We start from the raw sequence: 138,902 nt of genomic DNA on the forward strand, positions 1-138,902 counted from the left end.
CCGTCTCACCTGAGCCTCCCAGAGGGCTCTGACCGGCCCAGCACCGTGCAGTGTTGACAGTGGGCACTCTTGGGCAGCCTTTGGCGCCACCTACCTCCTTGGCTATTTGCCTTCAGATCAGTCTGTCCCTTTCAGCCTGGTAATAGGCCAGGGGTGTCCAGACCTGGGCACACTCCTGTCTTGGCCCAGCACCCTCAGCCTGGCACGCAGAGCTGCTCAGGGGCCAGCAGATGGCCTCACACCCAGGGGAAGGGCAGCCAAAGCAAATCCAGGATGCCCAGTCACACTGGGATTTCAGATGATGAATAAATAGCATACTTTCTGGGGACATGTTTGTACCAAGAGGTTGCTCCTCAGTTACAAAGCTAGGGTGATCCTAGGCTGGGGGCTGGCCAGCCCTGCACTGGGCCTGTTTGGGGGGCCCAGCCGCCTAAAACTTATCATCCACCATGTTACACATCCCCACAGACTTGTGAGGTGGATACTTCCAAGGAAGAGGCTGAAGCCTGGAAATAGGCAAAGCTGCCCCAAGACCCCAGCTGCTGGGGGCAGGAACACAGGAGGGCACTGGGGTTGTCTCTGCTCCCACCATGGTGGGAACCACAGCAGATGTGAAGGGGGACAGTGAGTGTGGGAAGCAGGTGACCCTCAACTCTGTCACGCCACCTGGCAGGGCACATCCCCTCTCTAGGGCAGTTTCTCCAGTGGAAAAGGACATGTCCTACTCATATTTTGGGAGTTGAAATTCCAGATGGACTCACTGGAAAGAACACATCTTGCTTAGATAATAATAAATGAGTGGGTGCACATATGAGTGTGATAAAACCCAGCATGCCGACTGGATGTGGAGTTCGCTGCCAGCACAAGTGTGGGTGGGGACCGGGGTGGTGGTCCTCCCAAAGAGGATGGATCAGAGTTACAGGGGGTCCAAGACTGGATAGAGTCAGGCTATCAGAGCTGAAGGGAATTGAGTCACCATGGGCGGGATGTGAAGGTACCCTCCTCAGACCAGGACCCTGACACGGGTGGGAATCTGCTCCCTGGGGCGCTGCTGAGCCCAGGTGCAATGGGGACATGGGTGTGTGTGCATCTGTGCGTTTCCCTGTCTCCTTCTCCAAGGGCCTTTGGAGGAGGGCTGTATTCTCCTCTAGCAGGAGCCGTTTATGAGGCAGCTTAGTGTCTCCCCGAGATTCCCACACTTTCCAGCATGTTTACAAGGGCCGCTCCTGAACATCCCCCCAACTGTCCCCCACCTCCCTCATTCTTACCCTTGGGAGCACTGGGGAGTAAGAATTTGTCGGCTACCTTGTCATCCTGTTTATTTTCTTGCTGTGCCTCACGTCTCTTACTGATGTGCACCTTTGTTTACTGTCTGGCTCCTTGCATTCTGGGGCTGCGCCAGCCTTCTCCCTGCTGAGTCAGAGTCGGCCTGGGCCCCTGTTGGTGGAGCAGGGGCACAAGTGAAATGAGGCCAGCTCTTCCTTAGTCCCTGAAACTAAGCACCTAGGAACTGTTCTAGGCCCCAAAGCAGTGAAGAAAACGAACAAAACCCTTGCCTGCAGCCTTTAGTTTCTGGTGCCAGGTGGAGGTTGGGGGTGCCTGTGGAGAAAGACAAAAATAAAGCGAAAAAGTACAAGATGTAGGACATTGGGCAGTGACAATAAGTATGGAGAGAACCATAGCAGGGGCCTCTGGAGAGCAGTAGGCTTCTCCAACACCTCTCCCATCTGCACTGAACAGCCTCTTGTCTCACGGTGGCTCAGTTTCCTCCTCTGTGAAATGGGTAGCATTGCAGTAACCTCTCCCCAACCAGTGATGAACATGGTGGAGGCAAGCACAGCTGCTGCTTCGGCTCAGCGATCACCTATTCCATTTTCCCCACAATTGCTAGGGTTTAAAAGAAAATCAAACACCATTTTTTTCTTATACACACACACACACACACACACACATTTAAAATTTGGCTGCACTGAACCTTAGTTATGATGTGTAAACCCTTACTTGCAGCATGTGGGATCCAGTTCCCTAACCGAAGATCAAACCTGGTCCCTCTGCATTGAGAGTGTGGAGTCAACCAGTGGACCACCAGGGAGGTCCCACCAATTTTAAAAAGAGTGTTTGGTTTTTATTTAAATCAAAACTTTTGTGATTATGGAAAATCTAGTCAGTGCTGTCTCACTCCCACCCCCACCCCAACCTACCATTGTGGGCAAAAAATCAATCAGGTGATCTAAGAAATAAATGGAAATTTTTATTCAATCCAAATTTGAGGATTATAAGCCAAGAACAGCATCTCAGAAAGCTCCAAGGACTGTTTTGCCATTAGAAGTCACAGTTATACAAGTTTCTTGAGACAGAGCACAGGAGTGTAATCCACAGTTTACATAATTCAAATCTAAGCTCATCATGGCCCCTCACAAGATCAAGAAGCTGTTCAGTTGCTAAATTGTGTCCAACTCTTTGTGACCCCGTGGACTGCAGCATTTCAGGTTTACCTGTCCTTCACCATCTTCCAGAGTTTGCTCAAACTCATGTCCATCGAGTTGGAGATGTCATCCAACTATCTTGTTCTCTCTTGTCCCCTTCTCCTCCTGCCCTCAGTCTTTCCCAGCATCAAGGTCTTTTCTGATGAGTCAGCTCTTTCCATCAGGTGGCCAAAGTTTTTGGAGCTTCAGCTTCCAAGGAGCAATAGCTCTTCCATTGAATATTCAGGGTTGATTTCCTTTAGGATCGACTGGTTTGATCTCCTTGCAGTTCAAGGGAGTCTCAAGACTCTTCTCCAGCACCACAATTTGGAAGTATCAATTCTTTGGTGCTCATCTTTCATTATGGTCCAACCCTCACATCTGTACATGACTACTGGAAAAACCACAGCTTTGACTATAGGGACCTTTGTTGGCAAAGAAGTTCAGGAAGTGACCTTATCTTTTAAGCAGCTGTGCTGAATTCCAGGAGGCGTTTCTGCCGATGGGGGTGGTTTGGCAGATGCATAAATGCAGATAAGGTGCACAGAGAGGAGAGAGGCACGTAAAGGGCAGAGAAATTTTTCGTGTTTAAGTTTCCTTGTCTTCCATGAAGCGTGAATTTTATTTCACACCATCTTCAACAATTGGCATGAAGGGTCACCCATTTCTTCAATTGGGAGGTGAAGGCCTGAGTCCGGGAGTGGGACGCGCAAACTCCGCTGTGTCGTGAGCCTCCCGACCGCAGGAGGCAGCAGCGAGCGAGGCGGATACAGTGTATCCAGGGCGGCGATGGATACGCTATAACGAGCCCGGCGGGGCGGCTACAATGTAACCGGGGCGGCGGTGGTCAGGTGAGCGGCGGGAGGGGCGCGGGCGGGGTTCTGGGTGGCGGGGACTCGGACGCTCGGGCCACCGCGCCCCGGAGCCCGGGGAGCCTCTCTCCCGAAACGGACACCGGTGCGTAGGGGGCGAGGAACCTGGCCGAGGCCCAGGCCCGGGCGCAAAGTAGGATTCAGACTCCCGGACGATCACCTGGGGGCAGAGGGGCTTGGGGACCTCAGCTGCCCCGATCCCGCTCTGTCAGGGTCTAGCTGGGAAGGCCGTCCCCGGGCACACTGTCACCCCTTCCAGCTGTCACCGCGCGCGTCTGTGGGATGCAAGAGGCCGGAAGGGACCCCACGGCTGTGCCACCGTGCTCTGGGGCTGGACCACTCTGAGCCTGTTTCCTCATCTCTGAAACTGACGAGGTGTGGTGGAAGACACCTGTCCCTGTGCGGAGCCACTTAGCGAGGGTCCCCAGAGTGTACGTTGCTGCTGTTGTTGTGGGTGAAGGTGGGGGAGGCCCTTTTGGGGTGGCGTCACCCAGAGGCAGGGGTGGCGCTGCCAAGCTTCAGTGGCAAGCAATCCTTAAAGGGACAGTAACGGCCCTGCTCCCGGTGGGGTCCTGGAGGCCTCCTGATGGCTGTGAGCAGCTAGGGTGCACCTTCGCCTTGTGCCCTCTGGGGCGAAGTTTAGGGACCTCTGGTGGCAGCTGGGTGATGACAGGACCTCTGGTGGCTGTGTCACAAGCAGAACAGGCAAGGCTGGTTCAGGCACCTCTGAGCTTCAGCCCTGTGTTCCTCAGGGCCTGAGAGATGCTGGGCTTTGTTCTCAGGGTCCTCTAAGTGCAAAGTCGTGGGCACCTCACCCCGACCCCCGTGAGAGGAGGTCTCTGGAGAAGGGGAGACAGTGGACTAGTGGGTTTTCTGCATGCTGCTTGCTCAGTGTCCACCTTCCGGCCTGCACCTGCGAGGTCAGGCCTGAATTTGGGGTGCAGAGCTCTCTGTTGGCGGAGAAGGCAATGGCACCCCACTCCAGTACTCTTGCCTGGAAAATCCCATGGACAGAGGAGCCTGGAAGGCTGCAGTCCATGGGGTTGCTGAGGGTCGGACACGACTGAGAGACTTCACTTTCACTTTTCACTTTCATGCATTGGAGAAGGAAATGGCAACCCAGTCCAGTGTTCTTGTCTGGAGAATCCCAGGGACGAGGGAGCCTGGTGGGTTGCCATCTATGGGGTCGCACAGAGTCGGACACGACTGAAGTGACTTAGCAGCAGCAGCAGCAGCTCTCTGTTGGTGAACCTGGTCGGGTGGTTAGGGTTGCTATTGCTCTCCTCTAAGCCGTTGCTGCGTACTTTGTCAGCTGGGCCCCTGCATTAGGGCCCCTTCTGGCTGCTCCTGGTACCCTCTTCTCCTTGGAAAATGCAATTCTCTTAACTTTGGCAGGAGAGGAACTGAGGCTGAGAGAGGTCAGGTTACCCCAGTCACTCACTCATCCATGGCCTCTCTGCCTGGCCTACCCATCAGGAGCTTAATGAGAAATGTGATTTCCAGGAGGGCTTGTATCCCAGAGAAGGGCAGCTGAGCAGTGTTACTGCCTTTGAGCTCCTCAGGCCATATTTTATTTTCTTTCTGACTAAGGCCTAAGAACCTGTGCATTTTGAGTATTTTTAAAAATTTAAATGTAATTGATTTACAATGTTGTGTTAGCTTCCGGTGCACAACAAAGTGCTTCTGTCACAGATACAGTTATCTTGTTCACGTTCTTGTCCATTATGGTTTATTACAAGATGTGGGCTATATTTCCCTGTGCTATACAGAAGGATCTTCTTGTTTATACATCCTTTATATAATGGTTTGCATCTGTTGACCCCATAACCCCAATCCAACCCCCACCCTCAACCACTTGGCAAACACAAGTCTGTTTTCTACATTCGTGTGTCTGTTTCTCGTTTGCAGATAAGTTCATTTGTGTCATATTTTAGATTCCACATTTAAGGGATATCACATAGTATCTGTCTTTTGGACTTAGTGTGGTAATCTCTAGTTGCATCCATGTTGCTGCAAATGGCGTTATTTCATTCTTTTTTTATGGCTAATATTCCATTGTGTATATTTGTACCACACCTTTATCCACTCATGTGTTGATGGACATTTAAGTTCTTTCCACGTGTTGGCTATTGTGAATAGTGCTGTGATGGATGCTGGGTGCGTGTATCTTTTTGAATTACAGTTTTCTCCAGATGTATGCCCAGGAGTGGCATTGCACGATCATATTGCAAGTCTATTTCTAGTTTTTTCAGGAATGTCATCCTGTTCTCTATAATGCCTCTGGCTGTATTGTAAAACCCTGAGAGGTTTCTGAGGAGAGACCCATGGGGGTGGCTCCTGACCCTCCAGTCTTTGGGGGCTGGACTGACTGGCATGTGGTGTCACTGCCATGCACCTATGCTTAGTCTCCAGTTTGTAGTCTCCTTTAGACTGTATCTCTTTACAGCGGATACTCTTATTATCCCCGCTTGAAACATGCCAGCTCAAAGCACAGAAAGGTTTAGGCATTTGCCCCAGGTCACATAGCTAGAGCTGATAGAGTGTGGATTTGAGTAGGGCCAATTTGCCTGCTGATCACAGTCTGTTGGGGGTGATTAGTATGGATCTGTTTTGGCTGCAAGAGACAGAAATCCTCATCCCGATAACAGTAGTTTAAGCAGAAGTTTATTTGTGTCTCAGTTGAATGAAGCCTGGGGGTGAGCAGCCCAGGGATTCTTCGCCACTTGGGAAGAAGGGTTTGGTGAGTATGGGGACAGCTGGGTCTCCCCTGCATTCTGGAGGCTTCCCTGGGCCCTGTGGTTCCTGTCATCTGGGGAGGTGCTGGGCATCAGAGCTGAACAGTTTGTGAGCTTCCCAGAGACCTCAGGTTATAAGGGAGATAGGGGTTTGGGCTCATGGCACCATGTCCTGCCCTGCTGTGACCAGTAGGTAGCTGGTCTGCCGGTGCCAGTTTTACCGGTCCAGAACCTTCAACCCACATCCCTCCAGAGGCAGACAGGTCCCGCAGAGGTGTGGGGGTCCCCACCCAGGTGCAGGGCAACACCAGGGGTGAAGGGTGGCTTTGGGCCATTGCTGCTGGCTCAGTTTTCCTTTCAGTGTGTGTGTGGGCACACAGGAGTCATAGGATTGCCTTTTATAGTTACAGGTTATTTCAGACTGCAACCCAGGTGTCAGTAGAGCATAGCCAACATCCATGTCCTTCCTACAAAGTTTTGAAAACATCTTTCAACCTCCTGTGAACTCATTTTGTCTTTGGAGCAGAGAGAAGCTAAGGAATGTAGGTCAGCTAGTTAAGTGTGGGCCTCTGTCTCAGGAGCCACCAGCCCTGTGTGTCTGGTTTGCTGATCTCCCAGCTGTGAGCTCAGCACTTGTTGCCTGTGCCCTTGGGTTCCGGGGTGTGGGGCCAGCCATGGGCTCAGGCCGCATGGTGGTTATAGAGCATTCAGGAGGCCTCTCCACAGGGCAGTGTTAAGGTTGGTCCTGCCCTGGGCCACATTGCAGGTGGCAGGGAAGGCCTGAGCCCTGGCATCAGCACTGAGCCTTCTGTTGGCTGGGCTTTCTGGGTGCTCTGACAGGGAAGGAGCACCCTGGGTCCTGGGCGAGAGGGAGGCACTGAGTGTTGGCTGTCCAGGCAATTTGTGCAGGACCAAAGGGGCTCCGTGCCGGAGGTCTGGCTGGGCACCCCCAGCCCTGCCTGCCCCATGGGTGACTTGGGCATCACTACTCTCACTGAGGGGCCAGCCGTGGGGGCTGAGCTGGCTTGGGGAGGGGCTGCAGGGGGGAGGCCATCGTGTGGGGATATTTGGCCTGGACCCGCCAGGGGAAGTGAGAGGGGCCAGGTCTCCACTCTGATATCTCAGGCACTTGAAAAGGGAAGGAGACCCCAGTGAACCTGGGTTCTGGACACCCACCTCTGCTCTGCTCTGCTGTCTGCAGGTAGGGTGCTATGGAATATGACGAGAAGCTCGCCCGGTTCCGGCAGGTCCATCTCAACCCCTTCAACAAGCAGCAGCATGAGCAGGGGGCTGGCGAGGAGGCCCTGGACATTACTTCTCAAGGTGGATGCGGGGGGCTGGGGTTGTGTAGGTGGTCTGCCCTGCTCACGCCAGCCCTCATCCTCTTAGGTGGTTCCCCCTGGGCGCATGCAGGTGGCTTCTTCACAGATCAGACTGCTTCCCCGTCGGTCCTCAGGAGAATGAACACGCCCCTGGGCGGGGATGTCTCACTGTCTTGCCTGCCTTGTCCCAGGGGCCGCACACAGCAGGCACTTCCTCAGGGAACACTCGGGGCGTGAACTCAGAGCCGAGCCCTGCAGGGTGAGAGGTCAGCAGGATGTGAGCCCTGAGATTGCAGACTGAGCGCACAGGGTGCCAGAGTCCACCCAGGGGCTCCCATGTCCTGGTATGTAGCCCTTCAGAGGTCCTCCTCCAGGCCACAGATGCACGCACAAGCTGTGAGCCTTAGAAACTGGCGTGCTTCTGTAACCCTGGTTTTGCACGGCTCTGTCCTGTGGCCACAAGGACACAGGGTCCTCTGCTGGTGGACACGGAGCTCACCCCAGAGTAGAGCCCTGCTTCCCTGGGCACTTCTGTGGGCTCCCTGCTCCCTGAGGGCCCCGCAGTGCGCTCCTGGGGTGGCAGGCTGACTCGTCTCTCTGCCGCCCTCCCCACCTGCCCTGCTGCAGCACGCCTGCCTGAGCTGCCTCCTGGGGAGCCAGAGTCCCGCTGCCCAGAGCGTGTAATGGATCTTGGCCTGTCTGAGGACCACTTCGCTCGCCCCGTGGTAAGGTTCAGGGTCTGTGGGTGGACAAGGTGACCCCCCCCCCCACCAGAGTTTGAGGGGTTGGCCATGTCCATCTCAGCTGGGTCTCCTAGGTGTGGAGTCTGAGGCCTGTGTGACACCTGGCTCCCACCTTATACCTGTGTGCCGGCCTGCAGAAATGGGTTGGATGCGGTGTTTGGAAGCCTGGGCTCTGTTGTCCTGGGCAGCCATTCTCTCCCCTCCATGCAGGATACTACAAAGCAAATATGGGGGTTGATTCCATCTGGGGTTCTGGGGAATCCTGTGGTCCACTGCAGGGTAAAGGCGAGGGCAGCCGCTGCCCACCACCACCTGCTCAGCTAGGCAGGGCCACTCCTGTCTGAGCTAGGTTTTGTTCCATGAAAACCTTGTGGGGTGTTTTTTTTTTTTTTTTAATTAAAGAGCTCTAATAATTCCTTTAAAGTTTCAAAATCTTTGCAAACTATCTCCAACTGTTGATTGAGAGAGATGCTATGGTAACATTAACATAGGACTTTAAGATTCACCTGAGCCCCCGTTTCTCGTTTGCTGCTCATTTTGCTGGTCATGTGGCCTTTAACTTTACATTCTGCAGGTACATACACTCCTCTTAGTTATGTGTTTGAACCCTTATTTTGCACTCCTGTGGGCAGTGACACCCCTTTCTTGGGGCCTCAGCCTCTAACTCTGAGACCTAGCCTGTTTCGTTGCCCAAGTTTAGGGCTTTGTTGGACCCGAGCTCGGGTCAGCCTGTTAGGTGCTTAGCCCAAGGGCAGGTGGCAGCCAGGGGTGTCTCTGAGCTTGGCAATTGAACCAGAGGCCACTTCCTCTCCTTCTTGACAGACAAGTGTCATTTCCCCTGCTTTCATCCAAGAGGAAGTTCTGTAGAAGCAAGCGAGATAGCACAGCCAGAAAAGCAATTGGATTTCTAAAAGAGGGAAGTTGTGTTTTGAAGAACACTGTGAGTTAGGTCTCCAGAGGCCCATGGGTGGAAATGTCCAGAGAGCAGGCAGGTGGTGTGGGCTGGGGCCGGCCTCTGCTGCTGATGGTCCTGGGCCTTGAGCAAGTCTTTGGGCCATCGGGGCTCGAGATGGGTGGGGAGATCTGTTCTGGGCCCAACGACACACAATCTGACTATCATCATCCCCAAACTGCCCTCCCCCATGTGAGCAGGGCCTGTTCCTGGCCTCTGATGTCCAGCAGCTGCGGCAGGCCATCCAGGAGTGCAAGCAAGTCATCCTGGACCTGCCAGAGCACTCGGAGAAGCAGAAGGACGCCGTGGTGAGACTCATCCATCTCCGGCTGAAGCTGCAGGAGCTGAAGGTGGGTGCCGGCCCACCCCCACCAGCAGCCAGAGCTGAAGTGGGGGCTGGGGGAGTGATGGGCCCTCAGCCCAGCTCTGATCCTGCCTGTAGTCCTGGGTCATGTGTCCACCCACTGAAGCAGGTGGGTGAGTTAGTCCCACCTTGAACCACATGACCCAGAGCGTGGCCTGGTTCCCTGGAGATGACAACAGAAGGGGTCATGGATCCTGGACGCCAATAACCACTGGGGTCCATCATGTAGTCCTTGAGTCTGGTTCATGAGTCCATGGGATTTGGACAGTGGTAGGTTCATTAGAATATAGGTAAGGCAATAGTATGGGCTCAGACACCCCGAAAGACAGTGGCTTAAAGGATTGGTTGTGTAGATTTACTCACATGGAAGTGTTGCGGGTTCCCTGGGCCCATCTGGCAGCTACTGGCATTGGAGACTGCAGGTCCCCCTCTAATGTTGCTCTGCTCGTCCCTGGCAAGTCCAGGACAGCTTCCACCAATCTGGGTCTGCTCTCAGCCAGCCGAAACAAAGCAGGGAGGGCAGCGAGTGCCCCTCAGTACTGCTTACATGCCCTTGGCCCTAATGTGGCCCTGGCGCAGCACCTAGGTACAGAGGTGGTCTGTAATCTCAGTGGACCAGGCCTGACCGGGCACCCTGTTCTATTGTAAAGGGAGGGGTCTGTGGTAACCTTTGCTGTATGTGGTGCCTGGAAGATGCAGTTGAGGGACTCATGTGCCCAGAAGGAGCTGTGACCCCTCCCTGGTCTCCTCCCTAGGACCCCAATGAGGATGAGCCCAACATTCGAGTCCTTCTTGAGCACCGCTTCTACAAGGAGAAGAGCAAGAGTGTGAAGCAGACATGTGACAAGTGTAACACAGTCATCTGGGGCCTCATTCAGACCTGGTACACCTGCACAGGTGGGCGGAGACCAGACTGCCCTTCTGGGCTGGCAGTCTAGGTCTCCAGGGAGAGGGGTTCTCTATCGTGTCCTCAGTATTTGCAGAACCCTGCAGTGTGTGGTGGGTGTAGCAAGAGGTGTCTGCCTTCACTGGGCTTAAGTCCACTAGCCACATGTGACGTTTCAAATTTAAATTATTGAACATAGATAAGTAGCTCCTCAGTTGTACTGTGCATGTTCCAAGTATACCGTAGCCATGCAAGGTTGGTGGCCACCCCGCTGGACATTGTAGAAACACATCACTGTATTGGAGGTGCTGCTCTGGATGAGAAATCAAATGAGTCAGCGATGTGGTATGTTAGAAATAGTGAAGAAGGCTAGGGGAGGCACAAGCATGTCAGGGGGTGGGGTGCTGCTATTTTAGGGTGAAATGAAAAGGCTTCATGTGACATTTAATAAAAAAGCTTGGAGGTTAGGGGCAAACCAGGAGCATATCTGGGAAGGAACATTTCTGCAGGGGAGCTGTCTGTGCAAAGGCCTGTGGTCAGTGTGTGTCCAGGGTATTTGAGGAGGAGCAGAGAGCAGCGTGGCATAGAGGTGCTTCAGAGGTGGCAGGGGGCTTTTCTCTAAGTGCACTGGGGCCATGTGGGTGGATATACTTAGGTTTTAACTCCACCTGCTGATCTGAGTGTGGCATGGGGGAGGGAAAATGATGGGCTTCTGACCAGGGTGAGACTCTGACATTTAGATGAGAAGGGCCAAGTGCAACTGTGGCTAAAGGACTGGACATGGGTGTAAGAGAGGAGTCGGGATGACTTCCCAGTTTGTAGTCTCAGGAGGTTGAAAGACAGAGTCCCTGAAACCTGAGATGGGAAGCTGGGGTGGATTTGGGTAGGAAGAACCAGGTTTTACTTAGATGGCTTGGCCTTGATCCCTTGGGTATCCCAGTGGGCATGGCTGGTAGGCCCCTGGACTTCTGAGTCTGAAATTGGGGGAAAGGTGTGCACGTACCTTCAGGGCAAGGCTTGGGGTGGGGACATTTGGGGACCTGCAGTGGCACCTGGAGAGGCTCTTGGGTTGGTCTGGGAAGCCGAGTGGAGCCCCCTGGGGGTCCCAGAAGCTGAAGGTCATCCTGGGCTGCAGAGTGGTGCTCTTCCTAAGAGGCCTGCTGTTGGGCCCCCATCCCAGGGTGTTATTACCGCTGTCACAGCAAGTGTTTGAACCTCATCTCCAAGCCCTGTGTGCGGTCCAAAGTCAGCCACCAGGCCGAGTATGAGCTGAACATCTGCCCCGAGGCAGGCCTGGACAGCCAGGATTACCGCTGTGCTGAATGCCGAGCACCCATCTCTCTGCGTGAGTGCCCCCGAGGTGGGGGGCGGGAGTTGGGCAGGGCGCAGGGCTGAGGGGAGCTGTTCTGGGCAGGGTGCCCTGCTATCAGCGGAGTGAGTAAGTGGGAGGAATGCGCAGTTGAGCTCCTCTCCTTGGGAAGCCAGAAAGGACTGCTTTTGGCACCTTTTCACTCCCGCCCAAACTGACCAAGGTTCCCCTAGGAGTCCCTGCAGGGCTGGGCTACAGTTTCCCTCCTGTGACTGCATCATCACAGAAAACCCACCCCATGGGAAGACCACACTACACTCACACCCTGTGTGTCAGGCCTTCCTAGAAACACACTGACATTGACTCAAGGGATTCCCTATCTACTGTCCCATTTTACTGATGGGAAACGGGAAGCGGGGCGACTTAGAAGAGGACGAGTCAGGGGCGGGGCCGGGCGGGGCGGGGGGCGGTGGGGAACCCTTGGTGCAGCTGGGGGAGAGGACCTCTCCGGTCTCCCTGACTTTGGGACGTCTCCTCCACAGGGGGTGTGCCCAGCGAGGCCCGGCAGTGCGACTACACTGGCCAGTACTACTGCAGCCACTGCCACTGGAACGATCTGGCTGTCATCCCAGCGCGTGTGGTGCACAACTGGGACTTCGAGCCGCGCAAGGTGCGGGGGGGGGGGGGGGGGGGGGTAGAGAGAGCGGGGAGCGAGGGCTGCCGCCTGGGGATTGGGTCGGGGCGTGGTGTGGCCGGGGGCGTGGCGGAGCGCTGGGGGGTGGGACGTGGCTGCGGGGGCGGGTCAGGACACAGACTGGGGCGGGGCCTCGGGGTGGGGCAGAGTGGGGCGGGGCCCGAGCCAGGGCGGTGCTGCGGGGGCGGGGCGGAGTGCAGAGGTGGCACCTTTCCGTCCCTCTGGCCCAGGTGTCCCGTGGCAGCATGCGCTACCTGGCGCTGATGATGTCGAGGCCAGTGCTCCGGCTCCGGGAGATCAATCCTCTGCTGTTCAACTATGTGGAGGAGCTGGTAGAGATCCGGGTAAGACAGGGGAGGGCCGGGCGTGGGGCAACCCTGCTCTCCCTTCGCAGCTGTGTGAGGAGATGCCACCTGTGTCGCTGGGCACCCCCCTCCCCTACTGTCCTTCAAGTTAAAGTCGCTAGAGCAACTGTCCAGTCACAATACGAAAGAGGACGCGAGGCTCAGAGGCAGTTTGAAATTTTCTAGCAACCACAGTAGAAAAATGAAGTTCATCTCAGTGACGTCTTTTAGTTCGTGCACATTATTGAGATACATCGTGTGGCGTGTCTGTATTGTGTTAGTCTGCATCCCAGTGTGTATTGTCAAGAGCAGCCTCACATTGGCCCAGCCATGTCTGGTTGGTGTTCTGAGGAGCTGTGTGTTACTGAGGGTCCTCTCTTTGGCACTCAGCAGGAGGGCAGGGTGGGGTGTGCCTCAAGCAGGTGCGGAGAGGAATGGGACTTGTTGGAGAGGAGCTGAGGCACAGGGCCACTGAGCTGAGGAGGGAATCTGGGTTCAACTGGGCCGTCTGATGCAAGCTCAGGTGCTCCCAAGGGGTGTGTTCACGTGTGGAGCCGGGTGGGGAGCAACTGTGCACGAAGGAAGTTTAGGGTCCTGCCTGGTGGGGAAGCTGTGGCTTGACCTTGAGCTCGGCTGGAGGGCTCAAAGCTGGGACTGTCGTGGGGGGACGGGAATGCACTTACAGTCCTCTACTGACCCAGAGTGTAAAGTGACAAAGCTTCCCACAAAGCCAGCCCCGCCCCACCCGCACTGACCATGAAGACATGCCTGGCACAGCCCCTGCTCTGGCCAGAAATGCCCACCTGCCCCTCTTGTCCACAGAAGCTGCGCCAGGATATCTTGCTCATGAAGCCATATTTTATCACCTGCAGGGAGGCCATGGCAGCGCGCCTGCTCCTGCAGGTCAGTCCACCCGTCCCCCGGGGTAGGGGAGGGGTGGGTGGGGAAGGGGTCCTCCAGGAGGGCAGGAAACAGACCAGGATTGTGAGGGGAAGGCTTGACACTGAGCGTGTGCTGTGCCGTCAGCAGAGGGTCTCCGCACTGTTCCAGGGAACACCAGGTCTACCCACAAAAGCCTTCTACCCGCAGAAGTGGTTTCTGCTTCTGTCAGCACGAGAAGCACTGAGAGAGTGGGTGTCGCCCTGCAGCCTTCACGGGAGCCTCCACAGAGTGGACCCAGGGAGGGCCAACCACAGAACACTTCGCGGCTCACCCACTTACTTGTTTGCAAGCGCTCACTGGGTGCCTGCTGCGGCCGACGGTGTTCTGGGTCCTGGGGAGCAGCGAGCAGAGCGGGCGGCACCTGGCCCTCACCTAGGGGTGCACTCTCCAGATTGGGCTGACAGGAAGAGTAGGAAGCAGCGCTTGGGGTGGTGAGATGTGTGGACAAGATAAAGCTGGGAAGAGGGCTCCGGGCAGGCAAGGGCCCCGGTCTGGTGGCCCCGGGGTCACATGGCTGCGCCTGCAGCTCCAGGACCGGCAGCACTTTGTGGAGAACGATGAGATGTACTCGGTGCAGGACCTGCTAGACACGCACACGGGCCGGCTGGGCTGCTCTCTGGCTGAGACCCACACGCTGTTTGCCAAGCACATCAAACTGGACTGTGAGGTGGGCCCCCACAAGCCAGGTGGGGAGGTGGGAGGGCGGCTCGGGAGGATGTATCCCCCCACCTGGGAGTGGGCACTGACCTCCCCGCCTCGCCTGCAGCGGTGCCAGGCCAAGGGCTTTGTGTGCGAGCTCTGCCGGGAGGGAGATGTGCTGTTCCCCTTCGACAGCCACACGTCCGTGTGCGCCGACTGCTCTGCCGTCTTCCACAGGTCTGTGTGAGCGTCTGCCTCCATAGACTGTAGACAGGTGTGGGAGAGACAGGTGCTGGGAATGTTGGGTGGGGAGAGGCTGGGGCTTGACCTTTGCCACCTGGTTTCAAATGGGACTTAAGTTTACTGAGGCTGGAGCTTCCTAAGCTCTCTAGTTTTTGTGATTTTCTTTTTTCAAACATCCCTAGGCCACAAGAAATACCCAGCAGTTTTATTTATTAAGTACTTAGGTTCAACAATGGAAGCATTTATGTCCTAAAGACTTGTGGATGTTTGGAAGAATGACACACAGAAGTGGGAAGAAGATATTTGAACTCTTTAAGTACACTTAACAGTAGGCGTGTGCCTGTGGGGCCCACACGGCTTGTCACACTGGGCTCAGATGGGACCCCACCACCCTGTTTCTGTCCACACTGGACTTTCCTGGCCCTTGTTGTTTCTCAGAGTGACCCGCAGCCTCACAGATCAGCAGAGCTGGACTGCAGTCTCAGTAAGGACTGTAGCAGAAAGTGTTGAAACTCTGAGCTCCCTTGAGCTGGCAGTTTGTGTGGTGTCCTATCAAATGTTGCTGTGTCCCCTTCAAAAATTAAGCTGCCATGGGAACTGTGTGCACCTCCACAGAGCCCTGGGCGGGGGACGCTTTACACAGTAGTGGAAACAGGTCAGGGAGGGGAGTCACTGAGAGGGTCAGAGGGTACCAGGTGATAGGTGTGGCCCCTTGGGATGTCTGTGCAGAGGTATGTATGGGATACAGGCCTGGCCGGCACACCTGGGTGAGACTGCTGCAGGCTCCCGTCTGTTAAAGGAGTGTTGTGAAGACTCAGGGTTACAATTCCACTTGTGGAGCCCCCTCTTCATGGCCATTCCTGTCTCCCCCAGGGACTGCTACTACGACAATTCCACCACGTGCCCTAGGTGTGCGCGCCTCACTCTGCGGAAGCAGTCGCTCTTCCAGGAGCCTGGTCCAGACCTGGACGCCTGAGCAATGGAAGCCCTTCTAGGCCTGTCTGTCCTGCTGGCCGTTGCCACAGTCAACATGTTTCCTGTACTGTGGAGACCTAGGGTCTGGCCCCTGGACCCCGCCACTGCTGAGCCAGCACCACCAGGACCACCGTCCCCCGGCTCGTGTTGGGGCTTGAAGTGTCTGTTTTTTGGGTTGGCTGCTGTGAGGGCCAGGATGTGCACCCTTCCTCCACTGCAGAGCTTTGAGGGTCAGGTGGGGGGAGCATCCCTCACCTCCCCTTTGGTCAAGAGCCCCCCACCCTACCCTGCCCACCTTGGGAGCAAGGCTGCTGGGCCCTGGCTATCCTGGAAATCCTGGAAGTCTTCCGGGAGTGCCAACAAGACTGAGGATGCAGCCTTAGCCTGACTTTTGCCTGTGGTGGATGGTGTGGGTTCTACTTGGAGGCCCCTCCCCCAGCCCCTGGCCTCTTTGAGGTCCCCTGGTTGTCCCTGGCTGGGGCTGTGTTCATCACTATCTCCTAAGGGCCCTGCCCCTGCCCCCGGGTTCTCTCTCTGGGGTCTTCGCCAGTAGGACCATTCCAGGGGCTGCTGGCTGCCGTGGAGATCTCACCTCCTAACCACCCCTGCCTTGGCCCAGCCCAGCTCACTCTGGTGCTTCATGCTGGGTGGCTGAGGGGGTCCCACCCAGTGAGGAAGTATGCTTCCAGGTATTGGGCAAGACCGTGCCCCTGGCAGGTCAAGGTTAGGTGAGAGGGCTAGGGGACAGTAGACCTGGACCGAGTGTGCCTATGGAGGACTCCGGATTACTCAGAGACCCCCCAACCGGGGCCTTCTGTTTGGGGAACTGAGATCAGGCACTGGAAATACTTGCTCAGGGGAGCACCAGGCAGGACTCATGAGGTGTGGGAGGTCCTGCCACCAGCGGGCAGAGGGAGCTGGGCATGGAGGACTGACCCAGTGGGGAAGATGCATTTGTGGGGACCATCCAGGGGAAGGCTGCCCTGGCCTTGCTGGCCTTCTTCTTGCCCTGGATTGTGCTTGGCTGTTGACACCTGGGGCTGACACACACATGTGGTGGCTGGTGGGCAGGAGGCTGTCACCTGGACATCCATCACCTTTGACTGGGAAGCGCAAGGAGAGGCTTGGCCAACAGGGAGGCCAGCTGAGCCAATGTGGGGGGTGGGTAAGGACAGTGCCAACCCCTCCGTGCCCCTTTGCACCCCAGGGAAGCCCTGCCCAGGGACTTTAGGCCACCCTCTGACTGTGCTGGGCTGTTCAGAATGTCAGTGTGGAGGGCTGGTCCAGATGGGGCCACCCTGCTTCCCATTCTTGGGTCTAGGGGGTTAAAGGCTAAGCACCCTCTTCCTACACCTCAGATCTGTACGTCTCACTGTGGCATCACATTTCTGTCCCAGGGATCCTGGCTTCTCCCAAATGGACTCTGTAATCAGCATCGTGTTATTCCGGTTACAGTCACTGTGTCCGTAAGAAATGTCAGTAGCCATTTGTTGAGCAAGGTTGACTCTTTTTTTTAAACTTCCTCCCACATCACGTCTTCTCCTCCCCCTTCTGGGTGACAGATTCTTTAAACGGAATCATGTGTAGGTCTTTCTGAGACCACATCACAGAACCCAGAGGAACCAGTTAGTATGGGCAGGCCTCCCAGGAGAGCTGTGTGGGCTGGGTGCTGCGGACACAGCAGGGTTTGCTGCAGGGTTAGTCAGAGCCCACAGGCCCCTCCCACAGGGTCAGGTGTAAATGGGGCACCTGACCTTGGCCTCAGTGTGCTGACACCTCTGTAGGCTGCACTAAAGCACACCCTCTGGGGTTGTTTGGGTTCCAGGAAGTGCTGAGCCCAGTCTGACTCTGTAACAGAACCTATGTCTTCTCTCCTGAGTCCTCCCAGAGGGAGGACTGTCATGTTAACTCAGTGTAAGCAGTGCCAGCCCAGGTCTAGCTCCCAGAAGCACCTCTGGTCTTCAAGTTTGACTCACTGAAAGGGCCCTTGGAGCTCAGGAGAACCCGAGACCCCCTCCCAAATGACATTCAAACCTCTGTGTATGTACATTTCTCTCTGGAGATACGACCTCTGGTTTTGAGGATGATCTCAAAGAAACATCAGCAGTGTGTGACACAAGGGGTGGGGGAAGGGTGTGTGTGGGCTGTCTGTGGGCCCACGCTGGTGCCTCCACGTCAAACAACTAAAGCCACACTTTGGTATCAGAGGGAGCATGCAGTCTCCACCCATCCACTTCAGGTATGAGGATGAGTTTTTGTTAAACTTTTAACTTTAACAGCTGTAGGTTTACAGAAGTGCTGCAAACACATTCCCAGGTACCCATCTCCTGGATTCCGTGAATGTTAACATTTTCCCCATTTTGCCTTACTCTTTCTCCACACACTTTCTTTTGAACCATCTGGTGGAAGTTGCAGATGGTGCCCCTTTGCCTCTAAGTGCTCCTGTGTCACCCCAGCAAGGACATGCCTCCCACAGCTACGGCGTAGTCATGACATCAGGATGCTCACGTGGATGCCGACCATAAAGCCTACAGCAAGTGTGTTCAGATTGAGCCACTTGGTTGCCATGTCATTTTAGTCTTTAATCTGGAAGGGTTCAGGACTCTGACACAGAAAATCACAGATAAATTATTCTGAAGACTTTCCTTCAGTGTGGGTTTTTTTTGACTGGACTCAGGCTTTGCACTTTTGGTGGGATTTTCCACCCACCAAAGTGGTGGATGGGTCCAATTTGTCATCTGTCCTACTCAAAACGCTCTGGTCCACTTGGTCCAGCTGACTGACATCTTCCTGGCACTCTTTAGGCACTTTCTTACTTCTAGCACAGGAAAGTGTTTCAGGCTTAGTTAGTAATTGCCCCAGTCCCAGCCCTGACACCAGTCATTTCTCTGAGGAGCCTTGGGATCTTCTGGTGGAGGATGAATGTGATAGTTGGGTGTGCTCACTTTTGGGCTGATCACTGCCCATAGGTCCTTTCAGTAGTGTGGAAATAGTACTCCTTATCTATTTCTTTTCTGGTCTATAAACATTAAAAACCATGAGTTCACAGTGAAACTTCCAACTTCAAAACAACACAAGTCATTCTTTCCCTTTTTTATGTTTATTATTTCCTTGCTCGACAGTGAGAAAGCTGGCTCCCTTATCCAGAGTACCCTTATTTGCTCAGTCCAACAGTACACAGAAAGCACCTTTGGGACTGGTCACTTACGCTGGTGAGAAATAAGGCTACTCATGAGCCTTTAATATTTGTCTATAGCCCAAGGGCATACAGTCAAAAAGTACTTGCTTTTGCTTCTTCATTGTGGGTGTGCGGTTCCTGTGAAATACGGTTCCATTCAGGTAGTCTACTGATTTATTTCCCCATCCTTGTTTACTTTTGTTTGTGCAGTACATTAACATGGTCCCCAAAGTCAGAACTTCATAAAAGGTAAAAAAGTTATATCTCCTCCCACCTCTGGAACCAATCTCTTTAGTCTGATTTCTCCCACCTTTGTTTCTTATTGTACAAATGAGTATGATGTATGTGTATTTTCTTACTTCCCTGTCTTTCTTCCACAAAAGGTAGCATACTCTACTCCTGATGTTGCTTTTCTTCTATTAATAATATATCCTGGAAACCACTCCACATCAGTTAAGTTCGTCCTTGTTCTATTATTGTAGTTATCATCACAACTGTCTAACTCGCCCTTGTGTACAAGCACCATTTCATATTTGACTTTTTACATGAGACTCTTCAGGCTATTTCCTAGGTTTTGAAGTTACAAACAAGGCTGCAACAAAATCCATGCATCTGTATTTTCTTTTGTTGGAAGTGTATCCTCCTAAAAGTGGGATTGTTAAATCAAAATAAATATATTTTGTATTAGTGCTTGATACTCCTCTGTAAGGGACGTACCAGTTTGTGTTCCCACCAGCAGTGAGGGTGCCTGTGACCCCACAGCCTAACCAGTGGAGTGTGTAGCCATACTTTTGATTATTGCTGATCTGAATAATGAGAAATGGTATGAGTGTTGTTTCATCTGCACTTATGTTTGAAGAGCTAATTTACTTACTTATGAATTATATCTTTTGTCTACTTTTCTATGGGGTTTTTGGTATTTTCTTCTCAATCTTTAAGAGTTCTTCACATATCAGAGATATTAACTCATTATCTGTGAGAAATTTTCTTCCAGTGTGTCGTTTGCCTTTGACTCTGTTTGTCCTCTTTTATTCTCATGGAAAAATTTTATTACATTTTCATATCATCAAACTGATTAATCTTAAATTTCACCTGGACTTTGAGTTACAGAAGATCTTCCTGATCACCCCTGGGGAAGAGGCATATATCCATGGGTTGTGTAGCATTTGTATTGTTTCAGCTTTTACAGTTAGATCCCTCATCTGTTTGTTTATTCCTGTGTATGCTGTGAGGTGTGAACTGACTAGCTTTTGCCAAATTTTAACTAGCTGTCCTGCACTATTAAAAAAAACCTATCTGTATCTACTTCTAGACTTTCTATTGTATTCTACACATTTGAGTACCTCCTTGATTCAATCAGAGGTTTTATAGTGTGTTTCAATGTCTAGCAGGGCTGGTCTCATTGTGTGTTTTAAATAACTTTTCCTGGATTTTTCTTTCAATCTTCTTAAAGCGCATATTTAAGCACAATTTCAGTAACAAGATGTGATGCTCTTTAGTGTCAAAATGAATGTACCAGAAGCAGGGTTTCCAAGGATGTTAAACATCTAGAAGCCAAGACTTGGCCAGGTGTCACCTAGGAGGTTGCCCTGTCATGTCTGGTCTTCCTGCCGCGGAGTGTGTTGTGCACTGAGGTCACCTAGGAGAGCTGTTTGGAGCACCGCTCCTTCTCACTGTACAGCTCCCTGTAGCAGCTTATTGCATCATTGATTGCTCTTGAAACTTGACGTTTCCACATGGCATCAGGGCTGTTACTGGTAAGGACCTGCAAGCCGGCCTCAAAATGTGAGAAGGCTGCTGACAGCTCCCGTGTGGTTAGTTGGCGCAGGGCAGGGGCAGCCTCTTCACCCTCCTCCTCCTCTCCTGCGGGCTCCTGCTCCAGCTGCATCAGCTCCTCATTCGAGAGACCCTCCTCGTGGGACTGCAGCAGCTGGTCCACATCAGCTTCTCCCACCTCTCCAACAGCCACACTCTTGGCAAGGATCACAATATTTTGTTGAAGCTGTGCAATGCCATCTGTTTGGGAAGCACTCTGGAAATGAACACACTCAGGCCAAATCTTCTTCCACACACTGTTCATTGTTGCTGGTCTGAGCTCTCCCCAGGCTACTGCAATGTTGTCCACAGCGTCCATGATGCTGTAGTTTCTCCAGAACTCCCTGATCTCTGCTGTATCCTCTCCATCTGTTGCTTCTAGGATGTGCTCAAAAGTCCTTCTCAGGTAATGAGCTCTGAAGGCAGAGGCTACACCTTGACCCATGGGCTGGATCGAGTCAGCTGTGCTGTCATGAAGATACTCCACTCTTACATTATCAGACAGATCGCTCAGATTGACTGGGTGGCATGGTGCCTTGTCTAAGATGAGCAGGGCTTTGTTGGTCAGGTTATTTTGGGCACAGTATTTCTCAATGGCAGGGCAAAAAAAATATGTGAACCATTCATGAAAGATGCTCCTGGTTGCCCAAGCCTTTCTGCTTGAGCGCCAAATCACGGGCAGATTGGGCTTGGAGTACCCCTTCAGAGCCTTGGGGTTTTCTGAGTGGTACACCAATAGGGGTTTCAACTTGAAGTCCCCAGCTGCGTTGCCACCAAGAAGCAGCATCAAGCGATCTTTGGATGATTTAAATCCTGGCTGAGCTCTCTCTTCTACTGAAAGAAACGTTCTTTCAGGCAGTCTTTTCCAATAAAGACCTGTCTCATCCACATTAAAAACTTGCTGGGGGGTGTACTCACCTTCCTGAATGATGCTCTTCAGTATTTCTGGATATTCATCCTCCTTGGCAGGAGCTGCAATGTTCATCTTGAAGTGGGGCAAACAGTGGCGTTCCTTGAATCTCACAAACCACCCTTTACTTGCAGTAAACTTTTCTGTTTGAGAGCTTTCACCTTGCTCACGCTGTAAGTCATCAAACAAACTCTTGGCCTTCTTCTGAATAACGGTGACACTCAGGGGCACGTTTCGCTGGCTCTGGTCTTCAAGCCACAAGCGCAACAACCGCTCCATGGTCTCCATGACTGCACTTCGGTGGCGAGTCAACCGGGAGGCTCTCAAAGGAGTGGCTATTTGTGAACTCGCTTTGATTTTGTCTTTATTATCTCTGATGGTCGCCACTGTAGAGGTAGCAAGGCCTAAGGCCTTTGCGATCTGGCTGAGCTTCTCACCCACTTCAAACCGTCTTAACACTTCTAACTTCACGTCGAGGGTGATTGCTTTCCTTTCCCTTTTGGCACTCCGGATGACTGCGGCGTTTAGGGGCCTTTTCCCAGGCATCTTTGCCGCCGGTATGTACTAACCACAGCAGTCTCAGGGGCAAGAAAGCCTGTGGTTGCTCCACGCCCCTTCGCAGAATTTGGGGAAGAGAAAGTGGGGCTTCCCGGAGGCGCAGGATGACGACACCGGGGACGTGACCGGGTCAGCACAGGCCGGCCCACGACACAGCCCAGGACAGGGCCGGTTCCTTCTGGGTTCCAGGGAGTCGATCAGAGCGGCCAAATCCCTGGACAGCAGGACTGGGTTTCCCTGATGCAGAAAACAAAACTCCGTGAGGGGCGGTAATACCGCACAGCCCACGCCGCCCGGGGTCTTCGGTTCCTGGGGAACCGGTTCCCAGCGCTGTACCTGGACCACAAGGAGCCGGCGGGCAGGGGGGCTGGTGTACGCCGCTTCCCAAGGAGGACTCCAGATTTAAAGTAAGTCTAAAGGGTGTCTCCTCAGCACCTAGCCCGCGTCTGCCACCGTAGTGTAGGTGGCGCAAACGTTCAGATCCGAGTCAGGCCGGACAGTAGACACCTGAGGCAAGGTCCCTACCTAGGCGCCTTGGCCTCACCGCGCATGCGCTAGACGCCGCGGTCCGCTGGAGGTGTGGTGCCCTATGACCTACTCGCCGCCGCACTGGGCGTGCGCGCGCCGGGCGGCGCGAGGTCTGAGGGGGAATGTCGCAGCGGCTGGTGGCGGCGGCCGGCAGCAGGGCTGTGGCGGGGCCGCTCGCCGTGCTGTGGCGGTGCGGCCTTGGCCCACGAGGGGGCAGGACGTTCGGGGCAGGCGTGAGGGCGCTCGGAACCGCTCAGCAGGTGAGCGGAGAGGCGCAGCCCGCCAGTTCCGGGCGGTGGGGGCGGTGGTCGCTCTCGACTCCGCGGTGACGCCATCCACGTGCGACGCCGGCTCGGGGAACGGGTGAGGGAACCAGATGCGCGAACCCGAGCCCCAGAAGCTGAGGCGCGTCGGCGGCGGCCACAGCTCTGGCCGGCTGGCTGGCCCCGGGGCTCCAGCCCTTCCCAGCGGCTGAGGCGGCTGCCGCTGGCCGGAACAGGTCTCCGTGTGCTTTCCTTCCTGTGGCCTCTTAACTCCCTTTTCTTTGAGAGTTCCCTGAGCCTCAGTGCCCTGCCCACTGCCCCTGCATACTTGTTCCCCGCTCCCAAGAGCCGCGTTGAGCGAATTGCGTTCAAGCCTTGTTCCGCTGTGAGCCTACCTTGTCTTCTCGGACTCTCGCTCCGACTGCGAGGTGGTTTCCTCCTGGGCTCAGCGGTGATACCACTTCTGCTCAGTGTCACAGGGTTGTTCTCCGTCATGATACAATTTTGTAAAGTGTTATGTATTTTTTATTCGGACAGCATTCGTCGAGCCCAGTTCTACACTGTAATCATAGCTAACGTTGTGTGAGGGGTTTCATCCTGAGGGCTTTACAGGGACTGTCTCATTTAAGTCTTATACCCGTGCGGCAGGTAGGCGCTGCACTAAACCCTGTTTTATAGGAGAGGAGACGCTAGAGCATAGCTAGTCAGTATCTCCCCTTTTAGATACTTTTGTATCGTATGCCTTCCTCTGGGTTAGATTCTCTAAAGTAGACCATACTTTAAGGTTTATTTTTGTATTGAGCATCCCAGGGGGACAGTGATCACGTTGATTTCTTTCGTGGCGTGATGTGGAGCCTCTGGATTCTGGTCAGAGAAAGCTGTCTTGATTTCAGACAGTATTAAAAGAGGAAGAAGGGGGCCCATGCGTTTGTTTTCTGTCCTGTTTCCAGGAGTCAACTTTTCCTTCTTACCTCTTCATTTTGGGCACCGTGCACTGTCAGTTTGATTGTTTTTGGCAATATCAGTGAAAGGAGAGCCTTTCATCTGTGGCCACGGGCCAACTCAGCATTACAGGGGACTGTTCAAGTTGTTAGCTGGATGGAATGCAGTGATTGAGGGGTGCAACACAGTTGTGTTATGAGGCACTGAATTCCATGGAGCTCAGTGGTTTTAGTTAGGGAGGGAGGAAGTTGAATGATCTTTGAGTTCCTTCCCAGACAAAGCTGTTCCTCTGTGGAGTCTATTAGCCACGGCATCTCATCTGGAACAGATGTGAGCTCTCTTTTGAGGGACTTGAAGGCTTAGACCTGGTGTGGGAAGGCTGGAAATGAAGTCGCAGTTTGCCTTCTGGTTAAAAGAAGTGTGGGAGCAGTCAGTACTCCTCAAAGGGAAGCTTATGTTTTGGATGCTTCTTGCGGTTACGTTTTCATTGACTGAGCTTCCTACATTGTCCATTCCACTCCAGAAGGAGAACCAGACAACAACATGTAGGTAGTGTATTAGGAGATATGAAGGAGAAGGAAACAGAACAGAGGGAGTAGACAGTGAAGAGAAGGGTGGCGGAGGATGAGTGCCACGCTATGAGAGGTGGGGTGATCGACTCCTGAAGGATGTGAGGCTTGAGCAGGAACTGTCAGCAGATTTGCAAGCGCCTGCTGGGGCTGCACCTGTATGCATCTGAGACACAGGCCGGAGTCACCTGATTCGTGACCTGACAAAGAAAGGACAGTGGCACTTTGCCTGTTACGGGAAGACTGCTGTGCACAGCTTCACATGCTGGCTTTGCATATCCAGACACCAATAATGGGTGGTAGATCCCTGTCTTTGCAAGCTGTATCTGACCTACTGTGGTCCCCTAAGCAAATCAAAACACTAAGTCGTGAAATAAAGGAGTGGAATGTTTCTCAAGTTTTGAAGGCCTGAAGATCATACTTTGTCTTTCTAGGGCTGGAGACCTCCTAACACCTCTAGGAGCCCCAGCTCCTTCTCTGGGGAGCTGCTGGGGAAACCCTGGGGGCTGGGCGCTAGAGCACTCATCACATACTACTGGCTCCCAGTCACCTTACCTCAGGCCCTCACCTCCCTCTCCTCACTTCTGTGTTTTCCACCTGGCACGGGAGGGCCTTGAGGAGCAGAGGGGCCCAGGACCATCTTCTTCTGTGAGCCTTTGTCTAGGCCTCCCCTTACGGTGACAACCTTTGTGACATTACGTTCTGGTCCCCTTGCGCGTGGTGACTTGCTGTATGGGGGGAGGGGACACTCATGGAGCAAAGGCTCCAGGAGCCTCATCACCATTTCTGCTGTGTCTCCTTCCTGAGCCCCTTGTTTATGGTTTTCCCAGATTTCAATATTCTCATGGCTTATCTGACTTTTTAGTGCTCTGTGGCCTCTGATAAGGATGTGTGAATGATTGGGCTTATCAGCAAATTAATAATTACTAGGAGATGGAGTTTGCACTGGGGAATAGCTTGCCACCTTGACAGACGACACGGCTGAAATAACACAAGAGTCGTAGTGTATGGATCCAGTTTAATTTTAATAAAATATTGGGAACAATCCAAATCTTTGGTTGGGGTGTTTTTTTTTTTTTTTAAACCATTTATGGACCTTTTTAAAAAAGAATTTTGTTTTTAATTGGAGGATAATTGCTTTATAATAATGTGTTGGTTTCTGCCCTGCATCAACATTTAAAAGAGTTTTTTCTTTAAGTATTTATTTGTATTGGCTTTACTGGGTCTTCGTGGCTGTGCGGGGGGGCTACTCTCTAGTTGTGGTGCAAGGGCATCTCATTGCAGTGGCTTCTCTTGTTTCAGAGCATGGGCTCTAGAGCAGGGTCTCAGTAGTTGTCCACAGGCTTATTTGCCCTTTGGCATGTGGAATCTTTCTGGACCAGGGATCAAACCTGTGTCCCCTGCATTGGCAGGTGGACTCTTACCCAGGGGACCACCAGGCAAGTCCTGGTTGAGGTATTTTGGCTGCAGTTAATACTAAGTGACTGTGCTTAGAACTGGTTTTTTACTGTGGTGGCTTCTGTTGTACTCGTTTTTCCTGTGATGGCTTTTGACCTATGATAGTGAGAAACCAAAATTGTCTTTTATCCTGTCTTTAACTGATGTTAAGTATTGTTAGTAGCTTATGGTAATAAAAACTGTCATTTTCCTTTTTGAGAACTCAAGAAAATACAGGGTTTCTCAGGTGGTGCTCCCTGCCAGTACAGGAGACATAAGAGATGTAGGTTCAATCTCTGGGTCAGGAAGATCCCTTAGAGAAGGGAACAGCAACCCACTCCAGTATTCTTGCTTGGAGAATCCCATGGACAGAGGAGCTTGGTGGGCTACAGTTCATAGGGTCATAAAGAATCAGACACAACTGGAGCAGGTTAGCAGGCAGAAAATGTTTGCTTTCCTGACAAAACCACTAACCTGTGGCTGATCAAAGATAAATCGTAATACCCTTTGGTTTTTAAATTTCACATGATTTTACTGTTTGTTTTTAAGAGTTATTAATGTTTGTTTTAATAGCTTCAGTGACAAAAATTGCCTCAGGTAGGAAGTGATTACTTAGCAGTTTTTTTGATAGCTGTAGCTATAAAAGTTCTTCATGTATTTCTGCACTGAATGTAGTTTCTGTTTCTCCTACTTGAATCATATTTGTTTTTAAAGATTTTTTTTGATGTGGACTGTTTTTAAAGTCTTTTTTGAATTTGTTACAATATTGCTTCTATAGTTTATATTTTGTGTTTTTTGGCCACAAATCTTAGCTCCCCAACCAGGGATTGAATTCTCACTGCCTGTATTGGAAGGCAAAGTCTGAATACCTGGACCATCAGGGAAGTCACATTGAATCATATTTTTAATGAGATAAAGCAGGTAAAGTCCTCAGGTTTATGTCTCCGCTCGAATCCTGGTCCTTTCCAACCTGGAACTGCCATTGTGAGAAGATGCTGCATCAGAATTTGTGGAAGCTAATTCTGTCTCCCGTTTCAGCGTCTCCAGGGAATCCGCTTTCAGCAGTCGGCTCTGCAGATAAGACTGGCGTCAGTTTCCCAGTGGCTGTGTTCAAAACCACCCAAAGGTACGTGTCTTTCTTCTGCCGTCATTAGCAGCATGAGGTCACAGGACGTGAGTGTGGCTTCCTTGGTTCCCTGTGTTGTGGGGAGCAGGGACAGGGTGCATGACGGTCCAGGAGACCCAGGCCGCCCCTCTTCTAGCTTCTGTATGTATTGAGTCACACCTAGCTCCTCTCCCGTTTCTGGGTCACCTGCCCCATGTCTTTGCAGTGTTAATATATCAGTGAAGGTGGCAAAAGAGAGAAGGTGTTCCAGAAGGAAGTGCTGGGTGAATCTTTGGGGATGCCTGGGAGCAAGCCTTTGTTTATGCACATCTGAGGGTTAAGCTGAGTCTCATGTTTGGAAAGCAGGACAGGGACCTCATGTCTATTGCAGTTAGTTTGGAGCACGTGTGCCCCTTGAGCGCAGGCTGTGGGCTGTGCAGTGGGTCTCTGAGACCCTGTGTGAGGAGGCTTGCAGAGTTCGGACTTGGAGCTGCGTGTCTATTGCACCAGGCTAAAGCCAGGAAGAAAACTGGCTTCTCCCTTACTCCTTTCCTGTTGGACAGTCTGGCTGCTTATGTGAGTGTGGTGCGTGCTTTTAAAGTGCCAGAATCTCATCGTTTTCCCTATGGGTTTGAGAAATTCTTTAAGAGGAGGAGAAGAAACACAGAAATGCAACAGCTCATAAAACAGCTCATAAAAGGAACAATTTGACCAATCAGACTATCAGAGTTTTACATTTGAGAATTTTTAATTTTTTTTAACTTTATTTTTGGTCATGCCACATAGCATATGAAGTCTGGGTTCCCCAACCAGGGATGGAACCTGGGCTTCCTGATGTGGAAGTACAAGATCCTAGCCACTGGACCACCAGGGCAGTCCCACATTTGAGAATTGTTGAAGCATTCATTAATTCTGGGTTAATCGTGGGAGGTGGTGAGCAGGTGGGCCCGTGTGCAGGTGGTCTCAGCACTTCCTTCCCTTCACTGGTTTGTGGACATGGCCTCACTACCTTCCTTTGTCTTCGGGCCTCTGCACCTGCGTAGCTTGTGTGGATCCGAAGCCTCGGCAAACCCATCTTTGAAGTCGTAAGTTTGGTGATGTGGGGGATGTGCAGTGGTGTCTTCCTGCTTGGAGAGCCTGGAGCATCGTGAGAGAAGAGGTGCGCAGAGCTCACTGGGGGATGATTCACTGTGACTGTAGGACTTCGTGTTTTGTCCTTCACGTTTATGCAGATCTTCGCTCTACCCTGTCCTGAGTTTGGTCTTTTCCTGGGGTCTTCTGGCCTTCCGGCCTTTGAGTTTGGTTGTTGCTGTGGTGCCTGTACATCAGGGGCTGCTCTGGCCCCGTTTCTCTGGGAACTCATGTGAGTGTCGTGCTCAGGCCCTGTGTCTGCTGCTGTTGACTGACACAGAAGTGATTTTTGTCTCACGCCTCTGTCTTTCCACCTTTTCTTTTCTCAGGGGAATGATTTTTTTTCTGTTTTGGATTATTTTCCTAAGTTCTTATGGGAAAACATATTCCTTTGTGTTCTCCACTCTCAACTCTTTCCTTCTGGTTTTGCACCAGAGTAACAATCTTGTGTTATTTCCTCTTGTCATTCTGTGTATGCTGAAATGCCTTCTGGATGTTTTAATGGGAGGAATAGTTGATTTAGTTGCCTATGCCCAGCTTTGCAGGATGGTTCAGGCCACCTGACCCTTAGCTTGTACTTGGAGGTAGTGGGAGCTTTAGACCACAGATGGGTGTGTCCCGAGTGAGACCCATCCCCACAGTACATTCTTGGCACCTGATAGAAGGGTGCGGGGGCTCCAGAAGTGTTTCTGGGGGTGCCCTGGTGTGGTTCGAGCTGTTACTACCTTACATACACATGTTAAGAAAGAGGCTTGGGGACTGGGTTCAGTCATCTAGTCTGTGCGTCTCAAATGTTCTGAGGGGTGGTGATGTGAGTGCCAGCCTAAGGAGTTCTCTGGCTGTCCCGAGGCTAGGACTTCATGCTTTCAGTGCCAAGGGACCAGGTTCGGAGAGCTAAGATCCTGAAAGCCATGAGGCTCAGCCCGAAAAAAGCAAACCAAAATGTAATGCCTCCTAGATCTCACCTGGCACACACAGTCACTCTGATTTCAGAAAACGTAAGAAACTGTTGTCAATTTCCCTTCTTGTCTGGAACTGTCTGGGATTGGTGTAGGCTTGCAGTCTCCACTACCCTGGCCCCTGCCCTGATCCCAGGAGGGCACTGCAGGTTTTCCTCTCACCTTGAGAAGCTCTGCCCCTTGCCACATGCAGCGCTTCCTTTACGCTCCCCGTTTATCTCCATAAGGCAGCGGTGTTGGAGAAGTTGTGTTTTGGAAGCGTTCTTCTCTTCTCTGAATCATCTTTCTCTGGGCAGTTTGGTGTGACCATTCCCTGAGGTCAGAGTTTGTTTTCCCTTAGGAACTAGTGAACCAAAGGATGCTGGTCCTGGAGCGGACGGAGGGAAGAGAGGAGGAAAGCGGGATGACTTTGCCTGGTGGAAACGAATGCAGAAGGTTCGTGCGTGTCCATAAGGGCCAATTCCAGACGGCCTGTCACTTTTTTGAGGAAGTAATCACTGAGGGCTTGGGCTTTGTACAAACTAATTCAAAGATTCTAAGCAGTGGATTTAATTTCTAAAACTAAGATCTCCATCAGAGTTTTTAAAGACCCAGAGAAGCGATGGTCTCAGGAAGGCCAGCTGCTTTCCCTGAGTGGCCTGGGAGCTGCCGTGGCCTTATACGCCGGCAGATGCTGCGCCCATGGAGGCCAGTGGCAGGGAGGGTTCAGGTGGAGGGCTTGGCGACTTCTCCCTTGTCTGTGAAAGGACATTTTTGTGAGAGAGCCTCTCTCAGTGTAACCTATGTTGTGTTCTCCTCCTGCAGGGGAAGGTGCCCTGGGACGACAAGGATCTCCGCAGTCTGGCCGTGCTGGGGGCAGGTGTCGCTGCAGGATTTCTCTACTTCTATTTCCGAGATTCTGGGAAGGAAATCACTTGGAAGCACTTCGTGCAGTATTATCTGGCGAGAGGTCTGGTGAGGGGATTTGCATGCTGCCGGCCTTGGAAGGAGATGGCCTGTCGGCCTTGGGGTGCAGACGTGACTACCCTGCTGCACCCCCACACCTGCCCGCTCCCTGAAACGCTCACTCATTGTGTGTTAGCTCTGGCTTCTCATTTCACTTGGTTCTGTTTGTGAATCTTGACACTGCAGTTGTGACTGTGACTCAGAGCCTTTCTCCTTGAGGGCACCCCTGGCCCACTGCTAGGCCCTGGGACAGTAGGGGCCAGCACTGGGCTCTGAGTCACACCAGTGGAGTCCTCCATCCTCCTCACACTCAGGCTTGAGCGTACACCTTCACAAGCACAGTGGCCTTGCTCCCCGTTGCATGAACAGCGCACTGTTAAGACTTCCTGCTGTGTGGTGACATCCGCAGGGAGTTCTCCTTTGCCCTGGGGTCTGTCTACATTCTGTCCTCAGGGAGGCCCACGGTGATGGTCTCTACGCGGTGGGGGAAGGGCTGCTACAGCTCCCTCTGCTGGGGACCTGCCCCCAGCAGATGTGGCCTGAGGGGCGGGGGGAGACAGGTGTCCTGTGCTTGTGGTCTGGACTGGTTCCAGAGGTTCCTCGAGGTCTTACGTGGCTGACAATGACATGCTTGTTCTGGAGCACAGCACGGCCCGGAGCACAGAAGTGTAACATGTCCATCCCCCGACTCAAGCCCACCTAATGCAGCCCTGGCCAAATCTGTGGTGCCCGATTGGAAGCTGACGCTCGCCTGGCCTAGCTAGACAAGGACCAGATCCCCTCACATAAGGGGACTTCCACATCAGCTGGGAGAGTCTAGCACCTGAACCTGAGGGCTGCAGCTTGTTCCAGCCCCTCTGAGCTGTCCGAAGAGGTCCCCTGATAAAATCTCAGGATGTCACGGAAATAAGTAATCTTATCTGCAGAGGTCCCTGGCCTGGACTGGTTGTTCTTTTGTGAAAGGCTTGTTTAGGAACAAAAAACTGTAACAAAACCTCAGTAGTGGTCTTCATTTTATTCAGTTCTTTACTTATTGGCTGCCTGGTGGGGCATGCTGGATCCAGTTCCCCACCCAGGGATGGAATCTGCTCTCCTGCGCTAGAGGCTCTCAATCTTAACCACCGCACCGCTAGGGAAGTCCCTGCAGTCTTTGTTTCAAGCAGCATTGTTTTTCCTGCTCACAAATGTTACATGAAATAAAAGTATAAAGCAGGAAGTCACCGTCTGTGCCCACCCAGGGGCCTTTTTCTGTGACCCTGTTGGCCACAGTCTGAAGGCGAGGCTGCTCACCCTTCTGTGCCCTCTGTCCCGTTGCACACTGGCAGTGAGCATTGCGGTGGGGAGGCATGAGGAGTCAGCTGGCAGGAGTCTCGCAGGGCCAGGAGGACATGCCGCACCCTTGTCTCATGAATGGGCCTGGCTGGCTGGGACTCTTCATGTTGGCGGAAGAGAAACCAAGGGGCAGTCTCCCGGAGTCCTGTCTGCCGTGGTTTCTGGAGTCGTGTTGGGTGGCGGTGAAGTTCCACACTCAGGATCGTGTCCTCACTGTGCAGTCCTGAGTGTTGCTGTGTTTTCCAGAAGGAGCTTAGTCGTGGTTAATGAGGTGGTGACAGCAGGCCATGTCTGAAGCTCCCCAGAGGGTGTGTGGCTTCCAGGCGGTGGGCTGTAACTGGATGGACTGAGTGTTACGTACGAGTGTCAGTACAAGATTTTCATTTGTGTTCCTTTTGGATTTTTTTTGTTTTGGGAGTTTTTTGTTTTGTTTTTTTGGCCATGCTGCACATTTTGTGGGGGCTCAGCTTCCCAACCCAACCAGGGATTGAACTGGAGCCTAAAACTTATTTTAGGATCCTAACCAGCAGGGAACTCCCCTCCTTTTGGAGTTTTAAGCCAGTTTGAAGGCTTAGTGCTCAGATGTGCCACATTTTAATTCCTCTTCTTGAATCGGTTCCTGTTTATTGCCATAATCTCAGGCTAGAATTGTCCATGTTGGTAGGAAGACAGAGCCGAAACTGTCCTGCAGAGTGTGAGCTGCGCTGGGACAGGTGCCACCCGTGCGTGTGGAGCTTGACTGAGACCGAGGCCCAGGGTACTGTTCTGGTCCTGACTGGCTGTCTGTCTTCTAGGTGGATCGGCTGGAAGTGGTGAATAAGCAGTTCGTGCGTGTTATTCCTGCCCCTGGGACATCACTTGAGGTGAGGGCTGGGGTCAAGGCCAATGTTCCACGTGTAGGTTTCAGTGTCAGCGTAAGGTGTAGTTTTCTGGGATTTCCCTGGTGGTCAAGTGGTTAGTACCAGATGCCCTCACGGCCGCAGCTTGTGGAACTAAGATCCCACAAGCTGTGTGACCTGAAAAAGAATCCGCGATAGTTTTCTGTTTTATTGGAGAAGTGCCTCTCCTGGCTTCCTTTTCCAGTACCCACCTGTGCCCATGTACCTGTAGAGAATAGTCTTCCACGTAGCATAGGACTCTCATGAAGCTGTAACCACGCTTCAGTTTTGCCCAGTACCATGGACAGTCACCAGCTGAGATCTGAGAGGAGAGACTAAAATGACAGATAGGGGACAGAGGCAGACTCAGCCATTGATAGATACTTATACTTTGACCTCAAACCCAAGCCTGTGGTTTGGGGCCAGGACAGGAGGCCCATCAGAGCCGCTCAGGGCTTTGCTGTGAGAGAAGCTGGGGAGCGGGTGGTGGCCATGGGGGGCAGACCCCTACATTGCTTGGCACCTTGGTTTCTGCAGAAGTATGCGTGGTTCAGCATTGGCAGTGTGGACACCTTCGAGCGCAACCTGGAGACCGCCCAATGGGAGCTAGGCATCGAGCCCCCCAACCAGACAGCAGTGGTCTACACCACCGAGAGTGATGGGTGAGCGGGTGTGGTCGGGCCTGGTGCTGGACACACAGCGCTTCCTGCTGAACTTGTTCAGGCATGTTGTAGGTGTCTTCTGGTAGTCAGTGTCTGTGGTAAAGACAAGTTTGTTAGCTGTGTTTTTACTGGGGAAAGAATTGGTGGGGAAATGTTTAGCTTGGTAGCCTGAGGGCTGTGGTGTGGCAGCAGGGCAGAACTAGCTGGGAGGAGGCCATGCTGGGTCAGGGGGTTTCTGAAGACGGGCCACAGCTACCCTGCCCTGCCCACAGGGGAAATCAGGCAGACAGATGCTCGTGGACAGGACCCTTTACAGTGGGTGAGGCCGTGTGTCCATACGGACAGTGCTCGCTTTTGTGTAGCAGAGCCAGGTCTTCTGTTCACAGCCTGTCTCTCAAGGGAATGTGACAGATGGTTTTCTTGGCCTTTCTAGGACTTTCTTGCGAAGCCTGGTGCCCACCCTTCTCCTGATTGGCATCTTCCTCTATGCCATGAGGAGGGGTCCGATGGGGGCTGGGCGTGGTGGGCGAGGAGGGGGCCTCTTCGGCATTGGTGAGACAATAGCCAAGATCATCAAGGATGACATCGGTGTGCGGTTTGCAGACGTGGCTGGTTGCGAAGAAGCCAAGCTGGAGATCATGGAGTTTGTGAATTTCCTGAAGAACCCCAAACAGTACCAGGACCTTGGGGCCAAAATTCCAAAGGTACTGACTTGAGAGAGCACACGGTGGTACCTGAGCCAGAACCAAGCAGCTTCTGGTAATGATTCTGTGTTTTATTAATCGTATCGGAAAGTGGAAATAGCATTTGCAGAGTCAAAAAAAGAATCCTCTTATCTGATAACAGCTGTAAACAGTGCACACCCACCTGTGTTTATTTCACCTGCAAGCACAAATGCCCGTGCTTTGTTTAGAAAACAGGCCTTCCTTTGAGTATGACACCAGCAATTAGATTCTCTGTTCAGTATCCTGCACAAAGCACTATAGTTGTTTGTTTTTTTTTTTTAGTGGAAAGTTTGCATTTTTTTGTTTAAATTTATTTTAGGGTTTACTGGGTCTTCATTGCTGTGTGCAGGCTTTCTCTAGTTGCAGAGAGTGGGGGCCGCTGTCTAGTTCTGGTGAAAGGGCTTCTCACTGTGGTGGCTTCTTTTGTGCTCTAGGGTGCACGAGCTTCAGTAGTTGTGGCACACGGGCTTACTTGCTCCTTGGCTGTGGGATCTTCCCTGACCAGGGATTGAACCTTTGTTGCCTGCTTTGGCAGGCAGATGCTTTACCACTGTGCCACCAGGAAAGCCTTTGTCTGTAGTTTTGTTTCTCTAAGTTGAACTGAGAACTTCAAAGCAGTTCTAAGCACAGAATCATGTATTCTTATCACATTTTCTTACTATTTCAGTTTTTTGTCTGTTCAGTTTGACAGCATCTTTTTCTTTAATAATTTTCCTTGATTGATTTATTATGTAACAGTTTCAGCTTCGTTTTTGATGAAACGACTTTCTATTCTATTATTTATTGTTAAAGTATATAATTAAAGCAAGTGCAGGGAATTCCCTGATCCAGAGGTTAGGACACCACACTTTCACGGCCGGGGCCCAGATACAGTTCCTGGTTGGGGAACTGAGATCCTACAAGCTGTTTGGTGTAGCCAGAAAACCCAAGAAAACAAAGAACCAAGTACAAACTGCCGTGAACGGGTCTGGGATCAGCTGCCTGTCAGATAACCCACGACCCAGCAGTGGGACAGGTGTGCAGTGTGGACGTGGGTCGAGGTTCTGCACACAGGAAGTGACACTGTGGAGATTGTGGCCACTGGCTTTCCCTGCAGGTGCCTCTGGGTGTCATGGATGTTCAGGGGCCCTAGCAGTAGCTGAACCCCTTCCCAGAAAGGTCTGCATCTCACGTGGAAGAGGCTCACAGACCACGCCCTCCCCCGCCCACCCCCACCCAAGGCATCTCTGGGCTCTAGATCAGGCCACAAGGTCTCTAGGGTGGAGACTCAGTGCACTGACTTTCCTGATAACCCTGTGTGCTTCCATGAGACTGTTCTGAACAGCAGAGAACGTGACTGACCTCTGGAGATTAGGGAGCAGGAGGCCTGTGCTTCTCTTTGACCACCTGGTAAGGTTGGCTGGAAAACCGGGGTGTGGTGGGCCCAGGGGTCCCCTGGTCCCGTGGCCCGCTGCCTTGTGGAGGCCCTTTGTGAGTCCATGGTTATGGGGCCCTGGGGCCCTGGCGCCTTGTGAGTTTTGAGGCTCCTTCATCCTCCCTGCCTTGATATGTTTTGTTTTTATTTTTACAGACTTAGAAAAAAAAAACTTTTTTGTTTCTTTTGAAATAAGTAGATGTTAACCCATACTGTCAACTAGAAATGAAGTAGTGTGGCCCCCCCTTTAAGTCCCTCCTCACTAAAGGAATACCTAGGTGTGTTACTGGGTGTGAATTTCAGCCTTGAGTCAGCCTAGAGCAAGGCAGGTTGCAGACAGTACCGCACACAGGTGCCACTGTCAGACCTGCTGGACAGAATCATAGGAGCGAGTATGGGGAGGGCCTCTTGCTCATCCTGGTGCGAGTTGGCCTGTTTCATAGAGCAATTTGGCAGTAACTGTTAAAGTAAACATTGGATCGCGAGATCCATTGAGTCCTGCCCTGGGAGCGTCACTTGAAGAAGTAACCTGCTTGGTTGGGCTGGGGCTTTGGGGGGTTTCCTCTACCTGCAGCATTTGAGCTTTTCATGGTGAATGTGCATTCGTTTTACAAGCAGGAAGTTTCAAACGGAAGGCACACCTCGGCTGAAAGCGTGGAGTAGGCCGAGGAGTCAGTGGAACGAGATCTCCTCGGCCCGTCTCTCCCCTTTCAGAACCAGGTGTCGCCTTTCTGTTTCAGGGAGCCCTGCTCACAGGTCCTCCCGGTACCGGCAAGACGCTTCTTGCCAAGGCAACCGCGGGGGAGGCTGGTGTTCCCTTCATCACCGTGAATGGGTCTGAGTTCCTGGAGATGTTTGTTGGTGTTGGCCCAGCTCGGGTAGGTAGAGGCACCCTTGTCCTTGCCCTGGCCTTCGGGTGGGACCCTGGGGATGGGCGCAGGGCACAGCATAGATGTAAAGACGACCTTGCAGGCAGACAGCAGCCGAGATGGGAGTCAAGCCCCAGAGGTGGGGCCTCAGCCCAGGGAACTTAGTCCTGTCCTGGCTCCAGTGATGGAGCACAACTGTGTGTGGACCCCTGTTTCAGGTTCGTGACATGTTCGCAATGGCCCGGAAAAACGCTCCCTGTATCTTGTTTGTGGACGAGATTGATGCAATTGGCCGGAAGCGTGGCCGCGGGCAGTTCGGAGCCCAGAGTGAGCAGGAGAACACCCTGAACCAGCTGCTTGTGGAGATGGACGGTGAGCGGGCTTGCTCTCTGGGCAGAACTCTCTGGGCGAGACCCCCGCTCACTCAGTCTGAGGAAGGGTATCCTCAGGCCCCACGGTGCGGGGAGCTCCCTCTGAGCTCAGCGGCTAGATGAGGGCTGATGCCCGGGCTGCGTCCTTGCTGCCTCTGTCCTGCTGCCTCCTGCTCCAGAACCCTCTCTCCACCTCGGGACTCCTGTTCAGGCAGGGTCTGGTCCAGGTGACAGCTGTGGGCCTGCTACTGCCTCTTGGGGAAGGTCCGGTCTGGGGTGATAGCCATGGGCCTGCTGTAGCCTCTTGGGGAGGGTCTGGGTGTTTGTGCCAGGTTCGAAGTTGGAGAAGCTTTGACTGAACCTTTGGCAGGTCCTGTGCTCACTTAGCTTTGTAGCAGAGTCAGGGTACCCAACGTGACCCTGGGTTGATCACTTGCTGGGAGGAATCCATGGGTCCTTGGATTCATAATCATAGTTGCCTGCCAGGCCAGGACATGGGAGAATCATGGGAAGTAGGTGCCTGGGCCGGGAAGGCGGCCACAGCCTCCAGAGCTCTCTGCCCACTGAGTCTGGGTCGCAGCTTCTTCCTGGCAGCCAGTTGGGTGACACTCAGGAGTGTTGTCGACCAGGACAGGGTTTCCCCTGCGGCTGGTCACATGTCAGTCTTTAACCAGCATGGGTCACAACCCCAGCCTCCCAGGAGGAAATATCATCTACTCAGATGACTGAGGCACGCAGGGCCCCTCCCTGAATCCCAGGTCCTGGGGTGGCCGAGGGCCCCAGCAGACCTTTCTGAGGACGAGTGCTGGTGAGTCAGGCCCTCACTCTGCTGGGTACCACCATCCTCTCCCCACTGCATCTCCCCTGCTCTCACCCAGCCTGGCTCCCTGGGCCCAGCAAGCTGTCCAGGACCTGGGTGGAGGGGTCCACGTGGCTCCTGCAGCTCGCTGTGTGGTGTGAGAGGTTGGCAGGGATCCATACCAAATTAAGATAGGAGTGTACACCCTGAGACTGGGCCATGGGGCTCCCAGTTGGCTGAGGAAGGTCGGGTTACAGCCAGAGCCATCGTTCCCTGCCTGTGACAGCTCCCTGGGTGGGCAGTGGTCCCGGAAAGTGGGGGCCAGGCGTGCAGGGGAGAGGAGACAGCTGCTGGCCAGGTCCTGCTTGGGCTCACCTGCTTCTCTCATGTCCAGGATTCAACTCTACCACGAATGTCGTTGTGCTGGCCGGCACCAACCGCCCTGACGTCCTTGACCCAGCCCTGATGCGGCCGGGCCGCCTCGACCGTCAGATTTACATTGGTGAGCTGAGGGCTGAAAGTTTGGTTTGATCATTCGTTATGTATGTGGAGGAGGTTTTGAGGTGCCCTAAAGCAGCTAACCCCACTTGTGAAACAGTGGAGGTGTGGGACTGGGCCCTACTTCGGGACGAACAGGTATAGCTGGGGTGCGGAAAAGGTCATAGCAGTCCGTGCAGCTGAGAGTGAGGTGACAGTGTTGGGTCCTTCAGCTTTTCTTTTTCGTGCACTGTTTACGAGAGAAGCATTCACCCTGGCCTTTCCTGCCTGTGAGCAGGTCCTAGAAATTTAGGACCTAACTCATTCCTGCCCAGGTCCCCAGCTGCCAGAGCAGCCATCCTGGGGATTGAATTGTGCGGACTAGAGGCCCCGCGGTGAGAAAGGGAGAGCTGAATGGATGTGACCTGTGGGTCGTTTCTGCCACAGGGAGCTCTGGCCCTGGTCGGGTAGTCGAGTGTGCAGTGCAGACATGCAGGGGAGGGTCCTCCTGGCCCTGGTGAAGCGGCTGTGGGTGATCCCGCCCTGGCCACCTGTGCCTCTCTCTCTCAGGCCCCCCGGACATCAAAGGCAGGTCGTCTATCTTCAGGGTCCACCTGCGTCCACTCAAGTTGGACGAGAGCCTCAGCAAGGATGCCCTGGCGAAGAAGCTTGCGGCCCTCACTCCAGGCTTCACAGGTGAGTGATGGAGGCGGGCGGCTTCCCTGGGGCTGGCCGTGTCATCAGCAGGTGGTGTCTGGTTGTGCTATTTGGTCTTGAAAGTGCGCCCTTGTCTTCAGGACTGTGAATCTGGTGGGCACACCCGAGGCCCCAAAGCTGGCTTTTGTCGGCTTTCGCTGTGCCCCCCCGCCCCCGCCCACCGCCCCGGGTACGTAATGTGGTGATGATGGGGATAAGGCCCCATCCTCTTGGTATGCTGCTCAGGGAAGAAGTCCTGGTCCACCCTTCCCACATTGTGTAAGAGATCTGAGTCTGCACATCCAGGAAGTGGGATAAAGCACGAGATGCCCACACTGAGACAGTATCATAGACCAAAGGGTAGGAGCTGACTTCTCTTGGAAATGGAGGCCAGGAGGCAGTAGGTCAGGCAGAACTATTCTTCTGTAGTAAAGGAGAAATTAAGGCATCCCGTATAAAGGACAGGTGTGTAAAACCATAATCACATATCTGTGTTAATGGGCACACAGTGTAGAAAGATGTAACCTGTGAAGGTGAGAGGGGCTGCATAGGAGCAGAACCTTTGAACATTGTGAAGCTGGATCCTCAGCTTCACGTGGAGCTGCCAGGGGATGGAAGAGCCACACAGCCTGTAAGAACAAAGTGGCTTATACTTCCCCAGTGTGGAGCTTCTGAGGGCAGACGTGAACCATCAGGATAAAAGTGAGAGGCCAGGTGTGGGCCTATGCATCTCGGTCAGTTGTTTTGTCAAGGATGTGAAGACCATCCAGTGGAGAAAGAATAATCTGTTTGACCAAGTATTCACAAGCAAAAGGATATAACTGGACGTTAGACCACATATAGCAGTCAACTCAGAGTAGTAAGAGACCTAAGCAGTGGAGCAAGAACTGTAAAAGGTCTTAAAATCTTTAGGACCTTGGATTTGGCAATGGTTTCTTAAAGCACAGGCTGCAAGTGAGAAAACAAAATAGAATTCCTCAAAACTGAAATATTTTGTGCATCGAGAGACATTATCGATGTGATGAAAAGAGCCCACAGAAAGGAGAATGTTTGGAAATTATGCACCTGGTAGGGTCTAGAATCTACAATATATAAAGAACCCAATTTAAAAATGGGAAAAGGGTTTGAATAGACATTTCTCCAAAGTATGTAGATGGCCAGAAACCATGTGAGAAGGTGGTCATGGTATTAGTTATTAGGAAAATGCATATCAAAACCGCAGTTTGACACCACCTCATGCCCACCAGGATGGCCATAAAAGACGGAGGGTTGGCAGGGATGTAGGGAGACGAGCACGCTCACATGTTGCTGGTGGGGATGTGAAGTAGTGTGGCTGTGGTAAGTTGGCCTGGTGCTTCTAGAAGTAAATACAGTTAGCATATGACCCCCAGTTCCACTCCTACATAAGCGAATTGAAAACATTTGTCTGCATAAAGGCTTGCACATGGATGTTCACAGTGGCATTACTCATAATAGCTAAACAGTGGAGACCACCCCAGTGTCCAGCAGGCCGTCACCAGTAGCTGTGTGTATGGTGGGCGGAACCTGTAGATAGAGCTGGCCGTGTTACATGAGTGACTCGAGTGTCTGTGGAATCTGGTGTCTCCTGTGGCTGCCTCAGGCCAGATGGAACCTTACTCAGCCATGAAAAGGAATGAAATACCAGGACACGCTCCTGACAGTGGATGAACGGAAAAACACTGTGCCGTGTGAGAGGAGCACACACAAAAGACCATACTGTGTGATTGCACTTACGTGAGACTTCGGGAATGGGCATGTCTAGAGACGTAGAAGGTAGAGTTGTGTTTGGCTAAGCCTGGGTACAGGATCTATCCCCAGACAACACCTTCGTGATGGGGATGTCTGAGATGAGATGACAGCAGTTGTCGCACATCTTGATGAAATTACTGACAGTCTTTGAAATGTATACGTTTTTAAATGGATAGATTTTATGTTAAATGAATCACACCTCAGGAAATCACTGAGCCAAAAAACTGGCTGAAAGCAGCAGTGACTGACAGAGCAGGTCCTGTTTCCTTCACGCCCTTGACCTGTTTTAGCTCTGGCTCCAGTACTGCGGAGTCCCTGTGACAGCCTGCCCCGGGCCCCTGACGGACGGTTTCTTCTTCTCCGGGTCAGGTGCTGATATTTCTAATGTTTGCAACGAAGCCGCCCTGATCGCCGCCCGCCACCTGAACCCCTCTGTTGGGGAGAAGCACTTCGAGCAGGCCATCGAGAGGGTCATTGGAGGTAAGCTGGGCGAGTGAGTGAGGTAAGCTGGGTGAGTTTCCACCCTGGAGCCCCAGGCTCACTTCAGGGTACTCCGCCTGGGCAGCTCTCCAGACCCAGATCTGGGACGTGGGACCTGCCAGCAGCCCTCCTGCTCTTCCTGGAGCAACATTCAGAATCTCAAGAGAATTGTAACCTCCAGGGTCCCTACCGGACCTTGTAGGTCCGGGTGCCCGCTGTGCCCTAGAGGACAGCCTGCTGGGAAGTTTACCAGGGTCCCCAGTGGCCAGCGTATCCAGAGGAGGTACAGGCTTCAGCCTGAGGAGTCAAGGTCTCGGAGTGCCATCCTGGGGACAGAGGTCAGGAAGGTGTCCGTGTGGCCAGCAGCCATCCACGACCCCATCTCATAGCTGTGAGCGCCAGCCCATCTAGATGGCAGGTAGCCAGAGCTGCTTTGTCTGGTTCACTTTGTATTGAGGTGTGACACGTATGCAGGCATGTAGTATCAGGAGCCCAAGGCAGTTGCCACAGCTGTTTGGGGCTGTCATGGGCCATGCTGAGCTGAGCTGCCGTGAAACTGACTCACACTAGTTGTCTGTGCCTCTCCATGCCCCGTTCTCTGCCTGTGACTGGGTGTACAGGGTGTAGAGAACACTCCTGTCTCCCTGCTTTGGTTTCAATATCAGTTGAGCCACAGAGTAGCTAACACTGCTGCCTAAGAACAGTTTTCCCTGAGCATATGTTGCTTGCATGGGAAGTGGAGTGGGGTGCAGGATGTCTGCAGAGCAGAAGGCAGCTTAGCGTCTGGTTTGCAGGGACAGACCCCTGTGGGCCTGAGCAGTGTGTATGGAGCCGACAGGCTGCAGGTCTGCTCTGATCAGCCCCCTGAACGCCAGAGTGGGGGCTAGGTTCCCACCTCTTTGCTGGCGTTCCTCCTGTGCCTCTCACCAGGAGTGTAACTTGCAGGCCTTGAGAAGAAGACACAGGTCTTGCAGCCCGGCGAGAAGATGACGGTGGCCTACCACGAGGCTGGCCATGCGGTGGTGGGCTGGTTCCTGGAACACGCAGACCCCCTGCTCAAGGTCAGTCCAGCCCCTTACACATCTCCTGTGGGTTCAGGGCCCACTCCCGCCCCGGGGGCCATGTGTGCACAGTGTGTTGCGGGTGTCAGCCCTTTCACTTTTGAAGAGATGGAACCATCTATAATGTGTCCTTGAAGGGTGGGTGGGAGGGCAGGGGCGGGGTGCTGGTTCCAGGAGGGCTCTGGATCTGGCCAGCTGATACCTGGAGGTTCCTGGTTGAACTCACCTCACTGCAAGCTTCTCCCCGAAGGCAGGCTCCTCCACAGCTTCCTGGGGACTGCGGGACAGAGGGTGTTTCTGAGTTCACCCTCAGGGTGACCCCCTGTGAGCCCCGGGGTCCAGGGTCTCCCCTTCTCCCACACTCTTGTGGAGATGGGTGGTGGTCAGGGGCCCTGGGGATGACAGGGCACCTTGCTGTGTCTGGCAGGTGTCCATCGTCCCCCGGGGCAAGGGACTTGGCTATGCCCAGTGCCTGCCCAGGGAGCAGTACCTGTACACACGGGAGCAGCTCTTTGACCGCATGTGCGCCATGCTGGGCGGCCGCGTGGCTGAGCAGCTGTTCTTCGGGCGGGTCACCACGGGGGCCCAGGACGACCTGAGGAAGGTCACCCAGAGCGCCTATGCCCAGGTAGACCAGCAGCCTTGGGGGGTAGGGGGTCGGGGTCTCTGCACCGGGCTGACCCCGCACTCGCCTCCTGCAGATCGTGCAGTTCGGGATGAGCGAGAAGTTGGGCCAGGTGTCCTTCGATCTCCCACGGCCAGGCGAGGCGCTGGTGGAGAAGCCGTTCAGCGAGGCCACGGCCCAGCTCATAGATGAGGAGGTGCGGCGGCTCATTGGCTCCGCGCATGCGCGTACCCTGGACCTGCTCACACGCTGCCGCGAGCAGGTGGACAAGGCAAGTGGGCGGCCAGACCCTGGGCGCGGGCGGGGCTCTGCAGGCCGGGTGGCTGGCTGACAGCTGCTGGGTATGCAGGTGGGCAGGCGGCTGCTGGAGAAGGAGGTGCTGGAGCGGGCCGACATGGTGGAGCTGCTTGGGCCACGGCCGTTTGCTGAGAAGATCACCTACGAGGAGCTTGTGGAAGGCACGGGCGGCCTGGAGGAGGACACGGCCCTTCCCGAGGGTCTGCAGGGCTGGCGTGGGGAGCCCGCTGCAGGAGAGCCCAGCCTAGTGCCTCCGCCTGGAGAGCAGCCTCCAGAACCCCCAGGAAGCAAATTAAAGCACATGTAACTGGAAGCAATGGCATCCCACTCCGGTACTCTTGCCTGGAAAATCCCACGGATGGAGGAGCCTGGTGGGCTGCAGTCCATGGGGTTGCTAAGTCGGACACGACTGAGTGACTTCACTTTCACTTTTCACTTTCATGCATTGGAGAAGGAAATGGCAACCCACTCCAGTGTTCTTGCCTGGAGAATCCCAGGGACGGGGGAGCCTGGTGCGCTGCCGTCTATGGGGTCCCATAGATCGGACACGACTGAAGCGACTTAGCAGCAGCAGCAGCAACCTGCAAACAGCTGTCTTCCAATCAGGGTCTTTGAAGACCATGGGCTTCCTGCTCCTTGCAGGCACCCTCCCACCGAGGGGGGCTGGGACCTGGTCAGTGCAAGTGCCCTCACCTGCCCCAGGGAGAGAAGGCCCAGTTCAGAAGCCCTCACAGGTGGTGAGGTTCAGCAGAAGTGTGTAAGCCCAGAATCTAGGGAATGGCAGTTTGGGTATTGGAAAGCTAGCTGGTCCTCACGGATGGAGCTCAGCACTCCCACAGGCTTGTGGCCGGGGTTGGAGGACGGCTTAGGGGTCTGAACCTGAGAGGGAGGGGTTGCCCTTTTCTCAGGGTGGGGCCTTGTTGCTGGCATGTCTCTGGGAAGCTGTTCCTGGTGGCCTGGTTTTGTTAGAATCCAGAAGGTGACTCTGGGCTACTCCTTGGGACAGGACAACCCCTAGGGGTGCAGCTAAGCTCTTGGGCTGAGGCCAGCAGTTGTCTGGTTAGACCTGGAGTGAGACTAGGGCCCGGTCCCAGGGAGCTGGGGTTAGTGGAAATGGCCCCACAGGTTCCCAGCACACAGCCAGGGGGCCAGAGTCATCAGAGTTGTGATGGTAGCAGCAGTTCCTGCCTTGAGGGGATGGGGGGACAGGCATTCTGGGCTGACAGTGGGTGAAGGGGTGGCACCCCATGTGTCCCCCTGTTGCCAGCCCAGCCCACACACACGGCCTTGGGGATGAAATTTTCCACATCGGTTGGTATGTTTGCCTCAAAAATAGAATTTCCAACTTGGGACAAACACTTTCAACTTTGCTCTTTGTAGAACATGTATTGTTGATTTTGTTGTCTCTGGGGCTTGCCCTGTATTGCAGCCTTCACCATTTAGCCTCTGTGTTGAACTGCTGGGGACCCTGCAGGGGCCTGTTCTGGGACCTTCTGATGGAGGTAGGATGCTCCCTCATCGCAGGAAAGCCCCATGTTGTCCCAAGCCTGGGGTGCTGCCCCTCCCCAGGTCCAGGGCACACTCCTGGTGATAGTGCCCCTGCGTGTGTGCCCTGTCCGCTCACCCCCTCCTGTCTCCTCAGCTCCGTTCATCTGGCTGAGCAGCTGGGCTGAGGCCTGGCTGAGAGTGTCTGCTCAGGGAGGCTCCACCCTGTGGGAGGAATTGCCTGCTCTCTTCTTACTCTTCTGCTCACAGACTGGCCCTCCCTGCTGGCTGCCTCCCCAGATCTTGCCCTGGGCTGGGAGGAGCCTTTTGGGGCTGCCTCTTCCAGCTTGGGCTTGTGGGGACAGAGCCAAATGCTAGCCCCCAGTGTGTCACAGTGGAGCCCCCAGATGCTTCAGCTGGGGGAGGACCAGAGCACAGAGCTCCTGGAGGTTCCTAGAGCAGCCAGCCCCCTACCCCTGCACAGCCCTCACCCCTGAGCTCTGGTGTCAGCTGGAAAGGAAGACACTGATCCGTGAGACTGAGGACAGAGTGATGTTTTAATTGCGCTTTTTCGAAACGAGGTCACGGAAGCTGCAGCAGGAAGGACGAGTGCTGGAGGGAAGACCCTAGGGTGGGTGGGGTGTGGCTGCTTTCTATTAAGACTCTTGGTTGTATCTGGAAATCACCCCCGTGTAGCAGTGTCGCCCCAGTGCTGGTGCAGAGGCGACCGTTTCCTGGCAGGGTGTGCCCAAGGCTTCCACAGAGGAGCCTTTTTTCCTTCCCCAGAAATGTCTCAGTGAAGGAGGGGTCAGGACAGGTGGCCTTGGGGACAGAAAGCAGACTGGACTTGCTGTCAGACTGGAAGCTGGTCCTGTCCTCAGCACATAAGCAGCATTGGGAGCAGTCAAGCCTGGCATCTCTGAATTGAGGTTCGGGGGGTGTACCCAGGTGCCCTCATGTCCCCACCCCCTCAGACTGCTGCACCCCAGACTGGGATGCTAGCCAGGGACACAGACGTACACGTGTGTGTGCATGTGTGCCTGGTGGGCTGTGGGGACTGGGTAAGCCCTGCCTGCCCTGCTGTCTGAGGCCATCTTGATGGACTTGGCATTCCGCGCTTAGGAAGATGGGTCTGGCTGACAGGGAGGGAGGAGGACGAGCAAGTTGTTGGGGTTGTCTGGCACTGACAGTGTTCCTGGGCAGCAGCAGGGAGCAGTGGGGAATCAGAGGTGATCTGGGGGACTCACTCCCCTATCCAATCCCTGGCTGGACAGCAGACTCCTGTGGGCTGGAGTTCGGCATGGCGGTTCATCCCCTTTCACCGGTAGTTCCCCACTCACCCTGGCCCCACCCAGGATTCTGGTGGCAGATGATAACACTGTTCCTGCAGACAAGTCTCCTCTCATCCCTGGGCCTTGTCCCTGATCCAGGGACCAGGAAGGAGCTGATATAAGGCCACTGGGCTGTGCTTATGCTGAAGTGCCTTGAGACCCCAGCCCAGAGCCGCAGTGGGGAGGGTGGGCAGTGTCCACGTGGCCACAGCTGTCCGGATGTGCCCCATCTTGGCCCCGGGCCAGCCGGCCTAGTCCTCCTTGGGCCTCTCCACAGTAAGAATCGTGTCCACAATGGCAGGCTGTCGCTCAGGGTCACCAAAGGATTGCTTCTCACGGTTCTGCTCCGCCCTAGTGCGCGTCCAGGAGGGTGAGCGCAGACAGCCGGCTCGGGGCAGCGGGTGTAGGCCTGGTGGGAACATGGGCTGGATCAATGTGGCGGACCAGTCACTCCTGTATCTTCTGCCTGGCCTGTTTGTGCCTCCAGCATGGTGTCCGGCCACACCTTGGGCCCCCCTGCAGTGTGTGCATATGGGTCTGGGTGCAGCCTGGGCACTGGCTTTCCTGATGCTCCCAGAAGGGTCCCCATGCAGCCAAGGTCCCACCCTGGGTGTGAGCCTGGCCTGGAGCTGGTGTGGGTGGGGAGTAGGGAGGGGAGGAAGGTCTCTGGGCCCCCACACTCCAGTGGCTTGCATGCCATTTCTTTGGTCAATGGGGTCCAGTGCTTCCTGGGAACTGAGCTGAGGAGCAGCCAGGTTTGGCGAATGCCACCCCTTTTGTGTTCTGCCTTTTAATTAAATCTGCATAGTGAATTCTCCTCCTGGGGGGCCTGTGGCTGTGGTCTTTTGCTGTTATTTGAAAGCCGAAATTGAGGAGGGGCAGACAATTCCTTAAAGTCAGCACAAAGGTATGTAAAGTGCAGAAGCAGTGAGTGGAATGGTGCCATGTTGACAAACATGCATTAGAAAGGAAATAATTTTCCAGACCAGGTCTTCAGGGGGCAGTGCTGGGTGGTCTCAGGCCACGGGGCCTCCCCACAACACCCTCAGAGCCCAGTGGCAATCCCACCTGCATGCGAGTCGCTGGCCATGTTCTCGTCATCCGAGTCTGCAAAGACCTCAGCCAGCTCCTGGTCAGACATGTCGGTCAGCTCGGTGAGGTCCAGGAGGTCGAAGTGCACCTCCAGGGAGGACACACTGCTCAGCGGCTCTGGGGGCAGAGGGATACGTTAGTGGGCCTGGTGATGGCCAGTGTGGGGGAGCAAGGTGGGGTCAACCCATTCCTGGCACCTGCTCCCTGGGGCACAGTGGGGCCCAGAGACCCGTCCCTGGTCCCAGGGGACTCGTGGTGCATGATGGGTGGGTGGGCAGTACTTACGCCGCCTTTCCGTGACCTGCAGGAGCCCTGGTGCTGGTATTGGGATGCCCAACAACTCCTCCTCAGCCACAGGAGACTGGCCACTGGTCCCTGTGACAGGGATGGGGGCACTGAGGGCAGCCTGTGGCACGTCGACCTCCTTAACTAAGCCTGCAACAGAGAGGGCGTTACCCGGGAGGGGCTGGAGTCTTCACCTCCACTGCCAGGACGCAGGCTGGGAGGACCTGAGAACCTGGCCCATGGGGCTAGCCCTCAAGGTTCAGGTAGTGACGGGAGTGGTCCTGGGTCAGGAAGGACAGGGCACTGGGGGCTTCTCTGAGAAAGCTGACTCCCTGGCTCCTCGTTCTCTGGTTTCCAGATCCTCTGCCCTCATTACTTGAACGGGAATCACCGCTGGTCTTGCAGGGACCCTTGCTGGTTCTGTCAGAGCCCCCAAGACCCCAGTACTGTCACCTGTCTACTTTTGGTCCCACTAGGGTTTACTAAAGAAGACTGTCTTTCAGCTGAAGACGAAGAAGCTCTATACGGTTAGCAAAAATTAGACCAGGATCTGACTGTGGCTCAGATCATGAACTCTTTATTCCAAGAAGAGTCTGGAGAGTCTTTTGGACAGCAAGGAGATCAAACCAGTCAATCCTTAAGGGAATCAGTCCTGAATATTCATTGGAAGGACTGATGCTGAAGCTCCAATACTCTGGCCACCTGATGGGAAGAACTGACTCATTTGAAAAGACCCTGATGCTGGGAAAGATTGAAGGCGGGAAGGGAAGGGGATGACAGAGGATGAGATGGTTGGATGGCATCACTGACTCGATGGACATGAGTTTGAGCAAGCTCTGGGAATTGGTGATGGACAGGGAAGCCTGGCGTGCTGCAGTCCATGGGGTTGCAAAGAGTTGGACACAACTGAGTGACTGAACTGAGGGTCTAGTGGATGGTAATACATTTGCTTTAATCCAGCCTGGCCCTAGCTCATGTGTCTGTCCTATGTTGTGTTTGAACTCAAAATAACACATTCTCATAGTGAAAGTTACTAGACAGGGCACGTGGCAGACCCATTCCCCACCAATCTCACAACTGGGGATGTTCCCCCAGGGATTTTTTCTGCTCAAATTTTGTTTTCATGTAACAGCTTGTCTCTGTCAAGTGAGAGCCGAGGCCCCTTGGGGATCTGCTTGGTGGGCACTACCACTCAGAGGTGGGGCTTCCACCCCAAGGAGGGCCGTGTCCATCCACAGCTCACCCATTCCTCCCTTCCAGAGTGTTCTAGTGTCCCTCCCACAAGAGCCAGGGTCCCAGTCGTCTGTCAGGCATGTGCCCTGAGGCAGCTGGACCCCTCAGCTACCCTGAGACGCCTCTCCACAGTGACCTGCCCTCAGCTGAGGGACCCCCCAGCTGAACAGGTGCCCAGTACAGAGTGCGGAGTCCCTCCATCAGCAGTGGGGCCTTGCCTATCTGGCGGGCGAGTTTGGAGAGTGGGGTGTGGATGAGGCCACAGGAGCAGCTGCCAAAGAGGATCAGGGGGGCCCAGCACCAACAGCTGCCTTTGAGGGGTGGGCCTGTGCAGCCAGCAGCCTTGACGTGCCTGGCAGGCCACGTCAAGGGTCCAGAGGGTCCTGGCTGAGTGGGAAGTGGGACATGGATTTGCGGCTGCAGAGCTGGCTGGGCTGCCCCAGCCTCAGAGGGCACCCCTCCCTGGGAAGCATGACTGAGGGCAGGTGAGCCTGCTGACTGGCAGGGTCTGCCTGGCTCTGCCCTGTGCTGTGTCACTGGGGCCCGGGGCCGGCCCTGCTGGATGGGGCTCAGGATCTGGTTTCCACCTCGCTGCCACATCTGGCACGTGGTATCTGAGCATCCTCGGAGGGCAGGGTTACACCCACTGGCGGCCCAGCCCACCCAGCCTGACAGGGGCACCTTTCCTGAACCTCCGAGTTCCTGCTGCAGCTCGAGGCCCAGGAAGCCCTTGGGGCCTTTGTAGGACACGGTTCTGTTTCTTAAGAGATGGCACAGTGGCCAGATCGCCCTTCCCCAAGGGCACATGCGTGCCTGGAGTGTCCTGATCCTCTTCTGCACACGTGGCCCATCCTGGTGGGTGAGCAGGGTGGCCTCTGTCCGGCTGGGGGCTCCGGCCAGGTGCTGCCATTTCTGTGGAGCCTCCACATGGGGCGGGTGACTCTGGGTTAAGAAGAAGAAGAGTGACAGTGGCTCCTGGTTTTCTGTGCTAGACACAACCCCAGCAACATGGTTTTCAGCTAATGTCACAACCAGCTACGAGGGAGGGACTGTGAGTTTTGTCCTGTAACATGGAGGGGATCAGCTTGTCACAGGCACGTTAACACAGGGGCTCTGGAGCGGGAACTCTTGGCCACCACCTGCCAGTCCATGGAGGGAGGGGAGACCCTGACCTTGTACCCACAGGGAAGCTAGGCCCTGGCCAGGCAGAAGGGGACTTAGGATCAAAGGTGGAGCAGAGGGCAGGAGAAGGCCCTGAGGGAGCTTGGCTGCTCTGGGAAGGAAAGCACCTACCTGCATGTTTATGGAATGGGACTCGGTCCAGGTGGAAAGGAGGACATCTACAGCTTCTGAGATGGGGGCAGGGCAAGCAGATGCGCCTCCTTATAGACCCTGGGATCCAGGGGTCCCTCCAGCCCCTACAGGCACAGTGGCCTGTTGTACTGATTGTGAGAAGCACATGTTAACAAATTTCAGTGTATCTGAAACAGCACCATTTAGCTGATGGTGTTGCAGAGCCAATGGAATATGTTAACTGTGAATTTTTAAGTCACCTTCTATTGACTTTTTTATTCCTTCTCCTTTTGGCAGTGGTCTGCTCTTTACTTTGTAAATCCTGGTGTCCTGGCCTGTGTCAGAGCTTTGGGAAGGGGGAGGGAGCAGCGGAAGACACAACTTTGGCATCAAGGACGCTGATCTTTCAGCCAGAAGTGAAGGAAACAGGCCCTTGGCTTGGTCCTCGTGCACAGCAGGTGCACCGTAAATGCTGGTTGAACAAATGAGCCCAAGACCCCACCCAGAGTTCCTAAGCAGCTGTGCTACCTGAGTCTGTCTGATACCCTCTTGATAGACCTCTGTAGGAAGAAGGGATAGATTCTCCATGGGTGAGACCCCCTGCTCTTCCTGGGGTGTGAAGCAGAGCAGTGACTGATCACACAAGTAGACACAGGGGCAAGGGTGCTTGCCTGTGGCCCAGAGGTAACCCCAGGGTTGCCCAGGCCAGGGCAAAGGTGAGGGGTGTTTCTAGTTCCCCAGGAAGCTCAGCATGGACCAGCAGCCCAGTGCATGCCCCACTGAAGAAATGCAGCCTATGACTCCTGCAGGGGGACCTGCTGCCCTGACCTGCGGAAGCACTGAGGCAGTACCTGCATGGGGAGACTGGAGCTGGGGGGCCACAGTCCTGCCCTGCCCAGGGTTTGCTGTGAACAGATATGGTAGGGTTACCCTGTGCTACACTGCTGACCTATTTTCCAGCACATTCGTGCCAAGAACTTGGCCCAGATCTCAAGTTCCCTGCTGTGTGCCCAGGACTTTGCCCCAAGCCTGGAGGAGGGGCTCTGCACACACCCACCACAAATGAGTGAATTAATGAAGTGAATGAATGAATAGCATAAAACCAACATGGGTGCAGCAAAGGAGGCATGGGCACCATCCCCTATGTCGAGGATGCCTGGTGGATGCTGGCTTGGCTCAGCCTCCAGGGTTGGGTCCCAGCCCCTCTCTCAGATGTTGAAGACTCGGAGGTGGGTGGGCTAGATGCTTGGTCTCCCAACAGCACTTTGCAGAGTGCACCCCCGCCTCGCCCCTCCTTGTCTGTGCATTTGATATTAAATTATTGATTCATTTAGGTTTTAATTATGAAACCTTATAGAAGTAATTTCAGAGGTACTTAAGGCTGAAATAATACGTCTAGATTTGCCACATTAGTACTGAAGGAAGGCTGGTGGAAGTGGGTGAGCAGCTGGCCGGGGGCACGCGGGGAGCTTCAGCTTTCTGTTCTGTATGTGCCCCTCTCTCCAGTATAAGTTCCCAGAAGTTGGCAAACTTAGAGAACGACAGTCACAGCCACCCACACGTGACCCTATGGGGTAGGATGTGGCTGTGGGGTAAGAAGTCTGTCTGCCGGCTTTGGCCCCAGACCCATTGTGTGCCTGCACAGAGTAGGCACCTGGTGAACACAGGTCTCTGGGGCTCCAGAACACTCCCTTCCCTCACGCCTGCTGTCTGCTCTCTTGATCTGCAGGGAAGGGGGTCTATCTACACTGAAAGGAGTGGTCACAGAGCTCAGATGGGTCTGGTTGCCGGCATCCCTCAGCCCTTGCTCACCAAGCCTTCCCCACCGAATCATCCATCATAAGGCTGCACCGGAAGCCCTGGGGTCCCGGTGCAGCCCACAGGAATACAAAACAAAGAAAACCACACCCACTGTCCCCCACCCTCCACAGTGTGTCTCCTGGTGCTCAGGAGGAGGGTGACAAGGGCCCCCAGAAGGTGTCTCGAACGCACCTGCCCAGCTCAGACTTCAGACAGCAGTAAGTGGACTGACTGCTTCAGGACACTTCCACGGCTAGCATTTGGGTCTCCCGAGGCGGCCCTCGTGGGCTACGTGGCCCCCAGCGGATCCCTGTGTGCTCAGGGGAGGGGACCTCCAAGAAAGCCTAGGTGTGCCTGGGGTCTGGCCCGGTGGGTGGAGGAGCCCGGCAGTTTGCATCCAACTTCCTAGGCCGACGGCACAGGAAAACCCTTCCTGAAAGGGGACGTTTCTAGAGTTTTCCTCTCACCACCGGGCCAGGGTCAGGCTAGGGCCAGACTCCCAGGGGAGAGACCCCCGGGTACATCTCCACCGTCTGGACAGCTGACAGAGGCCCTGAGGAGGGGTCACTCCGTTCACCCCTCGACTCCCAGGTGTGTGCGCTCCTGGCCGCGCCAAGGCAAGTAATCCCTGCAGGCGTGGGAGCCCCCGCAGGCCGTCCGGGGCATCATCCGCCTCCCTCGCTCCGAGCCCGAATCTCAGCCTGCTGCCCCGCAGCATCCCGGCTGCCGCCTCCCCGCCCAACCCCCAGAGAGGTTCGGCACGGCCGAACAAAGCAGATGCGCGTTTGAGAGCGTAGCCTCCCCCCTACGCCTTGCTGACTTGGACCCCGACTCTGGTCCCGGCACGCCCCCATCTCCCGGATCCTCGGCTCTGCTGGGAGGGGGCGCAGGACCAAATTGTGCGCCGCCCACTCAGGAGCGCGCCAGGCACCGCTGCCTCGGCCGGGAGCGCGGAGGACGAGGGGGCGGGGACGCGGTCCGTGCGCCTCTAGCCCAGAGCGGGGGCCGCTCCCGGAGGTACCCCGGCCTGGCTTCCCCAGCTCGGCGGGCTTAGGCTTCCACGCTCCGGCCCGGCATAGGGGAACTCGGAGCTGCCTACGGGTCTTGGCGGCCCTGGGGCGTGGTCGGTGAGAGGGCCGGGGGAAAGGACTGCGGGGAGGCGCAGATCTAGGGCTCAGGGGGGCCACACTCACCTCCCGGGCTGGCGCCCTCTGGGGGCTCCATGCGGCCGGTAGGGCCTGGGAGCCGACCGCGCGGCGGCGGCGGCGTCACTCGGCCCCGGCGCCCCTGCAGCTGCGGCGGCGACTCGGCCCCGGCTCTCTGCGCAGCGCATCGGGGCAGCAGCCGGGGGACCAAGGCAGCGGGGAGGAGCCCGCGGGGCGGGGCGCGCAGCTGCTCCGGGGCCGGGTCCCGCCCCCCGCCGCCCCCCCGCCGTCTCCTCCTCTGCCCCCGCAGCACAGGTGCGGCCCCGCCCCGCCCTGCTCGCGCCCCCTGTCGGCCCCTGCAGACCGTTCCCCGCCGACGGCACCCCTCCTGTCCCGCTTCCCACCCGGACCTGCCCGCGGCCCCCATCCCTGGCCTGGTCCCTGCGCGCACCCTCACTCAGCAGCCGTGCCACCGTGCGGGATCATCCTCACGCATCTGTGGGACTCCAGCGACGTGCCGGCGCTCCGCGGGACATGGAGGGACGGGCACAACATCCTAGGGCCCATAAGCCGAGAATTGCAGACCGTGGCAAATGCTTTGGAGAGACGCGGTGCGGGGGCTGGGGCGTGGGGGGAATGGGGAGGGAAGAGGGGAAGGGAGGTAAGGAGAGGGAGGCGGGCAGAGAGGGGGCGTCCCGAAAGGCAGGCAGGCAGCGTCTGGGCGTGCTGAGAGCTCCAAACAGTTCAGTGGAGTCCCACTTCCAGTCGCTGGTCTCCTGCACAAGGCCCTGGAATGCAGCCCTGTGCCAAGCTCTTGATGCACAGTATCGTATCGCATTTCTTTCTCCTGGGGAATCCTTAGCAGATGAGGCCCTGATTTTTCAGGTGAAGCTGAACACGGGGTGGGGGTGGGGGGGAGGGGAGTGCGACCAAGGTGCACAGCCAGTCACAGGAAGCCAGAGGAACCAAGTGCGAGCTCCTGGTCTAGACAAACCAACCAAAGAAGAGCCACACTCTGACAGTGATTACTGTCAGGTAGACAGACTTGGTCCCAGCTGGGAGTGGAGAAATTGGCAGAGGAGGAAGGTGTGAACTTGGTGTTTGCAGGAAAGGTACCCTCCTAAGGCATCTTCGGCCATTCAAGGCCTCAGTCCACTCCAGTCACCCGGAGCCCATAGCTTTCTCAACTGTCAGTCAGTGAGGCAGGCTAATAGTTTCTATTTTTCTTTAGCTTACAAAACAAACAAAAAAAATGATGTTATGACCCATTAGGACAAGCTGTTGCAGTTTGCACTCCAAGAGGCAGATCAGTCCCTCTGGGACAAAGCTGAGGGTGGTGGGGATATAAGCCTTAAGAGGTCAGGACAGTAGGTGCACACTGGCTACTGGGGTGGAAGTTTGTATTGTCTCACAATGGTCAGAGCAGTATCTCTGATTCGCCATGTCTTCCAGAACCTTCTGGTCCCATCCAGCCATACCCTGTTTGTCCTCCTGCTCGCACCTGGGCAAGGCTTGTGCTGCTCTGACCAGTGGACTGTGTCCAGCTGATGCCATCTTACTCCAATGCTGGGTCTTAAGTAGGATTCAGGTCTCACTCCCCAGGCTCCCCTGGAATTTGGCCACCCTGTGTGAGAAAGTCCAGGCCATTTGAAGGGCCACTTGAGTGTTGTCTGGCCCACAGTAGCCAATGAACCAGATGTAAGGCCTCAGCCAGGAGCCAGACCCTTCCTTTGAGCCACCCTCCCTGGGGTGGGGGTAATACATGGAACCAAGGTGAGCTGTCCCCACAGGGTCCCAGCCAAGTTGCAGATTCATGGGCAAAACAGATGTTGTCACTATATTAAGCCATTTCATTTCGGGGCCAACCTGTCACACAGCCATAGTAACTGTAAGTCTTGGTGTTTAATAATTATCCCCGTCGGACACAAGAGTAAGTGGATACACAGGGAGTCTTGTCCAGGGGACCAGCTGACCTGACTCCAGAGGCCAGGGTCAAACTTTTCGTTCAAAACATTTTCATGGAAGTCAACTATACTTCTATTTTAAAAAATTAAATAAAAAGAAAAAACCAAACAGTAGTAGAATAGCATAATTAACCCACTTGTACCCATCATTCAGATTCAGTGATTTACTGACTCATGGCTGATCGTATTTCTTCTCTGCTTTCAATGCCTTCTTCTACTTCTGGGATGTTTTGAAGCAAATCCTATATGTATTATGTCATTTCTTTTGTAAATACTTCACGGGTTGATCTCTAAAAACGTTTAGTCTTCTTGAGGACTCTGTTATGCTAACATTCAGGCCTCCATCGAGTTGCTGTTGTGATCTGAGGCAGTTTACCTGGATGACCATGTACGTGGGTGTTAGGAAGAGCCAGATATTCACCATAGGTCATTGGATTTGTATTAACATTTGGTCTGTCATTTTGTAGGAAACTCAGATGTCATTTATCTGGGTTTCTGAGATGCTCAGCTTGATGCCGATTAAAAGTATCTCATGCCACCCATGTGGAGAAAGGCTCTTTTCTATAAATCTGAACTCAAATTCAGTATGAAAAGCACAGGTCACCATGGGCCTTGTGGGGAGCCCAGAGAGCTGGCAACAAGGCCTCCCTGAACTCTTCATCTCGGCAGTGCACACTGATAAACCATGCTGTGCTGTTCATTTGTGACAAACGAATACCCTGTCTTGTTATCCTGAGCTAACCCTCCTATTCTTGCCCTTTTTGTTGAAAGGAATTATTGTTAATGCATTCGTTTAATTCAGGACTCCCAGCCAGAATTCTAAAGCAAAAAGCCAGTCAGCATGAGGCACCTAGCATAGTAAGTGCTAAATAATAATCATTAGCACTCTGTCCTACCAGGCTGCACTGTCTTACTTGCCAGAACCCCTGTGGGAGGAGCCTACCTTAGGGGAGAAGACCCCTATCAGACCAGACGTGTCTGACACAGGCTCAGGCTCTTGTCAGCCCAGGCACAGAGACACCATCAGACCTCCCAGAGGCCCTGGGACTGCTATAAATGTCACTCTTTGTGCAAGTCGGTTGATACAGTCCCTCCAAAGGGCCATTCCTCTCCAGGAACAATTAAGTCTTGGGTGGGCAAACAGGAAACCCCCAGGCTCTTTTTTGTGGCTCTCTTCCCTGACCTGAGCCTTTCTCCACTATTCACACTCTGTGCCCAAGGCAGTTCTCCAGGGAGAGAAGATTCCTCTCCATTCCCAAACTGACAGAAAAGCTTGACCTGCCGCAAAACCACTATTTCATAAGATGCTAATGTTGAGTGTGGAAAACAAGACAACAAATGGTGTTGTTTTGGGTATAGGTAGCTGGATGGTAAGAGGGATCAGAAATTCTCTCTGCAATTTGTAAAGCAGTTAGCAGTTTTCAGAGCAAGAGGTTAGAGGGAAGAAAACCCCTGAAGACTTTTTTTCCCTGCAGAGCTCGTCTGGAAGCCCGTAGCAAAGGTTTCTAGTTTTTCCTCACCAGGAGGACAAAGTCTCTTTAGGAAGAGCAGTTAGTTTTTGTGAAGGGTAGACTTGTTGATTTCAAAACTGTGGACCCCGCTGGAATATAATTTTCTCGCCTTACTTTTGCTTCCTCTGAGGCTTTGTGGAAATCCAGCTGTCTTCCAGCCTCAGGTGGGAGGAATCGTCAAAGGGGGGCAGGGTGAGGTGAGGCCCCAGAGCAGAGGTTCCGCGAGAATTTGAATCTAATTTGGGTAAAGTCGCGGTGTGGCCGCCTCCCCTCGCTCACTCTTGGAGCTCATGCACTGTAGGTCTTGTACCCACGTAGAGTACGTAACAAGTGGACGGAAACCGTTCCTCCAACCTCCGTGGAGCTTAACTTTTAGTGGGGAAGACCCGCAGTAAACAAGACCTGTCCCGAAAGGAATGCGTTCCCAGGTATCTTGGAGAGGTAGCTTGTGGATAATGTCCAGCTTCGGCCCAAATCTACAGACTCCGCCTGGTTAGTTGCTAAGGACGCCCGCCGTTGCGAGGCACCGGCCCCGCCTGCGGGGTATCGCGATGGTTCTCGAGACTTCGCGCGGGATCGTGCAGTCGTTGCCTGGAGACGGCGCATCCTGGGAAGGCCGGGCGCTTTGGTTTGTTGGTCCACGCAGGCGGGAAACCACAACCATGGTGAGGCGGTCTCATAGGGTCCGCGCCGGGGCCCTGGGGCTCAGGGGTCGGCTGGCCTTGGGCGCCAGGAGTCCCCGGGACGGGAGATCTGGAGCTTTGGGGTCTTGGAGCTGCGGGCTTGGTGCTCTAGGGGGTGGGGGGCGGGGTGTCCTCGCAGACGCGGCTTCCCCGTGGAGCTGAGAGACTTGGTCTCTCCAGAATCTTGTACACACCGGGGTGGTGGTCAGAGAGCACCGTCTCTCCCGCCCCCAGACCTAGGGCCTGGTGTGCACGTGTCCGGACCGGAAAACCTGGGTCGAGTGGCTACCCTACCTGGAATGGAAGGCTCATTGATCAGATCCTTGGGAAACAGAGGTCCTCCAGCCTCTGGGATCGGGAACCTGGGGTATACCATGGTGGCCACAGGGTCCTGACAGCGGTTCCAGCGCACGTAAAGTCCCCAGGGCAGAGCTTGGGCAAACCTGAGAGGAGTCAGGCGGGAACTGAGCAGAGTGGAGCTTGCTGCCTCTGGGCTTCTCAGTCCCCACCCCTCTGTGGTAGGGCTCTCAGCTGCTCACTCCTCCCTGTGCTGTATGGGCTGTAGGTCACCCAGTTTCCAGGCAGGTGTGGCAGGGTGGCCATCAGTGCGGGGACCCCTCTGTGTGTGGGGGCCCCAGGGGCTCTAGAGGCCCCAACCACTGCCTTACTCCCAGATGCTGAGTAAGCTCCTGGGCTCTTCTGATGGGTTGGACTTCTTGGAGTAGAGGGTTAGAAAGAGGGCAGTGTTTTAGGAGTGAAGATTTCAGCGGTTCTGTCTTTTGCAAGTCAGCTGGGAAAAGATCACCAAAATACATCTACTTTCACTAACTTGAGGGAAATATGCATGATTTTCCTTTTTTTTTTTTTTTGTTACTTTATGCTTTCTAACATTTCCTCATAAACTTTTTTGGTAATAAAAATGTTACAGAGACGTGCAGATGCGTGCCTCCTTATAGACAAAAGCACGAGCCACAGAAACTTGTGAGAAGTGAGGGCAGAGGATAAGGCGTTAGTTTTCTTTCTGTTGAGTGGCCCCTGGAGAGGCAGTGGGGCAGAAGGTCCCCTCTGGCACCGTGGAGAAGTGGTTAAAAGCAGGCATCACCGCACTGACAGAGCCCACAGTGTGTGAGTGCCAGTCTGTGCCAGCAGTCTTCACCCCGGGTCTCTGAGGCACCCACCTTGTGCCCATGGAGCGATATATTGCAGGTTTCTCTCTGGCACTTGCCAAGCACTATAGTCTGTGCTGCTGGGGATACTCCTTTGTGAGGCCGAGTAGCTTTTGCTCCACACCAAGGAAGTCTCTGCTGTATACAAGGAACATGTTCTCCCTCTTCCTTTCTGAGGGGAAGCAATATTCTCTTCTGAGAAGGGAGATTTCTCTTTGCTGTCCACAGAATATGCCTGTGGTTAAGGATGGGAAACCTTAGGGCAGAGTGAGGCGGCCCGGGTGGAAGCCTGAGACAGTGGGCAGTCAGATGGAGGTTCCAGGCAGAAATTCCTCTCCCGAATGGCCCTGAAAGGGAATGAACCAGCCAGAAGTGAACCCTAACCCGACCATGTATTCTTCAATCCAAGGCGCCCAAAAAGAAAGGGAAGAAAGGCAAAGGCAAAGGCACTCCGATTGTTGATGGGCTGGCTCCGGAGGACATGAGCAAGGAGCAGGTGAGCGGGCTGGCTGGGCCGCGGCCCCTTGCTGGGGCGGGTGGGATGGGTTTGCTGCTGGTCCTAGGAAGTTCTTTTAGACTGCAGCACCCCGGCTCCTTGTCTGCTTCCCCTCAGTCTGGCTGCCCACACCAGGACATGTGAAACAATGCAGCACGTGTGATGGGTAAACTTTCCGCTAGGGTAGTAGGAACTTGGAAGGAAATGTTTTTCTGATATAAAGCTATTTTAAGTTTTCTTTCATTCTTACCCTTTTTAGGCCCCTACTGTTTACGGAGATGTTAATCATAGTATATACACTTACAGCATTCTCATTTATTTGATTTACCATTAAACACTGTGAGTTATTTTAGGCCGCATGTTCATTTCGATGACATTAAGAGCTAGGGAACATGATTTGATTAATTACAGTTTCAATTGAAAGGCTCCCAAAACCTATAACTTGCGCAACCCATGAGAGCAGATGTGGTCTGGAAGTGTTCATGACCCTTACTTACTTTTGATGGTTTTAAGATAAAAGAAATCAAGGGAGATTCAACAAGGCATAAGACCTGAAGATGGAGAGCTGGGCAGAGGCCCTTGAAAGTGGTGAACAGGCTCTCTTTCTCACACAGGGAAGCCATCGGCAGTCTGTAGAGGGTAATGAGGTCAGGCTGTGCTTCGAGGGGGTCACTGGGGATGCCTCATGGAGGTTGGCTTACCCGCTGTGTCGCCCCAACAATCGGACTGTTTCCTGCCTACAGGTTTACTTCCTGTCCTGTGACATGGCAGGGGTCAGTCTGCAGAGCTTGGAGGCTCTCGGGGTCCAGGCAGTAGTAAGATGAGAGATTCAGGCCGGCTGTGGTCAGATCTGAATTTGGCAATAAGGAGTTCATGATCTGAGCCACAGTCAGCTGCCAGTGTTGTTTTTGCTGACTGTATAGAGCTTTTCCGTCTTTGACTTCCAAGAATATAATCACTCTGATTTCGGTGATGGCCATCTGGTGATGTCCATGTGTAGAGTCTTCTCTTGTGTTGTTGGAACAGGGTGTTTGCTATGACCAGTGCGTTCTTTTGGCAAAACTCTATTAGCCTTTGCCCTGCTTCATTCTGTACTCCAAGGCCAAATTTGCCTGGTACTCCAGGTGTTTCTTGACTTCCTAGTTTTGCATTCCAGTCCCCTATAATGAAAAGGACATCTTTTTTGGGTGTTAGTTCTAAATGGTCTTGTAGATCTTCATAGAACATTCAACTTCAGCTTCTTCAGCATTACTGGTTGGGGCATAGACTTGGATTATTGCCAAATTCAGACTTAAATTAAAGAAAGTAGGCAAAACCACTAGACCGTTCAGGTATGACCTAAATCAAATCCCTTATGACTATACAGTGGAAGTGAGAAATAGATTTAAGGGACTAGATCTGATAGACAGAGTGCCTGATGAACTATGGACGGAGGTTCGTGATATTCTACGGGAGACAGGGAGCAAGACCATCCCCAAGAAAACGAAATGCAAAAAAGCAAAATGACTGTGTGAGGAGGCTTTACATGTGTGAGGAGGCTTTACATGTGTGAAAAGAAGAGAAGTGAAAAGCAAAGGAGAAAAGGAAAGATATACCCATTTGAATGCAGAGTTCCAAAGAATAGAAAGGAGAGATAAGAAAGCCTTCCTCAGTGATCAGTGCAAAGAAATAGAGGAAAATAATAGAATGGGAAAGACTAGAGATCTCTTTAAGAAAATTAGAGATACTAAGAGAACATTTCATGCAAAGATGGGCACAATGAAGGACAGAAATGGTATGGACCTAACAGAAGCAGAAGATATTAAGAAGAGGTGGCAAGAATACACAGAAGAACTGTACAAAAAAGATCTTCATAATTCAGAAAATCACGATGATGTGGTCACTCACTTAGAGCCAGACATCCTGGAATGTGAAGTCAAGTGGGCCTTAGAAAGCATCATTACAAACAAAACTAGTGGAGGTGATGGAATTCCAGTTGAGCTATTTCAAATTCTAGAAGATGATGCTGTGACAGTGCTGCACTCAATATGCCAGCAAATTTGGAAAACTCAGCGGTGGCCACGGGACTGGAAAAGGTCAGTTTTCATTCTAATCCCAAAGAAAGGCAATGCCAAAGAATGCTCATACTACCACACAATTGCACTCATCTCACATGCTAGCAAAGTAATGCTCAAAATTCTCCAAGCCAGGCTTCGGCAATATGTGAACCATGAAATTCCAGATGTTCAAGCTGGTTTTAGAAAAGGCAGAGGAACCAGAGATCAAATTGCCAACATCCGCTGGATCATGGAAAAAGCAAGAGAGTTCCAGAAAAACATCTATTTCTGCTTTATTGACTATGCCAAAGCTTTTGACTGTGTGGATCACAAGAAACTGTGGAAAATTCTGAAAGAGATGGGAATACCAGACCACCTGACTTGACTCTTGAGAAATGTGTATGCAGGTCAGGAAGCAACAGTTAGAACTGGACGTGGAACAACAGACTGGTTCCAAATAGGAAAAGGAGTACGTCAAGGCTGTATATTGTCACCCTGCTTATTTAACTTCTATTCAGAGTACATCATGAGAAACGCTGGGCTGGAGGAAGCACAAGCTGGAATCAAGATTGCTGGGAGAAATATCAATAATCTCATGTATGCAGATGACACCAGCCTTATGGCAGAAAGTGAAGAAGAACTAAAGAGCCTCTTGGTGAAAGTGAAAGAGAGTGAAAAAGTTGGCTTAAAGCTCAACATTCAGAAAACAAAGATCATGGCATCTGGTCCCATCACTTCATGGCAAATAGATGGGGAAACAGTGGAAACAGTGTCAGACTTTATTTTGGGGGAGCTCCAAAATTACTGCAGATGGTGACTGCAGCCATGAAATTAAAGATGCTTACTTCTTGGAAGAAACGTTATGACCAACCTAGATAGTATATTGAAAAGCAGAGACGTTACTTTGCCAACAAAGTTCCGTCTAGTCAAGGCTACGGTTTTTCCAGTAGTCATGTATGGATGTGAGAGTTGGAATGTAAAGAAAGCTGAGGGCCGAAGAATTGATGCTTTTGAACTGTGGTGCTGGAGAAGACTCTTGACAGTCCCTTGAACTGCAAGGAGATCCAATTGGTCCATCCTAAAGGAGATCAGCCCTGGGTGTTCTTTGGAAGGAATGATGTTGAAGCTGAAACTCCAATACTTTGGCCACCTGATGTGAAGAACTGACTCATTGGAAAAGATCCTGATGCTGGGAAAGACTGAGGCAGGAGGAGAAGGGGACGACAGAGGATGAGATGGTTGGATGGCATCACAGACTTGATGGACATGAGTTTGGGTAAACTCCGGGAGATGGTGATGGACAGGGAGGCCTGGCGTGCTGCGATTCATGGAGTCACAAAGAGTCGGACACGACTGAGCGACTGAACTGAACTGTCGCCAAGTTGCTGCAGGATTACCCTGTGGGTGTGGGGCTCCAGAGCTGTTTTCTCATATTTGAAGACAAGTGAGAAATCCAGATATTTATAAGAAGTCTAAATATCGAGTGAAGGAACATCCAGTGTGAACCAGAGTCAGGAGGAGCCTGGTTTAGATGATTCGTTTGAGTAACACAAAGGCAGCAAGCTCGCAGGTCAGGACTTTTCCTGGGGAGCCAAGCCCCATCCCAGCCCTAGTCCTTGCAGCCTCCTGGCTGCCCTTCCTTGCTGAGTTGTTGTCTTGGCCCTCTCTTGAAGTAAGACATCTGGTTTCCTTGTAGGGAACATGGTTATCAAAAGAGGGAAACTTTATAGCCTGGGCCTGAGGCTATGCTCAAAAGATAACTAATTCTTGCAGGTGAGAGTCTCAAGAAACTGGAAATCTGTCCTTTTTTCTTTTTTTTTTTTTTTTACCTATTTGCAGATTTGCATTTGGCTCTGGATCAAACCCTCTTGACTGTTTCAGATCTACTGGTTTTGTCTGCTATTTTTTGCTTGACGTGTATCCTTAAAGGTGAAAGGTTTTTACATTTTATATCATTTGTATGAAAATATTTGCATCATTGTCATATCTTTGTATCATAGGCCCATATGACCTTCTGGCTGATATATTCTTGTTTCTCAACCATGCTGTTTAGAAGCAGCTTGGATCGTGTGTCCATTTTAGTTGTCTGCTCTTGTGCTAATAGTGTTGCTAATGCCTTTAAGTGGAACACTACTGTGTTCTTTTGAGAAATTTCTTTAGTGTAAATTCCCAAGGATGCATAAAAGGATATAATCATATTATGACTGTTGGCCAAATACAAGAGATTTCTGCTGTCTGCTGATGTCCCCTGTTCCTGAGGCTTCCCAGCACTCTGTGTTAGGTTCTCACTTTACACTCATGGTTTACTTTGAGATGAGAGTAGCGCCCCCCACCGTCTTCCTGGCCTTTCTCTGCCCACCCTCCCCTGGTCATGGGTGGGCCCTCTGGCTGCCTCACCCCGCTCTGCCCACCAGGTGGAGGAGCACATCGGCCGCATCCGGGAGGAGCTGGACCGCGAGCGAGAGGAGCGCAACTACTTCCAGCTGGAGCGCGACAAGATCCACACTTTCTGGGAGATCACACGGAGGCAGCTGGAGGAGAAGAAGGCCGAGCTGCGGAACAAGGACCGGGAGATGGAGGAGGCCGAGGAGAGGCACCAGGTGGAGATTAAGGTGAGGGGGCTGGCCCAATCCCATGGGAGTTGCTGCGCAACAGAGGAGCTGGCCCGAGGTCCAGGGGCATGGTCATGCCTTGCTTTGGGCGGTCACGCCTTTTGTGTCCTTTGACATTGGGAACTTGAAGGTATTTTTTAATAACAAAGCAGGTGTGTCCAGCTAAGCATGTGAGCCTACGTGTGCAGGTGAGAAGTCGTGTAGAGGTGCGCAGGTGGGCATGTGTGTTCAAGCGAGCCTGTGTGTGCAGGCGAGCCTGTGTGCACAGGCGAGCATATGTGTGTGCAGGTGAGTGGACAGAGCAGGTGAGCAGCGGCACTCCCTCACCCCCAGGTCTACAAGCAGAAGGTGAAGCACCTGCTGTACGAGCATCAGAGCAGCCTGACGGAGATGAAGGCGGAGGGCACCGTGGTCATGAAGCTGGCGCAGAAGGAGCACCGTGCACAGGAGGGGACGCTGCGCCGGGACATGCGGGCACTGAAGGTGGAGCTGAAGGAGCAGGAGCTGGCCAACGAGGTGATGGTGAAGAACCTGCGGCTGGTAGGTGCCAGGGCAGCTGTGAACGTGTCGGGACTTAGCCACACCTGGGAATTCATGGTTCTGTATAAAAAGATTGCCGGTGGGCAATTAACTGAAATGTTCAGCAACAACAATTGCATCAGCCAAATAAACCCCTCTGGGGCCAGGTGCAGAGTTCTGTCTCAGACTTGAGTGACCGGTTGACTTCCCGACAGGGAGATCCAGCCTGGGCTGCTCTCCACGTGCTGCCGATCCCAGGCCCCTGGAGTGAGCCGCCCGCCAGCCCTTCAGCTGGGGCGGCCTTGGTCCTGTGAGCATGCTGAAAAGCACCTCACTGGCCTTGGAGACTCTTTGATCCTTTCAGAGGGAGGCTGAGGGGCTCTGGGTGGAGGTTGGAATTCCTTCTTAAGTGCCTGTAGCACACCAGGCCTGGCTCAGATTGTGGGTGCTCAGAGGGTGGGGCTGACAGAATGCCTGCCCATGTGTGGCTGACAGTCAGGAGAGGACAGGCTTCCCCAAGACAGAAAACAAAGTAAACTGCCAAACACACGTCACAGGTCCCGGGCATACGTGCTCCAGGAGATGCGGGAAGTGAGGTGGTTGCGTTTCTCTACAGGTTCTGTGAATTCATTGAGAAGGTGACACCCAAGCAAAGGTGGGGGAAGACAGGGCTGAGCCAGGCTAGGGGAGACCAGGCCGTGAGAAAGGTTGGGATGGACCAGCACGAAGGCTGCAAGGAATGAGGAGGCTGTGGACAGGACTGGGGCTTTGACCACCCTGCTGCACCTGAGTTGGGGACCTCTGGAGGGCCTGGACAAAGGGAGGATGTGTCCAACTTTGGCTTTCAAAGGTTCTCCTGGCTGTGAGTTGAAAGACTTTTGTCAATACGTTTGCTATATGTCTGGACGCAGCCCAGCCTCAACTGAATCTGGGAACATAATGCAGAGTTTTCCTTGAAGCTTGAGGGTGCTGAAGATGTGGTTCCTCGAGGGGCCTGGCTGTTTTGACAGAAGCACAGCATGGGCTGGCTTCTACCGAGTGTAGTCTCTGCTTACCCAAGGCACGGTGTGGAATAGTTACATGCTCAGAGTGCCTCTTGGCATGAAAATAAAGTATAATTTAAGCCTTTTATTCAAACTTTATAGCTGTCCGAGTAGTTTGTCCTGGTATTCGAAGCCAAAGCAGATCAGCACCACACGGGGTGCCTACAGCTCTGGGTGGGTCTGGTCCTGCTGCCCAGCCTGTGGGCACAGCCAGGGTGTGAGTGCCATCAGCATCTTCCCCAGTCCATTAAGAAATGTGGAATTTCCCAGACCCTCGTTCCTCTGGGCTGGTCCTGAGCTTGGGGGTGAGGGTCCAGCCAGAGCAGCAGCCGCACAGGCTGTTGGTGCTAGTGAGGAGGGGGCCTGCCGCAGGGCCGGTGTCTGTCCTGTCCCGACTGGCCTCCAGTGACAGCCTGCTTCTGCCTCTGCAGAAACACACCGAGGAGATCACCAAGATGCGCAACGACTTTGAGAGGCAGGTGCGAGGTCAGTGCTTCCTGCGCTCCACTGTGTAAGGCAGCCCGAGAGCCCCTCCTGTCAGGAAGGAACTGCCCTCCAGTTAAAACAGCCCAGACATGTGGAGTGAGAGGACGTGGTCATTTCTAAGGCTGGTGTCTGTGGGAAGTGGGAGGCTGGGAGGACCCCCTCACCCCCCTGCCCTGGCACACAGTGACTCCTGGAGCAGGTCGCCCAGCTAGGGGGAGGCATGCTGTCCCTCCTGTCCTGCAGAGGCGCCGACCTCAGCCACAGTCTGGCTGGATGGCCGTGGTCCATGTCCCCTGGCACTGGGTGACGCTTGGCTGTTGGGATCCCCGAGGCAGGGACTGATCAGCGGTGCCTGCAACAGGCAGAGGAGGGCATGTGCTGGTGCCACACAGCAGGAGAAGCACCCCGCCCTGACCCCCTGTCAGCAGCCTCCATCCCCTGGGAGATCTCCTGTCTTGGGCACAGCCGCCATCTGTTCTCGTCGCCACGGCACCAGGGGTTCTGCTCAGTTGCTCTGGGTGCTGCTCCCTTTCAGAAATCGAGGCCAAGTACGACAAGAAGATGAAGATGCTTCGGGACGAGCTCGACCTCCGTAGGAAGACAGAGATACACGAGGTGGAGGAGAGGAAAAACGGCCAGATCACCACGCTGATGCAGCGACACGAGGAGGCCTTCACCGACATCAAGAACTACTACAACGACATCACCCTCAACAACCTGGCTCTCATCAACTCCCTCAAGGTGCCGCCGGGGCTGCCTGCCACCTTGGGCCCACACCCCTGCTCGTAGACACACCTGGCCTTCAGCGGCCCCTGATTGAAACGCACAGATTGTGAGTCCCCTCACGTGGTGGGGAAGTCATAGGCCCATGCGCACCAGGGGTGTCGTCGTACCTAAGTGCTGGTAGTAAACACAGCGGAAGCTCTGCTTGCATGTAGGCCGCATTACTAGAGAATTCAGAAACTATTCTCCGTGTTTACACACGGAACACATGCCCCAGGACCATCCTCTCTGGGCAGGAGAGCTCGCAGCCCCCGTGCAGGCCACAGCCCCCAGTCCTGCCACCAACATCCCCCTCCCGCTCCTCCCCTGGCGCCCCCAGGAGCAGATGGAGGACATGAGGAAGAAGGAGGAGCACATGGAGAAGGAGATGACGGAGGTGGCCATGCAGAACCGGCGCCTGGCGGACCCCCTGCAGAAGGCTCGGGAGGAGATGAATGACATGCAGAAGAAGCTCGGGGGCTATGAGAGGGACAAGCAGATCCTGGTGGTGGGTTTCCGCTGCATTCCCAGGCCTCCCTGGTGTGAAGGGGCAGGAAGGTCGGGCAGGTGTCTCCCGAGTCCCAGAGTGGAGGTGCTGAACCCCTCTGTCCCCTGCCTGGTGACCTCCTGGGGGCACATGGGGTTGGCACCTGTTCTGGGAGCCAGGTGGCCCCTGGCTGCCATGGTGGGGCTCGGTCCATTGTGTCCGGGAGCCATTCGCTCTGATGATCACCTCACCTGCTTATCCCTCCTGAGCTGCATCTTGTGGGTGCCTGAACTGAGGGTGCTTTCTGACCCTTCTCTCCAGTGCACAAAAGCCCGTCTGAAAGTCACTGAGAAGGAGCTGAAGAGCCTGAGGTGGGAGCACGAGGTACTGGAGCAGCGATTCATCAAGGTGGGCTCCAGGTTATCTGGGGGGCTCCTGGCATGTCTGGGGGGCTCCTGTTGTGTCTGGGGGCTCCCAGGGCATCTGGAGGACTCCTGGCATGTCTGAGGGCTCCTGGCACATCTCAGGGGCTGGGTCCCCTGCTCTGGTTCCTCCCCGTTCTGCAGGGCTCTCAGTGGACGAGGTTGATGTCTTAGCAGTTCCCCACTGCTCTCCCCTTGGGCTGGCCTCTGAAGCAGTGGTGGTCTGGCCCATCTTTCATCCCTGTGTGTGTCTCCGAGTCCTAACCCTTTATGTGTGTGTCATAGGAAGCCTGTGGGTGAAAATGCAAGGCCTTGGGGCTGCACGCTGGTCCTCACACATGGCGACAGCACCCCGAGTTCTTCCAAACTCTCGAGTGTGCTGGTGTAGGGCCTTGCTTCCCAGAAGTGGGGGCACCTGGCACATGCTGGCCTATTCCTCCCAGCCCACGTTTCTCTCCAGAGTAGCCTGTGTCCCCTGGTGAAAATCCCTTGTCAGTCCTTACTGCTATAGGCACCCTGTTAGGTACATCTTTGTGTGGTGTGTGACCCTTTTTTGGAATGGTGATTCCTAGCAGAGGAATTGGTGGGTCAGACGGCTAGTGTTGAGAATGTGGACGATCTGCCTGAGGGCTGTTCAGAGTTGTGGCCTCATCCATGGTTTCCCAGGGGGCCGTCCCCCACCCCAGGTCCTCACTGATGGGACTGGGTGCGTGTGTCTCACTGAGCGTGCTTCTCTGCAGACAGCGCCCCCACGTGCTTGGTTCCCGGGGTCTGGCTGAGGGCAAGCACCTTGTGTGTCAGCTGTTAGCACCTTTCCCACTGAAACACTCTCATAGACTGTGACGGTGGAAAGGACCCAGTTCCTTGGGAACATCCCACAAGCAGCTGGATCTGGAGTCACCCCACAGGGGCCTCCGAGGGCCCTGCAGGCAACAGGGAGATGCTGCTCCCACTGGTCAAAGTGGGCATGAGTCGGGAGGAGGCAGCTCAGGCAGGCTCAGGCCATGTAGGTCTGCACTCTCTGCCCCTTGCCCTCCGTTTGTCTACACAGTATGTGAGAGAGGCAGTGTCCTGGAAAGCCAGGGTCATCAGGTTTTAAAGAGCAGAGGGCCTGGGAGTGGACGGAAGCAGATGTGAGGTGTGGCAGTGTGGCCAGAAGGACGGGGCCACAGGTTTGCAGCGCAGTGCTCGTCGCGCCTCGCAGTGCTGTGTGTTCTTTACGGGCGTGGAGAACATTCTGGAAGGAGTCCCAGCCAGTGCTCAGATGGTGGCCTCTGGGAAGTGGGGTTTAGGAGGGTCACTTTTTCCTGTTACACCCCTGCTAAGTCTTGACTTCTAAATGGTGCACAGTTAAAAGAAGACGCGGAAGCACGTTGTCCTTGGTGGGCAGGCAGCTGGCTGTAGGATCTGGGGCAGATGGAGGGGACCTCCTCAAGGGCCCCCACCCCAGCATTGCTGAGTCTGAGGCCCTGATCTCCTGTGGGGATGATTAGGGGTGGGGTGCGCTCCTGAGCCTGCTGCCCAGACCCAGGGCAGGGCTGGCTCTGGCTTCTTGGTGGGAGGGTCTCTCTGCAGCTCATCCTGGGGGCCCCCATGGCTTCCTGCCACACCTCCCAGAGGTATTTTCTCCTGCCTCCCATTGTGTGGACACCGTACTCCTTTAATTTGGTTGCAGAGAGTGGGGCTCGGGCACAGACCAGCCTGCCCATGGCCAGACGCTGGGGAAGGCGGGGGCATGGCCCTGGGCAGAGCGGGAGGGGCGTCCTGCCAGCGAGGTACCCGTGCCTCACAGGTGCAGCAGGAGCGGGATGACCTGTACCAGAAGTTCACCACGGCCATCCTGGAGGTGCAGCAGAAGGCGGGTTTCAGGAACCTCATCCTGGAGCGCAAGGTGCAGGCGCTGGTTGCTGCCGTGGAGAAGAAGGAGGTGCAGTTCAATGAGGTGCTAGCAGCCTCCAACCTGGACCCCGCGGCCCTGACCCTCGTGTCCCGCAAGCTGGAGGTAGGCCTCGAGGGCTGTGCTTGGGGCTCCGTCCCTCCAGGGCAGACCCTCAGTCAGCCTCGGGGAGGGGCGATCGCAGTTTCCTGGCCAGAGTGCCCAGGTCCGTGAGCGCCGTGGACTCCTAGCTCCAGTGTCTTCAAGGTCTCCCCAGCCCCTCTTTGGCCTTTAAACCCTCCTAGCCTGAGTCCACTACCCGCTCCAGCTTGGTCTCTTAGCCGAGGCCACAGCCGCCATCTGCCTGGACACTAAGCTATGCTGGAAGAGACCACGGCGGGCGAGAGGCAGGCCTGCGCTGGCCTGTGCGGCGGGTGGTGGGAAGGTTTCCCTGGGAGGCATGCCTGAGCACAGGCTGAGCGTCTGTTCCTGTGAGCGTCCGCAGTTGTCTGTGGTGTTCCCCTGGGGCAGGCTGTCCTGGGCACCGGGCATTGCTGGGAAGGGACAGATGAGGCCTCGGTGCCCAAGGGCCAGAGGGCCTGACCGCGCCTGGCAGGGACCCCGCCCAGAGCTGGGCCTTGACCTCTGCTCCCTGACCTGCTCTCTCCCTGTGTCACAGAAAGAGCAGGTGACGGGGACAGGAGTCTCTGGTGTTGCCAGGGTGGCGTGGCCTGGCTCTGGGGTCCTGGTCAACTGGGTGACCTGAGGCTCCTAGGCCCGAGGTTAGGTCCCCTCCGGGTCTAGGGGGTGGACATACACTGGGGTCTCACTCTGAGGCCTTCCCACAGCAGTCCCTCCCTGTGTGGATGTCCCTGAGGTGGGGCCAGGCTGTGGTTCCCTGATACCTTCCTCTCCCCAGGACGTTCTGGAATCGAAGAACAGCGCCATCAAGGATCTGCAGTACGAGCTGGCCCGGGTGTGCAAGGTGCGGAGGGCCCCCCACCCCCCCTCACCCAGGAGCCCCCCATCTTGATGCTGACTCCCCAGATCAGGGTGCTGACCCAGTCTGAGGCCATCGGTGCCCGCCTGGGTCACTGGGCCTGTGTGTGGCCGAGCCTCTGCTGGCGCCTCCCAGTGCACAGCCTGCCTGGTGTCCCATGTGGCCCTTGCTCTGGCACCGTGGTGCTAGCCTGGCCTCTGGGGCAGTTGCCGGGGGGTTCTCTTTGCTCCCCCAGGTTAACGTCCACGTCCTCCATGTGGGGGCAGTTAGGGCTCCAGCCTTTCTCAACCACTCATGGAGGCTTCCTGCATAGTGCCCTGACCCTGGTACCATCTGTGTCCTGCACTGAGTGTCCCCAGCTCCCCAGCTGAGCCCACAGCTCTGTCAGGGCTTGGCCCGTGGGGACACAGATGCAGTGCTGCCTGCAGAGAGCAGACACCCCACAAGTGTGACTCAGACACGAGCCCTGGGTCTTGGAGCCCGGGTGAAGGCATTGCCATCATGGGCACTGCGCTCCTTGGTGACCAAATGCCCTGGCCTTCCCTGCCCATCGGGCCCTCCCTGGGTGCTCTGGCAACCCTGATGCGTACTCGCAGAAAATTAGGGCCATGCACTGGGTGCGTGTGGCTCTCGGGAGGACTTCCGTAACCCACATCTGATTGTCGGGAGGGCTGAGCCCCAGAGAAGGAGGAGGGCCGGGGCCCATACCCTGGAGCCGGTCCTTACTCACCCTTCCGTCTCAGCTCCCAGCATCTTGTCATGATAATGCTGAAGACAAGGTGTCCCTTTGAGCTTTTGTCCTGAGTCAGGCTAGGCTCTCAGCATGTAGCATGCTCCGCTCATCGCATCCTTACCACCACCTTGTGAAATGTGCTCTTTGAGAAAAAGTAGGGGGGACAGAGATCCTGCCTACATCGGTCCTGCCAGCACCATTGCCCAGACCTTGGCTTTTCTGGGAAGGGGAAAGGGAATAGATGCCAACAGACATGGCGGGGAGTGTGGTTCCTAGGAAGGCAGGATTGGTGAGCCTGAGTGAGAGCCTGCGGGAACCAGGAACTCTTGAGTGCACCCTCTTCAGCCTCCCTAGCCATGAATCAGGGACGTTACTGGAGGTCCCGCACATGAAGTAGTTGGGTAGCACCTGCTGAAGTTCTTAGACTTGGGCCACGCTTGTTCTCTCAGTAGGGAAGCCCCTGGTTATCTTCAGCTGAGCTGGGAGGTGTCTGTGCATGACCATCACCACCCGCTTACCTGGAACCGTACTTCCGTGGGTGGGGCCTCAGTGACTTCAGCCCTCCTTCCACAGGGCCTTTCTTGGGTGAGTTTGGTCTTATGGAGGCCAGTCACCCGGGTTTGTTCTGCTTACTTTACTCATCCCCTGGAGAGTCATGTGCTCTGAAAAGCTTTACATGCCTGTTTGCACCGCTAACTGCCGAGCAAATGCTCTCCTTAAGACTGGGACATTAAGAGGGGGAATGACAGAACAGGGTCAGCACAGGCTGAGAGGCCACAGGTGGTGGTGGCTGAGACCACGTCTCTCAGGCTGACAGCCCGATCAAACGGGGGCTGTTAGAAAGCAACAGGACGCCCCAGTGGAGTCACTTGTGTGAGCCCGACCAGGGCTTCTGCCTGAACTGACCGCCACCTCGGCCTCTCCAGGAGTGGAGATTCTGACCCATCAGCCTGGGGCTTTCTGGTCAGCACTAGGGAGGTGACCTACTAAAGACCCCTGCCTCCCTCAGGGAAGGCACCGTTGTTGGAGGGTGGCCGCACCCTGCCCCTCCATGCCCATTGAGCCTCCATCTTGTGCAGCTCCTTGGAGGGCCCTTCTGTTTAACAAGTGGCTGTTGCCGACTCAGGAAGCCCCAAGTAGAGCTAGTTAAATCTAAGTCTTTAAACTTATATAAATGTGTGTGGGCCTGGGCCTGGGCCTGGCACAGTCAGAACCTGGAAAAGGCGTGTCCTTCACGGGGCTGGGTGGCCTGAGCAAGGGTCACCCCAGCTACCCCCACCCCCCGACAACACCGCTGTGTCCCTGCAGGCCCACAATGACTTGCTGCGCACATATGAGGCAAAGCTCCTGGCCTTCGGAGTCCCCCTGGACAACGTGGGTTTCAAGCCCCTGGAGACCGCTGTGATCGGGCAGACGCTGGGACAGGGCCCTGCAGGACTTGTGGGCACCCCAACGTAGCCCCAGCCTGGGTGAGGTCCCCCCACAGCAAAGACAGCAGGTATTTGTTCTGTAGACATGTGTTGTCAGAGAATGAAGGTTTCCACGTGTGCTGCGTGTCCTCGTGTGGCTGTGGGGAGAGGTGCCCCCAGGCTCCCCAGTGCTCCTCCTGTGCGCACGCCCGCCCCTCATCCCCCCAGGGCAGCTCCCACCAAGCTTGCCTCATGACTGAAGCCACCTCGCAGATGTCAGCAGCATCAACTTTATTGAAGCCTGAGTGACACCTGCCCCTGCGACATGGGGCCAGAATGTCCCAGGTAAAGTGTGACCCTCGTGCCCATCAGGAACTTGCCCACCCGCTGCTTGGGGGAGGCCTGGTCTGCTGTGGCGCCATGTCCGTGCCCACAGGCTGGCTGCCGGTCAGCCGCTAGCTCCCTCGGTATGTGGTGTAAGACCACGGGCTCAGCAGCAGTGGCACGTGGAACTTGTGGGTCTCATTTGTGATGGTGAAAACGACCTGCGGGGAGAGGGGGCACTGGGAGTGCACACAGCCTGGCCCAGCAGAGACAAGACTGTGGGTGGGGCTGGGGTCTGCCCAGGGGAAGCACTCAGTCTGAGGGGCCCCTGGGCCTGAAGGTTCCCAAGGGTTAGGACCACCCTGAACAGGTCAGGTGAAGGGGACAGAGACTGGAAGGGCTCGGGTGAACCTCTGTCCGCCTGGGCTGAGTCAGCCTGACTGTGGGGTGGCGCGGCACGGGCATGGTGTGGTCAAGGCCAGGAGCTCAGAGCAGGTGCTTATTGGGATGGGGGGCAGGACCAGCCTGCGGGTCACAGTGCATCTCAGGCCTCCACCCGTCTGGCCCTCACCTCCACGTATGGGTAGAAGCTTTCCTGGCCCCTCTTCTGCCAGTAGCCCTCGGTGTCAAAGGACAGCTTGTAGGTGCCTGCCTTCATCTGGCCTGGAGGTAGGAGCCCAGGGCAGCGGCCGTCACGATCTGTGCAACTGGGGAGAAGGGGGTTGCTGCAGAGGGGTCCCTGCCTGGGTCTCCTGGGTCTGTGTGGCCAGTGGCCTGACTCGGACCTAGGTGAGCAGGGCCTGGGTGGCTCTGCAGCAGGGCAGTGTCCAGGACCAGGGCTATGTCCCCTCACTGTCCTTAGGGAACCCCAGAGAAGAGAAGGGAAAGAACCTTCCCTTCCCCCCCACTTCATGTCTGGCACAAAGACTTCACATTTTCTCTAGGCGTAAGAGTGCTTATTTACAAATCAAAAAAAATAGGTTGTACTAGCTGTACTGTTTCATAACGTGTGCATGTGGGCTAAGTCACTTCAGTCGTAACCAACTCTCTGTGACCCTTGGACTGTAGCCCATCAGGCTCCTCTGTCCATGGGATTTCACAGGCAAGAATACTGGAGTGGGTAGCCATACCCTCCTCCAGGAGATCCTCCCAACCCAGGGATCGAACCCATGTCTCTGAAGTCTGCGTTGGCAGCCGGGTTCTTCACTGCTATCACCACCAGGGACGTGTAAAAACCAAGTACTTGCTGTTCACTACATTGCGCTTTCTGGGTGAGTGACTGCCAGGCTGCCATCCGCGTGTTTCCAGCTGCAGTGCCGGAGGCTCTGAGGGCCTCTGCTCACCAGGAGGCCATGCTCTCAAGTGTCTGTGCTGTGATCAGCATCAGCAGCACTTACCAGCGCAGTTTAGGGGGTTGGGAGTGGCTCTGTGTGGCTCCATGTGCTCCTCCATGCTCAGATTTGACCTGGACCCCCTTTCATGAAGGGCTCCATAGCCTCAGGCCCCAAGCCTTTGAGGTCCACCAGGGGCAGGGGCCTCCTGCCTCACCTTCCATCTCCTCATGTGTGGAAGGGTTTCCTGCAGGGTCTGTACACAGGGTACAGTGAGAACCTAACAAATGTCCAGTGCTCAAGAGCTGCCCAGCACAGGTCACCGCCAGTCAGAGTGACAACCAGGCCTCTCCAATCCCTCCTCAGGCCTCAGCTGGCCAGTGGGCAAGGAGAGACAGAGCCCTGTCCCAGCGCAGTGGGCACTCGGTGTGAGCTCTGCCAGCAAGGCTGTAGCACGACCAGGACTACTCAGCCTGTTGAAACAGAGGCTCTGAGAGTCTGCAGGGAGACCGGCCGGCCGGGTCAGCCCTGCCACTTGCCAGCTGTGCCCACACCCTTTGCCCTGGTGCAGGGCCCCTTGCAGGGGGGGTGGGTGAGGTGGGGGGTGTTCTGGATTGAGCCCTGCCCCAGACCACCCTCCTACCTTTTCTTCAGCTCGGTCCACTGCTGGCCACAGTCCTCGAGCCTGGACAGACGGAGGTAGAGGCCTTGGGCCGGGAGCCCTGAGGCAGTGTCCAGCACATGTGTGGTCAGCGGGCTGCTGCCTGGCTCCATGCCTCTGCCCTAGGCCACAAGAGGGGCAGGGATGCGCTTGCGGGGCAGACGTTGTGTCCACACCCCTTGGTAGGAGGCAGTGCCTTGGAGTAAACAGCCCCCTGATCAAAGTCCCAAACTGCCCTGGGCAGGGTTGGGTGAGGGAGGTGCTGGGGGTGGGAGTGGCATTGGGTAACATATTGCCATACACAATGCTGACCCTTCCCCTTCCTCCCAGCACCGAAGGGGTCTCTACACCCAGAGCACCCTGGCCACCTTGAACCTCGTCAGGGCCTGGGTGGCCTCAGGGGCTTCTCTCTGAATCCAGCTCTGTCCCCTGATCCGCGGGCCACCTCAGAACTTAGCCCCAGGTGGAGGAGAGGTCAGGGGCTCCGGACCAGGTCTGTTCCCCTACCTCCTGGAAGCCCACGTGTCGCTGGAGTGTCTGCAGCCTCTGGGCGGCCCCAGAGCTCATGCCGCCGACCTGGGGACTGGCGAGGAGGCCAGCGGTCACACCACACCGCCACCCCCAGAACCTCCCTGGGAAGCCCTACCCTGGCACCTCCCACGTGTCCGGCCAATCCAGGGAGGAGTGGAAGGTGCCCAGCCAGAGGGTCCTAGGGGTCTTCTGGGTGGTGGTTGCGGGGGCCAACAGAGCGAACGCAGTGCGCAGACCTACGGAGGCTCCTCCGGGCGGAAGTAGAGGGGCCCTGCAGCGTAGGGTTGGGAGCAGGGGTGGGGTACGAGGGGCGGGTCTCGGATGTGGGGGTGGAGTGTTGGGCGGGACCGGACGGGGAGGGGCGCAGCACGGGCAGGGGGTGGTGGGGGAAAGGCGGGGCGGCGCTCCAGCTGGGGTCCTCGCCGGGGCTGCTGGAAGCAGAGCAGTGAACCCAGTCACCCCCAGGGCCCTACACCAGTGCTGTTTCTTTTCCTTCCTTGGACGGTCAGGATCTGCTGGAAGCCCCGACAGGCCGCGTGGATGTTCCTCAGGCAGGACCGACCCCCGGGTTGAGAGTGACAGTGTGGGGTGACACCCTTGTGGTTGCGTTTTACCCCCTCCTACCTGCTCTGACCCTCGACCCCCAAGGTGCAGGGACCTGGCACACTGACAGCGTAGGGTGAGGGCTGTGCAGAAATGAAGGAAGAGACAAGTCTGAGCGCACAGGCGTGAAACCCATCGTTGTACTACAATATTATGTGATGTGCGCACGAACAGATTTTATATAACAGATAAAAATAATGGCATTCTGTATTTACAGTCTGCGTGACATTGTCTGACGAGTTGTGTTGCTCTGGGTGTGGGGTCGTTTTTCTTCTCGCTAAACTGCATGTTCTAATGATCCGATAGTGAGCGACCTCAGTTTGAGCTTTAAGGATCAAGCCCCTCTGAGGTGGGGAAAGAGACCTCTGGCAAAGTTTGTGCATTGGTTACAACTGCTTTGGAGATAACCAGGGAGTGTGTGTTTGAGATGTAAATATGATGACGTTTGGCAGGGCTTATGTTTTTAGGAGGTGACCCCACAGAGACTCACACACCTGTTTAGGCAAACTGCTATGGGGATGGGACCAGAAACAAGCTTACTTCCCCCATGAGGGATAATTAAATCAATGAACTCCTCTGCACACTGGCAGCTGTGCGGCCCTGTCCCGAGAGTGAGTCCAGTACAGCCCAGTACAGAGAATGAACTGAGTACCGAGAATGAACCCAGTACAGAGAATGAACCCAGTACAGAGTGAGCCAAGTACAGAGAGTGAACCCGGTACAGAGAATGAACTGAGTACAGATAGTGAGCCAAGTACAGAGAGTGAACCTGGTACAGAGTGAGTCCAGTACAGCCCAGTGCAGAGAATGAACCCAGTCCATAGAGTGAGCCCGGTCCAGAGAGTGAGCCCAGTCCAGCCAAGTACAGAGAATGAGCCCAGTACAGAGAGTATGCCCAGTACAGCCCAGTACGGAGAGTGAGCCCAGTGCAGAGTGTTGGTGTGTGAGGTGAGCGGTGAGAAGTGGCTGGTGACTAGGGGGAGAGGCAGCTTTAGCCTCATGTTTGAATCTGCAGCAGCTTTCACTCCATTACAAGGGTTCGTTCCCCTCTTCACCGTCACAGGCTCAGGGTGCAGCTGTCAGAGTCTCCGTGTCGCAGAGGACAAAGTTGATGTGCAAAGGGGCTGTGTGCTGGAAAACTTTCTGGTGTGGGACACAGGCGAGTGATGCCAGGACCATGTCAGGGATGAGCAGTGTCAATGGGCTGATCATTTTCACTCTGTAACCTTTCCTTGCACACGTACAGTCTCAAATGTCAGAAGCAAGCTAACAAAAACAACAATCAAACTTTTTTTGGCTGCCCTGTCACCCCCTCTGTTTAGAGCCCTGAAACCTTCTCTGCCCAAGAGAGAACCTAGTCCTGGGAGAGCGCTGGGCAGGGCAGGGCATTGCCACAGCTGCTTCTGTGGCCCCACCAGGGCCCCTGCCCAGCCTGCAGGCTTCACCTGGAACCTGAGAGGGCAGCAGATTGACTAAGAGCAAGCAAGGGGTCCAGCCTAGTAGTGCCAGGGCCAGCCATGCCACGTTCACCATGTGACCCCTAAGCGGTAGCTGCCACACAGCACCTTAAGGCTCCTGGGAGCAAAGTGCAGCTCTGCTGGTGGGCCTGCCCTTCTCCTCCCACTCCCTTTTCTGACTGTGTGATGTGATGCTGGAGGTGCAGCAGCTCCCCAGCACCAGGAGGCACAACTTGTGCTAAGGAAGACATGAGATCACAAGGAGGAGACAGGCAACTCCCTTTCTGATGTTGCCTCTGGGCCTCCTGGCAGATGCGTGGGGCCTTTTGTGTCTGGACTGTGTATGGATGTGAGAGTTGGACTGTGAAGAAGGCTGAGCGCCGAAGAATTGATGCTTTTGAACTATGGTGTTGGAGAAGACTCTTGAGAGTCCCTTGGACTGCAAGGAGATCCAACCAGTCCGTTCTGAAGGAGATCAACCCTGGGATTTCTTTGGAAGGAATGATGCTAAAGCTGAAACTCCAGTACTTTGGCTACCTCATGCGAAAAGCTGACTCATTGGAAAAGACTTTGATGCTGGGAGGGATTGGGGGCAGGAGAAGAAGGGGACGACAGAGGATGAGATGGCTGGATGGCATCACTGACTCGATGGACGTGAATCTGAGTGAACTCTGGGAGTTGGTGATGGGCAGGGAGGCCTGGCGTGCTTCATTCATGGGGTTGCAGAGTCGGACACGACTGAGCGACTGAACTGAACTGAACTGTGTTTTCTTGAGTGACCTTAAACCACTCCTTTTGATTGTTCCAAGCATGTAGCCCGAAGCATTCTCCCTGAGGAGGTTGAGATCATGCAGGTAGCATATGTAACAACACATAGGGTGCTCAGTACCATGGAACTGACAGTCCTTCCCGGGCAGTCGTGACCCTGAACAGTGACAAGAAACTCTCCCCGTTGTGGTCCCAGGGAGAAGGAAGCTGGTCTGCCTGCTGTCCGGGTCCGAGCCGGTGCTGGGAGGTCCCTGTCCTACCCTGACCACTGGAGTGGCCCAGGTGGGTGCAGCCTCTCAGGCTCCTCTGAGCCCCTGCTTCACACCTGTCTCGAGTCCTTCCAGGCTGCCGTGACAGGTATTTGTGGTGGGAACTCAACAGAAAGGGTGTGAAGGCAGCTGGGACCTTCCTTCACCAAGGACATAACATTGCCAGGTACACTGAGGTGATGCAGGTGTTGGGGAGGCCATTTCAGATGGCGGTGCATGCTGAGAAGGACACAGGGCACGGGGTGCCAGAGGCTGACGGGCAGTGAGTTCAGAGAGTCGCCTTCTCGGAGGACGGGAGATGCTCAGATAGAACTGCGGCTGCGGGCTGGAGTTTCAGGAGGGCCGGCCGATGGGCTGGGGATGGTGAGGCCAGGGCCAGTGGCCACAGGAAGGGTGCGCTTGGCCCCTGGTAGAATTTCTGTTCCCCAAGGACTGGGGTTATTATCTGTCTCCTGACAGCTGTTCCTGTGCCTGGAACATGACCTGGCCAGAGGCAGGTGCTAAACAAATATCCTTTGAATGAATGGACAGTCTGACTGTGTAGATGCACAGGACAGACAGCGTCAGGCTTCAGAGTGGGGGTTAAGTAGATTAGGAGGCAGAGAGAGGCATACAGGGTTTCTAAGCCCAACCTCCCAGCCCCCGTAGGGCTCAGCTCCACCCAAGCCTATCTGTTCCCCCAGACACTCTTTTATGGTAAACTCACTCTGGCCTTCGCTCACCTATGTGTCCTGTTCTGCATGTCTTAAATGGCTCTGAGTCTGTTCCCACCACCTGCACCTGGAGCTTCTTTATGCTTAAGCCAGGGAAGCCCCTTCCCTGCCTGGGGACGGCTGGACCTTGTCCGTGCCGTGGACTCTGCCCTCTGCACCCGTCTGCCCGTTCAGGTCACTGCCTCGTCCAGGCCTGGGAGCACTGATGGGTCGGGGTGTCCCCGCTGATTCTAGCAGTCCACCAGGCTGAGTCCCGCTGGGCTGCATCGGGACACTGCTGCTTACCAGTGACACAAGGGCCCCCCTAGAGCACAGGTCGTGGAATGTGGACTGGCCTCAGCTGGACTTTGCAGTCGGGCCAAAAGCCAGAGGGTCGATGCTGTTGGTGCCTGTGTATTTCTTGTTTGGAGATATGTCTGTTTAGTTCTTCTGCCCTTTTTTCAACTGGGTTGTTTGGCTTTTTCTTTTTTTGAGTTGTATGAGCTGTTTGTATGTTTTGGAAATTAAGTCCTTGTTGGTCACATTATTTGGAAATATTTTGTCCCATTCTGTAGGTTGTCTTTTTCATCTTATTTATGGTTTCCTCTGCTGTGCCAAAGCTTGTAAGTTTGATTAGGCCCCCTTTGTTTATTTTTGTTTTTATTTCTGTTGCCTTGGGAGACTGACCGAAGAAACCATTGGTGTGATTTATGTCAGAGAATGTTTTGCCTGTGCTGTCTCCTGGGGGTTGCTACAGTGTCGTGCCTTTCGTTTATGTCTTCATTGCTCTTGCCTGTTCTCGTTGGCTGCTGTGTCTGTCCCTCACCAGGTGGGACAAGTGTCGAGTCGGTGGCTTCACTGGTGGACCCCTGCTGACCCCCTGACTTGTGGGTCCATCCAGCAGTGGGTATGCTGGTGGTCTCCACGTGCTAGCTGATGTGACATGGCGCCGAGGGGTCTTGGCTGAGGGTGTTGGCGACGGCCGAGCTGTCTGTGCTGTCGGCTTCATTACTGCCACCCATGTCCAGCGCTGAGACTCACATCGCAGAGGTTCCTGTGGGGACAAAGGGGAGGGGAGCCGGTAGTCTCAGCCAGTGTGACAAAGCAAACTAGCATAAAATCTAAAATCAAATGTATCCCTTTTTAGTCTACTCATGATGGAGATGATAAAATGATATCAAATGATACAAGTTCCAGTTCAAATACTTCACCAAAGTATTTTAATAGTTTCCACATAGTTTGCTTACTCTTCCAAAAGTCTTTAGGGCATCCTTTCAATGTGACTGTCACTATCGGGGAACAGGTTCCTCTTGATGTGATTAACTTCAGGGACTGGGAAACTGTTAAGTGCTGAAGGGGAGGGTGATGCTCCACACTCCCACCTTTCCATCATGCACTGCTCCCTTCTCCCCGCCCTTGTTAGGGGAGTCTTATCTGGACACTGGCCACGGGGCTGGAGCTGGGCCGAGCATACAAACCAGAGGGGGAGAAGTGCTTGGTTGGGGCTGGCCTGACGGGTTAGGGGCATGTGTCCTGGTTGTTAGAACTGAGCCTCTTCTGTTTGGTCCACTGACGGCCTGAGATGGCCTTGGCCTCACGTGGGTGATCAGAGCACAGCTTGTCTGCCTGCTGAGCAGCACAGGGTCTCATGTGAGTGATCAGAACACAGCTTGTCTGCCTGCTGAGCAGCGTGGGGGCAGAGGAGGCAGCTGGTCCACTGATGGGTCCTGAGATGGCCTTGGCCTCATGTGTGTGATCAGAACACAGCTCGTCTGCCTACTGAGCAGCACAAGGCCTCACGTGCGTGATCAGAACACAGCTCATCTGCTCGCTGAGCAGCATGAGGGCAGAGGAGGCAGCATTGGTGGTTGCAGGTCGGAGAGGAAGGAGAACACCCTCTCCCAGCTTCCTTTCCTGTGAAACACCTGGTACTTTTCAGTCCTAGGTGTTGGTCAGAGACTCTGGTTTGTGGACATGGCACCAACAGAAGCTTCCTGAGACACCGCGGTTGGAGGGGGGGCATGAATTTGAGAGCGGGACAGCACCCCTGCAGGGAGAGGTTGGCCCTGGAATGGCCAGTCATTCCTGTTTTCAGGGGCAGGAGTTGGGAGCATGAAAGGACAACCAGCAGCTGAGCAGGGATGGGGGCAGCCGCAGGGAGGAGGGCCTGTGAGCAGGAGGGACACAGCAGGGGCGGGGCTGCCAGTGGATGACCCTGGTCTGTGGGTGACCCCAGATAGTGGATAGTGGCAGCCCCACAATCCCAGAAGGGCCCCCTTGCTGTGAGATGCTGCCTCCCCAGCTTCCCCCCAGTCCCAGCACTCTGGACCAGGGTCTCTACTGCTTGAAACCACAAAAGCCTTTGCCGTCCTGGAGCTGCCCCTGCTCATCTCCAGAGGAACCGTCAGTGCAGTAAGATTTTCTTTGATATTCATACTTTAGTTTCCCAGAGTCTTCATATTTTCCCTGGTGGTGTTGCCATGTGTCACTAAGACCTTCCATTGTCTGACGGTGGGCTTCCTGTCACAGATCTCTCAGAGGCCATCTGCTGGGTGAATGCGGGTTTGCCAGACCTCTCAGAGGCCGTCCACTGGGCGAATGCAGGCTCTTGGTCATTCTGGTCTGTCACAGACCTCTCAGAGGTCGTCAAATGAATGCTCATTACTCTGGCCTGTCCAAGACCTCTCAGAGGCCATCTGTTGGGTGCATGTGGGCTTGTGGTCACTCTGGCCCGTCATAGACCTCTCAACCTCTCAGAGGCCATCTGTTGGGTGCATGTGGGCTTGCCAGACCTCTCAGAGGCTGTCCGCTGGGTGAATGCGGGCTCATGGTGACTCTGGTCTGTCACAGACCTCTCAGAGGCCATCCACTGGGTGAATGCGGGCTCGTGGTGATTCTGGTCTGTCACAGACCTCTCAGAGGCCGTCCACTGGGTGAATGCGGGCTCGTGATGACTCTGGTCTGTCACAGACCTCTCAGAGGCCGTCCGCTGGGTGAATGCGGGCTCGTGGTCATTGTGGTCTGTCACAGGTCTCTCAGAGGCTGTCTGATAGGTGAATGTGGGCTTGTGGTCACTCTGGTCTGTCATGGACCTCCCAGAGGCCATCTGTTGTGTGAATGCAGGCTCGTGGTTACTCTGGCCACACAGTCTCCATGGGGCTGTCAAGAGGCACTGTGTGGCTGCTCCAACTAGGGGCCCCTTATCCCACTCTTGCTGCCTACAAGCTAGGTCTAGAGAAGGCCAGTCCCAGTGAGAAGCTGCTTTCTGACTTCATCTCACATCCCAGGAACTAGTCTTCCAGCCTAAGCAGGTCATTCAGGATTTCCTGTGTTAGTGCTCATGGCTCACATCCCCTAGAGAGAGTGTTTGAGCTGGGGACACATGTCCCCTGCCACTGGACGTGACACAAGACTGTGTTCCCAGGGGTGGACCAGAAAGGGCTATGGGAGAACTTCTGCCCTACTTGCACTGTGCCCCCAGCCCCTTCCTTCTCCCCACTCAGGATGGAATGTGGGAGAGAAGGAGGGGAACCTGGGTCCCCAGTGAGGCCCTCTCAGAAAAGCTGGGCCTCGGTCGGGCTTGGAGTGTGTGACCAAGAGTTTTCTTGACAGGTCGCCACATTTAGAAGGCCTCCTGCAGTGTAGGTTTTAGGGCTACATAGCAACTCAGATCATGAACTCCTTATTGTGAAATTCAGACTCAAATTGAAGAAAGTAGGGAAAACTGCTAGACCATTTACGTATGACCTAAATCAAATCCCTTATGATTATAGAGTGGAAGTGAGAAATAGATTTAAGGGCCTAGATCTGATAGAGTGCCTTATGAACTATGGACGGAGGTTCCTGACATTGTACAGGAGACAGGGATCAAGACCATCCCCATGGAAAAGAAATGCAAAAAAGCAAAATGGCTGTCTGGGGAGGCCTTACAAATAGCTGAGAAAAGAAGAGAGGCGAAAAGCAAAGGAGAAAAGAAAAGATATAAGCATCTGAATGCAGAGTTCCGGAGAATAGCAAGAAGAGATAAGAAAGCTTTCTTCAGTGATCAGTGCAAAGAAATAGAGGAAAACAACAGAATGGGAAAGACTAGAGATCTCTTCTAGAAAATTAGAGATACCAAGGGAACATTTCATGCAAAGATGGGCTTGATAAGGATCTCGATAAAGACTAGAGATCTCTTCAAGAAAATTAGAGATACCAAGGGAACATTTCATGCAAAGATGGGCTCGATAAAGGTATGGACCTAACAGAAGCAGAAGATATTAAGAAGAGGTGGCAAGAATACACAGAAGAACAAAGATCTTCACGACCCAGATAATCATGATAGTGTGATCACTAATCTAGAGCCAGACATCGTGGAATGTGAAGTCAAGTGGGCCTTAGAAAGCATCACCAGGAACAAAGCTAGTGGAGGTGATGGAATTCCAGTTGAGCTGTTTCAAATCCTGAAAGATGATGCTGTGAAAGTGCTGCACTCAATATGCCAGCAAATTTGGAAAACTCAGCAGTGGCCACAGGACTGGAAAAGGTCAGTTTTCATTCCAATCCCAAAGAAAGGCAATGCCAAAGAATGCTCAAACTACCACACAATTGCACTCATCTCACACACTAGTAAAGTAATGCTCAAAATTCTCCAAGCTAGGCTTCAGCAATATGTGAACCGTGAACTTCCTGATGTTCAAGCTGGTTTTAGAAAAGGCAGAGGAAGCAGAGATCAAATTGCCAACATCCGCTGGATCATGGAAAAAGCAAGAGAGTTCCAGAAAAACATCTATTTCTGCTTTATTGACTACGCCAAAGCATTTGACTGTGTGGATCACAAGAAACTGTGGAAAATTCTGAAAGAGATGGGAATACCATACCACCTGACCTTCCTCCTGAGAAATCTGTATGCAGGTCAGGAAGCAACAGTTAGAACTGGACATGGAACAACAGACTGGTTCCAAATAGGAAAAGGAGTACGTCAAGGCTGTATATTGTCACCCTGCTTATTTAACTTCTATGCGGAGAACATCATGAGAAACACTGGGCTGGAAGAAACACAAGCTGGAATCAAGACTGCTGGGAGAAATATCAATAACCTTAGATATGCAGATGATACCACCCTTATGGCAGAAAGGGAAGAGGAACTAAAAAGCATCTTGAGGAAAGTGAAGGAGGAGAGTGAAAAAGTTGGCTTAAAGCTCAACATTCAGAAAACAAAGATCATGGCATCTGGTCCCATCACTTCATGAGAAATAGATGAGGAAACAGTGGAAACAGTGTCAGACTTTATTTTTTGGGGCTCCAAAATCACTGCAGATGGTGATTACAGCCATGAAATTAAAAGACGCTTACTCCTTAGAAGAAAAGTTATGACCAACCTAGATAGTATATTGAAAAGCAGAGACATTACTTTGCCGACTAAGGTCCGTCTAGTCAAGGCTATCGTTTTTCCTGTGGTCATGTATGGATGTGAGAGTTGGACTGTGAAGAAGGCTGAGCACCGAAGAACTGATGCTTTTGAACTATGGTGTTGGAGAAGACTCTTGAGAGTCCCTTGGACTGGAAGGAGATCCAACCAGTCCATTCTGAAGATCAGCCCTGGGATTTCTTTGGAAGGAATGATGCTAAAGCTGAAACTCCAGTACTTTGGCCACCTCATGCGAAGAGTTGACTCATTGGAAAAGACTCTGATGCTGGGAGGGATTGGGGGCAGGAGGAGAAGGGGATGACCGAGGATGAGATGGGTGGATGGCATCACGGACTCGATGGACGTGAGTCTGAGTGAATTCCGGGAGATGGTGATGGACAGGGAGGCCTGGCGTGCTGCAATTCATGGGGTCGCAAAGAGTCGGACATGACTGAGCGACTGAACTGAACTGAAGCAACTAAGTGTAGAGCATGGTGGCTGAGCTGGTAGCTCTGGATCCTGCAGGCTGAATGCTGAACCCTGAATGTTGGAAGATTGTCTGGAGTCACAGGACATGCTTGCTCTCTCTGCTGAGATGATCACAATGGGGACCCAGGTTCCCCCTCCTACTCTCTAGCAGCCATCAGACTGCAGCCACTCCCCACAGTGAGACCTGAGGAATTTCGGGAAGAAGAATACCTGCTCTCTAGCAGCTATCAGACTGCAGCCAGTCTCCACTGTGAGCACAGAGGAAACTCAGGAAGAAGACAGGATACTGGCCCCAGATGGTGAAGTGTGTATCAAAAGGAATAATTTCAGTGAGATGACTCTTGCATCTTCTCATTCATAGAAAAGTGCTAAATTCCTTACCTTTAGATGCTGCCTCCAGTTTTGAAGTCCTAAAAGATTCTCACTGAATAAAACTTAACTCTCAACACCTAGGTTATAAATATTTTTATGTCTACACATATGACGTAGACACTTTCCAAAGAACAACAGAAGACAAATCTCAACATTCAGAACACTGGTACCAATGGTGGACACTCCCCCAAAGATGTAACTGATGGAGTAATTAGAACAATCATTACCCCTTTTTCCATAAGATTGTGGAATGGACACTGACAGTGGGGAATTGTTACAGGGAAGAACGAAATCTGACTCCATGTTTTAAATTTTTTTTTTAATTAAAAAAAATTTTTTTAAGTCCTAAAATTGTTTTTTAAAAATTAAATCTTTTACTTTAAGCTTTGCTTCCTGTTGGTTTGTTTACTACAGGGATACTGTCCATACCTAATGGCCTACCTCAGGAAACCCTGCTCTCTGCTTTTGTTCAGGACCTGTCCACCTGTGGATGGGCACAGGAAGGAAGAAAGCGACACATCTCCTCCCGAGGCTGGCCATTCCAGGAGATATTTGCCAGATTAATGGCCTTTTTACTTTATTTCCTTGCCTCCCCAGCTCTGTGTCCTATAAAAGACACTGGCATCCAGACCCCAACAAGGTGGTTTCTTTAAGATATTAGTCTGCTATCTTCTTGGTCTGCTGGCTTTCTAAGTAAAGTCATATTCCATGCCTCAGCACCTCACCTCTGATTTATTGACCTGTTGTGCGGCAAGCAAAGCGAGTTTGGACTTGGTAATAATCCCACAGGCCTTGCAGTCAAAAAATCAAAACATAAAATGGAAGCAATATGTAACAAATTCAATAAGGACTCTAAAAATGGACCATATCAAAAAGGCCCGAAGCCAAAAACCAAAAAGAACTCAATGGTTGTCTGAAATTTTTAGAAAAGGGGTTAGTACCCTCTTGCCAGTACCCCCTGAAGCCACGCTGGACAGTTAGGCCCTGTCCATTCAGGATACCTTCTCCAGACCCCAGGTGCTGCTGCCCCCAGTGCTCACCTGGATCTCAGGAGGTAGAAGAGACACAACCTATGGGTTCTCTTCTCTTGTCCAGGGGAGTGTCACACCAGCCACCCTATCTCCCTGCCCATAATAAACACACCATAAGGAGCGTCTTGTCAGTACCTGGGCCAGTGATGCTGTGAACACCTGGACTGCCTTGTCCTTGTGAGATTTGATATGAAGACAACACAGAAAGAGAATCAGCCAAGAAGGATCTGATCAGGATTAAGTCCCTCTTCACAGGGACCCTGTGAGACCCAAGCTTGCTCTGCTCACCCTGCACTGACTTTTGGGAACTGGCCTTTGTCAGTCTCTGGGCAGGAGGTGGGAGAGACAGCCTAGTCTTTCTTCTACCTCCTGAGACCCAGGTGGTCACTGGGGGCAGCAGAACCTCTACCTGGAGCCCAGAGAGGGTGTCTTGAATGGATAGGGCCTAACCATTCAGTGAGGCCAGCCCTTGTCCATACTGCACTGACCTGCTGCAGGGTCTTGGGTTCCCTGGCATCCAGCTCACCCATCGTTAACCCCAGCTTGAGGTGTCTTGGGAGCCCCTCGCTGGCAGGCACCCAGGAGTAGAAAGCTGCATACCCAGCAAGAAATAAAAATTTCCTCCTTAGTCTCCACACAATACGGAACTGTGAGCAGATGAAGCCACCTAAGAGAGGGCCAAGTTAACACTGAGGCTGAAGACCTGTTTCATGTTTCCTAGGCTCTCAGGCACCCAGCACTTCCTGTCACCTACAGTAATCAGAGCTTCGTAGTTCTTTTTCACATTCCTATATCAGACTTTCCCCCCATTATCTCATCTCTGCCCATTCTTCCTTGGAGAAGTATATGGAAATGTCTTTGAAAGCATCTTTGGCCTAAGAAAAATAATAAACTTCATCAGTGACTTACTAATATAAGTCAGAGTTTAGAGCTGGGCCTTTTCCTCCACTTTGGGTGCAGGGAGTAGCCTGAAGCTAGTGGATGGTCTCTGTGAGACAGGCATGAATAATTTCCTTCCTGACTGTGTCCTGCTTAACTGAGCAAACACTGAGCCTCCTAACTCTCCCTGGACACGGAGCAGTTGACGATGCTAGTGTCCTGTTCCACCCTACTCCATCCTACTGTCTCAGATAGGACCAGGCACTCCCATCCTGTGTATGTTCACAGAGTTTACTCAGTGACACAGGCAAGCAGTCTGTGGTCCTTCAGGGACCACCTCCGTGTCCTTCCTATAGAGCTGGCTTAGAGTCCAGCTTTGCCACTCTGCTTCTCACCATGGGCTTCCACTCTGTTCTCCCAGGATCTACCCCAGTGCTCTCCTATGGGAACCTGTTGGGGCTCATGGCCATGGCGCTGCCTCAAGGCCAAGGTTACCTGGGGAAGAAGATGCTGAGATAGCCTAGACCACTGTCCAGAGGCAAGTCTGTCTTCCTTGGGTGGAGTGTCCAGGGCAGAAAGGGGTGGGGGTATTGGTGGGATGGAGGGATCCTAACCAGCCATGGCAGACCAGCCTAATGTGAACTAGATTTGGTTTCTTTGATTCCCCTACAATGTAGCCCCTCTGAGGAAAGGTATTGGGAGTGTCGTGTCTGTGGGTGATGGAGGGAGTCCTGAGGAGACCTGGAAGCCCCTAACTGCTGGACTGGGGTCAGGTTGAAATCAGGGCTCTGTTCTAGTGCCGGAGAAGGAATATTTCTCCAAAAAGCGTTTTGGGGATCTCCACCTGGGTACTCTGGGAAAATCTGGGCACAACATGGGTTCTACATCTAAGGGACAAGTTGCTTGTCTTCAGGAGATCTGGGTCACACCAGCTGAAGGAACTGGGGTTCCTCAGAAGGAAGGGATTGGGAGGGGTAGCCTTTTGGCTGATGTAGAATGCACAGGGTGAGAGAACTTGGGATCTTTGAGGCTGAGGAAATTTGGGATCTCTCATTAAGGGGCTTTAGGTGTCCAACATGCAGGACAGTTGGGGTCTTGAGCATAACAGGATTAAGAGTTCCCAGGCTGAAGTATTCAGGGTCTCTGAGGTTAAGGAAATTTGGTCTCTCTGCAGGTGCTGTTTTTAGGGTGCCTCAGGCTGAGGGGAATTGGGGTTCCTCTAGGTATTTGGGGGTCGCAGCACTAGGGGATTCGGTGTTTCTGTGGGTGAAGGGACTTGTAGTCCCTAAGCTGACGAGACGCGAGCTCCCTTCAGGTAGGACCCGGGTTCCTCAAAGTTGACGGGATTTGGGGTTTCCCAGCCTGGAATTGGAAGACGCCAGGCTAAGAGTTTACGAGGGTTTCACAGAGCGCTTTTCCGTCTGTTCTGCAGCGCTGCCCACCCTGGTCGGGCGCGCGCTCGGAGCTGGGCGGCGTCCAGTCGAAACTCGTCCAGTCCTCCGGGGATGAGGATACGCGACAGGCCAGCAGCCGGCTTATACAGGCCTGTCAGGCACAAGCCTCCAATCGGCGTTGCGACCGAAGCAGCCCGGCCAATAGGGAGAGTGCGGAGCTCGCAGAAGGTCCCGCCCCACCGCTCGGGGATTGGCTGCTCTGCGTCTCGCGCGTCTGTCAGGAGGCCTCCAGGCGCAAGCGCATCTTGACAATTTTCTGTTTGCAGGCGCCGAGTCTTAGTATTGGAGCCTGAAGTCGGCGGTGGGTCCTCAGGCGGGGTGTTTCCTTCCAGTTCCCTGAACTAGACTCTCGCCTCCACCAGACTTGAAGTCCTGCCCTCGAACTTCCTCCCAGGCCCACCTGTGCCTTACTTTGTCAAATCCAGTTTTGGCAAGAAGTGTACGTGATGAGTACTGCGTTATTCAGGGGAAAATTGTGTAATTAAATTCAGATGAGACACAAGATAAATAACATATTGTCAAAGATTTAAACGCAACACATGGAATAATAAGTATATTAGGAAAAACTTGGGGGATTTTTAACCTCAAAGTAGAAATGGTACTGATGAGTAACCTGTATATTTAATATAGGTGTAGGCTTCCCTGGTAGCTCAGACGGTAAAAAAATCCTCCTGCAGTATGGGAGACCTGGGTTCGATCCTTGGGTTGGGAAGATCCCCTGGAGGAAGGCATGGCAACCCACTCCAGTATTCTTGCCTGGAGAATCCCCATGGACAGAGGATCCTGGCAGGCTACAGTTCATGGAATTGCAAAGAGTTGGACATGACTGAGCGACTAAGCACAATGTAGGTATTAAAAGGCTTCAGAAATAAGCCATAAATAAAACCTCAAAGCCCTACCAGTGTTTTCCATAAAAGGAGGCATTGAATTGGAGGATGATGGATCCACAGAAGAGAGTTTGACACCTACTGGCTTCACAAAATAACATGGGGACACTGTTTCTGGCCCTTACTTAGCTTTGCTTGCAGAAAAATAACATGATTTCCATGTATTAGAAGCAAGACAACTGACTAGAATTATTATCAAGGGGGCCAGGAGTGCTGGTTGGGAGTCTGGATGAAGAGGTGTTACCAGAAAAGTGGGTTTGCCTCTCAGGGGTTGTTGAACCAGAAGATACAACTCAGCCAAAGCTCATTGGAAGGAAAGGTATATTTCTTGAAGAAGTATGGAGAACATCAGGGAGTTTTCCAGAGCAATGTCTCTTCAAACTACAGTTGGGGAAGCCTTAATCTATTGGAACAGACATGTTCAGGCTTCCCTGCTGGCTCAGATGGTAAAGAATCTGCCTGCAGTGCAGGAGACCTGGGTTTGATCCCTGGGTGAGGACGATCCCCTGGAGGAGGGCATGGCAACCCACTCCAGTATTCTTGCCTGGAGAATCCATGGACAGAGGAGCCTGGCAGGCTACAGTCCACAGGGTCGAAAAGAGTCAAACACAACTGAAGTGATTTAGCATGCACACTGTCTCCATAGTGGCTGTTCCCAGCTGACTTTCCAGCATCGATGGAGGAGGGTTCTCATTTCTCCACACCCTCTCCAGCCTTGGTTCTTTGTAGAATGTTTGATGGTAGCCATTCTGATCGGTGTGAGGTGATACCTCATTGTAGTTTTGATTTGGATTTCTCTAATATTTAGCAAGGTTGGCAACATTTCCTGTGATTTTTTTAAAGGGTGTGAGTGAAACCTCTTGGAGCTGACTTCTTGAATGTCTGCCCTGTTTTTCGATGAGCACTCCTAGAACATTTTTTGAGGGCAGTTGTTTACTCAACCCCACAGGCCTTCTGAATATTGTGACCATCAGCACAGCTTTTAATGTTGTTGTTATGAAAAAAGGCCACAGGGTGGCGGCATTTCTTCATACCCCTTTCTTTTTTCTTTTACTTTCTCTGTAATTTCATTTTGATCTTATATTGGAATAGCGTTGATGTCCAAATGCTGTGTTTTGTATCAGGTGTACAGGAACTTAATTCAGCCATGCATAAACGCATATCTATTCCATTTCAGGTTCTTTTTCCCATATACAGAAGAACCTAAAAAGTACTGAGAAGCAAGTCAGAGAAGAGAATAAAAATGCAGCAAGATGTGGTGGAGGTGTTGGAAACAAATGGAAAATCCAAGAAATGTAATCCTGTAGAAGCAAGACTCTACAATATTTTTACGTATTTATTTATTTATTTGTCTTTGTCAGGCCTTAGTTGTGACACTTGGGATCGTCATTGCATCCCACAAAGTCTTTGATTGAGATGCACGGACTCTCTAGTGGCGGCTCGCAGGCTAGTTGCTCTGAGGCCTGTGGGATCTTAGTTCCCAGACCAGGCATCGAACCTGATCCCTGCATTACAAGGTGGATTCTTAAACCCTGGATGCTCAGGGAAGTCCCAAAGCCTCTGCAAATTTAAAGCACAGAAACTGGATTTTGGGATTCTTGGTGGGTCCATTTTGTCTAAGAAGCTGCCAGAGAAGCCACCCACCATCCCTATTGGCTTTGATTTTGAAACAGAGAAAAGAATCAAACAATGAGAAGCAAAGAAGACACAGGAGGATAAACACTTTAAATTTCATGTGAAGCCTTGCCTTTCTTGTAGCTTCTTAGATGTTGTGGGTGTTCCTGGAAAGAAAGAAATTCCACGGATTGACCCCAGGTCACCTGCCTTTGTTCAGAAGAAGAGAACCCCAAAACCCACCCAAGAAGGTGAAGATGAGGAACAGCCAGCAGTGATAAGAACTTAACAACTGCCTCACTGCTGCTGCTGCTGCTGCTGCTAAGTCACTTCAGTCGTGTCCAACTCTGTGCAACCCCATAGATGGCAGCCTACCAGGCTCAGCCGTCCCTGGGATAAACCCAAAATCCCGGTGAGGAGAACCATGGAAATAGGCCCTTTCTCTTTTGATTCAAAAAATTCACTTACAGAAGGAGAAGAAAATAAAACAACTACAGAAAGGGGAGGTGCCCAACTTCTAGGCACTTCCTTTGCTTCATTTTAACACCATTAACCTGCAGGAGAAGATGAAGAACACAACCCAGGCTGAACCTTCTGCTTGGAGCCTGGCAGAAGAGGTGCTTGAAGGCACAGACTTTGGTTCTCTCCGTGCCCTGGTGACAAGGAAGGCTCCTCCTGGTGTGAAGGAGAGAGCAGCTCTGGTTCCCAGATGGTATCTGCAGCCGAGTCTAGCAGTGGAGTTGACTGGAGAATTTGGGTGGTACCCGTATAGTCAAGGGCTGCTCACTTGCAGTAATTTGTGTGGCTTCCATCCTCCTCCTCTGTTTTATAAATGTCAAAATATATAGTAATTTATTCACTTAAAGTGTAATTTTTACTGCTTTTATCCTTTTTATATTTAAATCTAAAAATAAAGATACTTGATTTCGTTTATAGTTTATGTCTGATTCTTTTCTTGTCTCTGTGGAAAATGAATTTGGAGTTAAGGGGCCCTTTACTATGAAGGGGGAGCCTCGTTAACTGCCTGATGAGTAAGGGACTTGACTGATGAGTCCCTCACCGAGGCTGTCTGCGGGCTTCTGGTGGAGCTGCTGTTCAGGCACCTTCTTCCCTTGTGGGTGCTGACAGTGAGGGAACGCTGAGCAGTTCAGTTCAGTTCAGTCGCTCAGTCGTGTCCGACTCTGCAACCCCATGAATCGCAGCACGCCAGGCCTCCCTGTTCATCACCATCTCCCGGAGTTCACTCAGACTCATGTCCATCGAGTCCATGATGCCATCCAGCCATCTCATCCTCGGTCGTCCCCTTCTCCTCCTGCCCCCAATCCCTCCCAGCATCAGAGTCTTTTCCAGTGAGTCAACTCTTCTCATGACGTAGCCAAAGTACTGGAGTTTCAGCTTTAGCATCATTCCTTCCAAAGAAATCCCAGGGCTGATCTCCTTCAAAATGGACTGGTTGGATCTCCTTGCAGTCCAAGGGACTCTCAAGAGTCTTCTCCAACACCACAGTTCAAAAGCATCAATTCTTTGGCGCTCAGCCTCCTTCACAGTCCAACTCTCACATTCATACATGACCACAAGAAAAACCTTAGCCTTGACTAGACGGACCTTAGTCAGCAAAGTAATGTCTCTGTTTTTGAATATACTATCCAGGGTGGTCATAACTTTTCTTCCAAGGAGTAAGCATCTTTTAATTTCATGGCTGCAGTCACCATCTGCAGTGATTTTGGAGCCCCCAAAAATAAAGTCTGACACTGTCTCCACTGTTTCCCCATCTACTTCCCATGAAGTGATGGGACCAGATGCCATGATCTTCGTTTTCTGAATGTTGAGCTTTAAGCCAACTTTTTCACTCTCCTCTTTCACTTTCATCAAGAGGCTTTTTAGTTCCTCTTCCCTTTCTGCCATAAGGGTGGTGTCATCTGCATATCTGAGGTTATTGATATTTCTCCCAGCAATCTTGGTTCCAGCTTGTGTTTCTTCCAGTCCAGCGTTTCTCTTGATGTACTCTGCATAGAAGTTAAATAAGCAGGGTGACAATATACAGCCTTGACGTACTCCTTTTCCTATTTGGAACCAGTCTGTTGTTCCATGTCCAGTTCTAACTGTTGCTTCCTGACCTGCATACACATTTCTCAAGAGGCAGGTCAGGTGCTCTGGTATTCCCATCTCTTTCAGGATTTTCCACAGTTTGTTGTGATCCACACAGTCAAAGGCTTTGGCATAGTCAATAAAGCAGAAATAGATGTTTTTCTGGAACTCTCTTGCTTTTTCCATGATCCAGTGGATGTTGGCAATTTGATCTCTGGTTCCTCTGCCTTTTCTAAAACCAGCTTGAACATCAGGAAGTTCACGGTTCACGTATTGCTGAAGCCAGGCTTGGAGAATTTTGAGCATTACTTTACTAGTGTGTGAGATGAGTGCAATTGTGTGGTAGTTTGAGGATTCTTTGACGTTGCTTTTCTTTGGGATTGGAATGAAAACTGACCTTTTCCAGTCCTGTGGCCACTGCTGAGTTTTCCAAATTTGCTGGCATATTGAGTGCAGCACTTTCACAGCATCATCTTTCAGGATTTGAAACAGCTCAACTGGAATTCCATCACCTCCACTAGCTTTGTTCGTAGTGATGCTTTCTAAGGCCCACTTGACTTCACTTTCCAAGATGTCTGGCTCTAGATTAGTGATCACACTATCATGATTATCTGGGTCGTGAAGATCTTTTTTGTGCAGTTCTTCTGTGTATTCTTGCCACCTCTTCAGGACATGTTTTACGTCCTCCTGTGACCTAGGCTGGAATCAATATGTTTGTCTTACTAAAAATTAAAAAAAAAGACAGTTCCATACTCCTCTCCACAGTGATTCTTAGCCTTTACATCTCATCAGCACCGTAGGTATTCTCTTTCCTCTATATCTTCTCCACCATTTACCTTTGTAGACTGAGGATGGCCTTTGAAACAGGTGCAGAGTGTTCCCTCGCTGTGGTTTTGATTTGCCTATCTCTAACAATGTGCATCTCATTTTCATGGATTTTTATTTTAACTAGTGTGTGTGGAATTGACTGTGGAAACTTTCTTCTTCACAATCTGCCCAGTTTTTATTTATTTTCAATTAGTTCAGTTCAGTTCAGTTCAGTTGCTCAGTCGTGTCTGACACTCTTTTTGATCCCATGACTTGCAGCACGCCAGGCCTCCCTGTCCATCACCAACTCCCGGAGTTCACTCAGACTCATGTCCATCGAGTCAGTGATGCCATCCAGCCATCTAATCCTCTGTTGTCCCCTTCTCTTCCTGCCCCCAATCCCTCCCAGCATCAGAGTCTTTTCCAACGAGTCAACTCTTCGCATGAGTTGGCCAAAGTATTGGAGTTTCAGCTTTAGCATTAGTCCTTCTAAAGAACACCCAGGACTGATCTCCTTTAGGATGGACTGGTTGGATCTCCTTTCAGTCCAAGGGACTCTCAAGAGTCTTCTCCAACACCACAGTTCAAAAGCATCAATTCTTTGGCACTCAGCTTTCTTCACAGTCCAACTCTCACATCCATACATGACCACTGGAAAAACCACAGCCTTGACTAGATGGGCCTTTGTTGGCAAAGTAATGTCTCTGCTTTATGCTAGGTTCAATTAGTTACCCATGGAAATTTTTAAAGTGCTGGTATCATTTAGAGCCCAGCAGTCCTTGTGAATATGAAGTGTTCGTAAGTGTGGCAGTGAAATAAGAAGTAGTTTTCTTTTTCTCTTTTGCCTTTTGAGTCCTTCTCTGCTTTACCTGTTCCTGATCTACAGCCTGCATTGATAACTAAGTTTCCTTCTTTACAGGAGACTAATCTGTTATGTAAGCTATAGCCTGCACCTGTGTGTGTGCGTGTGCGTGTCTGTTAGTTGCTCAGTTGTGTCTGATTCTTTGTGATCCCATGGACTGTAGCTCACCAGGCTCCTCTGTCCATGAAATTCTTGAGGTAAGAATACTGGAGTGGGTTGCTGTACCCTTCTCCAGGGGTGCCCCACACCTATCGCCCTCTAACTCTGCATGAGCCATACTTTGCATCTATTATCTTTTAATTTCATGCTAGTCACATGCTTAAGTGATGCTTAACTTTACGTTATTCTCTCTGCAAACCTTCCCTTGTCATGTGTTTGTCCCTCTTTTTGCATTATGGAAAGAAAGGCACAGTGCAATCCACAAAAGGCAAAGAGTCCAACTCCTGGGACTGCCTGCCAGACCCAAGTTATTGGGCTCGCTGACACCAGCCTGTTGACTGTTTTGAAACAATGCAAAAAGAAAGAATACGGGATCCTTACATGTTTGCTCTTTATCTCCAGTCTCTGACTATGAGCCCTAACCGTGTGATCCGCTTAACTCCCTACTGGGGGAGACACAGTTCTTGAGCATAAGCCTCCTGTGTTCTCTCCTCTGCCAGCTTGAGGGTTAAAGCCATCTTTCTATTTCCTCCAAAAAACATTTATTTCCACAAAGGTATAAGGTTCCCATATTCTTGTTCCTTTTTGCATTGTTTCAAAACAGTCAATAGGTTAATCGTCTGAAAAGAAGGAAACTTAGTTATCAATGCAGACTGGAGATCAGGAACCGCTAATGTAAAGAAGGAACCAAAAGGCCAAAGAGAAAAAACTTTTTTTTAAATTTCACTACGGCATAAGCAATAGCTTTAAAGTTTCTGTTGTGGGAAATGGCCACAAGGAGACAGGATTTCTTCATGCCTTACTCCTGTTGCTACAGTAACCAGAGCCTTAGGGTTACTCCCACACACATGCCAGAAGCCTGTGTCTCATTAATCCTTTTTTGTTTGTTTGTTTTTAAACTTCATGTTTACTTCTTTTGGAGGATAGCTGACTTACAATGTTGTGTTTGTAGGTAGAGAGATTCTTCATCAGTTATCCCCATACACATTGATTCATCTTTGCTTTTATCACATACATGTTATTATAGAGTGTGTAGTATAGCACCTTTTCTAAAGTAGGTCTGTGTTGATTCTATATTCTATATGTATTTCTGAGTATACGTTAATCCCAACCTCCTAATTTATCCCTTCCACCCACAGCTCGCCTTCGTTAACCATGCTTGTTTCCTAAGACTGTGCGTGTATTTCACTTTTATAAAATAGCTCATTGGTATGTTTCTCCTTCTGAAGTACTTCACTTACTATGGTCGTTCTAGATTAATCTATGATTGTTCTAGCTTATCCCTGCAAATGGCATTTTTTTTTCATGGCTGAATCACATTCCATTCTCTGCATATATGACTTCTTTATTCATTCATCTGTCCGTGTACGTTTTGGTTACTTCCGTATCTCAGCTATTGTATATGCTGCTGCTGTGCATGCTCGTGTGTGTGTGTGTGTGTGCGTGTGTGTGTGTGTGTGTGGTTGCTGCTCAGGCGCTACTTCTATCTTGCAAAACCGAGACAGTCCCCACAAGACACTCAGTCCCCTTTTACCTCCCTCAGCCTCTGGCACCCACCATTCTGCTTTCTGTGACTATGGAGCCGGCTGCTCTAGGGGCTTGTATGAGTGGACTCAAACATCATCTGTTCTTCTGTTTCCGGTTTATGTCACTGAGCATAATGCCCTAGGGTTCATGACTGTGTCAGAACTGCCTTCCTTTCAGGCTGGACAACATTTATTGTGAGCATGGACCATAGTCTGCGTGTCCATTCTTCTGTTGAGGGACACAGGGAATATCTGCATTCATCTCTCACATCTTGTAATATTTGTGGAATAACTTCAGAAAGTCCCATGACGAAAGTCCCCAGAAAGTCACTCACCATTAACTACTTTGTAAACTTTTTTATTTTGAAACCCATCAAAGCTCAGAAGAAGGGAAGAATGCATGTGAGCTTCACTTGTGTTTAGGAACGGACGCCTTAGGGTATTCATTTTTTCCCCCGTGTGTGTGCTGTGCGTGTGTGTGCGCCTGTTTGCGGACATGTGCTGTTTGTGTGCACGGTGGTAATGGATCATGGGCTGGGGGCTTGGGGCCCGAGGTGGGCAGGCGGACGCAAGTGGGAGCTCCCTGTGGGTTCTCTGCTCTGATGGCATCTATGCCCCACCTCTGCCTGCATTCTCCACTTGGATGCAGCGCGGTGCCCTGTGGGCATCAACCCGGGCACGAAGTCACTTGACTGTGAGTCTAGGAGGTGTCAAGCTCCCTACCCCACCACCCTGCAGGGAAGCAGGACTTGAGCACACTTCATCCCTAACTGACCATCAGGATGGACAGACCCGCTCTCCCCGCCGGACCCTGCAGGACTGTCCTTCTTGGGAGACCAAGGCAGCGCCTCCTACTGGAGGCCTGGGACGCTGCAGCCGGGCCACTTCCAATCTGTCCTGCGCTCCAGGAGGTTCCTGGCTCTCCCCTGGGCCCTGACCACCACGTGGCCACAGAACCTGGTCACAGTTTTGTTTTGCTCTTTGAAATGTTTAGCGACAAAGCTTTTGTTCCATTTCCTGATGTGGGTGATGTGTGGAGCCCAGTGATGATTTCTTCTTCAAGAAAAGTGCATCCTCGTTCTCACATGTGGGTGAGCCCCCTGTCCAACGATGAGTGACCCCAAGTGTGTGACCTGTGCCTTCTGGCACAGCCCTAAGCTGCTTTGAACCTGACCAAGTTCTGTCTGCATGGTAGATTCAGACCTCTGCAAGTCCTGTCTACACTGATTATGTTTAGATGAGACCGTGTGCTTCTACACTGAGAACATTTACACCTGACTGGGTTCTCTGTGCAGTAGGACATGGAGACCTGGGTAGAGACCTGGCCTGGCCTCTGTCCTGGAAAACTCTGTGCCTGCGTCTGAATGTCAGCGCTCAGATGCCTGGGGTCTGGAGCGGAGGTGGGTTTCTCTGGGTAACCGTGGGGCTCCATGGCCCTCCCAGGGGTCAGTGCTGAGGTAGGGATCTTAGTCTTTCCCTCTGACGAGTTCACCTCCCCTGGGGCTCACTGAGACACCCCAGATAGGCTACCTGGTTGTTGATGTTCAGTCTCTAAGTTGTGTCCAACTATTTGTGACCACATGGACTACAGCGCGCCAGACTTCCCTGTCCTCCACTGTCTCCTGGTGTTTGCTCAAACCCATGTCCATCGAGTTGGTGATGCCATCCAGCCATCCCATCCTCTGTCATCTCCTCCTCCTGCCTTCAATCTTTCCCAGCATCAGCATCTTTTCAAATGAGTCAGTTTTCCCCATCAGGTGGTCAAAGTATTGGAGCTTCAGCTTCAGCGTCAGTCTGTCCAATGAATATTCACAGTTGATTTCCTTTAGGATTGATGGGTTTGATCTCCTTGCAGTCCAAGGGACTCTCAACAGTCTTCTCCAGCACTACAGTTTGAAAGCATCAGTTCTTCGGTGCTCAGCCTTCTTTATGGTCCAACTCTCACATCCATACATGACTATTGGACAAACCATAGCTTTGACCATATGGACCTGGCTTGGTTACACATTGGGGGCCCGCCGACCACAGCCATGGTGTCCTAACCAAGTGAACGTTTGACCCCAGGTTGGGGGGTCTGGGGACTGTGTGAGTCTCACCGCATCTGCATGGGTCAGAATCATATGCAGAGGGAGACCATACACTCAAAGCTAAGAAAAAGGGAAGAATACCTGTGAGCCTCACTTGACTTGTGTTTAGGAAATGCATTACAGTATCATTTTATACAGGCCTGTGCCTATTCCCTCTCTACCCCTGTGAGGTTCCCCATCCCTGGGGCTCCTGGAGACTCCTCAGGTGAGCTACCTGGTAATTATTCCAATTCACCAGCACGAGCATGGTGAGAAGGGAGCAGGTGTACCTGCGCAGTTGATTGCAGGGCACACGAATCGGGCAAAAAGCCAGTGAGCAGCAGGTGAGGTTGCTGCTGTGATCTCCTTCCAGTAGACCGTCCATGCTCAGCAGCGACTAGACCTGCCCCTCGTCTTCCAGCGCAGCGTCTGGGGTGCTTTCACAGCACCTCAGCGGGATGACAAAAGACTGGGACTGCCAGCACCAAGGCAGTGTGTTCAGCATTATCATGACAGCTGTAAAAAAAGTTAGTATCACATAGAACCAAAGGGAATAGAGGAGGACTTCTCTGGGACAAGTGTGGGGAAGGAGACCCACCCGACACTTCTATCTACCAAGCCAGGAGCTTATAGGAACTCACTCGTTTCCATTGCAGGGGCCCAACCTGCAGAGACCTGCTGTCCTAACCAAGGGTCTTGCCACCCCAGGTGCAGGGTCTGGGAGAGGTCAGCCTGGTCAGCCATTGATTTTCTCAGTCTGTGAGTCTATTTTGTGACGACTGTGGAGACTGTGGACATGTGACCCCAGGTACAGGGTCTGGGAGGGGTCAGCCTGGAGACTGGACATGTGACCCCAGGTGCAGGGTCTGGGAGGGGTCAGCCTGGAGACTGGACATGTGACCCCAGATGCAGGGTCTGGGAGGGGTCAACCTGGAGACTGGACATGTGACCCCAGATGCAGGGTCTGGGAGGGGTCAGCCTGGAGACTGTGGACATGTGACCCCAGGTGCAGGGTCTGGGAGGGGTCAGCCTGGAGACTGGACATGTGACCCCAGATGCAGGGTCTGGGAGGGGTCAACCTGGAGACTGTGGACATGTGACCCCAGGTGCAGGATCTGGGGGGGGTGGTCAGCCTGGAGACTGTGGACATGTGAGCTCAGGTTCAGGGTCTTGGTGGGGAGTCACCCTGGAGACTGTGGGCGTGTGACCCCAGGTGCAGGGTCTGCGGATTGTGTGGGTCCCACCCCATCCACAAGGGTCTGGATCCTGTACCGAGAGACCCGCTTGTCTGCTCTTTACCTCAATGTGTCTATTCCGCTCTGAGATTACCAACGTCTGAACTGAGGGTGTTGCCCAGATTAAGCTGTGGTCCTTTTACGTCTCTTCATGTCGTCACATTCACATGAGGTCAGGCACCTCTGAGTGAGGTGCTGCTCTGCACTCCGCTGGCTTTCTTTGATACTAATGTGCCACAGTGATATCGTATATCTGATTCACACGGGCACCACTGTCTGGTCTCCTCTAGACCGAGTTCATGTAACTTAATGAGTAATTGATTGTTACTTTATATTGGGGGTAGAGTTGATTTCCAGTGTTTTGTTTTAGATGTACATGAACTTGATTCAGTTACACATAGATGTATATCTATTCTTTTTCTGTTTTTTCCCCCCCCTCATATAGGCTATTACAGTGTGTTCAGTAGAGTCCTCGGTTCTATTCAGTAGGTCCTTTTTTGTTATCAACTTGATGTATATTAGTGTGTATATTTTTGTCCCAAACTCTTAATTTATCTGTCCTTTCTAACTTTCCTTTGATAGTTACGGTTTGATTTTCTCAGTCTGTGAGTCTGTTTCTATTTTGTGAATTAGTTCTTTGGTCTGAACTTACAGATTTCCCCCTGCACGTGATATCTTAGGATATTTGTCTTTTCTCTCTGAAAAGTATCTATAGTATACTTTCCTGGTCTATCCAGGCTGCTGCCAGTACCATTATTTTGTTCTGTTTCATGGATGAGCAGCATTCCAGTGTATAGATGTACCACGGAGTCTTCATTTTTCAGTCAATGGACATCGTGGCTATTGTAATAGGGCTGTCCTGAAAATCAAGGTGCACATGTCATTTTAAATGGTGATTTTCTCTGGACCTAAGCTGATGAATGGGATTGCAGGATCATATGATACCTTGATGTTTAGCGTTTCAAGGAAACTCCATACTGTTTTCCATCATGGCCTTACCGTTTACATCCCACCAAGACTGTGGGAGGATTTTATTTTCTGTACCTTCTCTGCAGTAATTGTTCTTTGCCACTCTTTCCGATGATGGCTATTGTGACCAGTGCGAGGTGAGACCTCATAGTTTTGTTTGGCATTGATCTAATAATTACTGATGTGGACTATCTTTTCCATGTGGTTTTATTATTATTTTACATCTTGTGAGAACAATTGACCTCTTCAATCTGGCTTCTTTAAAGTCGGCCCTGTTTGGAATATTTTTCCGATGATTTACCCCAGGACATTTCTTGAGAGCATGTGTCATTTACAGCCCTCTCGGACTTGTCACTATTATGAGCCCTTGAGCATCTGTTTTCAGTTCAGTTAAGTTCAGTCGCTCAGTCATGTCCAACTCTTTGTGACCCCATGAACCATAGCACACCAGGCCTCCCTGTCCATCACCAGCTCCCAGAGTTCACTCAAACTCATGTCCATCGAGTGGGTGATGCCATCCAACCATCTCATCCTCTGTCGTCCCCTTCTCCTCCTGCCCCCAATCCCTCCCAGCATCAGGGTCTTTTCCAATGAGTCAACTCTTCGCATGAGGTGGCCAAAGTATTGGAGTTTCAGCTTCAGCATTAGTCCTTCCAATGAACACCCAGGACTGATCTCCTTTAGAATGGACTGGTTGGATCTCCTTTCAGTCCAAGGGACTCTCAGGAGTCTTCTCCAACACCACAGTTCAAAAGCATCAATTCTTCAGCCCTCAGCTTTCTTCACAGTCCAACTGTCACATCCATACATGACTATTGGAAAAACCATAGCCTTGATTAGACGAACCTTTGTTGGCAAAGTAATGTCTCTGCTTTTCAATATACTATCTAGGTTGGTCATAACTTTCCTTCCAAGGAGTAAACATCTTTTAATTTCATGGCTACAATCACCATCTGCAGTGATTTTGGAGCCCCCCAAAATAAAGTCATAAATAAAATAAAGTCAGCCACTGTTTCCACTGTTTCCCCATCTATTTGCCATGAAGTGATGGAACCAGATGCCATGATCTTCGTTTTCTGAATGTTGAGCCTCAAGCCAATATTTTCACTCTCCTCTTTCACTTTCATCAAGAGGTCCTTTAGTTCTTCTTCACTTTCTGCCATAAGGCTGATGTCATCTGCATATCTGAGGTTATTGATATTTCTCCCGGCAATCTTGATTCCAGCTTGTGCTTCTTCCAGCCCAGTGTTTCTCATGATGTACTCTGCATAGAAGTTAAATAAGCACGGTGACAATATACAGCCTTGACATACTCCTTTTCCTGTTTGGAACCAGTCTGTTGTTCCATGTCCAGTTCTAACTGTTGCTTCCTGACCTGCATATAGATTTCTCAAGAGGCAGGTCAGGTGCTCTGGTATTCCCATCTCTTTCAGAATTTTCCACAGTTTCTTGTGATCCACACAGTCAAAGGCTTTGGCATAGTCAATAAAGCAGAAATAGATGTTTTTCTGGAACTCTCTTGTTTTTTCCATGATCCAGCGGATGTTGGCAATTTGATCTCTGGTTCCTCTGCCTTTTCTAAATCCAGCTTGAACATCTGGAAGTTCATGGTTCACATACTGCTGAAGCCAGGCTTGGAGAATTTTGAGCATTACTTTACTAGCGTGTGAGATGAGTGCAATTATGCGGTAGTTTGAGCATTCTTTGGCATTGCCTTTCTTTGGGACTGGAATGAAAACTGACCTTTTCCAGTCCTGTGGCCACTGCTGAGTTTTCCAAATTTGCTGGCATATTGAGTGCAGCACTTTCACAGCATCATCTTTCAGGATTTGAAACAGCTCAACTGGAATTCCATCACCTCCACTAGCTTTGTTCCTGGTGATGCTTTCTAAGGCCCATTTGACTTCACATTCTAGGATGTCTCTCACATTCCAGGTTAGTGATCACACCATCGTGATTATCTGGGTCATGATGATCTCTTTTGTACAGTTCTTCTGTGTATTCTTGGCCACCTCTTCTTAATATCTTCTGATTCTATTAGGTCCATACCATTTTTGTCCTTTATTGAGCCCATCTTTGCATGAAATGTTCCCTTGGTATCTCTAATTTTCTTGAAGAGATCTCTAATTTTTCCCATTCTGTGTTTTCCTCTATTTCTTTGCATTGATCTCTGAGGAAGGCTTTCTTATCTCTCCTTGCTATTCTTAGGAACTCTGCATTCAGATGCTTATACCTTTCCTTTTCTCCTTTGCTTTTTGCTTCTCTTCTTTTCACAGCTATTTGTAAGGCCTCCTCAGACAGCCATTTTGCTTTTTTGCATTTCTTTTCCATGGAGATGGTCTTGATCCCTGTCTCCTGTACAATGTCAGGAACCTCCGTCCATAGTTCATCAGGCACTCTATCTATCAAGATCTAGTCCCTTAAATCTATTTCTCACTTCCACTGTATAATCATAAGGGATTTGATTTAGGTCATACCTGAATGGTCTAGTGGTTTTCCCTATTTTCTTCCATTTAAGTCTGAATTTGGCAATAAGGAGTTCATGATCTGAGCCACAGTCAGCTCCTGGTCTTGTTTTTGCTGACTGTATAGAGCTTCTCCATCTTTGGCTGCAAAGAATATAATCAATCTGATTTTGGTGTTGACCATCTGGTGATGTCCATGCGTAGAGTCTTCTCTTGTGTTGTTGGAAGAGGGTGTTTGCTATGACCAGTGCATTCTCTTGGCAAAACTCTATTAGCCTTTGCCCTGCTTCATTTGGTACTCCAAGGCTGTACTCCAAGGTGTATGTATTGATCTGAACCAGCTAATTACTCCCTGTCCCTCTGCTTCTGTTTTGGTTACCATGAGTTTCTTTTCTAAGTTTGTGAGGCTGTTTCTCTTTTGTAAAGAAGTTTGTTTGTATCCATGCTTAGATTCCACAGGAAGTAATATCCTATGCTTGTCTCTCTCTTTCACGGACTTCACTTGGTATGATTGTCTCTAGTTTCTTCCCAGTAGCTGGAAACGCCATTATTTCAGCCTTCTTTGTGTCTGAGTAATGCTGCATTGTGCACATGGACCCGTTTTCTGTCTTCACTCATCTGTTCCTGTGCACTTAAGCTGCTTCCGTGTCTTGGGTATTGTCCCTAGTGCTGCCATGATCACTGGGTGAAGGTGTCTTTTTAAATTTTGGCTTTCTCTGGATCTATGCCTAGGAATGGGATTGCTGGGTCATTGGGTACCTTTATGTTTAGTTTTTTAAGAACCTCCATAATCTTCTCCCTAGTGGGTGGGTGTACTGACTTACATTCCCACCAGCAGTGTAGGAGGGTTCCCTTTTCTCCACACCCTCTGCAGCCTTTATTGTTGTAGGGTTTTCAGTGTGGCATTCTCATCAATGTGAGGTGATACCTCATTGTACACTTGATTTGCCTTTCTCTAAGAACTAGTGATGCTGAGCATCATTTCATGTGCTTTATAGCCATCTCTATGACTTCTTTGGAGAAATGTGCATTTATTCTTTGGCTGATTTTTTATTTTATTTTTTACTATTGAGCTGTACTAGTGGTTCGTATGTGTTGAAGAGAAATTCCCTATAAGTATCTTTGTTTGCAAGATTTATTTTTTCTATTCTGACGGTTGACTTTTTCTTTCACTGACAGTTTCTTTTGCTGTGAAGATGTTTTTAATGTTTATTAGGTCCCATTTGTTTATTTTTGTTTCATTTTCATGGTTCTACAAGGTGGATCAAAAAAGAACCTGCTGCATTTTATGTCAAGGCATGTACTCTTTTCCCCAAGAGTTTCATAGTATCTATCCCTTTATTTAGATCTTTAATCTGGTTGGAGTTTAGTTTTGTGTATGGTGTTGGGGAGCATTCTAATTCTATTGCTAAGGAACCTGCCCGATGTCCTCTATAGCGGCTGCTCCCAATTTCCATTCCCAATGTCAGTGTCGGAGGGCTCCCTTCACGCTACACCCTCTCCAGCATTTATTGCTTGTAGAGTTTCCATCTATGGCCATCCTGACTGGTGTGAGGTGATACCTTCTTGAAGTTTTGATTTGCATTTCTCTCATACTGAGCGATGTTGACATTTTTACATGTAATTTTTTTTTAACAGTGTGAGTTAAACTTATTCAAATTGGCTTCTTGAATGCCTGCTCTTTTTTAATATTTTTCTGTTGATGTCCCCTAGGCCATTTCTTGAGGGCAAGTGTTTTTTACTTACAGCACCCCAGGCCTAGTGAATATTAGGTGCCAGTGAGCAAAGGCAAAATGGCTGTCTGGGGAGGCCTTACAAATAGCTGTGAAAAGAAGAGACGCGAAAGGCAAAGGAGAAAAGGAATGATATAAGCATCTGAATGCAGAGTTCCAAAGAATAGCAAGGAGGGATAAGAAAGCCTTCCTCAGTGATCAATGCAAAAAAATAGAGGAAAAAAATACAATGGGGAAGACTAGAGATCTCTTCAAGAAAATTAGAGATACCAAGGGAACATTTCATGCAAAGATGGGCACAATAAAGGACAGAAATGGTATGGACCTAACAGAAGCAGAAGATATTAAGAAGAGGTGGCAAGAATACACAGAAGAATTGTACAAAAAAGATCTTCATGACCCAGATAATCACGATGGTATGATCACTTACCAAGAGCCAGACATCCTGGAATGTGAAGTCAAGTGGGCCTTAGAAAGCATCACCAGGAACAAAGCTAGTGGAGGTGATGGAATTCCAGTTGAGCTGTTTCAAATCCTGAAAGATGATGCTGTGAAAGTGCTGCACTCAATATGCCAGCAAATTGGGAAAACTCAGCAGTGGCCAAAGGAGTGGAAAAGGTCACTTTTCATTCCAATCCCAAAGAAAGGCAATGAAAGAATGCTCAAACTACTGCACAACTGCACTTATCTCACACACTAGCAAAGTAATGCTCAAAATTCTCCAAGCAAGGCTTCAATAGTACATGAACTGTGAACTTCCAGATGTTCAAGCTGGTTTTAGAAAAGCCATAGGAACTAGAGATCAAATTGCCAACATCCGTTGGATCATGGAAAAAGCAAAAGAGTTCCAGAAAAACATCTGCTTTATTGATTATGCCTTAGCGTTTGACTGTGTGGATCACAATAAACTGGAAAATTCTTCAAGAGATGGGAACACCAGAGAACTTGACCTGCCTCTTGAGAAATCTGTATGCATGTCAGGAAGCAACAGTTAGAACTGGACATGCAGCAAGAGACTGGTTCCAAATAGGGAAAGGAGTACGTCAAGGCTGTATATTGTCACCCTGCTTATTTAACTTCTATGCAGAGTAGATCACGAGAAATGCTGGGCTGGAGGAAGCACAAGCTGGAATCAAGATTGCCGGGAGAAATATCAATAACCTCAGATATGCAGATAACACCACCCTTATGGCAGAAAGTGAAGAGGAACTAAAGAGCCTCTTGATGAAAGTGAAAGAGGAGAGTGAAAAAGTTGGCTTAAAGCTCAGCATTCAGAAAACGAAGATCATGGCATCTGGTTCCATCACTTCATGGCAAATAGATGGGGAAACAGTGGAAACAGTGGCTGACTTTATTTTGGGGGGGCTCCAAAATCACTGCAGATGGTGACTGCAGCCATGAAATTAAAAGACACTTGCTCCTTGGAAGAAAAGTTATGACCAACCTAGACAGTGCATTAAAAAGCAGAGACATTACTTTGCCAACAAAGATCCGTCTAGTCAAAGCTATGGGTTTTCCAGTAGTCATGTATGGATGTGAGAGTTGGACTATAAAGAAAGCCGAGCGCCGAAGAATTGATGCTTTTGAACTGTGGTGCTGGGGAAGACTGTTGAGAGTCCCTTGGACTGCAAGGAGATCCAACCAGTCCATCCTAAAGGAAATCAGTCCTGAATATTCATTGGGAGGACTGATGCTGAAGCTGAAACTCCAATACTTAGGCCACCTGACTCTTTTGAAAAGACCCTGATGCTTGGAAAGACTGAAGGCGGGAGGAGAAGGGGACGATAGAGGATGAGATCGTTGGATGGCATCACCGACTTGATGAACATGAGTTTGAGTAAACTCCAGGAGTTGGTGATGGACAGGGAAGCCTGGCATGCTGCAGTCCATGGGGTCCCGAAGAATAGGACATGACTGAGCAACTGAACTGAACTGAGCAAAGGGTTTTAAATTGTTGTTATGGGAAATGGCCACAAGGCGGCAGCATGTCTCTATGCCCCTACCCTGGTTATGGGGGGAACCAGAGCCTTAGGGAAAGTCCTGTTCTTGGATTGTCAGTTAGAGTGGAATGTGCCAGAAGAAGCACCCAAGGAATGTGCCAGAAGGAAGCACCCTTCCTTCTTCCTTCCTTACCCTATCCCCTGGACACATCCCAATTACTGCAACACCAGTGGAGGTTGCTTTCATCATAGGTGGGGTGCGCCTTAGGAGGGAAGCTGGAGGTGGGAACCCCATCACCTGGAAATGTGGAACCCAGGGGGCTTTTCGAAGCTCTTCCAGCCCAGAGGCTCCACATCCTTTGGGTGCAGTAGGTGTAGTTTCACCGCAGGAGGACCTGCCAGGATCTGGAGGTTGTGGGCTGGAGTAGAGGGGAACAGGCTCACCAGGTCCACGATGCATGGCTCATTGGCTGGCACATCCTCCCCAGCTCCCTCAGCCCCAGGACAGTCCATCCAAGGCACCCAGGCCTGCCCAGACTTCAGGGATGTGGCAGCAGCCCAGGTCACTAAGGCCTGAAGGGAGTACAGTCAGCATTCTCTTTCTGTAGAGAGCATTCTCTTTTTGTCATTTGTATTTTGTAATGGTGTAGAGGTGACTTACAATGTTGTAGGGTTTATTTCTTTCAGGTGTACAGCAACACGATTCACTCATGCATAGTGACGTGTAAATGTTCTAGTGATGCTTAGTACATGTTCTTTTTTGGGTTCTCTTCCCATGTAGTTTATTATGCAGTGTTGATTAGGGGTCCTCATCCTATAGTGGGTTCTTGATTATTTTACAAAGAGTCGTGTGTGTATGTTCATCTCCACCTTCTCATTTCCTTTGCCCACCACCTTTCCCTTTCGGTAACCGTAAGGTTGGAGAAGGAAATGGCACCCCACTCCAGTGTTCTTGCCTGGAGAATCCCAGGGACGGGGGAGCCTGGTGGGCTGCCGTCTATGGGGTCGCATAGAGTCGGACACGACTGAAGTGACTTAGCAGCAGCAGTGGCAACCATAAGGTGCTTTGCTATGTTGTGAGGCCATTTCTTTTTGGTAAAGAAGTTCATTTGTATCCATTTTTAGAATCCACCTCCAAGAAATATCATATGATACTTGTCTTCCTTTGTCTTCCTTACTTCACTTAGTGTGATCGTCTCTACTTCTTTCCTTGTTGCTGGACAGGGCGTGATGTCACCCTTTTTATGGCTGAGTGATAACTGCCCTGAGTGCATGTACCCCATCTTGTTTAGCCAGCCATCTGTCCTTACCCACTTAGGCTTCATCCATGTACTGGCTCTCGTGCACAGTGCTGCCACGGATATTGGGGTGCACCTGTCTTTAATATTGTGGTTTTCTCTGGATCTGTGCCCAGGACTGGGATTGCTGGGTCCTATGGCACTTTGCTCTTTAGTTTTTAATGACCCTTTGTCCTGTTCTCCTTCATGGATTTAATGACTTTCATTCCCACCAACAGAGAGGAGGGTTCTTTTTCCTCCATTCCCTCTCCAGCATTTATTGTCATAGATTTTCTGTGCTGACCATTCTGGCGCGTGTGAGGTGATGGCACTTCTGATTCACAGTTCTCCAGTACTTACAGATGCTGAGCATCTTTTCATGTGCTTCTTGGCCATCTCTATGTTTTCTGTGGGAAAAGGTGCATTTAAATCTTGTGTCCCTATTTGACTGGGTTGTTTCTTTGATATCAAGGTGCCTAAGCTGTTTGTATGTTTTGGAGAGAAATTCCTCATGGGTGTCTCTGTTTGCGCATATTAGTTTCATTATGGGGCTTGTCTTTTTGTTGCGTTTATGGTTTCCTCTGCTGTGCCAGCGCTTTTAAGGGGAATTAGGTCCCTTTTTAAAAATTTTTTTTATTTATTTATTTTTGTTTTATTTTTCATGATTCTAAGAGGTAGGTCAAAGAAAAACTTGCCGCATTTTATGTCAAAGTGTGTTCTGCTTTTTCCCTTAAGAGTTTCATATTATCTGTCCTTTTTTTAGGTCTTTAATCTATTTGGAGTTTATTTTTGTGTATTCTGTTAGGGAGTATTCTAATTTCATTCTCATACATTTCTTTAAAAGCCTGCACACTGTTCTTCATAGTGGCTGCTACTAATTCACCTTTTCACTAACAGTGTGGAAGGGTTCCCTTTTCCCCACACTTTCTCCAGCATCGATTGTTTGTCAACTTTTGGGCAATAGTCTTTGTTAACCACGTGAGGAAATACCTCATTGTAGTTTTGATTTGCATGAGTCTAATATCTGGTGATGTGGACATCTTTTCGTGTGATTCTTTTAAAGGGTGTGAGTTAAACTTACCTCTTGAAATTGACCACTTGAACACCTGCCTTGTTTTGAATTTTTGTTTCAGTGACACCTAGGACATTTCTTAAAGGTGTTTTTTACCCTCAGCCCCTTGATCCTTGTGCATATTAAATACCCAGCAGCTCTGCTTTTAGGACTTTCCTGCAGCTCAAGTGATAAAGCATCTGCCTGCAATGCAGGAGACCAGGGTTCAGTCCCTGGGTCGGGAAGATCCTCTGGGGAAGGGAATGGCAATCCACTCCAGTATTCTTGCCTGGAGAATTCCATGGACAGAGAAGCCTGGCAGGCTACAGTTCGTGGGGTCACAAAGAGGCAGACCCGACTGAGTAACACACACACAACCACTTTTCATGGTGTTGTTAACTTAAAAGGCCACAAGGGGCAGCACTTCTTCATGTCCCACTCCGTTTTATCCTGTAATTTCCTTGTTATTTTGTGTTGGAATATTGTTGATTTCTGATGTGTTTGTTTCAGCTGCACACATACATGATTCAATTAGGCATAGATGTTTCTTCTCTTTGGGTTCATTTTCACGTATAGGTGATTATAGTGTGCTCATAAACGTTCCCATGCTATTTAGCAGTTACTTTTTGATCACCTATTTGATATATATTACTGTGTATGTGTTAATTCCGAACTCTTAATTTCTCCCACTCGTTTCTGAAGGTTGGGGGCTCTGCAGAGGGCAACAGGCAGTCCAGGTTCGTTGTGGAGATACACTGCCTGCGACATGCTCCCAGGTCCCTCAGCCCCAGGACACTCCAGCCTTGGTACCCAAGCCAGTCAGGCTCCAGGAATGTGACATCAGCTCAGGTCACTATGGCCTGAGGGGAATAGGATCAACGTATTTTTCTGTTTTTACCCTACACTTTGAACAGAGGTGAATTATGATCTCGTGGGGCTTTTTGTTTTTTCTTTTCAGTGGACTGCATCTTGATTTTCTTGGTGACCAGAAGTTTCTTGTCTAAATCTGGGAGGCTGTGTCTCTTTAGGAAAGGACTTCATTTGTATCCTTTTTTAGGTTACACCTAGAGGTGGTATCACACGATCCCTGTCTCTCTCTGTCTCCCTTACTTCACTCGGAATGCTCACCTCTACTCTGTCTCCTGTAGCTGGACGTGGCGTCATCTCCTGCTTCCTTATTGCTGAGAAATATTGCACTGGGTGCATGTGCCCCATCCTCTGTTTCCATTCAGCTGTAATTTCTACATTTAGCTTGCTTCCCAGACTTGACTATTGTACCTTGCTGAGCCAAAATTGCAGCAGTTCCCATGTCTTTAAATTTTTTTTTTTTATTTTCTCTGGGTTTATGTCCAGCTGTGGAACTGCTGGGTCCTACGGTACTCGTGTTGCAGTGAAAAGGGAATAAAGAGGAATTTGTTGCAGTGAAAAGAAAAGAAAAAGAGTGTAATGAGTTTTTCTCTTTCCCCTGCCTGAGAACAAAGAAGATAAAGAGAACAGTGAGCAGACCTGAACATTCCTGGTTTTTTGGTTTTTTTTAGCCTTTCCAAGCTCTGCATGTCTGTAACTAAGTTTGCCTTCCTGCCCCCTTACTCTTCAGGAGCTACACTTTGCAACTATTTAAAGTCTCCTCTATACTGGGAACAAATCATACTAAGAATAATCAGTCTAATAACACTAGAAAACTAGGCCGGGTGCCTTATGGACAACGCCAGTATATAGTTTTCCTACAAAATAAGGGTTGGTATGGAACAAACTAAGTCAGATGACTTAGGTATATATCGGGCTATACATAGTGGAAGTTCTTGACTTTACTTCTTACTGATAACCTTATTATTATTGCTAGCTAAATTGTTTTCTATATTGCCTGTTTCGAAAGTGTTGTCCTGAGCCAGAGTGAAGTAAGTCAGAAAAACACCAATGCAGTATATTAACGCATATGTATGGAATTTAGAAAGAGGGTAACAAGACCCTATATGCAAGGCAGCAAGAGACACACATGTAAAAACAGACTTTCGGACATTGTGGGAGAAGGCAAGGGTGGGATGATGTGAGAGAATAGCATCGAAGCATGTGTATTACCATATGTAGAACAGATGATCAGTGCAAGTTCCATGCATGAAGCAGGGCACCCAAAGCAGGTGCTCTGGGACAACACCCCCAAAGGGGAATGGGTGGGGCGGGAGGTGGGAGGAGGCTTCAGAATGGCGGGAGGGGGGGCACATGTACACCAGTGACTGACTCACGTCGTTGTATGCCAAAACCCACCACAGTATTGTAAAGTAATTATACTCCATTAAAATAAATAATCTAAAAAAAATTTTAAAGTGTTGTCCCTTACATTACCAAGTGTGTGACAAAAATGGTCAGGGCTCTGCCATCTACCTCTACAAAGATTAAATCATGGCCACTGAAGCTGCTGACCTTCAACACTCTCTCAAAGGAGTTCAGGGTGGAAATTAGGAATGAGGCACTCTGTGCTCTGAAAAAAAAAAAAAAACAAAAAAACAACTGCATAAGAGGCCTTCAGATGGTTAGACAGTTTGGGGAGGAGATTTTTACGACCCCTGATTCTTGTATCTTCTCAAACCTAGAGAAACACTAACATCACCGACAGTGACAGCCGCTTTGGCTATTAAGCAAAAAAATTACAATTAAAGTCAAAATAGAGTAGCTGTGGAAATAACGAGGTGACACTATGGTGTGATTTCAGATAAGTCCTGTATTGTTGAGAACTTGAGTTTTCTGAGCTGTGTCAGACTTAGGATGCCATCAGCCATTCTGAAAACCGAGTCTGCTACAGCAGGTGACTACAATCTTACTTTTTAAAGGTCTTTTATAACTGTTATATGTTTAGACAAGGAAATTGCTCTGGATCATATGTTGACAAGAAAAAAAAAAAGTGTAATGACCAATAGCCACATTAAAGGATTAAAGGTTAAGATCTACGTAGATAAACCTAGACAACTGGCTACCGGGCGGCTTGTACAAGTTCCCTGAAACTGTTAAGTCTAAATTAGGATTCAGGTTCAATTTCAGGCTTAATGTTTTCTAATTTGTCTATTAATGTTCAGGTTGTCATTCCTCCAACTATTTCTGAGTCTGAATGGCTCCATCCCTTTGGACAGGATGACCCAAGCACTGACCCTATCTGGACCACAGTCAAAATCATCATCAAACGTATCTTGGTTCTTATTCCTTCTTTGACCCCTAGTTACAATAACTCTTTTACTGATCTATGGCCTTTGTTTTCTTAAACTACCTGTTAAGACTTGTCTCCTCCTGATAACAACAGATTTACATCAAGATAATAATGATGCGGAGAGAAAACACACGTCCCCCAAAGAGATTACAGCCACTCCTCCGAACAGATCCTGTGGCAATAACCACAAAAGTCACTCTGGAGCCCCTTAATAAAACGGGGCAAGGGCTCCATGACCCTGATTAGATAGGGTCTCTGAGTCCCAGGTCAGCATTCAAGAAGTTACGAAAGATTGACCTTCTGTCCCTCATCACCCCCATGAAGACTTCTTGGAGTTCACGTCTCTCAAGGAAAATATGAAATAGGAGATAGATGGGCCCCTGGGCTGAACAGCTGGTGACTGTCAGACAGAGCAACACTGAGGTTTCGTCCTCAGCTAGACAAGAACAAGAATGATGCCTATTTCCCCTCTCCACTGATATGGAGGCAATAAAATGATGGGGGAATTTGTTGCAGTGAAAAGGAAAAAAAAAAAAAAGAGAAGTAAGTTTTTTTTCTTTTCTTTCCTGAGAACAAAGAAGATAAAGAGAACAGTGAGCAGGCCTGTGCATCCCTATCTTTTTTTACTGTCAGTTCAGTTCAGTCACTCAGTCGTGTCCGGCTCTTTGTGACCCCATGGACTACAGCACACCAGGCTTCCCTGTCCATCATCAACTCCGGAGCCTGCTCAAACTCATGTCCATCGCGTTGGTGATGCCATCCAACCATTTCATCCTCTGTCGTTCCCTTCTCCTCCTGCCTTCAATCTTTCCCAGCATCAGGACCTTTTCCAATGAGTCAGTTCTTCTCATCAGGTGGCCAAAGTATTTTTACTTTAGTTATTCCTAACTCTGTGTGTCTGTAACTTAGTTTGCTCTTCTGCCCCCTAACTCTGCAGGAGCTACACGTCACACCTATGGTCCTGTGCTTACCCTTACAACACCCTTCCCCTTGCAGTTACACATCAGAAAGAAGGCTGCAGAGACACCGACCTGCTAGACTCAATCACTGGGTTACTGATGCCAGCCTATGACTGTTTTTGAGAAGGTTTTAACACATCTGTCCCTCCTCACCAACCCCCCACTGCGAGCCCTTGCCTTATATAAGCCCCTAGATTCCTTAGTGGGGGCTGGCTCTTGAAGTATGAGCCTACTGTGTTCCCTTATCCACTGGCTGAGGATTAAAGCCACCTTTCTATTTCCTCCAAGTTCTGTCTCCATATTTTTTTATTCAGCTTTGGTGGACAGAGAAAGCCAAGATTTTGACCAGCAACACTTGTATGTTATTTTTAAGTGACCCTCCACACATTCTCCTAAGTACCATTGTGAACAACAGTGCAGGAGGGTCCCTTTCTCTCCACACCATCTCTAGCATTTATTTTATTTTTTTTATTTTTTAAATTTTAAAATCTTTAATTCTTACATGCGTTCCCAAACATGAACCCCCCTCCCACCTCCCTCCCCATAACATCTCTCTGGGTTATCCCCATGCACCAGCCCCAAGCATGCTGTATCCTGCGTCAGACATAGACTGGCGTAGCATTTATTTTTTAAGATGTTTAGAGGCGGCCAATCTGATGAATGTGAGTGCTTACCTCATTGGACTTTTGATTTGCATTTCTCTAGTCATTATGAAGAGGAAAAATGAAACTTTTTACATAACCGCCTCCTCTTTCTGCCTCTGTAACTCAGCTTGCTCCTTGCAAAGTCTAGATCACGTAGGTCTCAGAAAGTGGGGACTCGCAATACTATAAACTGGAGCTTATCTCACTCACCCTTGTCCTACTTTTGCGATTGCCCTGGCCCCTGCAAACCCGCAAACCCACTTAATCATGCCTGTGCATGTATAAAAACTCTGTAACCCCTTTGTTTGGGGCTCAGAGCTCGGAGTTAACTCCTCTGGGCGGGCCAGCATGGTAAGTTGAAATCTCCAACTCTCTGAGTGTGGTGCTTGGTTTCTCGAGTACTGGTTTCTGCAACGTTTCTGGAGGCCCCAGTGAGATTCAACCACGCTGGCCCCCTGAGCCCCGGGACTGGTGGCTCGGCCGGTCAGAGCAGGGGAGCCCCGAGCGGAATGGGGAGGCGCGCCACCTGGTGGTATTCCGGGTTCTCTTTCCAGCTGGCGTTCTGACTCTCCGGATGGCTGAGCCCTGGCTGGACTCACTGGAGGGATGGACCTACTCACCATGAACAGCCACAGGATAAGGTAACGCCCCAGGGCCGGTCCCCAGGCAGAAACCTACCCCAACGGGTGGAAGAGGAGACTGATCACCTCCTTGGGCTCCCAGGAAGGGAGCATCAGACAGGGAAAAGGGAGGGATTGTGATAACCTCTGAGGGATTGTGTATGCACGATTGCTGATTGGAAGAAGTGAAAATAAGCTCCACAGTCCTCGGACTACGGAGCCTGAGAGGGTCCAAAACCTGCAGTTCTGCGACTGAAAGGTGGTGCCTTTCATAAGGCTCATAAGGCTGAAAGGTGGTGCCAGTCTCTGGGGGATTTGATCCCTCCCTGTGAGGCTGGTCCGGGTCGGGGGTTTATTTCGACCTGCCAATGCTAAGAGGATTTTAAATCTCCCTCAAGAGAGGGGCCAGGAGGACAAAAAGTGAATGTGAATGAGTGTGCGGCCTGATGTGCTTGCACTTCAGGCTCGATTGGTGGCTTCATGGCCTTCGTGGCCGCGGAGTCCGAGTGGGCCTTAGCTTGTGGTTCCGTGGTGACCTCATACGGCTCAAGGCGGTGTCTGCCTCTGGGGGACCCAGTCCCTCCCTGCAAGACAGATCCACATCAGGGGTTTATAGTGATCTGCCAATGCTAAGGGAGAAGGCAGTGGCACCCCACTCCAGTGCTCTTGCCTGGAAAATCCCAAGGGCGGAAGAGCCTGGTGGGCTGCAGTCCATGGGGTCGCAAAGAGTCAGACACAACTGAATGACTTCACTTTCCCTTTTCACCGTCATACATTGGAAAAGGAAACGGCAACCCACTCTAGTGTTCTTGCCTGGAGAATCCCAGGGACAGCAGAGCCTGGTGGGCTGCCATCTATGGGGTCGCACAGAGTCAGACATGACTGAAGCGACTTAGCAGCAGCAGCCAATGCTAAGAGGCACCTAAGTTCCCCCTGGGGAGGCAGCTAAGAAGGAACCTGAATGGTCTCCTCTTTTGATGGGGCACCCACCCTTGTTTTTCTTTGCGCCACTGACTCAGGGCAGGATACACAGGGAAGGATAAATTATTCAGTTCAGTTCAGTCGCTCAGTCGTGTTCGACTCTGTGACCCCATGAACTGCAGCATGCCAGGCCTCCTTGTCCATCACCAGCTCGCAGAGTTTACTCAAACTCATGTCCATTGAATCAGAGAAATTTTTGGTTACTGGTTATTCTTCTGTCAACTGACTCCTTGAGCCGACATCTAAGAGATTAGGGTTTCCTCAAAACCCTGCCAGGCAGATTACATTTGTCAACATGGGGGGAAATTCCTGTAAGCCAAAGGTTTAGATTGCATGATAAAGAACTTTAAGAAGGGCTTTGGAGGAGATTACGGACTCAAGACGAACCCCAGGAAGCTTCATAACTTATGTGAGCTCCATTCGCCATCCTTTGACGTTGGATGGCCACCAGAGGGCACTCTCGACCTGCCCACTGTCCAAGCAGTACACCAGGTAGTCACTGGGACTCCAGAACATCCAGATCAGTTTCCATACATAGACTCCTGGCTTCTAATAGCACAGACCCTGCCCCATGGGCAAGATTTTGCAGGAGCAGACAGGGACAGAGTAGGGTATGTGTGGCCCAACCACTCAGAAAAAGTGAAACAGAAAGCAGCCCGGCTAGCAGCAGCACTGAGGAGCTCAGATCCAGTGGAACAGACTGTTCCCTCGTGGAAAGGGAAAGCTAAGACGAGACCACCACTACGCTATGACCAGTGTGCCCACTGCAAAGAGACCGGACACTGGAGGAATGAGTGCCCCCATCACAGAGGGACATCTAAAGGGTCGAAGAAGTTCAGTCAACCCAGCAAGGAAAGGTACCAGCCTGAGCAGGCTGTCCGAAACCTTATCAGCCTGGCTGGAGCAGACAGACTAGGGAAGACTGGGCTTCCTGATCCTGGGCCCTTGGGAGTCCAGGGTCACGATGAAAGTAGGGAGCCAATCAATGGCTTTTATAGTGGATACTGGAGCTGAACTCTCCGTGGTAACCACACCTGTGGCTCCCCTCACAGGCTGAATAGCACCTCTAGTCGGGGCCACAGGGGACATGGCAGCCCGCTCATTTTGCAAGACCTGTTCGTGTCAGCTGTGTGGCCATCTGGTGACTCATGAATTTCTGTACTTACCAGAATGCCCTGTTCCCCTGCTGCGTAGAGAATTACTGACAAAACTGGGGGCACAAATCACTTTGGCCCCCAGAAAGCCTGTGAGCCTCCCCTTGCGGAGCCAATCAGCTCTGAGGATGGCTGTGACCATGCCCAGGGAAGATGAATGGTGTCTCTATTCCTCAGGGAGGGAAAATAAATCCCCGCAGCCTGCTAAAAGAATCCCCTGATGTCTGGACAGAGAAGAGGCCCCCAGGTTTGGCCAAAAACCATGCCCCCATTGTGGTGGACCTGAGCCACAAGCCACTCCTGTTAGACAAAAACAAATATCCAGTACCATGGGAGGCAAGCCTGGGAATCTGGGACCACATCCAGTGTCTACGAGATGCCGAGATCCTAATTAAGTGTCAGTCTCCTTGGAACATCTGCTCTTACCAGTCAAAAAATCTGCAGGGAACTACTACCACCCCATCCAGGACCTCTGTGCGGTCAACAGTGCAGTGATCACCACCCATCCAGTGGTCCCAAATCTCTACACTCTCTTGAATCTCTTACCCACTCAGGCAATCTGGTTCACATGCCTCGATCTCAAAGTCACATTCTTCTGCCTCTGGCTGTCACCAGCCAACCCGCCATTGTTTGCCTCTGAATGGGAAGACCCACACACTGGGAGAAAGACACAGCTGACTTGGACTCGACTGCCACAAGGCTTCAGAAACTCACCTGCCTTGTTTGGTGAAGCCCTGGCTGCAGACCCTGCTGCCTTTCCCGGAGAAATTTTAAACTGCACCCTACTCCAGTACATGGATGACCTGTTGCTAGCCAGCCCCACCCAAGGGGACTGCTAGAGAGGCACCAAAGCCTTGTTGGTTCTACTGTCCACCACAGGGTACAAGGTGTCATGGAAAAAGGCTCAGATCTGCAGACATGAGGTCAAGTGCCTGGGGTTTATAATTGCAAAAGGGCATCGGGCACTTGAACACGAGAGGAAGCAAGCCATCTGTTCAATACCTCAGCCGAACACCAAGAAAGAAGTCCACGAGTTCCTTGGGGTTGCTGGATTCTACCGAACCTGGATACCAGGTTTCTCTGAGATTGCCAAGCCTTTGTTTAAAGCCACAGCAGGGTCTGGTAAAGACCCCCTAGAGTGGAAACTTGAACAGAAAAAGGCCTTCGAGGAGATAAAGAGACTCTTGACTCACGCTCCAGCATTAGGACTGCTGGATATGACACAGGACTTCAACCTCTTTGTAGGTGAGAAAAGTCACACTGCCCTGGGGGTCCTCACGCAAACAGCTGGGCCATGACAGTGCCCAGTAGCATACTTGTCCAAACGACTGGATCCAGTGGCCACGGGATGGCCGCCAGGCCTCTGGGCATTAGCTGCCACTGTGGCTTTGGTCAGAGAAGCAGATAAGCTTTTTCGAGGGCAAAATATAAATGTAAAGGTTCCCCATGCTGTTACTGCCCTGATGAACAGCCAGGGACATAAGTGGCTAACCAACTCCAGGATGACTATCAAGGAAACCGAAAACCCACAGGTCCAACTTGAGACTGTGCGGACATTGAACCCCGCCACCTTTTTACCTATGGAAGCAGGAACCCCCAGTCATAACTGTGAGGAGGTCATAGATGAGATTTACTCGAGCAGGCCGGACCCGACGGACATTCCCTTCCAGAACCCAGAACTTGAACTGTTCACTGATGGAAGCAGTTTCATCCAAGACGGACAGTGCAAAGCAGGCTCTGCCATAGCAACAACTGACGAGAGAGTGAAGGCTGAGGCCTTGCCACAAGGGTGGTCAGCACAGCGGGCTGAGCTGTGGGCACTTGCCCAGGTGCATGCCGAAGGGAAGCGAGTCAACATCTATACTGATTCAAGGTATGCCACATGGAGCCATTTATAAAGAAAGGGGACTGTTGACAGCAGGAGGAAAGGAGATTAAAAACAAAAAAGAACTCCTTCAGCTGTTAGGAGCAGTCTGGAAGCCTTTCCAAGTGGCAGTCATCCATTGCAAAGGCCATCAGCGAGGAACTGATCCAATCAGCAAAGAAAATTAGTTGGCTGACCAGGCAGCCAAGGAGGTGGCGACTCAACCCAGCCCCACAGTGGGCCCCGAGGCAATCTTTAAGGTCCTCTTGACACCAGAATTGCCTCCGTCCCCGAGATACACCAAGGAAGAAGATCAATGGGCTCTAAATGAGGGAAGAATAAAAGAAAAAGAGGGCTGGAGGAAGCTCCCAGACCAAAGACTCTTTGTCCCCAGCAATGTAGCAGTCCAGGTGGTAAAACATCATCATGAGACAACTCATTTAGGAAAAACTGTGATGGAGAGTTTACTGAGCTGAATGAAATAGTGTATTTCATTCCTAAGCTCCCAACCCTGTGTGCCCAGATCAGGGCTGGATGTGTGACTTGTGTGTAAAACACCACCAGCCAAGGACCAAGACCCAACCCAGGGGTACAGACAGTTGGGACACCGCCCTTTGTGGATCAAGAAGTGGACTTTACTGAAGTCAAGCCCTATGGTGAAGTGAAGTTGCTCAGTCGTGTCTAACTATTTGCCACCCCATGTACACCAGGCTCCTCTGTCCATGGGATTTCCTAGGCAAGAGTACTGGAGTGGGTTGCCATTTCCTTCTCCAGGGAATCTTTCCGACCCAGGAATCAAACCCAGGTCTCCCTCATTGTAGACAGACGCCTTACCATCTGAGCCACCAGGGAAGCTCTATAGGGGCTGTAAGTATTTACTTGTGGTAGTCTGCACCTACTCAGAATGGACTGAAGCCTACCCCACACGCACTGAGCGGGCACAAGAAGTGGCCAAGGCCTCACTAAGAGACGTAATCCTGAGATACGGGCTGCTGCTTTCCATAGGGTCTGACAATGGGCCAGCTTTTGTGTCTGAGATAATCCAAACTTTATCCAGGACACTGGGAATCAAATGGAAGCTTCACACTACTTACAGGCCACAGAGCTCAGGGAGGTTGAATGCATGAATCGGGCTGTCAAGACTACATTAGCTAAACTGTCAGGAGACCCAGTTATCTTGGGTCGACATGTTACCCCTAGTCTCACTCCAAGCCTGATGCACCCTGAAGTCCTAAGGCTATTCTCTCTTTGAGATCTTATATGGGAGAACGGCCCCAGTGATAGGAAAACTCAATGGAAACCCCCCCAAACTAGCTGAACTGGAGATGTCCCAACACCTCCAGGCCCTGGGAAAAGTCCTCCACCATATCACCTGAGAAACCTTAGAAAGGACACCTATTCCTTTGGGCAATTGGGTTCATCCCTATCAGCCAGGAGATGAGGTGTGGGGTTAAGGACTGGAAACTCCTCTGGGCCCACCAGCGTAATAAACCTGAGTTCTCCAACTCTCCGAGTGTGGTGCTTGCTTTCTCGAGTACTGGTTTCTGCAACATTGCTAGAAACGGCTCTAAGCAGTTTACATTTAACCTCAGAACAAACCTATGAAGTGAGTATTTTGTGCATAAGAAAGCAGATGCACCAAGGGATGACAGCTTTCCCAAGGTCATTCAACAGGGAAATGGTGAATTATGATCATGCTCATTACAAACTTGAGGCCAACAGCCCTAGGAAGGCAGAAACTGATATCCAGCATGACCTTATGGGGCCTTCTTGGGCCAGATCCTTTCCCCATATTCTCTGCTTTAGCTTCTCTTTTAAGTACATAGATAATAGTATTTGATGCACATTTCCTGAGATCTTTTACAGATGTCAACCCCCCACCCCCACACGAAATGGGAAATGTTAATTACTTGATGCCCATAACCTCCAAACTTCCTGGAGCCTAAAGATTGATAATGGTAACCCCTGTGACACCACCTTGCTACCTCACCATCAACGACTCAGGGAACTGTGCATGAGTTGAATACTTACACTGTAACCGCCCCCCTCACCTGGCCTTTAAAAATATTTTCTTGAGGATTTTGGGGTGGTGGTGGGCATGAACCCACAGTTCTTGCATAACCCTCTGAAAAACCTTTCTCTCCTCCAGACTCCAGCATTTTGGTTTATTTGGCCTCACTGTGCACTGGGCCCATGAATTTGCATTTGGTAATAGTAGTAGAGTCATGTCATTTTATGAATGTGAAACTGATACTCTGAGAGAAGAAATAACTTGCCTAAAATCACACCACCAGGAAAGGTTGGGATGTAACTCAAACTCACATTTGAATGATTCATAGCCCCATGCTCCTAATTGTTCTGTTGTACTGCAGAAAGGCCAATATATCTATAAAGGGGATTCAACTTGCTCCATAGAACTTAGCAGCACAGAATTAGTGAGTTATAGGAAAACTGAAATCCCTTCACATGAAGAAAAATGGATCACAGCAGTGTGAGTGCCCCTCAGGACTCACATAAGGTCTCTTTTGTTGGTCTCACCGTAAGCCCAATGCTGACAAGTCTTATGTTGAGGTTGATGAAGAGGAGATTCTTGCATCATGAAAAGGTTTCATCAAGGACCTCTGAGGTCCTCTCCAACCTCCAGACTCAATGATTCACATGGCTAAAGCCCCTCTCCCTTTAATTCCTGGGAGCTTTATTCTTTGTGCTTTACACTTCTTACATTAAAATTGAGAAACAATAATGAGTGAGAACATAAGACTCATTTTGACTTTTTTCTATTTTTACATCTAAAGAATTGGAGTTCAGTTTAGGTGATCTGAAAAATATAAGGAACTAGCCTTCAGTGTTTGATTCTCCAAGGAGTTAATCTTAGTAGAAGTCACTTTTGAATTCAGCAAGGGTGTTTCATTTTTCAGCTGCCAATGAGTTGATCTCTGTGGCAGACAGATTGAGTTGTGAGCAGCATATTTGTATGGTCCAATGCAGACTGTGTATGCTTAGCTTGGGTATAAGGTTTTGTACTTGCTACAGATGAATTCCTTTAAAGATTTTTTGCAAATTTGACTCAAATAAGAAATCTTTGGCTAAGGCTTTGAATCTTAAACACCTGATTCACTTCTTCTGATAAATAATTTAAACATTTCCAGTGCTGTCATCCTATTCAGCTCGATGACCTGAGCATACCATGCTTTGAACATCATGCTTCTTTCTTTTTCAAGAACAGTTTATTTTGTCTGCCAAACTCGTAAGAAGGATTATTTCCAACAAAGGATAAAAGCCGAGAAAAAGAGTAGTTGACAGTTTGCATGTGTTCAGCTTAGCTCAGCATCTCCCCTTCTTCCGCTATGCAAGCTGAACTCAATCCTTCCAGACATGTAGGTCCAAGAAAAATAACACCAGTCTCTAGAGAAATATGTAATTCTCAGAAAAAATAGAAGCCATTGGATGGAAATGTTCTCATCTTCCATCTACGAAATCCATAAACTCTACTGCGGCAGTGCCTCTTCTCTTTCTGCCTCTTACAATTGAGGAGGAAGTCCTCCTGATATACATGAAAGGCCCACTCGTTTATTTGTGCTATGAGCCTCAAGCCTTTTATCCCTCTAACGGACCCATCGACACCATTGTTTTCTTCCCGTCCTGTATCTCCATCATCCCCACCTTGGTATAGTGGACAGGAATGTTTCCTAGCATTCCAGTAAACAAGAGTCAAGCCATTAGCTACTATGGCTGCTTCCCAACCCTGTTCCCAGGATGCACCATGAGTGGAATTCAGGATAGAGAAAAATAGGAAGCTTTATGTGCTTTGGATACTGAACCTAGATAGTTCAAATGCACATCTAAGGAATAATTTCAATGACCTCAGATTCTTGCATCTTCCCATACATACAAAAGCACTAAAATCATTAACTTGAGATGTCTGGTTTTGTGATTAGCAGTAATCTTTTGATATCTGACTACAAAGATGTTTTCCTGGCAAAAAACTCCAACACATCCTGGTTCATCCCTTATCTCTTTGGAAGAGTTATCACGGCTGAGAAGCTGTCTCCTGAGCATAATCCTCACTTAGTAAGGTCCCTGAATAAAACTTAGCTTGCAGCTTTTAAGTTGTGCATTTTTCTTCAGTTGAGAGTTTACATTAAACAAATGCTCTAGTCTCTATCCTCTTTAAAAAAAGAAAACACAGTATACTGCACACTGCCTCAAAACCTGTCCTATTTCTTCTCTCCTCTTCACAGTCAGTCTTCAAACGCATCTGAGTTGTCTACACGAGGTGTTGCCATTTCCCCTCACCCCCATTTCCTCTTCAATCCACCCTAAACTGGCCTCACCATCACAACCCCCCGAAATGAGCTCTTACCAAAGGCACTAAGGGGCCCCAATGTTCCTCGATCCAATGACTACATTTTATTTTATTTCTTTTAAACGTTTTTACTTGATTAAAGTAAAAATAATACAATGTATTTTGGAGTGTATAGCATACTTATAAGTTCAGTTCAGTTCAGTTCAGTCGCTCAGTCGTGTCTGACCCTTTGAGACCCTATGGACTGCAGCACACCAGGCTTCCCTGTCCATCACCAACTCCCGGAATTTACTCAAACTCATGTCCATTGAGACAGTGATGCCAACCAACCATCTCATCCTCTGTCGTCTCCTTCTCCTCCTGCCTTCAATCTTTCCCAGCATCAGTGTCTTTTCCAGTGAGTCAGTTCTTTGCATCAGATGGCCAAACTCCAAAATTGGAGTTTCAGCTTCAGCATCTGTTCTTCCAATGACTGGTTCAGGACTGATTTCCTTTAGGACTGACTGGTTGGATCTCCTTGCAGTCCAAGGGACTCTCAAGAGTCTTCTCCAACACCACAGTTCAAAAGCATCAATTCTTTGGCGCTCAGCTTTCTTTATGATCCAGCTCTCGCAATACATGACTGCTTTGACCATACAGACTTTTGTCGGCAAAGTAATGTCTCTGCTTTTTAATATGCTCTCCAAGTTTGTCATAGCTTTTCTTCCAAGGAGCAAACGTCTTTTAATTTCATGGCTGCAGTCACCATCTGCAGTGATTTTGGAGCCCAAGAAAATGAAGTCTGTCACTGTTTACATTGTTTCCCCATCTATTTGCCATGAAGTGATGGGACTGGATGCCATGATCTTTGTTTTTTGAATGTTGAGTTTTAAGCCAGATTTTTCACCCTCCTCTTTCACTTTCATCAACAGGCTCTTCAGTTCTTCTTTGCTTTCTGCCATAAGGGTGGTGTCATCCGCATCTCTGAGGTCGTTGATATTTCTCTGGACAATCTTAATTCCAGCTTGTGATTCATCCAGCCTGGCATTTCACATGATGTACTATACATATAAGTTAAATAAACAGGGTGACAGTATTCAGCCTTGATGTATTCCTTTCCCAGTTTTAACCAGTCTGTGGTTCCATGTCCTGTTCTAACTGTTGCTTCTTGACCTGCAAACGGATTTCTCAGGAGGCAGGTAAGCAAGAGAATTCCAGAAAAATATCTGCTTCTGCTTCATTAACTACACTAAAGCCTTTGACTGTGTGGATCACAGCAAACTGTGGAAAATTCTTCAAGAGATGGGAATACCAGATCAGTGACTACATTTTAATTCCCACTTCACCTGGCCTTTTAGAAGCATTTGCCGTTTTTCTTAAAAAGCTCTCTATCCAGGCTTTTGTGACTGAATGTTCTCCTGATTTTCCTATGATCTCTCAATCTCTGCCTTTTAGGTGTGCCATCTTCTCCACCCAGCTTTACATAGCAGAGTTCTTCAGGGTTTGGCCCTGACTCTTGGTCTCTTCATATTTCTTCCTTGGGATCTCTCTCTCTCCCAAGATGTCAAACACAATGCAAATATAGCCACAGCTATCTTGTTCGCCATAATTCCTCAGCACCTACTCTCCATCATCTTTGCTTAATTAATGAACTTGAAGCCAGAAGTGCTGGATTCATCATAGAGAAAGGAAGAGCATGTGACAGGGAGTAAAACACAGGGATTAAAGGTGTAATCTTTGGGGTCAGAGCTTTGTTCATAACCCAGCTCTTGTCTGTGATTTTGGACAAATGAATTTCCCCCCTTATTTCTAAAATAGAGCTAAATGTGATACCAATGATGGATTTTTCTGAGAATGAAATATATACTAGAATTAAAATTTCATAAGGGCATATCTTTATATATTTTTGTTCAGTGGATAATATATATATCACTTAGAGTCTAGTTTGGTCAGTAAGCTATACCTGAACATCAAATCCAGCCCACTATGTATTTTTACATGGCTAAGAATGTTTTTTATATTTTTTAACAGTCTAGGGAAAGCAAGAAGAAAATGTGATAGAGACAGTATGTGGCTTGCAAAGTCTAAAACATTTACTGTCTACTGAAGCCGAGACCCCCTAAAACTGTTGCGAGCGCTGCTCCAGGTCTTTGCTCAAAAATCATCAACCAACACCCCACCCCCAGCTTTAACAGGAGTGCATGCATGCTAAGTTGCTTTAGTCGTTTGCGACCCTATGGACTGTAACCCGCCAGACTCCTCTGTCCTTGGGATTCTCCAGGCAAGAATACTAGAATGGGTTGCCATGCTCTCCCGCAGGGGATCTTTCCAATCCAGGGATTGAACCTGCATCTCTTATGTCCTACATTGGCAGGCAGGTTCTTTAACAATACTGTCACCCGGGAAGCCCTTAGCAGGAGTGTCCTTGCTTAAAACCTGCCAACACCTCTTCACCCTTTAGCAGGAGTTAACATAAAGTGCTTGCAGTACACTTATGAAGTGTTTTTAATATCGCCTCTGTGTACAGTACTAAATATGTATGCCTGCATCTTACAGGAAAACAATTTGGAACCTCTGATTTATGACAGTTTCCCTTATTTGGTAGTTAGGAGACCAAGGCCATCACAGAAGAAGGTGCTTCACGACTGAAGTCATGAAGCAAGTCCTGATGGAGCCCTGATAGAAACCCAGGACTCCAAGCTGATAGGCCGGTGCTCTGATCTCTTTATCAAACCTCTATAGATTTCTTCCTTCTAATCCAACCGCGCCAAAACTCTGGAGTGGGCCAAGCATAAGAACTTTTTTTCCAAAGCTCCTCAGATGATTCTGATGATCAGTAGATCTGCAAACACGGCTGCAAACTGTGCCATTGGCACACCAGTAAATTTTAGTCAGCCAGGTTCCTCTGTTGGAGAAATTTGCAAAGAATGTTGAAATTTCTATGAAGGCATTATATTTAATTAATTCTTATTGGATTCTCACATAGAAGATGTACATACATATGTTGGGACTGAAAAACAGTTTTTTACCAAGCCCCTAAATTCTGTCTTACTGTTGTACTAAAAGGAAGAAAATAAAAGGGGAAGATGTTTAAATACTGATAATGATTGAGCAGTAGTGGAATGGGGATAACATGAGCACCAGGATTGGAACTGGACAGGCCAGGTGAATTTCATCTCTATCAGTTACTAATTGTATAGCCTTAGACATCTCACTTTGTATTTCTGGATCTCAAATTCTCTATCCACCAAGTGGAGACAGAAATGCCTATCAGGCGAAATAATTACAAATTTCAAAGATAAAACAGTCAGTTCTGGATTACCTTGCCAGTGAGTTCAGGGACAGTAGGAGCCTCCTCCAGAGAACCAGGTAAATGTGCAGCTTCTGTTCTCCCACTGGGAGGGCAGTACAGCCTTATCAGCCCCAGCCCAGCGACCAAACCCGCCACAAAGGAAAAGACAGCCCAGGCTCATGTGGTACCTTTACCACTTCTGATGCTCACACTGATGACTTCAGCTCAGGTGTCAATAACTGACTCTAGGAATTTGTTAGCCGTGAGTTGGAGTTACCTATGAATGTCTACTGGCACATCCTACCTGTAACTGTAGACCTTAGTCATAAGGCACTTCGCACAAGGCCTGACATACAGGGGCAGCCATCATGACCATGATAATGATTATATGACTGTGGCATAGTGATTTACAGTCCCACTCTAGAGCCTGACCAGCCAAGATGCAGCTATGTGACTTTGAACATTATTTCCAAATGTCTCTAAGTCTCAAATTCACCATTAGTGAAATGAATGTAATAATAGTATCTCCTGCTTTACAGTATTATACTAATTAAATGAGCTGATATAGAAAAGGGCTTAACATAGTACCTGGTATATAATAGATATTCAGTAAATATTCCTCCAGTTGAGCTATTTCAAATCCTAAAAGATGATGCTGTGGAAGTGTTGCACTCAATATGTCAGCAAATTTGGAAAACTCAGCAGTGGTCACAGGACTCGAAAAGGTCAGTTTTCATCCCAATCCCAAAGAAAGATAATGCCAAAGAATGCTCAAACTACCATACAATTGCACTTATCTCACACGCTAGTAAAGTAATGCTCAAAGTTCTCCAAGGAAAGCTTCAACAATACATGAAGCATGAACTACCAGATATTCAAGCTGTCAAAAGAGCCAGAAATCAAATTGTCAGCCTCTGCTCAGTTCAGTTCAGTCGCTCAGTCGTGTCTGACTCTTTGCGACCCCATGAATCGCAGCACGCCAGGCCTCCCTGTCCATCACCAACTCCCAGATTTCACTCAAACTCACGTCCATCAAGTCAGTGATGCCTCCAGCCATCTCATCCTCTGTCATCCCCTTTTCCTCCTACCCCCAATCCATCCCAGCATCAGAATCTTTTCCAATGAGTCAACTCTTCGCATGAGGTGGCCAAAATATTTGAGTTTCAGCTTCAGCATCAGTTCTTCTAATGAACACCCAGGACCAATCTGCTTTAGGATGGACTGGTTGGGTCTCCTTGCAGTCCAAGGGACTCTCAATTCTTTGGCACTCAGCTTTCAACATCTGCTGGATCATCAAAAAAGCAAGAGAGTTGAAGAAAACCATCTATTTCTTCTTTATTGACTATGCCAAAGCCTTTGACTGTGTGGATCACAATAAACTGTGGAAAATTCTGAAAGAGATGGGAATACCAGAGCACCTGACCTGTCTCCTGAGAAATCTGTATGCAGGTCAGGAAGCAACAGTTAGAATTGGACATGGAACAACAGACTAGTTCCAACTAGGAAAAGGAGTATGTCAAGGCTGTATATTGTCACCGTGCTTATTTAACTTCTATGCAGAGTACATCATGGAAAACGCTGGGCTGGATGAAGCACAAGCTGGAATCAAGATTGCCAGGAGAAATATCAATAACCTCAGATATGCAGATGACACCAACCTTATGGCAGAAAGTGAAGAAGAACTAAAGAGCCTCTTGATGAAAGTGAAAGAGGAGAGTGAAAAAGTTGGCTTAAAGCTCAACGTTCAGAAAACTAAGATCATGGCATCTGGTCCCATCACTTCATGGCAAATAGATGGGGAAACAGTGGAAATAGTGTCAGACTTTATTTTTCTGGGCTCCAAAATCACTGCAGATGGTGATTGTAGCCATGAAATTAAAAGATGCTTACTCCTTGGCAGGAAAGTTATGACCAGCCTAGACAGCATATTAAAAAGCAGAGACATTACTTTGCCAACAAAGGTCTGTCTAGTTAAGGCTATGGTTTTTCCAGTAGTCATGTATGGATGTGAGAGTTGGACTATAAAGAAAGCTGAGTGCAGAAGAATTGATGCTTTTGAACTGTGGTGTGGGAGAAGACTCTTGAGAGTTCTTGGACTGCAACAAGATTAACTAGTCAGTCCTAAAAGAAATCAACCCTGAATATTGGAAGGGCTGATACTAAAGCTGAAGCTCTAATACTTTGGCCAGCTGATTGGGAAAACTGATTGATGGGGAAAGACCCTGATGCTGGGAAAGATTGAGGGCAGGAGGAGAAGGAGATGATGGAGGATGAGATGTTTGGATGGCATCACTGACTCAATGGACGTGAGTTTGAGCAAGCTCCGGGAGTTAGTGAAGGACAGGGAAACCTGGCGTGCTGCAGTTCGTGGGGTTGCAAATAGTTGGACATGACTGGGCAACTGAACTGAATGCAAAACATGCTGACTATAGTTGATGACACTGTATTGTATAATTTAAATTTGCCAAGAGAGCAGAATTTAAATGTTCTCATTAAAAAAGGATAATTATTTGAGGTGATGAACATATTAGTTACCTAGATGGGGGAAAACCTTTCATAAATATACGTGTAGCAAATCACCACAATGTACACTTTAAATATCTTACAATTTTATATATCAATTATACCTCAGTATAACTGAATTTTTAAAGGCACTAGTAAAAAATATAATTGAATATATTTATTGTCTTAGGAAAAGGATAATAATTTTGATATGAAAAATAAAATTGATGAAATAAAAGACTGCTAATATGACTACTCTAAAATGTTTAATTTCAGAGTAGCAGAAGCCAAAATCAGAATGAAAAATAAAAATTACTGTAAAATGTTTTCAACTCATGAAACGTATAAAATGCCTAATACACAGATGTGTTTACAGATCGAAAAGAAAAGTCATTCATAGAAGAAAGAGGAACTAAAATGACAAATAGCAAGTATGATGAATATCACACATATTTAAAGATATAAAATTAAAACAGTGTCATTTTCACACATGAAATTACATTTTGTCTTCTTTGAGTCAGAGTATGTAAGGACGTGGTAACTAATTATTGTGGCAATCATTTTATGATATATACATGTATCAAATCACATTGTCGACTTTAAACTTACATAATGTTATATGTAAGCTATATCTCAATAAAGCTGGAAAGTTAAAAAAAATTAAAGTTGTGGTAGCTAAGAACAGCACAGTATAGCAATTTGGCAATTCTAAATCCATTTTTACAGCTTATACTCTTTGCCCCAGTATTCCCATATACAGTTATTTAACCCTTAAGAAGCACATACCAAGTGCAAAAAATATATCCATCACGATGTTTATTACAGTGAAGTATTAGTGAAAAATTAGAAAACCTAAATGCCCGTCAACAGATTTTGATCAGATTATCTATTATTGATGATGATGTTCAATATTATCATTGTAGCCACATGTTCCAGGAAACAAACTCACTCAGAAGGACAATGCTGATAGTGGAGTGCAGTTTATTACATCGGTGGACCCAAGGCAGAGTCTCTTCTTAGCCAAGGACCCCGGCTAGTTTTTGTGAAAACCTAAGTGTATGTGCTCAAACCCACCTCCCCAAATTCTCTGAAACTAGTCTGAACAAAGGAAAAGATACAATCTAAGTTAACCCGTGATTCGTATGCCTTAAGCCTAGGTAGTTAAGAGTGGACAGTTATCAATAGGCCTGTGGTCATACCCCAATAAACATAATAGAATTAAACAGATAATTAGGGTTTTTTTTTTTTAAGGTGATAGAGAGCCTAGGTACAAGTCCTGGGGCTCTTCCATTGGGGGCAGGGGGGTGGTGTGTCTGATTTTCCAGTTTGTATGTCATTTCCATAGACACAGGGCATATAGCTCAAAGTCCACAGTCTGGCCCAAGATGGAGTCCTGCTTTCAAGATGGAACCTGTTCTGTCTGTTTCCTCCTTCATTATGTTCTCTACATTTAAAACTATATAAACATTGGATATTAGTCACAGCAGTTATGTTATAGACTACAAATGTGAAATTTTTTTCTACTGCTTTATTAACTTTACACCAAGACTTCGTCTCTGGAAGACAGAATACGCAAAATGTTGCTGAGAGATATGGGGATTGGAAAATATGAATTAGGGAATAACAGGGTTGGAAGAGCAATTAGATCATTTAGTACTCTATTTTCATTTTCATAGGGAAAATTATGATACAGAAAGGAGAAGTAACTTATCCAGAGTCACACAGTTATAAATAAAAATATTGCCTTGTTATATCAGAGGATGTTACAGCCATTGAGCCGTCACAGCACCATCACCCTTGAGGGAGCCTTGAGGGAACTTAGCATAGAAACAGGAAGCCCATTATTTAGCAGTCAGCAGCTGCAGCAACCCCCGATGGTGCACCCTGAGGGGACTCAGGATGAGAAAGCACAGGATACTGGCCTCAGATAGCTGAGGTGTATATCAAAGGAATGATTACAGCGAACCTAGATTTTTGCATCTTCTCATACATAGAAAAGCACCAAATTCCTAATTTTGAGATATCTGGCTTTCTTAACTTAACTTTCTTAATCTTTAGATATTCCAACTACCTGGTCTCTATTAAAAAAAAACTCCTATACATTCTGGCTCCTCTCCTTTCCTCTTCAGAGCAGTCTCTCAGAAATATCCAACATGCTTTGTCCCAGGCTTAAGACCTCAGTTTTTTCTGCCAAATAAAACATAACTCTCAACTTTTAGGTGCATTTTCTTTCAGTCAGCACAGTAATAGAGAAGGTATAAGACCTCAGGTATTCTGGCTGCAGTTTAGTATTTTGCTCCCCAGAAAAACATAAGCCCCTCGGGGACAGGTCCACACTGATAATGCCTATAGTAGAGCCTCAATATGTGGTTACAGAAGGGAGAACAAATGGGTATGTTGACTCATGCCCATCCAGTCAATTTGCTTGGACTGTCAGGTCATAGCCCTTCCCATTATGACCCAGTTGCCCTGGTGACTCGGAGAAGGCTATGGCACCCTACTCCAGTACTCTTGCCTGGAAAATCCCATGGATGGAGGAGCCTGGTAGGCTGCAGTCCATGGGGTCGCTAGGAGTCAGACACGACTGAGTGACTTCACTTTCAATTTTAAATTTCATTCATTGGAGAAGGCAATGGCAACCCACTCCAGTATTCTTGCCTGGAGAATCCCAGGGAAGGGGAGCCTGATGGGCTGCCGTCTATGGGGTCACACAGAGTCTGACACGACTGAAGTGACTTAGCAGCAGCAGCAGGAGCCCTGGTGACTCGGTCATAAAGAACACACCTGGCAATGCAAGAGACACAGGTTCTATCTCTGGGTCAAGAATATCCCTTGGAGAATGAAATGACAACCCACTCGAGTATTATTGCCTGGGAAATCCCATGGACAGAGGAGCCTGGTGGTTTACAGACCATGGGATGGCAAAAGAGTCGGACATGATTTAACAACTAAACAACAAATATAATTAGATCCAGTGAGTTGAAAGGAATACATCCCTTTCAACGCAGTGACTAGAGTCAAATACTTAAGTGCCTTAGGCCAAAGCTCTCACCACCTTGCAATGTAAATTTCATGAGATTTATATATAATTTGCTGAACCTTAAAGCCAACATAGAATTATTTTCTACTGAGTCCTGTTACATACTTGGTGTAAAGTATCACCCTGGAATTCAGACATTTTATCCCCAGTCCTGTGCTTTCTTACTGTAGCAAGACCCAAACTGGATATTCTGTTCCTCTTGATAGCATTTTTTGCTCTGGTTCTTCCAGAAAAAAATGCTGGGAAAAGGATTCAAGAATAAGAAATTTATCTGAAAGGTGATCCCAGGAAACAGAGGTAGAGAAATTGAAAAGTAAGATAGAGAAGATGATGGAGGATTAGGACAGGGAGACCACCTTCTACCCAACAAAGTCATCAAAAGATCATTTGAATGCTGAGCAACATTCACAAAACAACTTCTGAACACTGGCAGAGGACACCAGGCACCCAGAAAGGCAGCCCATTCTCTTCAAAAGGAGGTAGGACAAAATATAAAAGACAAAAAGAGAAAGAAAAAAGTTAGGGATGGAGACCCTTCCTGAGGAGGGAGTTGTGAAGGAGGAGAAGTTTCCACACAGCAGGAAATCCTCTCACCGGCAGGTCTGTGGGATGTTTTGGAATCTCAGAGAGCAACATAACTGGGAGGAAAATAAAAAGCCCACAGAATACGCGTCTAACCACAACTGCCAGAGAAGTGCCCAGATGCTCATGTCTGCCACCGGCGAGCAGGGGCTGGACAGGCAGGCGCGGGTTACATGCTTAGGATAAGGACCAGGCCTGAATGTCCTGAGGACAATCTGAGGGAGCTAACGTGAGATAGCAACCCAAACTGTGGGATAGCCAGATAGAAAAAAAGAGAGAGAGAACTTTCCAGCAAAAGGCTCTAACCTAAGGCGCAGCTTGGCCTGCTCATAGAACAAAGGATTGAGTGAACGCCAAAGGAGAGCCAACTGGCTGCGGACTGGCCCTCCACACGCTGGAGGCAGAGGGGCAGGCGGGTGACAGCCAGAGCCAGAAGGCAAGGAGCAATCTTGGCCCTAGAGATGGCATCCTCCACCAAACTGTGAGCAGGCCCCCAGTTGCTAACCACGTCTTCCTGGATTCCTGGACAGTTGATACCTACCAGGAGGGTTGTAGCCTGAGATCAGCTCCGCAGAGGTGACACATAGCACACCTGAGATGGTGTTCTCGCGGCACACCCAGGAAACCGAGTGGCTGGGACTGGGGAGGTGATTAAGACTCACACTCCACCTGGGACAGTGCACTCACCAAGCACCTGGTCGCCTGAGCTGTTCGGGCCTGGGAAGGGCACAAAACGCATGCCCAACCGAGTCTGCCTTTGTGGAGTACCTGAAAACCTGAACCTGGGAAGTGCACGAAATACAGAGCCCGCTTTGGACAGTTCCCCTGCAGAGCAACCTGGACCCTGAGCAGTGTAGATCCAGAAAGCTCACACCACTGTGAGCTGGGGCAAACCCAGTGTGGTCCATACACTGCAACCGCTCCCCCCACACACCAGTGATATTTGTTTGCAGTGCTCCTCCCTCCCCAAAACACAGCTGAGCAGATGAGCCTAAATAAGTGACCACCTTCACCCTCTTGGGTCAGGATGGAAATTAGACATTGAAGAGACTTGCAAAAAGAGGAAGCCAAAATAAACAAAGAGGGAACTGTTCTGGAAGTGACAGGTGCAACAGATTAAAACCCTGCAGTTAACATTGACCAAGCATTGGAACCTAGATAGCATATTCAAAAGCAGAGACATTACTTTGCCAACTAAGGTCTGTCTAGTCAAGGCTATGGTTTTTTCTGTGGTCATGTATGAATGTGAGAGTTGGACTGTGAAGAAGGCTGAGCACCGAAGAATTGATGCTTTTGAAGTGTGGTGTTGGAGAAGACTCTTGAGAGTCCCTTGGACTGCAAGGAGATCCAACCTGTCCATTCTGAAGGAGATCAGCCCTGGGATTTCTTTGGAAGGAATGATGCTGAGGCTGAAACTCCAGTACTTTGGCCACCTCATGCGAAGAGTTGACTCATTAGAAAAGACTCTGATGCTGGGACGGATTGGGGGCAGGAGGAGAAGGGGACGACCGAGGATGAGATGGCTGGATGGTATCACTGACTCAATGGACGTGAGTCTGAGTGAACTCTGGGAGTTGGTGATGGACAGGAAGGCCTGGCATGCTGTGATTCATGGGGTCACAAAGAGTCAGACATGACTGAGCGACTGAACTGAAGCATTGGAAGGGGCCTATAGACCTTGAGAAGACATACAAGCTGGAACAAGAAACTATCTGAAACTGAACTGACCCCACACTGCCCACAACAGCTCCAGAGAAAGTCCTAGATATATTTTTACTATTATCATTTAAAATTTTAAAAAAATTTTAAAGTTCTTTATTACTCCTTTTTCATTTTTATAACCTTTCAAAAGGACCCAATTTTTAAAGCAAATTTCATATATATGTATATTTTAAAATAATTTTTGTGATTTTTGTTTTGTATTTTTAATATTGTATTTTTGAGAGTCTAACCTCTACTCTAGATTTTTAATCTTTGCTTTTCAGTATTTGTTATCAATTTTGTACCTTTAAGAATCTAATCTTCAGTATTCATTTTCATTTAGGGGTGTGATTACTTGCTTGATTGCTCTTTACCCTTTGACTCTCCCTTTTCTCCCCCAGGTCACCTCTATCTCCTCCCTCCCCCTTCTCTCCTCTACTTAACTGTGAATCTCTCTGGGTGTTCTGGGCTGTGGAGAATACTTAGGGAACTGATTACTGGCTAGATTGGTCTCTCCCCTTTTGATTCCCCCTCTTCTCCTCCTGATCACCTCTATCTCCCTCCTCCCTCTTCTCTTCTCCATGTAACTCTCTGAACCTCTCTGGATGTCCCTCACTGTGGAGAATTTTTTCACCATTAACCTAGATGTTTTATCATCTGTGCTGTATGAATGGAGAAGTCTTGAGGCTACTGTAAGAATAAGACTGAAAGCCAGAGGCAGGAGGCTTAAATCCAACACTTGAGAACACCAGAGAACTCCTGATTCCAGGGAACATTAATAGACAAGAGCTCATCCAAATACCTCCATACGTACACTGAAACCAAGCTCCACCCAAGAGCCAACAAGTTCCAGAGCAAGACATACCACGCTAAATCTCCAGCAAAGCAGGAATACAGCCCTGAGCATTAAAAGACAGGCTGCCCAAAGCCATGCCAAACCCATAGACACCCCAAAACTCACTACTGGACTCTTCATTGCACTTCAGAGAGAATAGATCCGGCTCCACCCACCAGAACACAGACCCAAGCTCCCCTAACCAGGAAACCTTGACAAGCCACTAGTCCAACCCCACTCACAGGGAGCAAGCTCCACAATAAAGAAGAACCACAAACTTCCAGCCTACAGAAAGGGTACCCCAAACACAGCAATCTAAACAAAATGAAAAGGAAGAGAAATATTCAGCAGGTAAAGGAACATGATAAATGCCTACCAAACCAAACAAAGAAGAGGAGATAGGAGTCTACTTGAGAAAGAATTCAGAATAATAGTAAAGATGATCCAAAATTTTGAAAACAAAATGGAGTTACAGATAAATAAACTAGAGACAAGGATTGAGAAGATGCAATGAATGTTTAACAAGGACCTAGAAGAATTTAAAAAAGAGCCAGTCAATAATAATGCAATAACTGAGATCAATAGCACTCTGGAGGGAACCAACAGTAGAATAACTGAGGCAGAAGACAGGATAAGTGAGGTGGAAGATAGAATGGTGGAAATAAATGAGGCAGAGAGGAAAAAAGAAAAAAGAATGAAAAGAAATGAGGATAACCTCAGAGACCTCTGGAACAAGATTAAAGGCCCCAACATTCAAATCATAGGAGTCCCAGAAGAAGACAAAAAGAAAGGGCATGAGAAAATACTTGAGGAGATAATAGCTGAAAACTTCTCTAAAATGGGAAGGAAATAGCCATCCAAGTCCAAGAAACCCAGAGAGTCCCAAACAGGATAAACCCGAGGCAAAATACCCCAAGACACATATTAATCAAATTAATGAGGATCAAACACAAAGAGCAAATATTAAAAGCATCAAGGGAAAAGCAACAAATAACACACAAGGGGATCCCCATAAGGATAACAGCTAATCTTTCACTAGAAACTCTTCAGGTCAGGAGGGATGGCAGGACACACTTAAAGTGATGAAAGAGAAAAACCTACAACCCAGATTACTATGCCCAGCAAGGATCTCATTCAGATATGAAGGAGAAATCAAAAGCTTTACAGATAAGCAAAAGCTGAGAGAATTCAGCACCACCAAACCAGCTCTTCAACAAATGCTAAAGGATCTTCTTTAGACAGGAAACAGAAAAGGTTTATAAACTCAAACCCAAAACAACAAATTAAATGGCAATGGGATCATACTTATCAGCAATTACCTTAAATGTAAATGGGTCGAATGCTCCAACCAAAAGACAAAGACTGGCTGAATGGATACAAAAACAAGACCGCTATATATGCCAAGATACCCACCTCAAACCAAGGGGCACAAACAGACTGAAAGTGAAGGGCTGGAAAAGATATCTCATGCAAATGGAGACCAAAGGAAAGCAGGAGTAGCAATACTCATATCAGATAAAATAGATTTTGAAATAAAGGCCATGAAAATAGACAAAGAAGGATATGACATAATGACCAAAGGATCAATCCAAGAAGATATAACAATTATAAATATATATGCACCCACCATAGGAGCACTGCAATATGTAAGGCAACTGCTAACAAGTATGAAAGGGGAAATTAACAGTAACACAATAATAGTGGGAGACTTTAATAGCCTGCTCACACCTATGGATAGATCAACCAAACAGACATTTAGCAAGGAAACACAAACTTTAAATGATACAGTGGACCAGTTAGACCTAATTGATATCTATAGGACATTTCACCCCAAAAGAATGAATTTCACCTTTTTCTCAAGTGCACATGCAACATTCTCCAGGACAGATCACATCCTGGGCCATAAATCTGGCCTTGGTAAGTTAAAAAAAATGGAAATCATTTCAAGTATCTTTTCTGATCATAACGTGGTAAGATTAGATGTCAACTACAGGAAAAAAAAAACTATTAAAAATACAAATGTATGGAGGCTAAACAACACACTTCTGAATAACCAAAAAATCACAGAGGATATAAAAAGGGAAATCAAAATATGCATAGAAACAAATGAAAATGAAAACACAACAACCCAAAACCTATGGGATTCAGTAAAAGCAGTGTTAAGAGGAAGGTTCAAAGCAATACAAGCTTTCCTCAAGAAACAAGAGAAAAATCAAATAAATAACCTAGCTTTACACCTAAAGCAGCTAGAAAAAGAAGAAATGAAGAACCCCAGGGTTAGTAGAAAGAAAGAAGTCAAAAAATCAGAGCAGAAAAAAGTGAAAAAGAGACAAAGGAAACTATAGCAAAAATCAACAAAACTACAAGCTGGTTCTTTGAGAAGATAAATTAGACAAACCATTAGCCAGATTCATCAAGAAAAAAAGGGAGAAGAATCAAATCAACAAAGTTAGAAATTAAAATGGAGAAATCATAACAGACAACACAGAAATACAAAGGACCATAAGAGACTACTATCAGCAACTATATGTCAATAAAATGGACAACTTGGAAGAAATGGATGAATTCTTAGAAAAGTATAACCTTCCAAAACTGAACCAGGGAGAAAGAGAAAATCTTAACAGACCCATCACAAGCACAGGTATCAACACTGTAATAAAAAATCTTCCAACAAACAAAAACCCAGGATCAGATGGCTTCACAGGTGAATTCTACCAAAAATTTAGAGAAGAGCTAACACCTATCCTACTCAAACTCTTCCAGAAAATCACAGAGGAAGGTTTGGAATGAACTGCCAAATTCATTCTATGAGGCCACCATCACCCTAATGCCAAAACCAGACAAAGATGCTGCAAAAAAGGAAATTATAGGCCAATATTACTGAGGAAGAGAGATGCAAAAATCCTCAAGAAAATTCTAGTGAACAGAATCCAACAACATATTAAAAAAGATCATACATCATGACCAAGTGGGCTTTTCCCAGGGATGCAAGAATTCTTCAATATTTGCAAATCAATGTGATATGCCATATTAACAAATTGAAAGAGAAAAACCATATGATTACCTCAGTAGATATAGAGAAAGCCTTTGACAAAATGCAACATCCATTTATGATAAAAGTCCTTCAGAAAGCAGGCACAGAAGGAACATACCTCAACATAATAAAAGCTGTATATGATAAACCCACAGCAAACATTATCCTCAATGGTGAAAAACTGAAAGTGTTCCCCCTAAAGTCAGGAAGAAGACATGGGTGTCCACTCTCACCACTACTATTCAACATAGTTTTGGAAGTTTTAGCCACAGCAATCAAAGAAGAAAAAGAAGTGAAAAGGAATCCAGATTGGAAAAGAAGAAAGTAAAACTCTCACTGTTTGCAGATAACATGATCCTCTACCTAGAAAACCCTAAAGACACCACCAGAAAATTACTAGAGCTGAACATAGTAAATGAACATAGTAAAGTTGCAGGATATAAAATTAATACACAGAAATCCCTTGCATTCCTATACACTAACAATGAGAAAACAGAAAGAGAAATTAAGGAAACAATTCCACTCACCACTGTGATGAAAAGAATAAAATACTTAGGAATAAATCTTCCTAAAGAAACAAAAGATCTCTATATAGAAAACTATATAACACTGATGAAAGAAATCAAAGATGACACAAATAGATGGAGAAATATACCATGTTCATGGATTGGAAGAATCAACATAGTGAAAATGAGTATACTACCCAAAGCAACCTATACATTCAATGCAATCCCTATCAAGCTATCAATGGTATTTTTCAGAGAACTAGAACAAATAATTTCACAATTTGTATGGAGATACCAAAAACCCCAAATAGCCAAAGCAATCTTGAGAAAGAAGAGTGGAACTGGAGGAATCAACCTGTCTGGCTTCAAACCATACTACAAAGCTACAGTCATCAGGACAGTATGGTACTGGCACAAAGTCAGAAATATATGTCAATGGAACAAAACAGAAAGCCCAGAGATAAATCCATGCACCTATAGACACCTTATCTTTGAGAAAAGAAGCAAAAATATACAGTGGAGAAAAGACAATCTCTTTAACAAGTGGTGCTGGGAAAACTGGTCAACCATCTGTAAAAGAATGAAACTAGAACACTTTCTAACACCATACACAAAAATAAACTCAAAATGGATTAAAGATCTAAATGTAAGACCAGAAACTATAAAACTCCTAGAGGAAAACAATAGGCAAAACACTCTCTGACATCAATCACAGCAAGATCCCCCATGACCTACCTCCCAGAGTAATGGAAGTAAAAGCAAAAATAAACAAATGGGACCTAATTAAACTTAAAATCTTTCACACAACAAAGGAAACCATAAGCAAGGTGAAAAGACAGCTTTCAGAATGGGAAAAAATAGTAGCAAATGAAGCAACTGACAATTAATCTCAAAAATATGTAAGTAGGTCATGCAGCTCAATACCAGAAAAATAAACGACCCAGTCCAAAAGTGGGCCAATTAACTAGACATTTCAAACCAAAGAAGACATTCAGATAGCTAACAAACACATGAAAAGATGCTCAATATCACTCATTATCAGAGAAATGCAAATCAAAACCACAATGAGGTACCATCTCATGCAGTCAGAAAGGCTGCTATCAAAAAGTCTACAAACAATAAATGCTGGAGAGGGTGCAGAGAAAAGGGAACCCTCTTACACTGTTGGTGGGATTGCAAACTAGTACAGCCACTATGGAGATCAGTGCGGAGATTCCTTAAAAAACTGGAAATAGAATTGCCATGCGACCCAGCAATCCTGCTGCTGGGCATACACAAGAAATGAAAAGAGACACGTGTACCCCAATGCTCATCGCAGCACTGTTTACAATAGTTAGGACATGGAAGCAACCTAGATGTCATTGGCAGACGATGAGAAAGTTGTGTTATATATACACAATGGAATATTACTCAATTATTAAACAGAGTGAATTTGAATCAGTGCTAATGAGGTGGACGAAACTGAGACCTACCTACTATACAGAGTGAAGTAAGTCAGAAAGAAAAACACCAACACAGTATATTAACCCGCGCTGCTGCTATTGCTAAGTCACTTCAGTTGTGTCCGACTCTGTGCGACCCCATAGACGGCAGCTCACCAGGCTCCCCCGTCCCTGGGATTC

The 138,902-nt window shown here is 50.3% G+C and overlaps 6 protein-coding genes across 33 annotated transcripts; 3 read left to right on the top strand and 3 right to left on the bottom strand.

The window, feature by feature from the left end:
- Positions 1-3,202: 3,202 nt before the first annotated feature.
- Positions 3,203-16,983, top strand: DEF8 (differentially expressed in FDCP 8 homolog). Of its 12 annotated transcripts, none has more exons than XM_069552713.1 (13): positions 3,228-3,316; positions 3,597-3,768; positions 7,274-7,395; positions 8,022-8,119; positions 9,290-9,439; positions 10,209-10,350; positions 11,520-11,684; positions 12,191-12,318; positions 12,573-12,686; positions 13,509-13,589; positions 14,155-14,295; positions 14,395-14,504; positions 15,384-16,983. In XM_069552713.1, exons 3-13 carry the CDS (start codon positions 7,284-7,286, stop codon positions 15,484-15,486), a joined length of 1,344 nt encoding a protein of 447 aa, XP_069408814.1. In that variant the 5' UTR covers positions 3,228-3,316; positions 3,597-3,768; positions 7,274-7,283; the 3' UTR covers positions 15,487-16,983. The 12 variants fall into 12 exon arrangements, with proteins under 12 accessions (XP_069408812.1, XP_069408818.1, XP_069408815.1 ...); XM_069552718.1 differs by having other exon boundaries at positions 14,161-14,295; XM_069552715.1 differs by having other exon boundaries at positions 13,512-13,589.
- Positions 16,984-20,302: 3,319 nt separating this feature from the next.
- On the bottom strand, positions 20,303-21,934 carry LOC138418556 (tigger transposable element-derived protein 1-like). Its single transcript, XM_069549944.1, has one exon. The coding sequence runs from the start codon at positions 21,932-21,934 to the stop codon at positions 20,303-20,305; it is 1,632 nt and encodes a 543-aa protein (XP_069406045.1).
- Positions 21,935-22,061: 127 nt separating this feature from the next.
- On the top strand, positions 22,062-47,433 carry LOC138419757 (mitochondrial inner membrane m-AAA protease component AFG3L1-like). 7 transcript variants are annotated; one of them, XM_069552708.1, is made up of 16 exons: positions 22,062-22,353; positions 26,724-26,811; positions 29,221-29,315; positions 29,685-29,834; positions 31,952-32,020; positions 32,573-32,697; positions 33,131-33,401; positions 35,577-35,714; positions 35,924-36,077; positions 37,270-37,377; positions 37,923-38,048; positions 40,188-40,298; positions 41,244-41,359; positions 41,787-41,987; positions 42,061-42,255; positions 42,334-42,594. In XM_069552708.1, exons 3-16 carry the CDS (start codon positions 29,307-29,309, stop codon positions 42,586-42,588), a joined length of 2,028 nt encoding a protein of 675 aa, XP_069408809.1. In that variant the 5' UTR covers positions 22,062-22,353; positions 26,724-26,811; positions 29,221-29,306; the 3' UTR covers positions 42,589-42,594. The 7 variants fall into 7 exon arrangements, with proteins under 7 accessions (XP_069408809.1, XP_069408807.1, XP_069408811.1 ...); XM_069552706.1 differs by having other exon boundaries at positions 22,079-22,353; positions 29,685-29,829; positions 42,334-47,433; XM_069552710.1 differs by having other exon boundaries at positions 22,079-22,353; positions 29,685-29,735.
- DBNDD1 (dysbindin domain containing 1) lies at positions 44,306-52,252 on the bottom strand. Of its 5 annotated transcripts, none has more exons than XM_069552724.1 (5): positions 51,994-52,252; positions 48,521-48,649; positions 46,475-46,624; positions 46,166-46,306; positions 44,306-45,506 (listed from the first exon to the last, which is right to left on the bottom strand). In XM_069552724.1, exons 1-5 carry the CDS (start codon positions 52,022-52,024, stop codon positions 45,349-45,351), a joined length of 609 nt encoding a protein of 202 aa, XP_069408825.1. In that variant the 5' UTR covers positions 52,025-52,252; the 3' UTR covers positions 44,306-45,348. The 5 variants fall into 5 exon arrangements, with proteins under 5 accessions (XP_069408825.1, XP_069408826.1, XP_069408824.1 ...); XM_069552725.1 differs by having other exon boundaries at positions 46,475-46,564; positions 51,994-52,205; XM_069552723.1 differs by having other exon boundaries at positions 48,389-48,649; positions 51,994-52,151.
- A 3,736-nt stretch (positions 52,253-55,988) lies between these two features.
- Positions 55,989-90,839, top strand: GAS8 (growth arrest specific 8). Of its 4 annotated transcripts, none has more exons than XM_069552730.1 (12): positions 55,989-56,085; positions 57,679-57,765; positions 62,216-62,413; positions 62,747-62,953; positions 64,407-64,461; positions 64,997-65,202; positions 65,564-65,731; positions 66,032-66,118; positions 67,925-68,134; positions 68,928-68,993; positions 71,050-71,239; positions 89,468-90,839. In XM_069552730.1, exons 1-11 carry the CDS (start codon positions 56,083-56,085, stop codon positions 71,197-71,199), a joined length of 1,437 nt encoding a protein of 478 aa, XP_069408831.1. In that variant the 5' UTR covers positions 55,989-56,082; the 3' UTR covers positions 71,200-71,239; positions 89,468-90,839. The 4 variants fall into 4 exon arrangements, with proteins under 4 accessions (XP_069408831.1, XP_069408833.1, XP_069408832.1 ...); XM_069552732.1 differs by lacking the exon at positions 89,468-90,839 and adding an exon at positions 84,454-84,758; XM_069552731.1 differs by lacking the exon at positions 89,468-90,839 and adding an exon at positions 74,507-74,816.
- On the bottom strand, positions 71,425-74,628 carry LOC138419762 (5-hydroxyisourate hydrolase-like). Of its 4 annotated transcripts, none has more exons than XM_069552733.1 (4): positions 73,974-74,628; positions 73,449-73,588; positions 72,046-72,181; positions 71,425-71,695 (listed from the first exon to the last, which is right to left on the bottom strand). In XM_069552733.1, the coding sequence occupies exons 1-4, from the start codon at positions 74,031-74,033 to the stop codon at positions 71,606-71,608; spliced, it is 426 nt and encodes a 141-aa protein (XP_069408834.1). In that variant the 5' UTR covers positions 74,034-74,628; the 3' UTR covers positions 71,425-71,605. The 4 variants fall into 4 exon arrangements, with proteins under 4 accessions (XP_069408834.1, XP_069408835.1, XP_069408837.1 ...); XM_069552734.1 differs by having other exon boundaries at positions 74,113-74,316; XM_069552736.1 differs by having other exon boundaries at positions 74,121-74,286.
- Positions 90,840-138,902: the final 48,063 nt, after the last annotated feature.

Source organism: Ovis canadensis, chromosome 14, assembly GCF_042477335.2.
Source record: "Ovis canadensis isolate MfBH-ARS-UI-01 breed Bighorn chromosome 14, ARS-UI_OviCan_v2, whole genome shotgun sequence".
Taxonomy (NCBI): Eukaryota; Metazoa; Chordata; class Mammalia; order Artiodactyla; family Bovidae; genus Ovis; species Ovis canadensis.

Coding starts and splice junctions, on each gene's coding strand:
- LOC138419757 (XM_069552704.1), top strand. CDS start 22,597: ATGTCGCAGCGGCTGGTGGCGGCGGCCGGCAGCAGGGCTGTGGCGGGG. Junction 37,378..37,922: donor CGACCGTCAGATTTACATTG/GTGAGCTGAGGG, acceptor TCTCTCTCTCAG/GCCCCCCGGACATCAAAGGC. Junction 38,049..40,187: donor CCTCACTCCAGGCTTCACAG/GTGAGTGATGGA, acceptor TCTCCGGGTCAG/GTGCTGATATTTCTAATGTT.
- LOC138418556 (XM_069549944.1), bottom strand. CDS start 21,934: ATGCCTGGGAAAAGGCCCCTAAACGCCGCAGTCATCCGGAGTGCCAAA.
- GAS8 (XM_069552730.1), top strand. Junction 62,954..64,406: donor TGGTGAAGAACCTGCGGCTG/GTAGGTGCCAGG, acceptor CTGCCTCTGCAG/AAACACACCGAGGAGATCAC. Junction 64,462..64,996: donor CTTTGAGAGGCAGGTGCGAG/GTCAGTGCTTCC, acceptor GCTCCCTTTCAG/AAATCGAGGCCAAGTACGAC.
- LOC138419762 (XM_069552733.1), bottom strand. CDS start 74,033: ATGAGCTCTGGGGCCGCCCAGAGGCTGCAGACACTCCAGCGACACGTG. Junction 72,182..73,448: donor TGGACCGAGCTGAAGAAAAG/GTAGGAGGGTGG, acceptor CCTTCTCCCCAG/TTGCACAGATCGTGACGGCC. Junction 71,696..72,045: donor GCTTCTACCCATACGTGGAG/GTGAGGGCCAGA, acceptor CTCTCCCCGCAG/GTCGTTTTCACCATCACAAA.
- DEF8 (XM_069552711.1), top strand. CDS start 7,284: ATGGAATATGACGAGAAGCTCGCCCGGTTCCGGCAGGTCCATCTCAAC. Junction 10,351..11,519: donor GACCTGGTACACCTGCACAG/GTGGGCGGAGAC, acceptor CCCCCATCCCAG/GGTGTTATTACCGCTGTCAC. Junction 12,687..13,508: donor AGGAGCTGGTAGAGATCCGG/GTAAGACAGGGG, acceptor TCTTGTCCACAG/AAGCTGCGCCAGGATATCTT.
- DBNDD1 (XM_069552723.1), bottom strand. CDS start 52,024: ATGGAGCCCCCAGAGGGCGCCAGCCCGGGAG. Junction 48,650..51,993: donor AGAGGGCGCCAGCCCGGGAG/GTGAGTGTGGCC, acceptor TTCTTAACCCAG/AGTCACCCGCCCCATGTGGA. Junction 46,307..46,474: donor GCAGGTCACGGAAAGGCGGC/GTAAGTACTGCC, acceptor CTCTGCCCCCAG/AGCCGCTGAGCAGTGTGTCC.